Source organism: Trichosurus vulpecula, chromosome 2, assembly GCF_011100635.1.
Source record: "Trichosurus vulpecula isolate mTriVul1 chromosome 2, mTriVul1.pri, whole genome shotgun sequence".
Classification (NCBI taxonomy): Eukaryota; Metazoa; Chordata; class Mammalia; order Diprotodontia; family Phalangeridae; genus Trichosurus; species Trichosurus vulpecula.
The window spans coordinates 9255545-9377260 of NC_050574.1; the positions used below are offsets into that span (position 1 = coordinate 9255545).

General features: G+C 53.5%; 10 protein-coding genes and 1 pseudogene across 15 annotated transcripts in view; 5 read left to right on the forward strand and 6 right to left on the reverse strand.

The window, feature by feature from the left end:
• The window catches only part of ZNF579 (zinc finger protein 579), a 3647-nt gene extending 2599 nt beyond the window's left edge, over positions 1-1048 (forward strand). Inside the window, exon 2 of the mRNA XM_036747603.1 lies at positions 1-1048. This exon is cut by the window's left edge and continues 971 nt beyond it. Within this exon, the coding sequence (XP_036603498.1) occupies positions 1-540 (540 nt within the window). The 3' untranslated portion in view covers positions 541-1048.
• A 2413-nt stretch (positions 1049-3461) lies between these two features.
• On the forward strand, positions 3462-7230 carry SBK3 (SH3 domain binding kinase family member 3). Of its 2 annotated transcripts, none has more exons than XM_036747604.1 (4): positions 3462-3506; positions 4513-4663; positions 4993-5195; positions 6295-7230. In XM_036747604.1, the coding sequence occupies exons 1-4, from the start codon at positions 3462-3464 to the stop codon at positions 6961-6963; spliced, it is 1068 nt and encodes a 355-aa protein (XP_036603499.1). In that variant the 3' UTR covers positions 6964-7230. The 2 variants fall into 2 exon arrangements, with proteins under 2 accessions (XP_036603499.1, XP_036603500.1); XM_036747605.1 differs by having other exon boundaries at positions 4516-4663.
• A 1425-nt stretch (positions 7231-8655) lies between these two features.
• On the forward strand, positions 8656-12672 carry SBK2 (SH3 domain binding kinase family member 2). The gene is made up of 4 exons (XM_036747606.1): positions 8656-8714; positions 10102-10339; positions 11006-11208; positions 11777-12672. The coding sequence occupies exons 2-4, from the start codon at positions 10108-10110 to the stop codon at positions 12392-12394; spliced, it is 1053 nt and encodes a 350-aa protein (XP_036603501.1). The 5' UTR covers positions 8656-8714; positions 10102-10107; the 3' UTR covers positions 12395-12672.
• A 2648-nt stretch (positions 12673-15320) lies between these two features.
• Positions 15321-32266, reverse strand: SSC5D (scavenger receptor cysteine rich family member with 5 domains). Its single transcript, XM_036747607.1, has 12 exons — positions 32201-32266; positions 31127-31153; positions 30021-30329; positions 29683-29766; positions 28451-28759; positions 27384-27701; positions 24297-24416; positions 23240-23557; positions 22030-22821; positions 21612-21926; positions 20875-21012; positions 15321-17061 (listed from the first exon to the last, which is right to left on the reverse strand). Exons 1-12 carry the CDS (start codon positions 32223-32225, stop codon positions 15395-15397), a joined length of 4422 nt encoding a protein of 1473 aa, XP_036603502.1. The 5' UTR covers positions 32226-32266; the 3' UTR covers positions 15321-15394.
• A 1096-nt stretch (positions 32267-33362) lies between these two features.
• NAT14 (N-acetyltransferase 14 (putative)) lies at positions 33363-43500 on the reverse strand. Of its 4 annotated transcripts, none has more exons than XM_036742735.1 (3): positions 43175-43500; positions 42751-42872; positions 33363-34739 (listed from the first exon to the last, which is right to left on the reverse strand). In XM_036742735.1, the coding sequence occupies exons 2-3, from the start codon at positions 42820-42822 to the stop codon at positions 34194-34196; spliced, it is 618 nt and encodes a 205-aa protein (XP_036598630.1). In that variant the 5' UTR covers positions 42823-42872; positions 43175-43500; the 3' UTR covers positions 33363-34193. The 4 variants fall into 4 exon arrangements, with proteins under 4 accessions (XP_036598630.1, XP_036598631.1, XP_036598629.1 ...); XM_036742736.1 differs by lacking the exon at positions 43175-43500 and adding an exon at positions 42964-43049 and having other exon boundaries at positions 33380-34739; XM_036742734.1 differs by lacking the exon at positions 43175-43500 and having other exon boundaries at positions 33380-34739; positions 42751-42981.
• A 184-nt stretch (positions 43501-43684) lies between these two features.
• On the reverse strand, positions 43685-48015 carry ZNF628 (zinc finger protein 628). Its single transcript, XM_036742732.1, has 3 exons — positions 47961-48015; positions 44892-47332; positions 43685-44573 (listed from the first exon to the last, which is right to left on the reverse strand). The coding sequence occupies exons 2-3, from the start codon at positions 47325-47327 to the stop codon at positions 43986-43988; spliced, it is 3024 nt and encodes a 1007-aa protein (XP_036598627.1). The 5' UTR covers positions 47328-47332; positions 47961-48015; the 3' UTR covers positions 43685-43985.
• A 14543-nt stretch (positions 48016-62558) lies between these two features.
• BRSK1 (BR serine/threonine kinase 1) lies at positions 62559-78374 on the forward strand. 2 transcript variants are annotated; one of them, XM_036747572.1, is made up of 19 exons: positions 62559-62728; positions 65296-65390; positions 65477-65562; positions 66806-66946; positions 67131-67247; positions 67343-67376; positions 67474-67542; positions 69687-69833; positions 70189-70220; positions 70345-70515; positions 72218-72315; positions 72467-72632; positions 72828-72888; positions 73225-73600; positions 74231-74279; positions 74937-75060; positions 76221-76419; positions 76597-76686; positions 77777-78374. In XM_036747572.1, exons 1-19 carry the CDS (start codon positions 62599-62601, stop codon positions 77941-77943), a joined length of 2352 nt encoding a protein of 783 aa, XP_036603467.1. In that variant the 5' UTR covers positions 62559-62598; the 3' UTR covers positions 77944-78374. The 2 variants fall into 2 exon arrangements, with proteins under 2 accessions (XP_036603467.1, XP_036603468.1); XM_036747573.1 differs by having other exon boundaries at positions 62620-62728; positions 65477-65566.
• A 358-nt stretch (positions 78375-78732) lies between these two features.
• TMEM150B (transmembrane protein 150B) lies at positions 78733-82604 on the reverse strand. Its single transcript, XM_036742681.1, has 7 exons — positions 82560-82604; positions 81208-81289; positions 80901-80960; positions 80735-80802; positions 80290-80417; positions 79403-79586; positions 78733-78920 (listed from the first exon to the last, which is right to left on the reverse strand). The coding sequence occupies exons 2-7, from the start codon at positions 81273-81275 to the stop codon at positions 78733-78735; spliced, it is 696 nt and encodes a 231-aa protein (XP_036598576.1). The 5' UTR covers positions 81276-81289; positions 82560-82604.
• LOC118836194 lies at positions 82165-95023 on the reverse strand (annotated as a pseudogene).
• Positions 95024-96278: 1255 nt separating this feature from the next.
• Positions 96279-100677, forward strand: KMT5C (lysine methyltransferase 5C). Its single transcript, XM_036745679.1, has 8 exons — positions 96279-96411; positions 96955-97120; positions 97334-97443; positions 97609-97772; positions 97946-97965; positions 98198-98334; positions 98473-98675; positions 98872-100677. The coding sequence occupies exons 1-8, from the start codon at positions 96302-96304 to the stop codon at positions 99366-99368; spliced, it is 1407 nt and encodes a 468-aa protein (XP_036601574.1). The 5' UTR covers positions 96279-96301; the 3' UTR covers positions 99369-100677.
• Positions 100678-101030: 353 nt separating this feature from the next.
• LOC118839748 (cytochrome c oxidase subunit 6B2) lies at positions 101031-101653 on the reverse strand. The gene is made up of 3 exons (XM_036747270.1): positions 101521-101653; positions 101236-101336; positions 101031-101159 (listed from the first exon to the last, which is right to left on the reverse strand). The coding sequence occupies exons 1-3, from the start codon at positions 101600-101602 to the stop codon at positions 101106-101108; spliced, it is 237 nt and encodes a 78-aa protein (XP_036603165.1). The 5' UTR covers positions 101603-101653; the 3' UTR covers positions 101031-101105.
• Between the last annotated feature and the right edge of the window lie 20063 nt (positions 101654-121716).

The window sequence follows — 121716 nt, forward strand, 5'->3', positions numbered from 1 at the left end:
CGGGCCTCTGGCCCGGGTCCCGGGGAAGAGCCGCCTCCGCCCCCCCCACCTCCTGTGGAGCCCCGTTTCCGGTGCCCGGAGTGTGGCAAAGGCTTCCGTCGGCGGGCCCACCTCCGCCAGCATGGCGTCACCCACTCGGGAGCCCGGCCCTTCCAGTGCGTCCGCTGCCAGCGGGAGTTCAAGCGACTGGCGGACCTGGCCCGTCACGCCCAGGTGCACGCTGGGGGCCCCGCCCCGCACCCCTGCCCCCGGTGCCCCCGCCGCTTCTCCAGGGCCTACAGCCTCTTGCGGCACCAGCGGTGCCACAGGGCCGAGATGGAAGGGGCCATGAGCAGGACCGCGGCCGCCGCAGAGGAGGCGGCCCCAGCTCCGGCCGAGACAGTCGACGACCCCCCCTCTCCTCCCTCTCCCTCTCGGACCCCTCCTCCAGCTCCTGCATACCTCAGCGCCTCCTGCTTTGACAGTCAGGACCACTCAGCCTTTGACCTGGAGGAAGAGGAAGAGGGGGGCCTGGGGGGAACAGGGGGGGTGCCCTCCTGACACTCAGAACCCCCCAAACATTTTATGGCCACCTTGATCCCCTCTGCCCTCTCTCTGAAATGAAACCCACCCTTTAGGTTCCAACAGCGGAAGAAAGAACAAGATCGAGGTGGGGGGTGTCTCCCTGGGGAGATTGCAGAGCGTTCTGGACCCTAACACCCTCCCCGCCACCCCATTTCAGGATAGATCCCCTGCCCCACACTGACCTGGAGTCTCACCCTCTTACCACCGCCAGGATGACAGGTTGGATCCACATTCCAGCTGAGGCGAATTATGGGGAAATGTGGATTCTCTGGTTCCCAGGGGGCCTATCCCCCCACCCCTACCCCTTTGCTGGCCCCCTTGCCCCGCTGCCCATGCCCAATCCTTCCAGGTTTCTTGTGTACAGCAGCAACAGGTGTGGGGCAGGGTAGAGTGAGGGGGGTACCAGGGTGTGGGCTGGGGGTGGATGTGTCTGTTCCCTCTTCCCCATGTCTGTCTATGAATAAACGCGACTGTGGAGCCCTGAGGAGCCAGGCCATGGGGCTGTCTGTGGGGGGGGGGGGTCGGGGAGGGCCAGGGTGGGCAGGGGAGGACAAGGGGTGAGTCTCCCAAACCCCTGCTGTAGGCCAGACTGAGCCCCTCTTTCCTGATTTCCTGCCCTCTGATTCCGGAAGCATTTATTAAACATCTATCAGCTGGACATTGTTTCTTGCATTGAAGGTAAAAAGACAAAAGCATGGAATGATTTCTGCCCACAGGGAATTTACAGTGCACTTTTCTGAAAACTGGGCCTGAGCCTCCAGCCTCCCTGCAAATCCCTCTTCAGCTCTTCACTCAGGTCAGGCTGAAGGCCCAGCCTGAAAACACCACCAGACACAGGATTGAGTTCTTGGTATTCACGTTCCCCAGCTCCCCTCTAAAGATGGGCAAATGTGTCCTGAGGCCTTGATCGAGATCGCAATTAGATGGCCCGCCTGGGGTTTGAACCCAGGTGCCCCATGCTCCCTGCCACCTCAGTCTCTGGACAAGCCCTTGAGGAGCTCAGGCTCATGCCCTCTTGAGCACTTCGGCCTAGACTACTCTGAATGTGAGACTCAGGTGACCCCTTTGTACAGGGAAGGTGTGAGGGTACCATGCTTGGCCAAGGTCAGATGGAGGCTACTGTGGGAAATCAGGCCTTGGGAGCTCCTAGGAGAAAGCCTACTACTCTTGGGCCCCCAGAAGGCTCACCATCCAGGGCTAGAGGTCAAAGCCTCAGTGGGGTGACCCCAGGGAGCTTGTGTGGCTAAAAGGAGAGGTGCAAAGCCAGCTCTGGATCCCAGTGTCTTCCTGGCAGAGGGAAGGCAGAGGGCCAGGGCCTCCTGGGCTGACTCGACACGCCTGGGACCCAGGTGTTCAGCAGCCCTAGCTATGAGTTTTCAGCGCCTGCCAACAGCGTCCCACAGCTCAACGTCCCCCTGTCTGGGCTGGGGACCTGGGGGTCTAGGGGGCTGACTTCAGCACCAGGCTCTGTCCCTGAGGAGTTCTGCTCACTTCTAGTACCTTCTTACAGGAAGCCTTCCTAGCTTGCCTCCCCTAGGCCTCAGGGGAAGGGGTCTGGGTCTCTGTGGAAGCAGTGGCCAGAGCCCAGATAGCTAGGTTCGTTAGTGGGGATACCCAGGGTCTAAGGGGAGGCTGCTGCTCTTTCCTGTGTCCCGGCCCCCAGGGGTTCACAATACGTTTTGTCCTGTCTCAATCCTGTCCTGGGACGGGAGCCCGGGGCCGGGGCCAAGCTAAGTTTGGAAGGGGGAGGGGGGGCTGAGGGTCAGGGTGGGGTAAAGAAGGGGGCGGGGGCCACACGTCTCTGTCACCAACTTGGCCCCATACACACCCCCTGAACAGTCAGCGGGTGGAGAGACAAAGGAGAGACAAGACCCAAACCGATAAGAGAGTACTAGACAGAGAAACAACAGCTATAGGACGATAAAGGGGGAGCAGAGACTTCAGACACCCAAGTATACTGAGAAAGCCTGAGACACAGAGAAAGAGACAGAACAGAGGGGCAGAGAGAGATCAAGATTGGAAAGAAACGAGGGGGAAAATCCCCACAGGAACGCAAACCCACAGAGGCAGAGTAAGATACGGACACCCTTAGAAAAGAGATCCAGACAGACTGAAATGGACTGGTACAGGTAGATGTCCAGCCTCGGCTACAGGGGAGACACTGAGCAAGTGACCAGGAATCAGAGAACAGACGCACATAGAAACAGCCAGGAGAAGAGGCAGGTTTTCTCCTCTCTCTCTATCTCTCTGTCTGTCTCTCTGTCTCTGTCTCTGTCTCTCTCTCTCTCTCCCCACCTCGTTCCTTCTTCCTTTTTCCTTCCTCTCTTTCCCCCTCCCTTCTCCCTCTTTACTCTTTCTCCCCCTCCCTTCTCTCTCTTTCCTCTCTCTGTGTCTCTTTTCTTTCTCTGTCTCTTGTCTTTCTCTTGTCTCTCTTCCCTGTTTCCTCTTTCCCCACCCTTTTCTCTCTTTCCTTTCTCTCTCTCTCTCTCTCTCTCTCTCTCTCACACACACACACACACACACACACACACACACAGAGTGAGAACTGACAGACAAAGCGAGGGCAGAAACTAAAAAGAGGAGAGTCAGAGAGACATACAAAACAGAGAGAGACAAAGAAAAGAGACTGCAAGACAAGCCAAAGACCAAGAGAGATTCAACAAAGGAAAACAGAAAGAGAAGAGATACCTGTAAAGACACAGGGGCAGCAGAAACAGAGAAAAAGTTAGTCTGTGTCAGTGGCAAAGCCTGAAAAAGAGACCAGGGAGGAGGCGAGACAGAGAGAGGGTCAGAGACAGAGGCCAGGAACCAGGGCTGGTGGGAAGCGGGGCAGCTGGAGGGTGCAGGCACCCCAGAGGGAGGGTCTTTCAAGCGCCAGCACCCAAGGCGACCCTGACATGGAGAACGGGGAGCAAGATCTCCTTGAAGATGGGGACTTGGAGGTGAGCGATGTGGGTGTGTCAAGGAGAGGCAGAGAGAACAAATCAAAGAAAAGGAGAAGAGAAGGAAACAAGTGGAGAGGTTCAGAGAAGAAGACAGAGGTGTCTGCAGAAAGAAACACGGCAGACTCAAGAAACATGGAAACGAGGAGGGAGAAAAGGGAACAGAAGCAGTGATTTGGAGACACGGAAACAGACAGAGAACAAACTGGAGACATAAGAAGGGGAACAGAAAAAGAAACCTGGGAGAAAGGGTGGCGGAGGGCAGGATTTGGGGGGCTGGTGGCAGGCTGCCCCTGGAAGGGCCATTGGAGAGAGCCTTAGGGACTTGGGGGGGGGAGCGTGAAATGGTGCCCATTCTGCGAGGCTTGGGGACAGGTGGGTCAGTCCCACAGGATGACTCATCATGAGTCACCATCCCCACCCTATGACACTGACCCAATTGTTGACCCTTGGTCTCCCCTTTAGGACCCTCTGACCTCTCATCTCTCGATAGGGGGCTCTCACTTGATAGAAGAAAAAACTTCCCTAAAATTAGACCATCCCAAATTTCAGCAGGCTGCCCAGGAAGTAGTGAGTTCCCCCTAACTGGAAGTATTCAAGCAGAGGCTGGATGATTCCTGCTGTTCTGTAATGGGGACTGATTTAGAGGGATGTGAATTGAGCTTGATTTCTTTCCTCTGAAATCTGAAATTTTGTGACTGCCCCCCTCCCACATCCCTGAATTGGCTCTCTGGTTCAAGATCTCCTAGGATCCAGAGCTGTTGAGTTTGCAAGATAAATAGAAAGCTTAGAGATCATCCAATTTGCCCCTAATTTTACAGACTTGGAAACTGAGGCCCAGGGAATTTAAGTGAACTATCCAAAGTCACCTAACGAGTCACTAGCAGACCAGACACTCAGGCTTGCTTTCTCTCTCTCTCTCTCTCTCTACTTCCCTCCCTCTCTCTCTCTCCCCCACCCTTCTTTGACTCTGTCCCTGCTCTCTCTCTCCCCCCTCTCCCCTTAGGAGGATACAGCATTGGCCCTCCAGCGTCTTGTTGACCTCACAGCCAATATGGTGGCTCCTGTTCGGACCCTGAGATCCTGCTACCGACTGGTCCAGGAGTTGGGTGCTGGCACCTATGGCCGTGTCCTCCTGGCCAGGCCCCGTCGAGGGGGTGAGTTGGTGTTCTTGGTGTGGGGGAGGAAGCCTCCCCCAAACCACAATTACCCAAAGGCTGTGGTGCTCCCCATGGGTGTGGGAACATGGGAGATGAGGGGACCCATAATACCCAGCACAGAGACCAAGTTTCTGCCCCCTCCAAGTTTCTGGGGAGCTATAGACCCTCAGGATATCAGGGCCAAAAAGTCCCCAATCTTCTCATTTCACAGAAGAAGAAGCTAGGACTGAGCACATGGGCCAGAAGTTACTTGCCTGTTGTCCCACATCAAGTCAGGCCCAGGGTCCTTCATCCCCAACAACCCCTCCTGTCATCCTTTCCCCAAGGTCCCCCCGTTGCCCTGAAGCTGCTCCCACGGGCCTCTGCATCCTGGGCCACTTTCCTTCGAGAGTTCTGTGTGGGTCGCTGTGTCTCCTCGCACCCGGGCCTGCTTAGCACCCTGGCCCCACCACTGCAGAGCCCTCACTACTATGCCTTTGCCCAGGAATACGCACCCTGTGGAGACCTCAGTGGGATGTTGGAGGACAGGGTGAGACTTCAGGAAGGCAACCAAGGTGGAGGAGGAGTTGGGGGTCAGGGTGGGACACAAGCTTGGAGCTGGCATGGCTTACAGATAGATGAGTGCAGAATGGACACAGGCTTAGTTGGGTATGGGGAGAGAGATAGAGGGGATGAGATGGAGTAGCAGATTGGGACTGGGGTTAGAATTGGGGGTGGAAGCAGGCCTTGGTCACCACTGAGGACAGGCCTGGAGCCAGCAAAGCACTGGGGGAACATTTAGAAGATTGGTTGGGAGATGAAGTTTGGGAATTGGGGACCACATTTGGAGCCTGGATGAGGCGCTGTCTAGAGTTTGGACCACGGTTGGGTGGCAGGTTTGATGCAGAGGTGGGCTCTTCATGGAACACAGTTGGTCAGGGTTTGGGTTAGGATAGAGATGGTGGGCCTTGGGGCACTTGGCGAACTCTTGAAGGTTTGTGGAACTGGCTTCCCCTCTCAGCTCGTCCCCCTCAAGCCCTTTGAGCTGGGTGCTTTACACATAGGGAAGCTGAGTCTGCAAAGGTCAGATGGCTGGCTCAAAGTCACCTAGTTGGTGTCTAAATCAGGATTCAAACCCAGGTCTTCCTGGTGTCATCTCCATTATGGAATAGGGCTGGTCTAGGCTTAGGTCAGAGAGGGGATTGCAAACACAGAACTGCTTTTCTTACCCAGCTGCCAACCTCAACCTCAGCCCTCCCATGCCTTGTGGGCCTTACTGTTTGGGGGGCAAGACAGAGAGAGGGAAAAGAGAGGGGAGGGAAGGGAGGGTCAGATCTCCAGCTGGAAGCTGGGACAGGCTGAAGGAGGAATTCACCCCAGGCTCCCCATTCAGGCTAGAATAAGCTGGGTCAAGGCATTGGAGAAGGCCTGAAGGGGGAGGGGGGCTGGTGGAGGGGTTCTATACTTGTTTACCCTGAAGACTGGCCTTCCAACAAGGACCCCCAGAGCAGCCAGGCTGAGGCACCTCCACGCTCCAGTCATGAAAGGGGTGAGCATAGGAGGAGGCTAGTCTTGGGGAGGGGTTGAGTCAAGCTGGGGGCCCCTGCACGGGCCCCAGGGCCCTGAGCCCCAGCCTGTTCCCCCTGCAGGGCCTCCCGGAGCTCCAGCTGAAACGAGTTGGGGTCCAGCTGGCTGGAGCCCTGGACTTCCTGCATTCCCGGGGCCTTGTCCACGCAGATGTCAAGCCTGACAACGTCCTGGTCTTTGACAGAGCCTGCCGCCGAGTAGCCCTGGGGGACTTTGGGCTGACCCGGCCGGAGGGCTGCCCATCCCCTGCCCCACCAGGACCCCTGCCCTCAGCACCTCCTGAGCTCTGCCTCCTTCAGCCCCCTGATACCCTGGCCCTCCGGCCAGAGCTGGACTCCTGGGGGCTGGGAGTATTACTCTTCTGTGCTGCCACAGCCTGCTTTCCATGGTCTGTGGCCCTGGCTCCTGACCCTGGGTTCGAAACATTTGCTGGCTGGCTGACAGCCTCTCCCCAGCCAGCCCTGCCACCCCAGCCCTGGGCCCAGTTCTCCCTGGCTGCTCAGACCCTCCTCCGGGGGCTGCTCGCCCTAGAGCCAGAGAAGAGGAGCCTTCCAACAGCTGTGCTGGACTGGGCAGGGGAGGCCTGGATGGTGGAGGGGGCCAGGGCAGAGGAGGAAGAGGAAGGCCATGGGGGAGGAGGGGAGGAGGAAGGCACTGGTGGGGAAGAGGAGGCCAGCTTAGATGAGGGGTCAGAGGAAGAGGAAAGAGCTCGGCATGGGACAGGATCATAGAGCCAGCCCAGGGGACTCCCTGACCAGGTGGTGAGGCAGGTGGTCTGGGCCATAGCCAAGTTCCCCCCCTCACACCCCACCCACGGACAGGGGCCACCTGGACTGCAGAGACAGCTGGTGTGGGGAGTGAGGGGGGAGATGAAAGGTGACCTTTCTCACCTCCTCCTGAGGCCTGGCCCCAGGTGGTTGGCTCCCTCTCCCTGCCCCCTTCCAAGGACTCAGGTGGATGGTCCCCAGTGCCTGCCTTCCTGGGGCTCCAGTGACTCACTCAAGTCAGGGGCAGAAGTGGGACGGAGGCCCAGATACCCTGGCTCCCAGCCTGGGAGGGAGTGGGGGGGTGCTGCTAGGATTAGAGATCCCAGGAGGGTACCCTCCACCCCTCCTCTGTTCCCCTGTTTGCTTCTAGTGATTAGGTTATGGGGGGGGCAGGCCCCCTACACACCCTGACACTGGTCCACAGCCTCCTTCATCCACTTCATAATTTGATAGCAGGCCCACACAGTGGAAATAACTGCCTCAGGGTCATGCAGATCAGGAAGGAAAAGGTTGGAATGAATCTCAGGGCTCTTGACCAGGTTCAACAGTGTTTGTTGGAGATGGGATGCCTAAGCACATTTGTCAAATAAAGGTTCTCTGGCATGCCTGTGTCTCTCCTGGAGAAATGGAGGCTGGGGAGGGAGGGCAAGGTCTCTTGAGGCAGCAGCATGTCCAGTGACTCACAAGTCAGAGGACCTGGGTTCCAGTGCTGCCTGGGTCCCTCCTTGGGTCACTGCTGTGTGCCCTTCTCCACCCTCCCTCACCACCCAGCTGGATGGGGGCTTGGGCATGGCCTAGGGCCTGGTACAAAGGAGGGCAGCTGGAAGCTGATGAGGTCAGTTTACTGATGTTTCCTGGGAAATCTCCCCTTCCCCTCTGCCCACTGAGAGCCCCGGTGTCTGGGGTCACATGGACTACCCTTCTCTAGCCTCTAGGCATCCAGGCCCCCTTTCAGGAGCCCAAATATTGGGGTTCACCCTACCCCCTCAGGGCCACAGATCTCGATTTTCTATGGAATCACTGACCCCTCTGAGTCCCAGGCATGGTGAGATGACCATGCTGCTGCCCCTCCCCCACTCCCCCAATCAATGCCCCTTTGATGGGCCAGAGACAAGTGGGAGGAGGGAGGAGGAGACTGGGGGGGGGGGGTGCCTGAATCCTATTGTGGAGAGGGACAAATGAGGGGGGTGGCGGGCTAAGAGATGAGGCAACCAGATTCCAGACCGATGTGATGGGTCATGATCTCAGAGCACCGAGGCGGGTGCTGGAGCAAACTGGGGGGGAGGGGCCCAGACCCCTGGGACCTCAAGGGGACTGGGGTTGGGGCTGTAGGTCCACTGGCTCCCTGCAGCATCAGGGGGTGGGGAGCAGGATACCTAAGGGCCTGAGGGGAATGGGGAATCTGGACACCTGGGTCTCTCTCTGGTACTCTGGGGGCCCGGATGCCTGGGTCCCTGCCTACCACTTCTGTCTATTGCCCACCCATGGGCAGTTACTCAAGGGCCCACACGGTGTCGCTCTGGCCCTGGGGGGGGGAGGGGGATAGAAGGGGGAGGGGCCTGGGTTAGGGGGTGTGGCCTAGGCCCCCAACAGGGCAGGGGGGCAGGGGGGCGGGGTCTCTGGGCCTATGGCCCGACTTGGGGTTGGCAGCCACCTAAATCAGCCAGGGCAGTGACCAGAGGAGGTAGTGAGAGAGACCGGAGCCCTTGGGGGAGGTGAGACTCAAGAGGGCTGGGAGCTGGGGGGCTGGGGACAGGATGCCTGGCTCCCTGAATGGGGGGAACCTGGGTGATGTCACCAGGGCCAGTCATGGAATTGCTGGCAAGGGGTCTGAGCTTTGGTGTTCTTTGGGGGCCAAAGGGCTGTGGCCTTGGAAACTGGAATCCATAATGGGTTCTGGGATTGGGGAGCCCAAATAGATGTGGTGTCTGAGGTCCTAATGGAGGTGGTGGCTGGGGGCTCAGATTCCTGGGAACTGGAGAGCAGCTTGGGCTAGAAGCTTAGCCACCGAGGTCCCAAATGGAGGTAGGGGCTGGATTCCTTCCTAGGTTCCTGGCAGAGATTGGAGCTGGGGGCCTACCATCCAAATCCTCTAATAGAATTGGGGTTTGGGGCTCAGATGCTTGGATCTCTGTACTGGGGACCTGGACAATCGGGTCCCTGAAAGTCGTGATGGTCATGGGTCAGAATTTCTGGATCAATGGGAAGGATTGGGGGCCGAAGGCATGAACATGGTAGCCTGAAAGACGTTTAGGGGCTGGGAGCCTGGATGCCGGGGCTTCTGAGAAATGAGAACCAGAGGAAAAGGGGGTTGGTCTCTAGAAGAGAAAAGTGCTGGGGCCTAGTGTTATTCTAGGGAGCGAGCCTATGTCTCCCAGAGGAGGGAGATCTGGGGGCTAGGATGCTATGTTCCTAAGGGAATTGAGGGCCATATCCCTAAAGCTATTTCCAGTCGGAGCTCGGACCCCAGGGGCCTTCGTGGAGCTCCAGGCCATGGACTCCTGGGTTCCCGAGGTGCCTGGTGCCAAATTTCTGTCCCCATCTTGTCTGCCTCCACCCCCACCCTGTTTCAGCTTTCTTAACCCTGCCCCTGGGGGTGAGTAGCACCTGTCTTCTCTTGAAATGAGGAGTCTGATTCCGTCCCCCCCCCCAAGTCTGTTTGCTTTGGAAACAGTGGGGGCTGGCTTCTCCTGCCTGGTTCATCTTTCCTCCCACTGGAGGCCCAGTTTGAGAGGAGGGGGAAGGATTAGAGAAGGCAGGGTCTAAAGAAGAGGGGACCATCTATGATCACAAAGTCACTTACCCCCCAGCCCCATGCCTGAGGGGCCAGTTTTCTTAAGTTTTCTCTCTCTCAAAACTCACATAGCCCCATCCCTAGCCCACATTGACCGCACAGCTCCCACCCAGGATTCCTTTGGCATCCAAGGGAAGTGCCCCAGGATAACCCAGAGGTCTGGAATCACTTGGGGTTGGGGTAGGGGCTGAGAGCCTGGATGCTGGCATTCTCTGGGACCCTAATGCCGTCCTCTCACTATAACTCAAGACTACACCAGGGAGAGGACCCCCTCCTCAGGTCACTTGTCTGGGTTGGCTTTTCCACAGTTAGCCATGACAGGAGAGAAGGGTGAGGAAGACGGGGAGGCCCTGACCTGGGACCTGGAAGATCTCACGATGGAGGAGCTGAGTGAGGGGCAAGCAGCTGCCCGGGCCCTGGAGGACATGCTGACTCTGAGCTCCCAGACGCTGGTTCAGGCTGAGGTTGAGGACCTCTATGATGAGGTCCGCCAGCTGGGCCAGGGCCGCTTTGGCCGAGTCTTGCTGGTCACCCACCGACAAAGAGGTAGCTAGAAGGAACGGGGCAGGGGCATTTGAGGGGCTGGCAGAGTCTGAGGGTCCTGAGGGGAAGAGGAGAGGGCCTAATGAAAGGTGGCGGGCTACCCAGAGGAGGGGTAGATCCAACGCGTGTCCAAATATGGCCTTGCTTCTTGTCCTCGACATCACGTGGTAGGAAAGAGCCTGAGTTCATGCCCTAGATCAGAACTACACTGTGCAGGTCCCTGAGTGTGGGGCCCCAGGATTGGGTTGGCCACAGGGGTGATAGCCAGGGATCCAGGTGTCAGGGTGTCAAGATTCCAGCCCATCTGAGACTCAGGGATTCAGGCTCCCTTGATCCCCAGTGGACCCAAATGTCCTATTCCCAAGTTCATGTACCCAACATGGGGCCTTGGGCAAGTAGGTCCTTTCTTTTTTCTGGGCCTCAGTTTCTCAATGTGTAAAAAGGAGGTATTCAGCTGGTTGGCCAGCTGAATTTCAGCTCTTCTACTAGCTGGCTTGGTGACCTTGGGGGAGCTTCAAGGGTTAGTTTCCACTCTTTTGACACTGGAGAATCTCTCAGGGCCAGTCCAGTTCTGATGTTCTAGAGTTCTGTGTTGTCCTCCCACTTTTCCCATGGGTCCCATCCCCAACCCTTGCCCTTCCTTGCTTCCCTCCTGCGGGCATCACCTAGGGACTCCCATGGCCCTTAAGCTTCTCTCCAAGGCTTCTACAACTCGCAAAGGGTTTCTTTACGAGTTCTGTGTGGGACTGACCCTTGGCTCTCACCCTGGCATCGTGGCCACCTATGGCATTGGGCTGGAGACACAGGCCTGCTACGGCTTCCTCTCAGAGCCGGCCCTGCATGGGGACCTCATTGCCTTGATCCAGCCCCAGGTAGGTCAGCAGCCAGGAGACGTTGAAATTCAGGGAGGAGAGACCCCAGGGGAGGGTCCAGAGGTGGAAGGAGCCTCTGAAGCTGGGGGCCTCCTTCTTGGGCCCTGAGCTCTCTGGGGGAATCTGGGAAGAATAACTCTGGGGAATTAGGACAGTGAGTGCTCAGAGAGGGTGGGCATGGATAGCAGAGAAAGGAGAAAGGGGGCGCTGGGCCTGAGGTCAGCTCTGGGGGAGGGGATACAGTGGAGCAGGGTGGCTTCCAATCAGAGGGACATCCAGAGAAGGGTCTGGCCATAGGACCTGGCCAAAGGCTCACAGTGTTTTGGAGCTGGAAGGGACAGTAGGGCTCAGGTCACATCCTCTCCATTTGACATAGAGCATGTTTTCATGTGGGTGGGTGGGAGCTGATTGCTAAGAAGTGCCTGGGACACCCCTTGGTCCCCCGGGGTGGACCCCCAGGCCTAGGCCAGAGACACAGTGCCTGTTCATCTGCCAGGACTGCTGGTGGGTGCTGAACTCAGGGCTAGGGGCCTCTTGGCTCAGCTCAGAAACCCTTGCTTCCCTACAGAGGGGCCTTCCCGATTCCGCAGCTCAGCTGTGTGCACAGCAGCTCTCCCTGGCCCTGGAGCACATCCATTCCCATGGCCTCGTATACCGAGACCTGAAGCCAGAAAACGTGTTGGTCTTTGAGCCCGGCTGCCGGCTGGTGAAGCTGACCGACTTTGGGCATACTCGGCCCCGGGGGACCCTGCTGCGCCTGGCTGGGCCCCCCATCCCCTACACGGCCCCTGAGCTCTGCAGCCCAACCCGCTGGCCTGAGGGTCTTCCCATCCAGCCCTCCCTGGATGCCTGGGCCCTGGGTGTCCTCCTCTTCTGTCTCCTCACCGGCTACTTCCCCTGGGACCAGCCCGTGCCCAGTGAAGACCCCTTCTACCAGGATTTCCTGGACTGGAGAGATTCCGGGAAGACCTGTGACCGCCCTGCACCCTGGGTTGGTTTGACCCCTGTGGCCGATCGGCTGCTGGGGGTGCTGCTCGACCCTCAGCCCCGGCACAGGGGCCCTGTGGGCTCAGTCCGGGCCTTTCTGGGCCAGTCCTGGCAGAAGGCTAGGAGCCCAGAGGTAGCCAGGAAGAGGGGCGAGAGGGAGGAGGAAGAGGAGGAGGAAGAGGAGGAGGGTGCCGAGTGAGAGGGCCTGGGGCCGGGGGGAATCTCTAAGAAGGTGCTTTGTTCTGTGCATGCTGAGGATGGGCTGGGGGATGAGGCCAGGGAGGTGCCCACCCAGCACCATCTCTGAGTCTGGTCCTCATTTCTCTCCCTGCCCTGTCACCATTCCCTCTCAGCCTCTTTCTGCTCTCCTCCTTTTTGTCTCTCCTTCTGTTTTATGCCCCGGTTTGTCTCTCTCTGGGTCTCCCTCCCCACCAGGCTCACCCCATCTCCTCTCTCCAATAAAGCCTGAAGATACTTGTTTGCTGTCCTGTCTGAGGGGATGGTCATGGAGTCAGCGCGGGTTTCTATTTGTGTGCATTTCTGTGAATGTGTTAGAGTGTGTAGATGTTTGTGTGTGTGGATGTGTGTGTGTGCACACGCCAGCAAAGCGGGCCCCTGGGGGGGGCAGCCTGTCACCACCTGGGGCGCTGGCTCCCTCCCAGCTGCCCAGGGCCGCCAGCCTGCCTGCCTGCCCACAAACACTCCCTCTTCCTCTCCTGCCGCTCTGCTCGGCCCCGTGCCCAGCTGAGTCCAGCGGCTCTGACCTCGTGGGTGCTGGTTTCCTAGCCTGCTAGGGTGGGCTCCGCTGGATCCCTGGTTCCAGAGGCATGGACCCAGGCGGCCCGTCTCCCATGCCAGGGGGCTCAGGCTAGAGGGCGGCAGGCAGGCAGGCAGAGCGGGTGGGAGGAGGGGGGCTTTGTGCCACCTCCAGAGCCTGAAATAGCTGAGCGATTAGGCGGGGAATGCCCTCCAACTGCAGGGAAGAAATGGGGGTGGTGCTGGGCAGCAGGGTGAGAGGCTTGGGGGGGCCTGGGGCCCTCACAAGGCGTTAATTGCTGCCAGGTGCTGGAGATTAACAGGCAGTGATAATGAGCCCGAGATGAGGCAGCTGCTGGAGGGAGCCTGGAGCAGACCTCTCAGGGGTCTGTGGGAGAGCTGCCAAGGACTGGGCCAGCTTGGGGCCCAGGTACCCTGTGATGGTGCCAGCCTCACCTTCAGGGTGCTGGTGCTCAGGAGCTCCCCCCAATATTCTGGGAGCTGCCTGGCACCCCAGGAGATGGGCAGTGCCACCCCAAGCCGCAGGTGGTCTGGGAGAGCCCTCAGAACCTGGGGTGCCCCTGACAGAACTCTTGGAAATCCCAGGGGAACTTCTGGCCACCCATCTAAGAGGGCTGGGGGAAAGATTTCCAGCTGGAGGGGCCTCCCAGAGCCAGACCCTGTTTGACCAAAAGGAATAAACTTGCCCAAGGTCGTGCTGCGGCTGAGGTCAGCCTCAAACCAAGGTCCCAGCCGCAGCTAAACCCAGAGGCTAAGCAGTATGTGGCATGCTGCTGTGAGCAGGCCCAAGGTGTCTGCCATCCCAGTTGGGAGAGTGGGGGGCCATGCCAAGGGAATGAGGTTGGGCATAGAGGAAGAAGGCTGGGCCTGACCTTGGAGGAAGTGCCTCCCACATCTCTGGGTCTCAGTTTCCCCTGGGTGCTCTGATGGGGCCTTCAGAATTCCTGCTGGCTCAGACCCTTCTGGTACTCTAGTCAAGTACTCAGACACAGTTAGGATCCTTCTTCCCGCCCCTCCCCACTCCCCCCCTGCCCACTCCTCACACCTAGCAATGGGGTCCATGGAGGAAGTGGTCTCAGGGTGCTGCTCCATAGAGCTGCTGGGGGGCAGGGAAGCTATATCTGGGGTTGGAGGCCTGCCCTTGAACACTCCTTGGGGGGGTCCCTGAGCAAGGCCTGGCATGTGTCAGTAGGGGGCTGGCACTGGCCAGGCTGGCTCTGTTGCTGGCTTCAGGCCCCTGGGCCAGATGTTCCGGCTTAAAGGCCAGCTGGGATAGGATAACTGGGTAATTAAACACACACTTAGGGGCCAGGGAGTAGGCACAGTGCCCTGGGAGGCGTGGGTGTCCTTTGGCCCAGAGCTCAGGGAGGGGGGCCAGGGTCCCCAGCCTCCCAGTCCGGCCCTCTTGCTTATATCCAGTGGGCTCCTCCGTGGTTCATCTGATTTTGGGCTGTCTTCCCTGGAGATCATGGGGGGTGGGAGACAGGCTGACTCTCACTCTTGTGAGGGGCCCCCAGACCTTAGAAAGGGGCTGAGACCAGCCTGTTTGGCATGGGGGAGGCTGCCCAGATCCAGGGATCCTGTCCCCCAGCCTCCCCTGACCTGGTAGGGTGGGCATTTCGCCCCGGGTGGCCACTCCCAAGGGCCCAGTCAGAAGTTATTTACGTCGCCCGGCTTACCGGGCGAGGGGAAGCTGAGATTCTCAGCGTGCTCAGAGAGCTCTCAAGCAGTTGGCCTAAGCTGGTCAGCCCAACAGGACCCCCGGACCCTCCCATCTTGTCCGGCTGCCCCCCCCCACCCCCAGTAACTGGACCCTCCTGGCCTTTCCCTCCCCAGGCTTAGGGGTGGTGAGAAGGCCTGACCTTCCCCGGCCTCTGCTGCCTGACGCCAGGAACTTTTTGTCCCTTTCTCTGCCTGGAGGGAGGAAACTCAAGGCTGTCTGAAGAAGGGGACGCTTAGAGATCCTCAAGGCTGGCCCCACCTCCCCACCGGGTGGTGGCCCAGAGAGGGAAGTCATTTGACCAAGGTCACACAGCAAGAAGACACAGATGGAGGCGGGATTCATGACTGACTCAGAGAGCTAGGAACCCCGAAGATCTTGCAGCTCTGTAGAAAGGGAAGCTCCAGGTCCCAAAGCCTTGTGGGACCTTGTCCCCATTCTGGATAACTCCCTCAGCCACCTCCTTTCCCCTCCATGCAAGCCTGGGCGTTGTCTTTCTTTTTCTTCGTCTCTCTCTGTCCCCCCATGGTGCCCGGCACAGGGCCCTGGTCTCCTCCCTTCCTCTCTAATTGCTTGGCATGAGCCTGGGCGCACAGTAGGTACTCAGAAAATGGGTGCTCAATTAAAGCCCTGGGAATCGCGTGGTCTTTGTTCACTTAGGGGGAGGAGGGCATTTCTGTCCTTTGTCAGTCTTTGGGGAGCTCACACGTCTCCTCTCCGTGGTCTCTCCTCCTCCTCCTCTTGGAGCCCGGGGGCCATGGGGGGCCTTGATGCCTCCACTAGCCCTCTCAGGGCCTGACCCAGATCACCCAAGCCCCTGATGGCCTCCACCAGCTGCCCCAGCTCCAGCCCGGCTGCCCTTCTCTCATCTTGGTTCTGCTGGACTGCCTGGGTCAGGCTTCGCAGCTGTTTACTCACATCTTTCACTGCTCCAACCAACTCCCTCAGGGCCGGGGGCTCACAGGCCATGACTCGGAGGATGGTGGGGGAGGGGGGAGTGGCCAGCACGCACTGACCAGTCTCCATGTCACTGGGACCAGGGGACTGTGGGGGCACCGAAGGACCATCCAAGACCCTCCCAGAGCCAGCTGTTGGAGGATGCTTGGGGGTGGTGTGCTGCGGACCCTGGTCTGGAGTTGGGGCAGGGTTAATGGTGGACTCTGAGGCTACAGTGATGCTTGAATTTTGAGCAAACCTTTGCCTCGAGACAGAATCTGGGGTCCTGGTTGGTGTGGGACTCATGGATGGAGCCTCCGAAGGCTCAGGGCTGGGGCTGGGGGCAGTGCTAGGAGCTGCTGTGGAGGTCCCAGCTGGACTCACCCCGAGGGCTGTGGGGGTCTGTGAGCTGCTAGCAGGCTCAGGTGGCAGAGATGGTGTGTACTCTGAGGGCAGCCCTGGGCTGGCAGGAGGCACTCTGGCTTGCTGGGAGGTGGGACTGAGCTCTGGGACCAGAGGTATAGAAGAGGACAAGTCAGGGGTCAGCCCATGAACACTGGGGTAGGCAGTGGTCACCTTTGGGCTTGGAGAAGGGTCAGACATCAGCTGTTTTGTTTGGGTAGGACTAGAGGTGGAGGTCAGCTGTGAGTCTACAGAGGGCTCAGTGGTCAGTACTGGTGTGAAGGTGGGGTCAGAAGTCATCTGCAGGGACAGGTCAGAGGTCAGGTGGGAGATAGAATCAGGAGTGAATTGTGGTTCAGCAGAGTTGGGGGTCAGCTGTGGGCTAGGGTCAGAGGTCAACTGTGAGAAAGACTCAATGGTCAGTTGTTGGTTGGTATCAGATGTCAACTGCGGGGCAACATCAGGTATTGGCGGTGGAGTGGATGAAGGGGTGAGCTCTCCTTTAGGGGTAAAGTCAGAGGTGAGCTCTGGGGCAGAGTCAGGGCTCGGCTGTGGGCCAGGATCAACAAATTGTAGGTCAGTGTTGAAGGTTGCCACTGACATTGGGGAGAAGTCAGAGGTCAGCTGAGGTGTAGAATCTGGGGTCAGTTGTGGTCTGGGGTCCGAGGTCAGGTCTAGGACGACATCTGAAGTCAGTTTTTGGCTGATATCAGAGATCAGCAGGGGGTTGGGGTCAAGGGTCAGTAGTTGGCCAGGGTCAGTGGTTAGCTGTGGACTGGGGTCAGGAGTTAGCTGTTTGTCTGAGCTAGGGGTCAGCTGTGGACTGGGGTCAGTGGTCAGAGATAGTCTGAGATCAGAGGTCAACTGTGGGTTAGATTCAGTGGTCAGCTGTGGGCTGGGGTCAGAGGTCAGCTGTGGGCTGGGGTCAGAGGTCAGCTGTGGGCTGGTGTCAGCAGTCAGCTGGAGATCTGGATTGGGGGTCTCCTCGGGAGCCGCAGTATGCTGGAGGGGCCGAGACCAATCTTGAAAATCTAGGGAGAGAAGAAAGGGGAAGGGTGGGTCTGAGGGAGGCCAATTGGACGGTGTGGCACTGCTGATGTCATACGTTGTCAGGCAGACTTGACTCTTCCATTAGGGACAGTGGGAAGGCCCCAGGGCGCCCCCTGGTGCCCAACTATTCCCAGCGGTTCTCAGTGGTGTTCCCAGTGAGCGGGACCCAGTGAGCAGGACCCCGTGAGTGGTTCCTTCCTGGGAAGAGAGGGTGGGGACAAGCATGAAGGGGGACAAATGGAAGTAGGAGGAAAGACAGACAGATGGAGAGAGGAGGACCGGGAGACAGAGAGATGGAAACCCAGCAAACCTGCGGGCTGGGAATGAGGGAAGGAGAGAGCCCCATGATGGAGAGAAGCACAGAGACAGGGCTAAGCCTCCTTGCCTGACTCACAGTCCTCTGCCAAACTCCTGCTCCAGCCTCCCATGGTGCCTCCATTCCTCCTCTTGTGGGGGACCTTGCCTCCAATTTTGAGGCCATTCAGTGAGGGTTCCCCTTCCTCTCCCACCATCCAGGTGCCTTCTGCCTCCTCTCCTCTTCCCCGCCCCCCATCTGACATGACAATGCGGCTTCACTCCTTCCCAAAGTAACACCTCCTCCTGCTCGATGACCCCAGCCAATCCGTCTTCTCAAGAAGGGGCTGCCCCTTCTGCCATCCCCCTCTCCCTCACTGGCTGCTTCCCAGATGCCTGCCAACATGCTTCGGTCTCCCCCACCCTCAAGAACACCTTGCTTGAGTATGCCATCCCCACCAGCTCTTGTCCTAAATCTCTCCTCCCTTTGGTGGCAAAGCCCTTGAGAATCCTCTACAAGATGCCCTCCATTTCCTCTCCTAGGACTCTGTTCTTAATACACCTGGCTTCCACCCCCATAATTCCACCCAGATAGCTCTCGTCGTCAATGGTCTCTTAGATGGCAAACCCAATAGCCTTTTCTCCTTGGCCTCTCTGCAGCCTTGGATGCAGATGGTCATTCTCTCCTCTCTCTCTCTCCTGGTTCTTCTCCTCCTACCTGTCCCCTTTGAGCCAGGTCACACCTGCGCTAATGGCCTGCATCCCACAGAGCTCTGTCCTGGCCCCCCTTCTCTTCTCCCTCTAGAGGACTTTATCTGACAAGCTCATCAGCTCCCAGGGATTGAATTGTTATCTGTGCTGATGACTCTCAAATCTCCTTATTCTGCCCTAACCTCTCTGGTGATCTCCAGCTGCCTACCGGACATCTCAAATAGGACATCGCATACACGCATCTTCAACTCGACATGCCCCAAACGGCTCACTGTCTTTCCACTCAAACCCTCCTCTCTTCACTTCTTCCCTGTTCTTGTCAAGGGCACCACTGACCCCAGACCCCCAACCTCAGAGAATCTCTCTCATCTTCCATATCCAAGTTGGGGCCAAGGCCCATTGAGTTCACTGTGATACCACCTCTCCTCTGACCCTGCCCCAATGCGGTGCAGGCCCTCTTCACCTCATGCCTGGACTATGGCGAGAGCTGTGGGGAGATCTGCCTGCCTCCTTCACTTGCTATAGTGAGCCTCCTAAAAGTGCAGTTCTGACCATGTCCTCCCCTATTCAAGAAACTCTGGTGGCTCTCTATTACTCCCAGGATCAAATATAAAATCCTTTGGTGCTCAAAGCTCTTCATAACCTGGCGCCCTCCCCCTTCCCTTTCCAGTCTTCTCATACCCTACATCCCCTCCACCCCAACACACCACCTAATTTTCGCTCCAGTGACAGCAGCCTCCTGGCTGGTCTGCTAACAAGACCTCCACCTCTTGGCTCGGGGCATTCTCTCTGGTTGTCCCGAATGCTTGGATTGCTTTCCCTGCTCTGCTCTCACTACCGGCCTCCCTGGCATCCTTCCACAGGAAGCTTTCCCCAGCCTCTCTTCATCCCAGGCCTTGCTTCTCTTGCTTATTTCTCATTTATCTCGTATAGACCTCACTTTGGAGAAATGTGTTTGCTTGTTTTCTTCCCCCATAGACTGTAAGCTCCTTGAAGGCAGGGACTATCTTTTACCCTTTTTTGTATCCTCAGCACTGAAAAAAAGGTCAGAGTCTCCCAATGCATCCTGGGCCATCTCCAGTCATCCTGGTGAATATCTGGTCATTGGACCCACCGGAGGATAAAGTGAGGCTGGTGACCTTGCACAGCCCTCCCTCCCTCCAATCCAATTCACTCACATGTCATGGCATCACCTCCCTGATGTCATGGTCCGATCCAAGAACGAAGGACAAACCACAACCACAATCCCCGGTGCTTAGCACAGTGCCTGACACATAGTAGGTACCTTAAAAACGGTTGCTGATTGACAAAGAAAGACTGAGAAACAGAGACTGGCAGGCAAAAAACAGTTGAGAGACACAGAGAGACAAAGACACAGAGGCTGGTGAGAGGCAGGAAAAGATACAGAGACAGAGAGATTGGGAGAGAGACAGGGGAAAAGTGAGAGACAGTCACAAAGTCAAAGCTGAAGAGACTGGAAGAAAGGCGGCTCAGATGTCAGGAAGAGGGGTTTGATCTCAAACACCTCCCCCCAAGACAGATGATTCAAGGTCTGGACAGGGAAGCTTGTAAAGACTGAGACTGTGCAGCCAGGTTCACGGAAGGAGCCTCCCACAAGCAGAGGCCAGCTGCAGGGAGATGAGACCAAGACGCCAGGAACAGAGGGAGAGATGCTGGGACATAGAGGGAAGCTGGGGGAGAGGCCAAGGTTGGGCTGAGCAAGACAGATGAGGAAGGACATAGACATGAAGAAACAGAGTGAGAGACAGAAGGGACAGATGGCGGATAAGGGAGGACATGAGAGAGATGGGGAGGGGCCGGTAGAGAGGAAGAGATTGAGATAAGGGTGTGTGTGTGCACGTGCATGTGTGTCTAAGTGTGTGTAAGTGTGTATATGTGCACGAGTGTCTAAGTGTGTACAAGTGTGTGAGTGTATGTGTACATGTGCATCTGTGTGCAAGTGTGTGCGTGCATGTATGCACGTGTGCATGTGTGTCTGTGTAAGTGCATGTATGTGTGTGTGCCTGTGTGCCTGCATGTGTGGCACTGATACCAGGAGAGACAGAGAGATGGAAACAGAGAGGAGGTATGGAGAGAGGGACCCAGAGACAGGTGGAGTGGGAGAGATAACTAGAAAGACAGACAGCCATGAGATAACCAGAGAAGGGGGAGGGGGAGGTAGCAGGGAGAGGTGCTGGGTGGTGGTGGGGGGGCAGGGAGCAGTGGCGGGGGGAGGGAAACCTGAATCCTGGGTTAGGGAGAAAATGAATGTGCAGTGAGACAGATACACAGAGGGGCCACTCCCCGGGGAGCCAGGAAGTAGGTGGAACCTGGCAGGGGAGGGGGTTGGTTAAGGGCCTGTTAAGGGCCTGCTCTGCCTTTATTTTCTCTTGGGTATGCTGGGATAGGGGCCATGAGGAGACAGGGTGCTGTGTTATCGATGGGTCTCCCACCTCTTATGGTGGGCTCTCTAGGCTTCCCCAGGGCATGTTAATCCCCAGGCTTCCTCAGCTGATGCCTAGAAAGTCTGGTCTCAGTGTCCCTGAGGTTCCTCAGCTACATTATTATAGGTTCTCTGGGCTCCCTCCAGATGTGTCCCTGAGGGGTCTCTGAGGGCTCACTTTGGTCTGTTCTTGTAGACCCACTAGGATCCCAGCAGGGATGGGCTCAGACAGCACAGCATCTCTAGGGGGTGCCTGGGGGTAAGTTAAGCCAATGTGCCCTTCGGAGGTGGCTGGGGACCAGGCAGCACCCCCAGCACCATCTCTGGGATAGGCCCTGCTCCCTACCTGGATCTCTGTGGTCCCAGGGGGTCTGAAAGGCAAGGTCATGGCCAGGAGCAGCTGTCGTGAAGCTCCCCTGGGCCATGTCCCTTCGAGAACTGGTGTCCCAGGACCAGGGGAGATCACTGTCGTCCTCCATGTCTCCTGTGGGGAGAAATGGGGGGAGATTCTGAACCTCCAGGCTCCCTGCAGGCCAGAAGACCCACTGGCCAGGGACCCAGTGCCCCGTCTTTCACCCTACCCAGACCAACCTCAGGAGCCTTTCAGCTCCCCAGAGCCCCTGGGCCCTGGCTGCTGAAGAAGCCACAGTCTCCTGCTGGTCCCCACAATGGTCCATAGGCCCTACACTCACTAGCTTTCTCTCTCCAAGTCCTGGTTCCCCCAAGTCCTTTCATGCCCTGCCCCGCCACTGCTCCCTACACTAGGCCAGGGTGTCTGGGCTGCCTGCCCCCCCCCCACTGCTCCTTACACTAGCCTAGGGTATCTGGGCTGCCTGCCCCGCCACTGCTCCCTACATTAGCCTAGGCTGTCTGGGCTCCCTGCCCCCCCACTGCTCCCTACGTTAGCCTAGGGTGTCTGGGATCCCTGGCCCCCACTGCTCCCTACACTAGCCCAGGGTGTCTGGGCTCTCTGATACTCCTGCCCCCTTGGATCATGGAGTGGGAGGTTATGTGACCTGCCCAGGGTCACAGAACCCTATGCCCATTCTTTTCCAGCCCCATCCCAGGTTTCTTGCCTCATACCTGTACAGGTGAGCCCCACATCTTCCTGATGCTCACAGTTGTGGACCCCCCAGGGTGAGGCTGGACAGTCCCCTAGTGAGGCCTCAATGCCCACACAGCCCACGTCATCTAGCCAGATCGGGCCGGTCCCAGATCCGTAGTAGGTTTTGCCCACACGGGGCCGGATCCCACCACAGCCCAGCTCCCGGCAAGCGACAGCCGCATCTCGGGGATCCCAGCCATCATCACACACTGTTCCCCAGACGTCACCATGCCATACCTCCAACCGCCCAGCACACCGATCGGGTCCATCTGAGAGACGCAGCCTAAAGAGACCTGACCATGGCCATGGGAGCAGGGGCTCAGTTCCAGCCATGGGCCTCTATCCCCCACCCTCCTTCCTTCCCTCCACCAGCCCCTCGACCTGCTCTAGCCTTACCTGACTCTCCAGAGCCTGGCCAGGTCTGGGGAGAGGACAAGTTTTTGGGAGTGCTTGTGGGTAAAGTCTTGAAGGCCTCCCACCTGCTCTCAGTCCCAGGTGTGGAAGAGCCTGGGTCTAGGGAGGTTTCAGGGGAACCTTCATCTCGATCTCTTAGGGTTGTTTCCTTGGGGACTTGAGTGCTTAGCTGTGGTGTGACCTGAGAAGGTTGTCTTTGTGAGGGCTGAGTGGCCAGTGGGGGGCTGGCCGAAGATGTCACTGGCATGGTGGGTAGTGAGGTCGGATTGGGCAGCAGTAGTGAGTCCTGGAGGGTCTGCCCTCGGTGAGCCTGCGTGGTCAGTTTGGGGAAGGCCTGAGAGGTCTGGCCTCGGGTAGCCTGTGTGGTCAGCTTGGGGGAGGCCTGGGGGCTCTGGCCTCGGGGAGCCCGTGTGGTCAGTTTTGGGAAGACCTGGGGGCTCTGGCCTCGGGGAGCCTGTGTGGTCAGTTGAGGAGTGGCCTGGCCTGGTAGAACCCGAGTTGTCTGCCTCCTTGGGACCTTAGTGGTTGATTGTCCAGGGGGTCGCACAGTTGGTTTCCGTGGTTTCTTTGTAGCCCACTTTTTGGAGCTGTGTGGAGTCCTCCCTGGTGGCTTGGGCACTGTTGTTCCAGGGCTGCTAGTGGTCAGCTGAGTGGCCATGTCCCCCGGATTCTCAGTGGTCCACCTCCTGACGGGCCAGTTCTGTCCATCCCCACGTGGCTCTGGGGCCCAGCTCCAGCTGAAGGGGTCTGGGACTGAGTCAGGTCCAAGATTCCCTAGGGAGACAAGGTGGGGGCAAGGTCATAGTCCCAATTCTCCATAAAGTCCGCCCTCCAGGCAGGCCCCTTGGGTCTTGTTCCTCCCTCTCACACAGCCCCAACTCTTCCAAGGAGTCTTCTTCAATTTGAGAATGGAGACTTCTTTCATAAACCCTCCCAGATTTGGGAAAAGAGATCCCTCTTTCCTAGAAGCCCTCCACAAGTCAAGAAGGGAGGCCCCCCAGTCCAAAGAAGCCACCCCCCCCAAGAAGCCCTCCCAACCAAGGTAGGGGAAGCCCCCAAGGGTGTAGAGGAAGGGACTCTTCCCCTTCTCCTCCCCACACCCCACCCCAAGAAGCTCCCCCAGATGATGGTTAGGAGGGCTAGGTAGGACTGGCCCTGGGGGTAGGGCTGACAGCTGGTAGGGACGCCTTACCTGTGCAAGTGACCCCCACATCCTCATTATGGGCACAGTTGTGTTTCCCCCAGGGGGCCGCAGGGCAGTTGGCCAGCCGGACCTCAATCCCACTGCAGGCCACGTCATCCAGCCAGATGGGGCCTTCCCCCCAGCCAAAGCGGCCAGGGGCAGGGCCTGGCTCCCGGGGAACACCACAGCCCAGCTCTCGGCAGGCCACCATGGCATCTCGCACATCCCAGCCATCATCACACACAGTGCCCCAGCGACCACCATACCACACCTCTAGCCTCCCAGCACACTGGCCTGGCCCAGACACCAGGCGAAGGCGGGGGGTACCTATGGGGGAGAGCAGAGGTCATGAGCAGCCTGGGGGGGGCCAGTGATAGAGCCATCCCCCAACCCATTCCCTCCCACGATGATGAGATTAAGACTTATAATGGACCTTTGAAATCATCTAATCGAATCCCTCATTGTACAGATGGGGGAGAAGGCCCAGAGAGAAGACTGGCTTATTCCATGATTGAGTCTGTGGCCTTTGATTCACCATTGGCTGGATTAGAGAATTGCTTTTTCACTGTCCTGTCCTGGGCCAGAGTGGGAACATCATGACTCATACAGCCTGCCCAAGAGTGGCATACTATTACCTGGGCTGCCACTTGACCTGGAGGCCCAGGCCTGGGTTTGATTTCCACTTACTAGATGCATGGCCTTGAGTTAATGATGGTCTGTCTCTGAGCCTCAGTTCCCACCCTGCCTGCCCCAGACAAGGAGGAGGAGCTCTTGGATGGCTTGTGGGACCTCTCTGGGCCTTGATTTCCTCACACGCGAAATGAGGGGTTTGAAGGATTGCTTTCTGGGTGACCTAGGGCGAGTCCCTCACCCTTTCTGGGCAGTTTTGAGCCAGATGCAGCCCCAACACTCCAATCTGAGAGCAGGGCTCTGGGGCAGGAGGGCAAAAGACCCTCAATGGGCAAGGTCTTCAGTCCCATGGTGACCCCTCAGGAACACCCGGTGGCCAGATCCCTGCATTCTCCACCCCAGAAAAGCAGGGGCCCCAGACTGGCTTCTCACTCACCCTCCTCAGGGCCTCGTTCCGGCAGGGTGGTGGGAGAGGCAGGAGAGAGTCTGCTAGTGGGGGTCTGAGTCTCTGGGGCCCCATCGCTGCTGCCTGGGGTGGGCAAGCCCAGAGGCAGACCTGGATTGGGGGAAGGTGGCATGGTGGGGAGTCATTACTGAAACCACTTAGCCAGCTTTTCCTCTCCCCTACTCCCCCACACCCAAGGCTTGTGGAGTGAATGGGGGGAAGAGATTTGGGGAGTATCCTTTGGATTCAAAGAGGAGTCCATAGGGAGAGAGTTGGGGCAGGGAGGAGAGTGAGAGGAAAGAGGAGGAGAGAGAAGGGTCAGTGAGGGAAGAGATGGGTGGAGAGAAGGGGGGAAGAGATGGGCAGAGAGAAGGAGGGAAGAGATGGGCAGAGAGGGAGGAAGAGATGGGCAGAGAGAGGGAGGAAGAGATGGGTAGAGAGAAGGGTCAATGAGGGAAGAGATGGGCAGAGAGAAGGGTCAGTGAGGGAAGAGATGGGCGGAGAGAAGGGGGGAAGAGATGGGCAGAGAGAAGGGTCAGTGAGGGAAGAGATGGGCGGAGAGAAGGGGAGAAGAGATGGGCAGAGACAAGGGTCAGTGAGGGAAGAGATGGGTGGAGAGAAAGGGGGAAGAGATGGACAGAGAAGGGGGGAAGAGATGGGCAGAAAGAAGGGGGGAAGAGATGGGCAGAGAGAAAGGGGGAAGAGATGGGCAGAGAGAAGGGTCAGTGGGGGAAGAGATGGGTAGAGAAAAGGGGGGAAGAGATGGGCAGAGAGAAGGGGGGAAGAGATGGGCAGAGAGAAAGGGAGAAGAGATGGACAGAGAAGGGAGGAAGAGATGGGCAGAGAGAAGGGTCAGTGAGGGAAGAGATGGGCAGAGAGAAGGGTCAGTGGGGGAAGAGATGGGTGGAGAAAAGGGGGGAAGAGATGGGCAGAGAGAAAGGGGGAAGAGATGGACAGAGAAGGGTCAGTGGGGGAAGAGATGGGCGGAGATAAGGGGGGAAGAGATGGGTGGAGAAAAGGGGGGAAGAGATGGGCAGAGAGAAAGGGAGAAGAGATGGACAGAGAAGGGAGGAAGAGATGGGCAGAGAGAAGGGTCAGTGGGGGAAGAGATGGGTGGAGAAAAGGGGGGAAGAGATGGTGGAGAGAAGGGTCAGTGGGGGAAGAGATGGGCGGAGATAAGGGGGGAAGAGATGGGCAGAGAGAAAGGGGGAAGAGATGGACAGAGAAGGGTCAGTGGGGGAAGAGATGGGCAGAGAAAAGGGTCAGTGAGGGAAGAGATGGGCGGAGATAAGGGGGGAAGAGATGGTGGAGAGAAGGGTCAGTGGGGGAAGGGACCCATTTCATTTCTTTTATTGACCTAGGTACTAGCAGACCAGGAGAATAATGTGACTATAGTTTACCTACACTTCACTGAAGCACTCCATCAAATACCTCACACTGCTCTTGTAGGCTTGGTGCCTTAGACTGTCGGAGTCGCTTTGATTTCCTCACATTTTCCATGTATCCAGTAAAAAGCTCTCTTTTAAAGTCAACCCAATCTTATCATGAAATTGTACAATGAGATGACTTCAGAACTAGTTGAACGGCCCAACTCAGAGTAACCATTAATGTTTTGGATGTCAGCTTGGCAGGAGGTGTCTAGTGGAGTGCCCCAGGGATCTGTCCTGGCTGGATTCTGTTAAATATTTTTATTACCTACTGTGATAAGGGCAAAGATGCCAAATCATCTAACTTAGAGACGACAGTGACCTGGAGTGCTCTCTCTCTCTCTCTCTCTCTCTCTCTCTCTCCCAGAAGCTTGCTGACTGCTTCAAACACTGAGTCAAAATGTAGAAGGTGAAATTTAAGGGGAGTAATTGCAATTTTGCACTTGAGTTCAAAAGATCAGTTTCACAAGTAAAAAGTGGAAAGGTACAACCATACTACTGTTCATCTGGAAAAGATCTAGGGGCCATAGAGGACCACAATTTCATAGCAGGAACCGCATACTTCTCCGTTTAACTTTAATTTAATGAGTCAGTATGATGTGAATGGAAAAGAAAGCTGTGTGGGAGGTGACATAAAGGAGGACCGTTTTGGTGCAGCCCTCCTCACTTCCCGCCTGCACTAGGGCAATGACCTTCCGGGGGGCTGCCTGCCTCCAGTCTCTCGCCCTAAATCTATCCTCCATTCAGCCACTATGGCGAGCTTCCTAAAAGTACAGGTCTGACCCCGTCACTCTCCTGCTCAATAAACTCCAGTGGCTTCCTCTTGCATCCAGGATCAATTACAAAATCTTTTTGCTTGGCATTCAAAGCCCATCATGGTGCAAACCTTCTCCTCACCCTTCCAGTCTCCCTACACTTACCCCAGCAACATACTCTTCCCAGGGACCCGGCCTCCTGATTGTCCCTCTCCCGGCTCTGGTCACCTCTCTGGCCGTTCCCCATGCCTGCTCATCTCCGCCCCCTGCTTTCCCTTTGAAAATTCCAATTTCTCCTGGATGAACTTCCCCCTCACTCTGAATTCTTTGGTTAATTGTTCCCTACTTATCTTTTCTCTAACTTGCACGTGCACAGTTATGGGCACCTTGTAGACTGGAAGCTCCCTGCAGGCAGGGACTGTCTGCCTGGTTTTCTATCCCCAGTGCTCAGCACCGTGGCTGGCACATAGCAGCCACTCAATAAAGGCTGACCCTCTGACTGACTTAATATTGGAAGTGCTGTCAGGCACATGGTAGGCTAGCCCTGTGCTGCTTGGGCGCCGTTGCCGAGGCAGATTAGGCACAAGGTCGGAAGTGGCCCAGCCTTGGGAGCTGTCCAGCAGTGGAGGGTGCTTGCTGCCTGGGGAGGTGAGGAGCTCCCCCAACAGGCGGGAGGACGCCTTGTCAGCTGTGGTGGAGGGGGCGCTCTGCTCAGGATGGGCTTGGAGTCGCTGCACTCCGAAGCGCCTCCCATCTCTGGAGGCCCTTCCCAGGATGACGCTCTGAGGGGGAGCTGGGCGCCACAGAGACAGGTCAGTGGGCACCAAGAGTTGGGTGCATGGGGTGCCCAGGGAGATGACCTTGGTGATGGGGGTGGGGTAGGGGGGGGGTCTCACCATCACACACAGCCCCTGCGTCCTCTCGGTGGTGACAATCATGCTGGCCCCAGGGGCGGGCTGGGCAAAACCCCAGGGATGTCTCATTCCCCTTGCACCGAAGGTCATCCAGCAGGATGGGCCCAGCCCCCTCCCCAAAGAAGGCCCCTCCAGGGGCAGCAAGGGCACCACCACAGCCCAGTTCTCTACAGGCCACAGCAGCATCCCGCAGGTCCCAGCCATCATCACACACTGTCCCCCAGCGGCCTCCATGCCACACCTCCAGCCGCCCAGCACAGCCATTGGGACCCCCAGCCAGGCGCAAGTGGGGAGCTGGGCCTGGGGTAGGGGGAGAAGGAAGAGCAAGGGTCAGTCTGCACTGCTCCCCTCTATCTCCCCAATGCTGGGGCTGCCAGCTAAGCTGCACCCTATGCCCCCAGCCCACCACTCCTGTTCCTTCTCTGTGCCCCCAGGTGTCCCTGTGTGGCCCTAGCTGCCTACTCTACCTGTGCCCATCCTAGTCAGTTGATGTGGATGGAGGGAGAGACCATGAGGAGATTGAAGAGAGGTCCTTGGGGCTTTGAAGGTCAAGAACTGGAGATCCCCTGATATCCTTGCTCCCACCCCATCAGTCTGTTTCCCAATTTCTCCCTCATCTCCCCACTCATTAGGAAGAATGAGGATGATGTGTGGGATTAGAGGGAAAACAGGGGTGGGCAGCACCCAGGCCAGGGGCTAAGGCTGTGCTGGGGTGAGGGGTCTGATGGGTCCTCTGAGGATATTCTAGAAATGGCAGGGGGAGGTGTCATCCATGAACCCCTTGCCTTAGAGACTGAAATATCAGAGCTTAGAAAAAGACCTTATTCCCGTTATATGATATGCTAAAACATAGAAGCGGCACTAAAAAACAGAGCCCCTCAACATGGTCTGGTCCAGCCAGTTCATTTTACAGATAGGGAAAGTGAGGCCCAGATCAGGGAAGGGCCTCACCTAAGGACCCACCCACCCCAAGCCAGGCAGGGCTAAGGAGCAAGCAGCCGAGCAAACACACAGGCTAGGAGGGTTGATCTGGGAGCCCTAGGACTCACCTTCACAGACTAGTCCAGCATCCTCTGTGTGGTCACAGTTGCTTCGTCCCCAGGGGCTCCGAGGACAGTCCTGGAGGGCCTGCTCCCCACCTCCGCAGCCCACATCGTCCATCCAAACGGGGCCCGACCCCTCCCCAAAGCGGGCCCCCCCAGGGGCGGCCAGGGCTCCCCCACAGCCCAGCTCCCTGCAAGCCACCGCAGCATCCCGCAGGTCCCAGCCGTCATCACACACCGTCCCCCAGCGGCCCCCATGCCACACCTCCAGCCGCCCAGCACAGCCGTGGGGCCCCCCTGCCAGGCGCAGACGCTCTGCCAAGAGGAGGGACACAGTGAGCCAGGCCTTCATCTAAGCCCTACTGATGCCTGGGCCCTGAGGGATTGGGGGCCAAGAGGCAGAGGCTCGGATCCCTGAGGAGAGTGGAAACTGGGGGCTGGTGGGGATGGGCTTGAATGCCTGGGTCTCACTGGGCCACGTGTTCTGGGGTGCTCTACTCCCAGGTGCTGAGGGCCTGAGGGCTTCACCTGACTCTGCAGGAGACACCTGGGTGCCTGAGGACAGCAGGGATTGAGGAGGCAGATCTCCAGATCCCTAAGACAGGCAGGGGGCAAGGAGCAGGTGCCTAGATACCTGAGTCCCTGACTGGGGTGGGGGTGACAGTGAATATGATAACAGGTCATGTCTGTAGCCTTTCGAGGGGTGCACAGCGGTTGCAGAACCAGCTGACATCATATGCCTGGGTCTTTGCAGGAGGCAGAAGCCAGAGAGATGGACATTGGGGTCTTGGGGGTGGGGCAGGGGCTGGGGAGTTGGACATGTGGGTCCCTGAGGGGGAGGGGCAAGGGGGAGTTGGACATGTAGGCCCCAGGGAGTTGGGGCAGGCAGAATGGAGGGAGGTAAGAAGCAAAGGTGTGCACCACTGACCCCATGAACATTCCTAATGGTACCCAGATCTAGTCTTGGCTGTGGACTGGGACTGGAATTGGAGAGATAGAGGGGGATGAGGGGAATCTCTGTCTTAGAGGGACATGTTGGGGTAGTCACTCACCCTGTCGGAAAGCACTGGAAGTCAGCAGAGGGGCCCGGGTGGCCTTTGGCAGCTTGGGAGGCCGAGAGGCCTTCTGGGGGCTACTTGTCGGGGTCCCAGCTAGTGGAGGGGTGAATGAGGGGAGGGGAGGGGAGATATAAGTGTCAGGTTCTGCAGATTCTGCAGGGGGAGATCTTGGGGTCTCACCTGGGGATGTTGGGGAGCCCTCAGACCACAGCTCCCGGTCCAGGGGCTCTGTTGAATCTGGTCTCGAGTTGGTTGCCCGCTGACCTGTAGGCAGTGGGCAGATTCAGAAGAGCTGGAGGAGGCTTGGGGCTCTTGAGGAAGAAGGGGCGCTTAGTGGGAAGGGGCCTAGGAGTTCCAATGCCTGGCTTTCTGAAGGAGGTGGGAATTTAGACCCACACACAGCATTAGGTACTGTGGGGTCCATGCCTGAGTTCCTGGATACCTCCATCTCAGAGAGGGTGAGGACTGGGAGAGGAAAGAGCAGGGGCCCTGAGGAGCTGGGGGCTGGGGTCTCTCACCTACACAGACGAGGCCAGCATCCTCCTCATGGGAGCAGATGTGGGCCTTCCAGCCCCGGTGGCGACAGAGGCCCAGCCGACTCTCAGACCCACGACAAGCCAGCTCACTCAGCCAGACTGGCCCAATCCCCTCTCCAAAGAAAGCCCCTGCAGGGGCGGCCAGGGCTCCTCCACAGCCCAGCTCCCTGCAGGCCACCGCAGCATCCCGCAGGTCCCAGCCGTCGTCACACACCGTTCCCCAGCGCCCCCCGTGCCGCACCTCCAGCCGCCCAGCACAGCCGTGGGGGCCCCCAGCCAGACGAAGTCGCTCTGCCGAGGGGGGCCCAATGAGGAGGGACCCTCATCTAGCCTAGCAGTATCCCTAGGCTTTTGAGGGGGCCCGGGGGCACTAAATACTCGGGCTGCTGAAGAGGCAGGTGGGAGTCCTGGAAACCTTTATCCCTAAGGAACTGGGACTGGGATGCCAGTCCCCCCAGATGCCTGAAAAGAGTTGCGGCTTAGAGATCAGACACCTGAGTCCTTGAGAAAAACTAGGTCGCTGAGGGGAGCAAGGCCTGGGAAATTCAAAGGCTGAGTTACTGAGGACTTGGAGTTGGAGAACTGAGAGGGGCTAAGAAGCTGGATGCCTGGGTCCCTGTCCAAAGAATGGGTTGGAGATCCTGGCTGCTGAGAGTGTCTGAGTCCCTGGGAAAAGCAGGGTCTGGGGAAGTACACGTTCGCTGAGGAGGGAGGGACTGGGTGGCTGGACATTTGGGTCCCTGTTGGGAAGGGGGGCCCTGAGATCCCACACTTTTAGGTTTATGATGGGCAGGGTAGTGACTTCGAGAGACTCCTGGGCTTCTGAGGGGGTGGCTGAGGACTGGGGAGGGGGAATTCTGGGTTCCCATGAACAAAGAATGAAAAGCCTAATGTATAGATCCCTGGGGTCTAGCCCACGGTAGCCAGGATGCCTGTATCCCCAAGGCAACATGGGGAAGCCAGTGAGGGGAGGGGAGAATCCAGAGAGCTCCAAAGCCAAAGCCAGGGGCTCAGGTGGGGTCGGGTGGTGACAGAGATACAGAGAGCGTGATGATGGGGAAGGAGAAGGGGACCCAGGGAAGACTCACCCACAGCCTGAATCCCCATCAGAACAGCTGGAAGAGAAATTAGGGAGACAAGGTGAAGGAGGGGAGTCCTTGCCGGTGTCACCACCTCAGAGGAGATACCGAGGGATCTGGGGCAGGCGTTAAGACCAGGCAGTTGTCTAGAGCCTTGATAGGGACGAGGATTCACAAAGCACTGGGGGAGGGTCTGGATTCTAGGCTTCTGAATGGGGTGGGGTGGGGGACTGGATGCCTGGATCTCTAAACTCATCGAGAAGAACATGACTTCGGGATTTCTGACCAGAGGAAATGGAGACTCAATCCCTATGAAGACAGTTCAGAAAGAGGTAGGAACCTGCAACTGGCTTCCAGGAGAGCCTAGACTTTTGGACCGCTGAAGGGGATAGCACCTGGGCATTGCAGGGGAACAAGGGTCAGTGAGTGCTGAGGCTGCAGCTGACTGGGCTCCAGAGCAGGGAGGAGGGAGCAGGGAACCCTAGTTCTGGATCTCTGAAGACAGTGGGGGACCAGATGCCTGGACCTCTCTTGGTGGAGGGTGGCAAGCTGCCGAATCCCTGAGTCTCTGAAACTAATGGAAACTAAATGTCTAGGGCTGTGGGGAGTAGCCAGAAGGGCAATGTATATGTTGAAGGCCAGGACTCCTGGGTCCCTGAAGGGGAGAAGAGAGGAATCCCAGATGCCCAGAAGTAGCTGGGGTCAACAGAGGTAAGGGCTGGGGGCACGGACCTCTGGGTCCCTGAAGGGAAGAAGAGAGGACTCCCAGAAGGAGCTGGGGTCAGCAGGAGGCAAGGGCTGGGGGCCAGGACTCCTGGGTCCCTGAAGGGGAGAAGAGAGGACTCCCAGAAGGAGCTGGGGTCAGCAGGAGGCAAGGGCTGGGGGCCAGGACTCCTGGGTCCCTGAAGGAGAGAAGAGAGGACTCCCAGAAGGAGCTGGGGTCAGCAGGAGGCAAGGGCTGGGGGCAAGGACTCCTGGATCCCTGAAGGGGAGAAGCAAGGACTCCCAGATGCCCAGAAGGAGCTGGGGTCAGCAGAGGCAAGGGCTGGGGGCAGGGACCTCTGGGTCTCTGCGGTCACTCACCAAGGAGGCAGGCCAGGACCCTCATCTCTGCAGAGCGAGCCCCTAGGACCCAGGCTGGGGGGGCTGGGGGTGGGGCAGGGGGGGAAGAGCAGACGAGGTCGATGAGGAGAAGGAGGAGGAGGAGGAGGAGGAGGAGGCAGAAGCTGAGGGGAAGTGCCGGCAGCGCCCTGGACTGAGGAGGGGCAGGCAGGCGGGCGGGGGCTGGGGACACGCCGGCACCAGGAAGAGAAGAAAACAGTGGAGGAGGCAGCGGGGGACCAGGAGGGGGCTGAGGAGGAGGCGTGGGGGAATGGGGGGATCGGATCAGTAAACACCCACTGGAGGCCAGCCCCAGACACTTCGGGTGCTGAGCTGGGAGACCTGCCAAAGGGGTCTGACGGCTGAGGAGTGGCCTCCAGCCCTGGGGCTCTGCCTCAGTGTACCTCCCTCTCCCCTCGGCTCCCCTCCCCGCCACAGTTTGTGTGTGTCCTTTGCTCTGAGCGTCTCTGCTTCTGCCTGTCTCTCGAGGTCTCTGCTGGTGCACCCAGCCTCTCTGGGGCTTTATCACCGTCTCCCACAGCAGACTAGCTGCCCTGCCCTAATCCACCATCTACTGTCCCTAGGGGAGAGGGGCCTGTCTGGATGTCTGGATAACGGTCCAAACCACGGGGCTCAGCATCCAGCCAAGAGTCATTTGTTGGGCATGAGAAAGAACCACTGAACTGGAGGGTGGGCAGCAAAGCACAAGCTGCAGGTCCCTCTCTATTGTCGACCTGTCCGGAGGCAGGGGGAAGGCCAGGCTGCCCTCGGATAGCCCCAGGAGCAAAGGAGTGGGTGAGAGAGAGTGGCTTGGCCAGGGCTGGAGGGGGAGGAAGAGGAGTGGGGCGGGGGCAGACACTTGGCCCCCAAGCTCAGCAGGCAGATGTGGGGCGGAAAAAATGTGCTAATGGGGAGCGTGAGTCATCAAGGTTGGCAGGGGATGGGCCCTGCAGCCTGAGCTCATCCCGGCCTGCCTGGGGCCTGGGGGGAGCCAGGGGTAGCAGTGGCTCAGACCTCCCTTCCTCTCTCCAGCCTCCACCTCCCCCAATGTTAATGCAGCTCTGGGGCCAGACAGGCCTTGGAAAGGGGGCTGGTGGGCCTGGAAAAGGCATCAAGGCAGAGGGAGGCAGGAAGGCGGGCGGGTGGGAGTTTCAGAGTTTATTAACAATGGGTATAAAAACAGATGTGAGTGGAAAGGAGGAATGGGAGGGAAGAGAAAGACCCAAGGCAGAGAAGGAGGGTCATCTCAAGGTGTGGGAGAGCCCCAGGGGCAGCAGGAGATGGGGAAATCACTCTGTGGATCCTCAAAGCAGAGGGAAGGCATCCAGGCATCCAAGGAGAAGGGAGTCCAACCCCAATGGAGGGTCCCCAGAAAAGGGGAAGGTCACTAAGGGCGCTTGATAAAGGACCCTGGGTAGGGAGCTCTGAGGAGAGGGGTCCAGTGGGGCTGAAGGTCAGCTGAGGGGGACAGGGCAAGAGATCCAGGTCTGCAGGGACCTTCAGGGAATCTGGGGGAGGGATGTCTGAGAAGGGACTTCTGAGAGGAAAGGGAACCTTGGGAGATCCTGGCAGGGAACAGAACCATCTGAGGGTGCGCAGTCAGGGGTGGGAGAGCAGAGCCATCCAAAGGTGGCTGGAGATGCAGGGAAAAAGGGGAGGGGGCCGACTGCCTGAGGACCTCCATAGCAGGCAGGGGAGATATGGGGGGGGTCATCCAAGAGTCACTGGTATAAAAAAGGAGCAGCTTGAGGATGGGCCAAGGGTGATCCCCCACATTTAATCCTGTGAAGTGGGCAGTGCAAGTATCCTTTCCCCCCTTCCCTAGGGGGTGATGGAGACCCAGAAGAAGAAGGGCCAGGCCCAGGGTCATGGACTGGGCCAGAGCCAGAGCTGAGACTTGAAAGCAGGCAGGTGTCCTGAATGGCCCCCATTCTCCCTGCACCAAGGCCAGGTTGTGGAGGGGCTGCAGTGGGCATTAGAATTCTTTTGTGAACTCCCTCACAAATGTGTGCCCCATCCAGCCCCAGCCCCCCTCAGGATGGTAGCCTCTTCCCTCCAGGAGGGCAGTAGCCCCTCGGGCTCCCACTGGAGCAGGGACTATGAGCTTGGCTCGAGGGCCCCCCGCCTGGCGGGCCCACGCCCGGGCTCGGGCCTCAGCGAAGGCCAGCAGCTTCGTGCCCACGCCACGTCGACGGTGCCAGCGGGCCACGGCCAGGCGAGCTACAGACAGGCTGCCTCCGCTGGAGCCAGGCCTCAGAGCCAGGACCCCGCACACATCATCAGGTCCCCACACAGCCACCCAAGGGCCTCCTAGGCCAGAGTCTGAGGGGAGTGAACCCCACTGCATCCGCACCATCAGCTTGAGGGCAGCCACAGCCAGGGCAACGGGCAAGAGCAGGGCCAGGGCGAAGGAAGCCAGGACAAAGCGGAGACCGCTGCTGGCAGCAGCCAGGAGCAGGAGGGCGGGAGGCCGAGTCAGGGCGTGGAGGGCCACGCGGTTCTCTGTGTCCTTCACCCCATCCTGAGGATAAAGGGGCAGAAGTCAGAGGCACAAAGAAAGAGAGATGGGCACTCACTGGTGGGGACCCTGGCAGGGAGGGGCTGCTGGGAGGATAGTGAGGACCTGAAAGGGGCAAGGGCTGGTGAGGACACCCCCTGAGGGAGCCTCTGGTGACAGGACTGGTGCAACACTGGAGAATAGGGTCTAGCAGGGCCATTGAGGCAAACAGGCTGGTGGGAATACTCAGGGGCCAGATCAGCCAGTCATTGGGCTTTAATGATGCACCTACTATGTGCCAGGCACTGTGCTAAACCCTGGAGAGGTTTCTGGAAGGGAGCTAGGAACAGTGTGGGAGAGCTTTGGAAGGGATCAGTAGTAGGAGGGCAAGGTGGGAGGGAGGGGCAAGGGTCCCGGGAGAGAAAATATGTTTTTTGTTCATTGAAAATAAATTAAATGTAAAAATACTGAAGAGGAGCAGCTGCTGAACTTGGGGGGAGGGGTTGGGCAAGAGCTATTGAAGACACTGAGTCAAAGTCTGGGGGGGCGGCGTGGGGGGAGATCATGGAGGGAATCTCAAAAGAGGGAGGATGGTGGGGAAGAGCTAATGGGAAGCCAGAGGTGGATAAGGTTTGGGAGGAATCCTGAGCAGAATGTGGGGTGGCCACAAGGTGGTGTGAACACTGAGAGACGAAGGGAGGGGATTGAGGAGAGATCTGAGGAAGAAGGAGTGAGCCCATGAGGAAGGGGAGGGAACACTGGGGAGGGAAGGGGCTTCTGGGAGTCCTGGGGGGAGGGGATAGGCTGGAATGCTGTGGAGGGGGGGGGGGTTGGCTAGAGGAGGAGAGCTTTGTTGGTGAAAAGAGGCCAGTAGGAGTCTGGAGGGAGAGGTTCTTCTTTCCTCCCTAGGTACACAGCTCTCCTGATTCTCCTCCTGCCTCAGTCTCCCCCTGATGCATTGTTGTCCTCATCCCAGGCCCTACCTGTGGCCCTACATGCCTCCAGATGCTATCCAGGACCCCCCTTCCCTAGTTCTTTTGGCCTCCTCATCAGCTCCCAAGGGTTCAGCAATCACCCCCAGGCTAGTGACCCCAAGACCTCGGGCCACCTCAGTCTCTTTCCTGACAGTCAGGCCTGGATGGCCAACTCTGACTGTCCATCCTGTGGGCATCAAATTCGACACATTCAAAGCAGAACTCATCTTCCCTGCTCTATGATTTCCCTCGGTGATCTCATCTGCTCCCATAGATCCAATCACCAGCTAGAAATGCCCAGGATTCCCAGATCTATGCATCCAGCCCAAACCTCCCATCTCCAACCCCCTAGCAGTCACCTTGACTGTAAGGAAGTGTCAGACATCCTAACTCAACATGCCTCGATAGAACTCATTATCTCCCCCCTCCACCTTCCCTATTAATGTAGAGAATATCACCATCCTCTTGGACCCTCAGGCTTGAAAATGAGGCGACTTCCAGCATTACCCACTACTTATCACCCCCATACCCAAGTCCTGGCCACGGTCTGTTTTACCTCTTCGAATCTCCCCAACCTGCTCCCTTCTCTCCTCTGACCCTGCTCCCACCCTGCTGCAGGCCCTTGCCCCCTCATGCCTGGACTACGGCATAGCTGCCGGGAGGTCTGCCTGCCTCAGTGTCTCCCTAAACTCCCCAGTCCATTCCCTTTTGCCACCGAAGGGATTTTCCTAAAGTGCAGGTCCTATCATGTTACTGCTCTTCCTCAATAAACTCCAGTAGCTCCCTATCGCTTCCAGGATCAACTGGAAAATGCTGCTTGGTTTTTAGAGTCCCACCCTCACCTTTCTAGGCTTCTTACACCTTGCTCTTCTTTATGTAGAGGTAGCAAGGTGGCTCAGTGGATGAGGCGCTGGGCCTGGAGTCAGAAAGACCTGAGTTCAAATCTGGCCTCACATACTTGTTAGCCAGGAGACCCTAGGCAAGTCACTTAGCCCTGTTTGCCTCAGTTTCCTCAACTGCCAAACAGGACTAATATTACTGATTCTAACAAGGATCAAATGAGATAATATTTGTAAAGTGCTTAACCCCACACCATACAGATGCCCATCCCTGTGGCTTCTGTATAGTCTGCTGTGTCTCAAATGGGCCATCTCCCCCCTCTGGGCATTTTCACCGGCTGTCTCCCTCCTGTCTCCCTCCTCACCGCTGCTTCCCGGCTCCCTTCACATCTCAGCTGAAGCAAGGAGCCCTTCCTGGTCACCCTCCACTTTCTGTCTACCCTCTAGAATTGTCTCGTCTCCTGTTTGTACCTCCTTGTTTGCACATTGTGTCCTCCATCAGACTGTGACAGGGAATGGGCTTTTTCTTTCCTTGTATACCAAGAGCTCAGCACAGTGCCTGGCAACTTGTAGGAGCTTAATAAATGCACATTTACTAGGGGACTTTCCCACAAATTAATCCCTCTTCCAAACTGGGACCGCCATCCTCCTGGTCACCCTAGTTCCCAAATCTAGGTTGGCACTCCTCACTCTCATTCACCCCTCAGAGTCAATCAGTCACGTTATCTTACTTGTTCTTCTGGATATTGCTCAGATCCTAAGCTCTAAAAAGCTGACAGAAGTGAGAGTAATTAGAAGTACCACTGAAGGAAATAAATGTGTCTTCCTATCTCTCACTGTGACGCTGAGGAACAGGAGAAAGCCATGCCTCAGATATGACTGGATGAATGTGACTCCTCTGATGGAAACAGGAGGTGGCGAAGGGGTGACACTGGGCAGGCATTTTGACTAATTTCTTGCGAACCAACTTAATGGTCATTAAATAGAAACACTTCAACATATGAAGAATGAGAAAGGAATAAAAAACAGCTTCTGTTAGGCAATTTCCTTGCTAAGAAGATAGAGATGGCCCTGGAGGTTAAGAAGCTATCCTCATGCAGCGCAGAGCGGGAAAGGATGTCAGAGTTTGGTTGAAGGTCACTGGAGGGAAAAACAGGAGATGTTGTCATTGGAGTACGGTACTACAGGAGAACTTAGATGAATGGCTTGGGAAACTGGTCATATGCCTGGCACCAGTGCAAGGTACAGTAGTAATGGGGGACTTCCAAGATTCAGACATCTCCTAAAGCACTCTCTCTCTCTCTATCCCCCCTCTCTCTCTCCCCCTCTTTGGCTCTGTCTCTTCTCCTTCTCTGTCTCTTCTCTCTCCCTCTCTGTTTCTTCTCTCTCTCTCTCTCTCTCTCTCTCTCTCTCTCTCTCTATCTCTATCTCTCTGTCTCTCTCTCTCTCTTTCCCTCTTCTCTCCCCACCCCCCGACTTTCCTCCTCTCTCCCACTCTCTCTCTTTGCCAAAAGGAGATCAGCTACTGATAAGTTCTTGTCTTGCCTTAGTGATAATTTCATCCTCTTTAAAGGTGGAAGAATGAGCAGGGTGGAAAATACTATTCAGAATATGATTCTCATTAATAGGGGGAACTAGTAGCTGGGAAGGAAATGATGGAAGCCCAGGGCAAAGCCACCATTCTATCTTAAAGCCTGTGAATGAGGAGAGGAAAGTCAGGTATAAACTGGAATGAATGCCTAGATTTCAGGAAAGTACATTCAAAATGCTTCAAAAGAAGGCTAGTAAGGATCCCAGGGTCTAAAATACTCCAGGGCAAATCAACTCAGGAGGGATGGGAGATACTCAAGAATGAAATTCCAAAGACATAAGTGGGACATTCCAATGAGGAAAAAAATAATATTTGTTTGAGGGGAACTATGTGGATGCACAGGGAGCTCAACACCCAAATTAGATTCTTAGAACAAATGTACGAGAACAAGGCCAGATGACAAAATGACTGTAAGGATGTAGCAAAGTCCTGCAACAAGTACCAAAAATGCTAAAGCTCAGGGGCAGCTAGGTAGCACAGTGGATAGAGTACTGGGCCTGGAGTCAGGAGGACCTGAATTCAAATCCGACCTCAGACCAGACTCTCTTTGCACTTACTAGCTGTGTGAGCCTGGGCAAGTCACTTAACCCCAATTGCCTCAAAAAATAAAAAAAAAAGGCTTCCTTTTGGGGCAGCTAGGTGGCACAGCCGATAGAGCACCAGTCCTGGAGTCAGGAGGACTTGAGCTCAAATTTGGCCTCAGGCACTTGACACTTACTAGCTGTGTGACTCTGGGCAAGTCACTTAATCCTGATTGCCTCAGAAAAAAATACAAATAAAAATAATTTTAAAAAAGAATGCTAAAGCTCAGAACAGCCTGAGGCTGGGCAGGGGGTGCTAAAGACACCAAAAAAGGGCTCCTTTAGTTATACTGGGAGGAGGATCAAAGAAGAGATGGGAAAGGGTGCTTTGCTTGGGGCAGCTAGGAGAGAAGAGCTGCCCCTTTCTAAGCATTCATTTTATCTGCCAAGAGAATGACCTTGGCTCTGGGAATGAAAGGCGGCAAATGGCTCACAGGGAGTTAAGACTCAAGATCAATAAGGAAAAAGCTGTCCTTGACGAACTCAAGTCATGTGGGCCAGAGGAACTCCATCCTTAAGTCCTGAGAGATTTGGCAGCTGTGACTGCCAAGCCTCTCCCACTGACATCTGAAAGCTGGCGGAAATGGGAGGCACTGCAAGACCAGAGAGGGTGAATGTTGTCATGATTTTCAAAAAAGGAAAGAGAACTGAATCCGAGAACGATAAGCCAGAAGATTGACTTTGATTCCTAAACACTTTCTAGAATAGCTCACTAAAGGGAGAGCTATCTCAAAAGGGGAATAATGGGGGTTACAAAGAGTCACCACAGCTCCATCAAGAACATGTCATAGCCTGGTATCCATGATACACGGGAAATGGATTCCAATTTCTAAGAAAAAACCGATAAAGGGAGCAAGCAGAATCATATTTGTAAATGCTTTGCGAATATGTGTAAAGCACATAGCGCAGTGCCTGGAATATGGTAGGTGCTATACAAAAGCTGATTCCCTTCTTTTTTCCCTCCCTTTCAAAGGATCCGAAGAGGCCGTTTGTAAAGGGGGAAATCCAAGCTATCAACAGAAATGCAAAGCTCCAGATCACTCTTAATCAGAGAAATGCCAATTTAGAAAACTGGTGAGGTTCTACTTCACACCCATCAGATTGGCACAGATGACCAAAAAGGGAAATGATAGATGCTGGAGGGGTTAGGGAACAAATGGCGCTTGGCATGGTCTTGTTGGAGCTGGAAATGGGTCTGACCATTCTGGAAAGCAATTCGAAAAATGGCCCCCAAAGACATTCAGCCATGCCCGCCCTTGGACCCACACATACCACCACTAGACCCCAAAGACACCCAAAAGAGAGGGAAAGTTTCCATAGGTACAAAAACATTGTGAAACTCTTTTTGTTACAGTCATGAACTGCAAATGAAAGGGATGCCCATCGACCAAGGAATGGCTGAGCAGCTTATGATCCATGAATGTAATGGAATACTGATGTCGCACTGGAAATGTCTAAAGGAAGAGTTTCAGAGACACTGGGAAGACTTGTACCAACAATGGAACAGAGTGAGCAGAACTAAGAGAGCAACAATGGGAATAGACTCGGAAAGACTTAAGAATTCTGATCGATGCAATGACCAACCATGAGTCCAGAAACTCAAGGAGGAAGTGTGAGAATGACCTTCAGCCAGGGGGATGGACATTTGCAGACACAGCCAGCTGCGGATGGATTTTGCTTGACTCTGCACATCTGACACAAAGATCTCCCTCCCTCCCTTCCTTCCTTCCTTCCTTCCTCCCTCCCTCCCTTCCTCCCTTCCTTCCTCCCTTCCTTCCTTCCTCCCTCCCTTCCTTCCTTCCTCCCTTCCTTCCTCCCTCCCTTCCTTCCTTCCTTCCCCTTCCCTTCCTCCCTCCCTTCCTTCCTTCCTCCCTTCCTTCCTTCCTCCCTTCCTTCCTCCCTTCCTTCCTCCCTTCCTTCCTTCCTTCCTCCCTACCATCCGTCCATCCTCCCTCCCTTCCTTCCTTCCTTCTTCCTTCCTTCCTTCCTTCCTTCCTTCCTTCCTTCCTTCCTTCCTTTTTAAAGTGGGGCAGAAGGAGTCTGGGGGATTATGTGCATTTAAAAATGAAAAGAAAATGGTCATTCCAGAACAACCTCATTTCCTTTTTGGGCAAAATTGCTACAATGATAGCCAGAGAGAATGCTGCGACTCTAGCTTATGAAGCACCAGGTGAAATTGCCCACACTATTTTGGCAGCACAGATGGAGTGGATACTACAGTCAGAGCACTTCAGAGACTCAAGAAGTGGTGGTTTATAGTTCAACAAAAACAGTCTCCAGTGGAGTGCTACAGGGATCTGTGTGGGGCTCCAGGCTATTTCATCTATGACTGGGATAAAGTAGATGCCATGCTCCTCAAACTTGGAGACTCCATGGAGCAAGGAGGGAGGGGTGGCCCACTGGGTGATGGTCAGGATCCAAAAGACTCTGATGGGCTCAAAACTCGGGCTTAAGCTAAGAGATGAAACTCAATAAGGATCAATATAAAATCATCACCTTAGGTACAATCCAGGTGACCAGGACAAGATGGGAGCAGCCATCTTTAGGTGGCAGTTTGTCAGAAAATGATCCAGGGGGCTTAGTGAACCGTAAGCCCAATGGGAGTCAACAGAAGGAGGGGGAAGCCAGAACACACCTGGGCTTTGTGGGGAGAGCCAGGGACCAGGAAGGTGATAATCCCATGTGCTCTGCTCATCTGGACAAAGCTTGATCTGGAGTACTCTGCTCCCTTCCAGATGGTCCCAGTTAAGAAAACAATAACAAACTGGAGGAGATCCCAATTTGGGGCAACCAGGATGATGGAGGCCCTCCAGGTCATGCTGCAGGAAGACTAGCTATAGGACTGGAGACATTTAGCCTGGAAAAAGGAAGAGTGAGGAGGGATGATAGTGCTTCAGGACAGGCAGGAGGAGGGAGCCCCAGAGGGAAAACTCAGAAAGGCTGATTCAGGCTCCAGGAAAAGCTCCCTGCTTGGCAGACTCCCCAAGGAGAATGCAGGGCTGCGTCCAGGCAAGGGCTCCCCTCCTTGGAGGGCTTCAAACAGGGGCTGGAGGATTCCCATGGGCCAGGGCAGGAGCTAGGAGGCTGTGGCCCAGGGCCCTGGAATCCTCAGATCCTGTCCCACCTTTCTCCCCTCCCCTCAGCCAGGCACAACTTCCTTAAGGGCCTCCTGGCTCCAGCCTGGATGAAAGCTGTCCTCCCTTCTTTCCTTCTTCTCTTCCTCTCTCCAATCCATCTGTTGCCCTGCTGCTGACACTGGGATTTTCCTAAAGTACAGCTCGGACCAGTCACCCCCTGCTCCAATCTTGGGAATAAAATCTAGACTTTTCTACCTACTGCACTCCAGTCAAACTGGATAACTTGCTGCTCCCAGAGCACCAGATGCCAGTTCCTGCCTCCTTACCTTTGCCCAGGCTGCTCCTCTTGCCTGGGATGCCCTCCTTCCTCCCCTCCGACTCAGCTTTAGCATCACTCCCTACAAAAAGCCTTTTTCTACTCCCATTGATGCTACTTTGTAACATCTTTGTAACATACTTCAGCTACTTTGTAGGTTTCCTGTACGGTGCCCAGAATGTAAAGCAGCTTGGGGTGTGTGTGTATGGGGAGAGACTGCTTGGATCTAGGCCTTGTACCCCTGAGACCTAGCGCAGCACCTGGCTCGTAGTGGGCTCTTAGGAATCTCTTGCAGAATGAATGCCATGAAGGAATGGTCCCGTGCGGTCCTGCTAAGTGGCTGGGGAGACACTGCCGATAAGGGGCTGGCTGGGCCTGGGAAGGGGGGGCAGTATATGGCAGGGACCTGCGGGCCTACTGGGCGGATGGGCTGCTGGGAATTTGGGGGAGGGGTGACCCTGGTTCAGCCACACGAGGGGAAGGGCTGCAGCTGACACGGGCTGGTGAGAATTGTGGTGCGGCCCCGCTGGGGGCACATGGAAGGGAGGAGGCTGTCTGGCTTGGGGCGGAACGAGGACTCGGGCAGGGGTGGGGGGGCTACCTGGCCCGTTCCCCTCCCCCTCCCTTCATTTCCCCACCTCCCCCCATGCCTTAGACCTTCAGCAGCTCCACGACGAGGGCTTTCTCCTCCTCCCGCATTTGCCTCACGGACAGGTGGTCGGGGGCCATGTCACCCCTGTGGGCGCCCCCCTAACCCGGGTAGCTGAAGGTCCGTCTACCTGCGGGAGAACGGGAGGGAAAGCCCCCCGCCAGACTCGGTAATGGTTCCTTCCCCAGCTGTCCTCCCCCTTCCTTTGGAGATAATAGTACCTCCCCCAGCGATCTCTGCCTAGGCAGCACACAGCACCCCCTCCAACAATGGGACCGCCCGGGTACCCACGTCCCCTCTACTCCAGTCAGCCATGGTCCCACCCGCCACGCCCCTCTCCCACCTGACTGTGGCCCCACGCCTCCAGTCTTGGGGAGGGCAGTCTTAGGAGCGGACGGAACATTCCATTCTGGACAGGGTCGGGGGAGGTACCTGTCAGGCAGATGGTGAGGGGGTTGGGTGGGAAGTTAGCTGGAGAAGCTGCAGGGTAGGTGGGTGGGGCATCTGTCGGCCACAATCCCCACTGCTGAAGCTCAAGGGATGCTTTGAGATGACCTTAGCCAACCGATGCCCCACCCCCCATTTCAGAGAGGAGGGCAGCTGACAGCGCCGGGTCTCCTGATGGGAATCCTCCGCTGCACCTCGAGAAGTGCCCTGGCCAAGATCTCAGGCTGGGAAAGCGGGCGGGACGCAGCACTCGCCAGACTCAGGAGCCTCGGAGGACGCATCCTCTCCATCCGGCGGCGCCCCGGGGGATTGCGGTTGCTAGGCAACTCCCCAAGGGAGCTCATTGGCTCTGGCCTCAAGAGCAGGAGGGATGGGAGGGTGAGAGTGCCCCAAGTCATCTGTCACCCCCTTCTCGGCCGGATGATGGTGGGGCCCCTCAAGTCCTGGCCACGAACCACCCCAAGCCCCCTTGGAATGACTGAATCGCAGGCCGTAGACATTTAGCTCTTTATTTTACAGAGTGGGAAACGGAGGCCCCCGAATCCCCTGGAAGGGAAGAGCTTGGCCAGGGTGGGCCCCAGGCAAGGGAAAGGCTGGCAGGGGCCACGTAATGGGCATTAATAAACGCTGCTAAGACTGGACTGGCGTGTGAGGCTGCTTCTGCGGGATCTCCCGTTCACCACAAGCCCTCTGCCCCTTCCCAATGAAGAAGAGGAGGGAGAGGAGATGAGTTTCATTATTGGTACACTGGCCCCAGCTGAGGCTGAGGAGGAGAGGCCAGTCCCTCAGGCCTCCCTCAGAAGGTGTGCACCAGCTGCACTGCAGGCAGGGCTTGTACTATGTGAATAGAAGGCAGCCCTGGCTGGGCAGCCCCACTAGTGGGCCCCGCTGCTGCCCCAGGGACAACCTGGACCACCTGTGGGTTAGTCCCAGTGGGAGCCCCGGTAGGCATGGGGGCTGGGCTGGGAGGGGCAGCCAGCAGCTGGAGGGCAGCCCCTGGCACATTCTCTGCCAGGTCCGAAGGGGCTGCTGGGGCACTTCGGATAATGAGAAGTTTCTGAGCCTGTGGGCCTGGGGCAGTTGACTCAGCCAGGCCTGGAGGGAGGGTCTCCACTCCCTGCACACAAAGCCTGGTCTGCTCACCATCAGCCCCACTCAGTACCAGGACACTCTGCAGGCCCTCTGCGGTCTGTAATGTCTCAAAATGCACATCCTGAACCACAGTTCCACTGCTGCCCCCACCCCCATCACCTGAGCTGGCTTCTCCTCCTGGCCCAGGGGCTGTTAGCAGCTCCTCACCAGCCCCACCCTGCACCACAAGCAGATTTTGAGCCTCTGCTGGCCCACCAGACCCCCCAGGGCTGGCCAGTGGGCTGGCCACTGGCTGGAGCTGCAGGGAAACATCTGGGGTGGGGGGCAGAGGCTGGAGTTGGACCGTGGTCACTTCCTGTGATGTTTGTAGGGGCTGCAGTTGGACCGTGGTCACTTCCTGTGTGGGCTGGAGCTGGACAGTGGTCACTTCCTGTGCAGACTGGAGGGGCTGTAGTTGGACCGTGGTCACTTCCTGTGTGGGCTGGAGCTGGACAGTGGTCACTTCCTGTGCAGACTGGAGGGGCTGTAGTTGGACCGTGGTCACTTCCTGTGTGGGCTGGAGCTGGACCGTGGTCACTTCCTGTGTGGGCTGCAGCTGGACAGTGGTCACTTCCTGTGCAGGCTGGAGGGGCTGTAGTTGGACCGTGGTCACTTCCTGTGTGGGCTGCAGTTGGACCGTGGTCACTTCCTGTGTGGGCTGTAGTTGGACTGTGGCTACTTCCTGCGCAGGCTGTAGCTGGACCGTGGTCACTTCCTGTGCAGGCCGGAGAGACTGTAGTCGAACTCCACTTGTTTCCTGTTGCCCCATCTCTCCACTGGCCACACTCTGTAAGACAATGAGGCTTTGCCCCCCACCTCCAGCAATGCTGCCCCCACCTCCCTGTCCCCCAACGGCCCCAGGCCCTGGGAGCCAGACCATCCCAGGCCCTTGGCCCTCCCTCCCACCATTCCTTGGGCCCTTTCGGGCCCTAGCCCCAGAGGCTGGCAGCAGGATGACCTTGGGCGTGGCTGGGGGTGGAGGAGGTGTGGGTCTGGGGGGCTGGACACTGCTGGGGATGAGTTGGAGGCCCTGGGCTGTCTGAACAAGGAGGAAAGTCTGTGAGTTGGCCGGGCTGGGTCCTGCTTCTAGCGACAGCGTAGCCTGAAGGTGGGGTACCACGTGCACGTCCTGGGTGGCAGCAGGGGCCGTGGCCGTGGGGGCTGTGGCCGTGGTCGTGACTGGGGCCGGGGCATGCGTCCGGAGGTGGCGCTGGAGGTAAGCAGCCATCACAAAACCACGGCCACAGATGGTGCAGGTGAAGGGCCGCTCAGCTGAGTGGGTGCGCTGGTGGAGGAGCAGGTTGGAGGAATGAGTGAAGGTCTTGGGGCATAGCGGACAGCGAAAGGGCCGCTCCCCGGTGTGCACTCGCTGGTGCTGCCGCAAGTTGGAGGTCTGCGCAAAGCTCTTGCCACAGACGCTGCAGGAGTGAGGCCGCTCCCCCGTGTGCACGTGGCGGTGGCGGCGCAAGCACGATGTGTTGCGGAAGGCCTTGCCACACTCCCCGCAGGGGTAGGGCCGCTCCCCAGAGTGCAGGCGCAGGTGGTACTGGTAGTGGGAGGACCACTTGAACGTTAGGCCGCACTGGGCGCAGGTGAAGGCGCGCAGGCCCGTGTGCACACGCTGATGGATGGCCAGCAGTGAAGAGCGCTTGAAGGCCTTGCCACACTCCCCGCAAGGGTAGGGCCGCTCCCCGGTGTGGTCACGCATGTGATAGCGCAGGCCGGAGGATCCCTTGAAGGCCTTGCCACACTCAGCACATTTGTAGGGCCGGTCGCCTGCTGGTGCCGGGGCTGGACCTGGGGCTGGAGCCTCCTGGGGACAGGTGACCTCAGCAGCCTCGGCCTGCGGCAGCGGGCGCCCTGCCGCTGCCTCTTCAGCGTGGGACCGCTGGTGGGCCAGGAGGCTGGCCAGCTGGGGGAAGGCTCGGTCACAGCCGCCACAGCGGTAGGCCGGCGGCCCGGCCGTGCCATGGCTCTGCTGGTGACGAGACAGGCCGGCTGCCGTCTTAAAGGCTTTGCCGCAGGGAGAGCAGGTAAAGGTTGCAGGCTGGGCAGCAGCAGCCTCCACCCCAGGCCCGGGGCAGGGCTGGTGCTCCAGGAGCAGGGTCTCACTGGCGAAGGCCAGCTCGCAGCCCCCACAGCGATAGACCAGCTCCACCGTGGTCTCTGCCGCAGCCAGGAAGAGCTCAGGGACCACAGGGGGAGGGGGCGGCGGAGGGAGAGGTGGAGCCTCCGCAGCGTGTGTCTCCAGGTGGCGCTGCAGGTAGGCATCAGAGGCAAAGACCTTGCCGCAGGGCTCACAGCGGTGCGTGGAGGCCGAGGCCGGGGCTGGCCCGTGGGTGCGCTGGTGGAGGAGCAGGTTGGAGGAGTGGGTGAAGGTCTTGGGGCAGGCAGGGCAGCGGAAGGGCCGCTCACCCGTGTGCACCCGCTGGTGCTGCCGCAGGTTGGTGCTCTGGGTGAAGCTTTTGCCGCACACCCCGCAGGGGTACGGCCGCTCACCCGTGTGCACATGGCGGTGTCTGCGGAGGCTGGACGAGTTCTTGAAGGCCTTGGGGCAGTCCGGGCACGGGTAAGGCCGTTCTCCCGTGTGCTGGCGCAGGTGGTACTGGTAGTGGGAGGACCACTTGAAAGCCAGGCCGCACTGGGCGCAGGTGAAGGCGCGCAGGCCCGTGTGCACGCTGCGGTGAATCTGCAGCAGGGACGAGCGCTTGAAGGCCTTGCCGCAGTCTGGGCAGGGGTACGGCCGCTCACCCGTGTGGCCTCGCTGATGGTAGAGTAGGGCCGAGGAGCCCTTGAAGGCCTTGGGGCAGTCCGGGCACTTGTAGGGCCGCTCTCCTGTGTGTGTCCGCTGATGGTGGAGCAGGCGGGATGACCATTTGAAGGACTTGCCGCATTCCCCACACTCATACTGCGCCGGCGCCTGCGGCGGGCCGGGAGGGGGGGGCGCCTGCTCTCCGGGCCCCTCGGTGGGTGGAGCTGGAGCCACGTCCAGGTGGGAGCCCACCATGGCACCTGCGAGGATCAGAGCGTCAAGAAGCAGGTATTAGGAGCCTCCTGTGTGCCAGGAAGGATATGCATAAATCAATATGGTAAAGGAGGGAGGGGGCAATCAGAAAAGCCCCAGGGGGCGGTGGAGCATAAACCAGGTGGGGAAAGAGGGAGAGCTTTCCAGGTAGGGAGCCCGGGCAAAGGCGCAGAGGTGGGAGATGAGCTGTCGCATAGGGGGAACAAGAAGGAGGCCAGATAAGGGAGCTTGGAGAGGTCAATCCCTTTTTCCAGAAGAAGAAGCTGAGGCACTCGGAGGGCAGTATACAGCCTCCTGATGGATCCTGGGACCAGGAACTTCTGCTCCCCTCGCTGGGCCTCAGTTTCCCCTTCCGCAAATGCGGGTATTGGCCGCTGTCTCTTCCCCATCCCCCATGAACTCTCTGGCCCCTTTAAGAATCTGACAGGCGCCTTTAAGAGGCCAAATTATTTTCCTGCCGACCTGAGAAAGAAGACTCCCCCTTAAGAACAGACGTCGGGAAGCTAGCTTGGTCCCGCCCCTTCCGGTCACGCTGGCCACGCCCTTCCAGGTCCCCTTCCTCTCTCCCCAATAACTCCCCCCACCATCGGTTTTCTCCCTTCCTTGGTTTCTTACCTGCGGCTTCGGGGGGAGGGGAAACGGGGGGCCCTGAAGCAGGGGATGCCGGGAAGGTGGGAGTTCCGGGAGGGCCGGGGAGGGAGAACAGCCTCCCAAAGGCCCCCCGGCGCGAGGCAGCCAAGCTTGATCGGCAGCGGCCGCGCACACAAACTGTCTCCCTCGTGCGTCACTGCGCATGCGCGAAGTTGATTGACCGTCCCGAGCGCTTCTGGGAACAGTAGTCTCGGTTCTTCTGGGGGGGGGGGGGGCTACAGTGCGCATGCGTAACCCTAGATTTTGCGTGGCGACCTCCTAAATTAGGCTCCACCCCGCTGCGGGTCGAATCACAGCGCACGCGCAATCTTCCATGGCCGCCTCCGCGGCTCCTTGAGAGACTTGTGGATCTTCATCACTCTGTCTCTTGCGTCAGCGCGCGTGCTCACTTGCTAGATATTGTCTCTTGCTTTGGTCTCAAACCTTGCGTACTGCGGACGCATGCTCGCCTCGTTATGCGAACTAAGCCCAGAGCTACTGCGCACGCGTCCTTCTCACTTTCCACGATTGGGCGCCGCAGCACCCCTGCATTCTGGGAGTTGTAGTTCTTTTGGAGGACCGTTTGATCGCTGGCTTACCAGACTATCTGCTGGGGATGCGGGCGGACAGGCTCCTGGAGCCCCTTAGGATGGACGAAGTTGCTGGCTCAAGAGGAGGCCGCTTTGGACCTGATGCCTATGAGCTGGTCCCAGGTGCCTGGAGAAACCATCTGGGGGGCCAGATGGTCCCACTCCCTGGATAATTCACAGTGGTCAAAGTGAAAGGGCCTGGCCCTCAGTGGGCCAAGGATGGGAGTCTGGAAACACCCCCTCCCACACACACCACCCCAGTTACCTACAGATCCCCCACCATCAGAATCCCCCACCCACCCAGTCAGGCTGTGCGTCAGGGACTGCAGAGTGGGCCATCTCCCACACCAAGGAGCAGTTCCATGTTCTTGCCTCTGGTGAAATTAACAAATCTGGAGGAAAAGTCCCCGGAAATGGTCCTCACTTTGTTCAGAGGATCTGGGCTCTGCCCAGTCAAGCTCCAGGACCAAAAGGAAGCCAAGCTAACTACCCCCACCCCAGCAGGCCTGTTACATTTCCAGGATGGGGGCCAAAATGGACCTCCTGCTCTTCCCCACCCCCCAAACAAAATATGCTCCTACTTTAAATGGCCCTGTTCGTTTAAGGGCACTGACCGATCCAACCTTGGTCTCAAACCTTGTGACCGTGGATGCATGCTCCCCTCGTTATGCGAACTAAGCCCAGGGCTACTGGGCATGCGCCCTTCTCCTTTTCCACGATTGGGTTTGAGAACCTTGGATGGACTTGAGCCTGCTTGTAGAAAGGGCCCAGCCTGCCTCCTAAGCCTTCCCTGGGCCTCAGTATCTCTATCTGTAAAGGGCAGAGTTTGTGTGAAGCTTCAAGTTCATCTATTTCCATAAAGGCAGAGGGTCCCCTGTGTCACTTAAACCACTGGGGGGAATCTGGCTGTTCTCCCCAGCCCCTCAGTCCTCTCCATTTCCAAACCCAGTTCCACAACCACCCCCACCTCCCCATAGCACATGGAACCCAGTGAGATCTGCAGACCCAGCTGAGCTGCTGAACTCAGAAAGAGCCAGGCTGTCCTGAGATTGCCACAGACCAGCTGGATGCAACCCTCCCAATAATACACTGGGAGAGGAATCTGGATTGCTGCTCTCCACCTTCAGGAAAACTCGGGGAGCTTTGGTTTTAGGGGTGGTCACTCTAAGCTTTCAGGTATTCTCATTTTCCCACCCCCACCCTCCATTACTCACAGAATGTAAATTAGAAGCAGAGAAAAAGTCTGTGGGTAATGGATATAATCCGCTGGGCCTGGAGTCAGGAAGACCTGAGTTCAAATGTGACCTCAGACACTTAACTAGCTGGGTGACCCTGAGCAAGTCACTTAACCCTATTTGCCTCAGTTTCCTCATCTGTAAAGTGAGCTGGAGAAGGAAATGACAAACCATCTGTCCCAAATGGGGTCACAAAGAGTTGCCATGATTGAACAACAACAAACAGATATAATTGGGGAGTTCTCCCCCAACCCCCCTCCATCAAGCCCTGGCTAGAGCACACCCTTGGCGCAGACTTAGAGCTGGCCCCTTCCAGTGCCACATCTGTACTGGCCTTTTCCAGGGGCCCCTTGACAAAGGACATGAGTACCCTAAGGTTTTGGCTTGGGTTCCACTTGCCACTTTTCTACTATACCCACACCCCTGGTGGGGATGAGGGTGGGGTACGTTGTTTCAAAGCTTCATCAGAAGTTAGACCTAGTGAGCCAAGCAGAGTTGGCAACTCAGTAGACCTTAGAAGGAAGGACTTGGCTCTCTGGTGTTCTCTTCTCTCCTGAAAATCTAGCCTGCTTGGGACTTCCAGTGGGGGAGAACGAGGGACTTCTCCCTCACAGGCAGGAGTTGTAGTGGTCCCAAGTGCTTGCCCAGGTTGCATAAATGTGTCTGTGCTTCAGGCATCAGGCATTAGGCTTCAGGCTCCAGGCTCCAGGCTCCAGATTCTGGGCTCCTGGCTTCTGGCTTCTGGCTCCAGGCTCCTGGCTTCTGGCTTCTGGCTCCAGGCTCCAGGCTCCAGGCTTCTGACTTCTGGCTCCAGGCTCCAGGCTCTAGGCTCCTGGCTTCTGGCTTTAGGCTTCTAGCTTCCAGCTTCTGGCTTCAGGCTACAGGCTTCTGACTTCTGGCTCCAGGCTCCAGGCTCCTGGCTTCTGGCTTTAGGCTTCTGGCTTCTGGCTCCAGGCTCCAGGTTCTGGGCTCCTGGCTTCTAGCTTTTGGCTTCAGGCTCCTGGCTTCTGGCTTCAGGCTCCAAGGTCCAGGTTCCTGGTTTCTGTCTCCAGGCTCCAGGCTCCTGGCTTCTGGCTTCGGGCTGCCTCTCCTGCTCCTGGTTGCTCAGACAGTGAGACTGACATCAAAGGTGCTCCTAGGTCCCTCCAGAAGTGGCCCTGAAGCCACTAGAGTGTCCTGGCCTGGCTGGCTAGGAGCCAGGGAGCTGGAGGGATGGCATGAGGGAAAGGGAAACCAGTTCCATCAGCAGGCTGCCACCTGGCTTGGCTTTGGATGTTTTAGGCCTTGCCGTCTCCGTCTCTGAGATGATGAGTTGTAAGTTACTGTCTCATGGTGAAGTCTTGGCGCGCTCATCAGTCTCCATCTGAAACTTTTCACTTTGCGTGGAGGAAACAGAGCTGTCCTATACCTGGTCTGCACTGCACATCTCTACTCTATTTTTTGGGGACATCTAGGGCAGGAGCTAAACTTTTAAGTGACTTCCCTGGGGGCACTGGGATGGGCAAGAAGGGCCAGAGAGTAGGAGGAAAGTAGCCTGTACCCGCTGGTCAGAGTCCAGCCTCCCTGAGGCCTGAATCTGATCTGAGCATGTCCGTGCAGAGAGAAGGGGAGCAGGGGGTCCAAGGGGGTTGTCTATGCATGTGCCACTTTCCCCAGAAGGAAGTAAATGCCTTGAGGGCAGGGACCATGTCATCACCTTACACAGTGCCCTGGCATAGTGAGTGCCCATAAATCCTTGTTAATTAACTGGTGCCACCCAGAGGTGTGGTGAGGAACACTGCAAGCTGTGAAGCACCATATAAATGGGTGCTGTTATTATGGGCCTCATCATCCGTACCCCAAAGAGGTGGCTTCAGGAGGAGCAAGGGAACAAGTATTTATTAAGTACCTACTATGTGCCAGGCACTGTGCTAAGTGCTTTGCAAATATCCTTTAATGCTCACCACCACCCTGGGAAGTAAGTGCTCTTATTATCCCCTTTTTACAGTTGTGGAAACTGAGGTAGACAGAGGCTAAGTGACTTGCCTAGGGTCACACAGCCAGAAAGTGTCTGAGGCTGGATCTGAACAGAGGTCTTCTTGATTCCAGGTCCAGCACTCTTATTTCTCAACACGGCTGCCTTGAGAGTGTGGGGACAGAGCTTAAAAATCATCCTACTTTGTGACCGGAAAGACCGAATCCCTGGTGGACTTTCCACTATGATTCTCAGTTGATAGGGGTGTATGGGGTGTTCAGGGAGGACTAGCACCTCTGTCAGAGGGCTGCCGAGCCCTTTTCAGGGCTGCTTGGGATCACCCAACTCTTACCCGGGCCTCCAAGAAGCTGTGACATATCCAGTGGCCACACCCTGATAAAACCATCCTGGCAGAAGGGCTCAACCAGGCTGATGGTTAGCAGCGGGCCCTCGGTCATTTAGAAGAGTGTCTACCCTGAGTGTGTGAAGATGTCCCCGTTCAAAAGGCCAGATGTTTCCATGGCCATGAAAGTGGCGCTTAGAGGTTAGTCAGACACCAAAGATGCCAAAGTCATCCACTGAGTCATCGACAGTCATCTTGACTTCTATCTTGCAGCTGGACTTCAAAAACGGTAAGAGAGAGGCCGACGACTTTGTGCAGCTCTGCCTCGCTGAAATACAATTCACTGGGAGGCGAGACATCACCGTGGTGTCATTGGGCCTTTTTGAAAAATGAGGATAAACAACAAAAATCAGGTGATATAAATTAGTCAGCCCAACTTCATTAGCTTTCAAAAAGTGGTAGTCCAAAGTTAAGTCAAGTCAGCAAGAATTTATTACACACTAACTTTGTGCCAGGCACTGTGCCGGGAATACAAATGGACGGGAAAGAGACACTTCTTGTCCTCAAGCGGTTTGTATTCCAATGGTAAAAGGCAACACATGAAGGGAAACTGAAGAGGAGTGAGGAGGGGCGTGATGGAGAAGGAATTTCAAAGAATCAGGAGTGAAGCCTAGAGAGGTAGGAAGGGCCCCCTGCCGTCCCCCGCCTCCCAAGAAAAAATTATGCACATTCTCACCCAAGAGTGTACAGAGTCTAGGGGAAAGTGAGCTCAACCTTAGACCCCATGCAGCAGGCGCAGTAACTTGTAGCTCGAAGAAGTCCTTTTTCTGGAGTCTTCAAGGTGTTCCCGTTATGGGCTCCTTGGAGAGCCTTGAATCTGCTTTCCTAATTTCATCCAGACCATCCTTGGCTTCCCACGCAGATACTGCTGCCCACCATGCTGGGGATGCTTCTTGGACATCAATGGGCAAAGAGCAAGTCCAAAACCTTCCAGTCCTCCAGTGTTCTTGAGGTCTACCCCCTGGCCAAGGGGATGGGAGAGGGGGCCAATCGTATGGGGCTGTCCTGGACAAGAGGATGGGGAGAGGGGGCCAATCCCACGGGGCTGTCCTGGACAAGGGGATGGGGAGAGGGGGCCAATCCCATGGGGCTGTCCTGGACAAGAGGATGGGGAGAGGGGGCCAATCCCACGGGGCTGTCCTGGACAAGGGGATGGGGAGAGGGGGCCAATCCCATGGGGCTGTCCTGGACAAGGGGATGGGGAGAGGGGGCCAATCCCACGGGGCTGTCCTGGACAAGGGGATGGGGAGAGGGGGCCAATCGTATGGGGCTGTCCTGGACAGAGGAGGGGAGAGGGGACCAATCCCACGGGGCTGTCCTGGACAAGAGGATGGGAGAGGGGCCAATCCCATGGGGTTCTCCTGGCCAAGGGATGAGGAGGAGGGGGGACCAATCCATGGGCTGTCCTGGACAAGAGGATGGGGAGAGGGGGCACAATCCCATGGGGTTCTCCTGGCCAAGGGGATGAGAGAGGGGACCAATCCCATGGGCTGGTCCTGGACAAGAGGAGGGGAGAGGGGGCAATCCCACGGGCTGTCCTGGACAAGAGGATGGGAAGAGGGGGCCAATCCCACGGGGCTGTCCTGGACAGAGGATGGGAGAAGGGGGGCCAATCCCAATGGGGTTCTCCTGGCCAAGGGAGGAGGAGAGGGACCCATCCCACGGGGCTGTCCTGGACAAGAGGATGGGGAGAGGGGGCCAATCCCACGGGGCTGTCCTGGACAAGAGGATGGGGAGAGGGGGCCAATCCCACGGGGCTGTCCTGGACAAGAGGATGGGGAGAGGGGGCCAATCCCATGGGGCTCTCCTGGACAAGGGGATGGGGAGAGGGGGCCAATCGTATGGGGCTGTCCTGGCCAAGGGGATGGAAGAGGGGACCAATCCCATGGGGTTCTCCTGGCCAAGGGGATGAGGAGAGGGGGCCAATCGTATGGGGCTGTCCTGGACAAGGGGATGGGGAGAGGGGGCCAATCCCACGGGGCTGTCCTGGCCAAGGGGATGGAAGAGGGACCAATCCCATGGGGCTCTCCTTTCCCCAAGCATTGGCTGGAATGCTCTCTCCTGGCTTGCCGCTTGCTTGTCTCTCATCCGGTTCCCAAGGCTAAGTGGAATGGGGTGCTTCCAACCCCACCTTTAAACTTGGCATGCTCTCTGTCCTCATCTCTACCCCCCATCAAGGAACCCATTGCCCCTTCAAAGCCTTGTTCAAGTACCACTGCCTTCCAGATGCCTCTCGCGATGCCCCCCGCCTGTCCATTCTTCTCCTCTCCCTGTAACCTGTAGTGATTTGGTACCTATCTTGTGTCAGTTTCAGCATATGTTCACTCTTCTGAGTATGAGACAGCTTCCTTGAGGACAGATACTGGTTTTGTCTTTTCCTGACACATAAGGAGGACAGAGTCAGTGCTAATTGAACTGAGACTTGAATTGAATAAAGATTCTCCCCATGCATGCAGGGGCTTTGCGTGCTCACCCCCAGAAGTTCCCTCAGCAGCTTTAGGAGTGGGGATATATGCACTGAGCGTTCAGATCCATGGAACACGGCCGTGGCAGCTCGTGCTCCAGCCTTCAACCTTTGACGCTGCTGATCCACAAACAGAACCCTCAGGGCTCCCGGGACACCCGGCATCGGGCTTTGAGCGGCTTTCTCCACAGAACGAGACAGCTAGACTTTTTTGTATTTAAATATTTAGGTACTTTATTATGCTTTTTATTTTAAAAAATATTAAAAACTGGTAGTTTCGTGTCATTTTTATTTCCAGATATTTTTCTCCCTTTGTTGTATTCCTTGTTTTTTATGGTACACTACTATCCTATTACACTTCTCTATCTCATCCTGTTTAGCCGTTCCCCACCGGGTTGGGGGTAGGGTGGGGTGTATCTGTTTTGTGGCCAGTCCTTTGCAGCTACAGAAAGGCTAAGTGTTTTGGTGACTGTGGGATCTTTTTTTCTGACACTGACTTCCTTGGGGTATGCTCCTTGCCGTGGAATCCATGGGTTAGAGGGCATGGAGATTTTAGCCACTTTTTTTAAAAGCAGATTTTCAAATTTATTTCCAAGATGATTCAACCCATCCATAGCTCCACCAACAGGATACGAATGTGACTGTTGTTCCACAAACCCTCCAGCATTGACTCAAGGTCTTTCATCAGCCTTGATGATTTGCTGAATGTGAGGCCAGTCCTCGAAGCTATTTTGATTTGTATTTCTCTCTTTATGAGTGATTTAGAGCAGTCTTTCATGTGGTTGTGAGTAGTTTCACAGAATCACAGAAGTGGAGACTTGGAAGGGACCCCAGTAGGCATCTGGTCTAACCCATACATGAACAGAATCGCAGCATTAACGCGTCTGACAAGTGGCCTGTTCAGTCTCGGCTTGAAGTCAGTCAAGGAAGAGAAGCCCTCCCCCTCTCCAGGCAGGCCTTCTAATTTGGGACGGCTCCAACTCTTAGAAAGTTTTTCCCTAAATCAAACTCTAATCTGCCTTTTGTGATTTCCACCCATTTCTGCTTCTGGGGCCAAGGACAAGCCTGATCCTTCTTCCATGTGACAGCTTTTCCTATCATGTCTCCCTGGGCTCTTCTCTTCTCCACATTAAATGTCCTCAGTCTTTTCAACCAGTCTCCATGGGATGTGGACTCGGGGCCCTTCACCATGCTGGTCACCCTTTTCTGGACACTTTCCAGCTTATCAATATCCTCCTTAATCTGTGGTGTCCAGAACTGAACACAGTCCTGCATCCTGCAGATGTGGTCTGCCAGTGACAGAGGACAGTGGGACAATCACCTTCCTGGTCCTAGGAGCAGTGCCTCTCTGATTGCCGGCCAAGTTGGTTCTTTTCCTTCTACATCTCACTGCTGAAGGAATTGAGCTTGTGGTCCACTAAAACCCCCAGATCTTTCTTTTTTTAAAGAGCAATTACTATCCAATCTGGAAGGTGATTTTTTTTTCTACTCAAGTATAAGACTTTACATTGATTCCTATTGAATTTCACCTGATTTGATTCAGCTCTGTGCTCTAGCCAAAATCTTTTTAAAATCCTGACTCTGTCATCTAGTATGTTAGCTTTCCTCATCAACTTTGTGTTGTGTGCAAATGTGATGACCATGCCATCTATGCCATTATTCAAATCATTGACTAAAATATTCAGCCACAGAGGGCCAAGCAAAGATCCCTGGGGCCCTCCACTAGAGACCTTCCTGCCGCAGTAACACTGAACCACTAATAGCTGCTCTTTGTGTCTGGCTGGCTGAGTCAATCTAATTATATTATCTATCTGCTAGTCTAAATTGTTCCATCTTCTCTCCAAGAGGAATATGGGGTACATGATCAAAAGCTTTACAAAAGCCAGGGGAACTCTATCCACAGCATTCTCCTATCTACTAGCTTAGGGCAGGTAGGTGGCGTGATGCATAGAGCACCCGGCCTGGAGTCAGGAAGCCTTCTCTTCCTGAGTTCAAATCCTGCCTCAGACACTTACTAGCTGTGTGACCCTGGGCAAGTCACTTAATCCTGTTTGGTTCAGTTTCCTCGTCTGTCAAATGAGCCGGAGAAGGAGATGGCGAACCGCTCCAGTATCTCTGCCAAGAAAACCCCAAAAGGGCCCACAAAGAGTCCAACAGGACCAAAAAATGACTCAACGACAGCCACAACTACCTTAAAAAAGGAAATGAGGCTGCTCCGGCATAGCCTGTGCTGGCTGAAGCCGGGTCGGCTCTCTCCCATCACTGCTTCCCTTTCTAGATCATCACCAACCTTCATCGATCTGTTCGAGAAATGTCTCCGGAATGGAAGCAAAGCTTTCTGACTTACAGTTGCCAAACTGTTCTCTTCTCTTTTTTTGACAATCTGGACAATGTTTGCTCTTCCCCAGTACTTCTTTCCATTGTCTTTTAAACATCCCCGACGTTAGTTCAGCAGGCGCACAAGCCAGTTCTTTGAGGACCCAGGGAGGTGGTAATCTGGGCAAGATGAGTAGGACCCATCAAGGGTTCAGCTCAAGGTCAGTCAGGTGGTAGAGCACTAGGCCCAGGGTCAAAAAGCCCTGAATTCAAATCCAGCAATTCACTTAACTGCCACCTGCCTCAGTTTCCTTATCTGCAAAACAGGGATAATAATAGCACCTACCCTGCAGGCTTGAGAAGATCAAATAAGGCAATTCTTGTAAAATGTTTTGCAAACCTTAAAAAGTGCTGGCTGTTATATTATCATCTTGGGCAGTAAATCTCTGTTAGTCATTTCCGTTCTCCCATCTCCAGTGTAGACAAAACAGAAACAGACTGAAAACTGAGCAGCTCTGCCTTCTCTCTGGGCTTGTCATCCAGCAGCCCAAACAAAGGGCGTTTCCCTCCTTTCACTATCTTTTGTTTCCTCCCCAAATAGCTGCTTTTTGTCGCCATTGCTTTCAGAATTACTCATCCCTACCCTCTGACCCCTTTCCTGTTTGGGAATGGCATATCTGTTAGCTCCCTGTGGATACCAAGATTTTTTCCCCCGGATTTTCCTTTCTTATCCAACCTGAATTGATTTCATTTATGCGAGAGTTTTTAAAGTTCATGAAATCAAAATTAGGCCACGTAGGCTGTGCAGTGGATAGAGAGCCAAGCCCTAGAGTTAGGAGGATCTGAGTTCAAATGTGGCCTCAAACGCTTACTAGCTCTGTGACCCTAGGCAAGTCACTTACCTGTGTTCATACCGTTAAAAATTAGAACTCTCTGTCCTTGTCCCCATCCTGCATGTGGAATTTCCCCTCTCTATCAAACAACCCTTTTTTAGTTACTAGACATTAGCAATTAATTTAGTGTAGCCAAATAGTGGGAAAAAAAAAAGGAAAATTGTTAAGCTCAGCCCATTTGGAGCATTCTGCCTCTGGCCATCCCAAAATCTTTCCACTTACCTGTCTGGAGATCAGAGGTCAGGGTATTTAGGGAAAGGCCTGCAGGTCCTCTCACCAGCAGATAGTGAAGAGAGAATAAGAGTCAGATATGTTTGAGACCCCACCTATGGTCCACAGAGGACAAGCCAGAAACACAGAGGATATGTAGGGAGAGAAATTTGTTGTCCCCCCCCCCACCCAACATCTCCGGCTCCCTATTTCACTGGACTCTGTGATAGTTGACATTCTCCAGCGCTCAGGATCTCTTCTCATCCTTGTCCCTACTTTTGCTCCTGACCTGGTTATTTTGGCAACACGTATGCCAAGAAGCTGTAGCACTGCAGTGCCCACACCTGGGTAAACTGTCTGAGCAGATGGGCTAAACCAGGCTGTGGGTAACCAACAGGCCTCAAACCTGTCAGTGAGTTAGGAGATGTCTACCCCAAGCTTGTGAAGACTTTCCCTGATGGAATGGGCAGATAAGAACAGTTTCTTCCAGCTACAATGAGGGTGACTGAAGCAGGCACTGTGGAATGCTTAGAACTTAGTCTGGCATCGAGGATGCCAAGGTCATCCACCGCATCCAGGGCCACTGCCAGTTGTATTGACTTTTGTCCTGCCACTAGACTTCAGTGACTCAGAAATAGAGTGAGGCTGATGGCTTTGTGCTGTTCTGCCTCCCTTCAATCTAATTCATGCACCTGTGGTGCCATTGGTCCTCTTTGAAAATGAAGAACAAACAACAAGCTTGGCACTGGCTGCTTTCTTGCCTCTAGTCCTGGTCACTACAGGTAGAGTGAAGTTGGAGAAATTTCAGAAGCTAACATAGTCTCTTCTCTTGAACATTTCTAGTCCTTCCCAGTTGAGTCTTAACTCACCTTCTTCACCTTGGTTTCCATCGCTCCTCTCTATGCACTGACCTACTTGTCCTTCTCTAAACACAACATTCTATCTCTACACCTTTACGTGCATTGTCGTTTGTCCATGACTTGCTCATGAGTTGGATTTAAGTGAGGCAGAGCTGCGCAAAGTTGTCAGCCTCATTCTCTCTTTCGGAGTCATCAAAGTTCAATGGCAGGACAAAAGTTGGGATGCAGTGTCTGACCTTGGTGTCTTCCATGCCTGGCTAATCCCTAAGTGCTTCATAAGCTCCTCCTTCATGGCCATTAGAACAAATTGTTCTCAACTGCCAGGAAAGTCTTCACAGGCTTGGGGTAGATACCCCACTAACTCACCGTTGGGTTTGAGGCTCATTGGTTACCTTCAACCTGGTTTAGCATGTCTGCCAAAACAGTTTACTAGGGTGTGCCCACTGCACGTGCTTCTTGGAGCCACAGGTGAGAGTTGAGTGAAGGTGCATCCCAAAGGTGGAGGAGCAGCCCTGAGAAGGTCTCAGCAAGTCCTCACCTCAGAGGTGCTAGTCCTCTCTGAATACTCCATACATCCCAGGTTTCAGCACATGATGTAACTCATGCTTCAAATGCTCTTTCTTCTTACCAACAGCTCTTAGAATTCCAAGTTTCTCTTAAGTCTCTCAACTCATAAACTACATGTTGCCTTTCCTAATCCCACCCTCAAATTACTTTCTATTTATTTTGCATCTATAGATATTTACATATTGGTGTTTTGATGTTTTCCTACCCAGGAAAAATTCAGTTGTTCCCCCCTACCCCACCCTCTGTGGTCCATGAGGGCAGCATGTTTCCATATTTTGTCTCTTTCCCCAGTGCCTGGCATGTAGTCAGCACTTAATAAAGGCCTATTGATTGATGGATGGAGCTGAAACCTTTAAAGAATAAAGGGAGTTCAGCAGATTGAGATGGGGTAAACCAAGATCATTCGAGGGCTGGGGAACGACATAAGAAAAACATGAGAAAAACCAAAGTGGGAACAGTGGATGAAAGTGTGGCTAAAACGCAGTGTCTGAAGAAGAGCAGTGTGAGATATCAGAAGGCAGATCTCGGAGGGCCTTCAATATCAGCAATCCTAGCATTTCTCCCTTTACCTTGTAAGTGATGGGGACCAATGAGCGCCTCTTGTCTTTGACTAGAGAAATGATGTGATCAGAGGAGTGTTGAGGAAGACTAGCCCAGAATCACTGAGGAGGAGTGATGGGGAGACTGGAGGCAGGGAGATCAGTTAGGAGGCTCCAGAGCATATTCAGGAAAAGCTGAGGGCCTGAGTATAAGGAGGGGCTGGGGGAGTGGATAGTGTGGGCCCCCAGATGTATCCTGGAAATGGAAACCACAAGCCTTGGCAAAGAACTGCATGTGCAGGATGAAGGTCAGAGAAATGTCGATAAAAACTCAAGGTTATTGGGAAAGAAGATCAGCAGAGACCTTCTGTCCCATCCCTCCTGCTCCTCCTCTCCCTCCCCCACTGTCACTGTATCCATCTGTCTCTGTCCCTCTTTCCCTCAATCTCTTCTGCCTTTACTTCTTCATCCCCTTCTCTCTCACTCTCCCTGTCCCTATCTTTCTGTCTCCACCCTTTCTGTCTCTCCAGCTTCCTAGCTTTGTCTGTACACTTCTCTCTCTCTCTCTCTCTCCATCTCTCTCTCCCCCTTCTCCCCTCTCTCTCTCCCCATCTCTCCTCTCTCTCTCTCTCTCTCTTTCTCTCTCTCTCTCCCTCTTGCTCCCTCTCCCTCTCTCTCCCTTCTTTCATCTGTCTCCATCTCTTCACACCACACCTTGGGCTGCCATCCCATCTTCTCAAATACTTCTCTGTCTTATCATCTCTCCATTTATTGTTATGTCTCACTTTACTTCTCTACTTCTTTGTGTCTCCATCTCTCTCTTTCTCCATCTCTTTCCATGCCTTTCTCCATTTCTTTCTTTATCTCTACATCTTTCATATCTTTAGTTTTCTCTTTAGTTCTGTCTCTGACTTTCTGTCTCCACTCCCCCATCTCTCTCCATTTCTCTTTCTCCATTCTCATTTCTCTTCATCTCTCTCTCTCCATTGCTTTGTTCCTGTATCTGTTTCTCTCAGTATCTCTCCATCCATCTCTCCATGTCTCCATGTCTATCTTCATCCCTCTGGAGTCTTTGAATCTCCATGTCCCTCACTCTGACTCTCTCCAACCTGCTGCCTCTTTATCTCTGTCTTTTTACCTCTCTGTGTGTTCCTCTCCCACATTTAGCCTGGAGAAGAGAGAACTTGGGGAGACATGATAATTACCTTCCAGTATTTGAAGAAATAACCTGTGGCGGTGGGGATTAGACCTGGAGGAATAGGAGACAGTTAGAGAGAAGTAAATTGGGGGCGGGGGTGCATTGGGGCAGGGTGTGAGGAAATGAGAGCTGAGAACCCTTTCACTCAGTGAGAACTGTCCCAAAATGAGATGGTTCGCCTTGGGAGATGGTAGGTTTTTTGAGCAAGGGTGGGCTGAGTGGCCATTTCCTGCATATGTTGCAGGTGGGGAGTTTATTTAGGTCGGAGTTGGAGCAGATGCCTTTCCAGGTCCCTTCCAGCTCTGAGTTTCTATCATCTCTGCTTCTCCAACCCTCTGTCACTCATCTTACTGGGTTTTTTTTCCCACCACTCTCTCCATCTTTTCCTTTCTTTTGCTGTCTTTCTTCATCTCTCCCCCCCCCATTTCTATCTCTCCATCCTTCTCTCTTCATTCCTCTTACCCCATTTTCTCTTCATCCTGCTATCTCTCCATCTCACTTTGTAGCTGTTCCATGCCTGTTCTCTCTCCATTCCTGTCTCCAATCTTCTCTTTCATCTCTCCTTTCCCATCTTTCTTAATCCCTGTCTCTTTATTCCCGTCCATCTCACGACATTCCTTTCTCTCCATCACCCTCTCCCTCTACCTCCTCCTCTATCTCTTCATCCCTTCATCTCTCTATCCATATTTCTTTTTCTCTGCCCATCCCTCTCTCTTTCCAACCTCCATCTCTTTACATTCTTTTCACTGTACCACTCCATTCATCCTTCTCTCTTCTCCATCCTTCACTGTCTCTCTCTCCATCCGTCCTTCCTTGTCTTTCTCTATCCCTGTCTCTCTCCACCTCTCTCCCCTCCATACTTCTGCCTATCCCCACTCCAAGGTGGTCTCCCTCGGCTCCCCCCATCCCCCGCCCCCCCGAAAGGGTTAACTTTGGGGAAGGGCCCGGGAGTCCCCGGATGGTGATGTCAGCGGGCGAGAGAGAAAGGACGCGGTGGTGGCGGGGGGAGGCGGAGAGGAGGAGGAGGAGGAGGAGGAGGAGGAGGAGAGAGGGCGCCGGGGGGGGAGGGGGGGGCCGTCGCCTGCAGTATCAGCCGCCCGGCACCTCAGACCCCCCCAGGCGGGGGAGGCCCAAGGGGGGGGGCGGGCGGGGACGGGCTGGGGAGGGGGGGGCCCCATGGCCCCTCCTGGGGCCTAATCCCCCCGGGACAGCCCCCCCTCCCCCGGCTCCGCGGGCCCGGCCCCCTGGGGAGCCCCGGGGCGCAGGCGGGGGGTCGGGGGGCCCCGCCCGCCGCCGCCACCGGACCCCGCCGCAGGGACAGGGACGGGGCGTCAGGCCGGTCCCGAGGGGGAGGCGGCGGCGGGCGGGGGGCCGGGACCAAGGCCGCTGCAGGGATGTCGGGGCCCAAGGAGACTGGCGGAGGCGGGGGGACAGCCTACCATCTACCGCACCCTCACCCCCCGCAGCACGCCCAGTATGTGGGGCCCTACCGGCTCGAGAAGACGCTGGGCAAGGGACAGACAGGTGAGCGGATCAGATGCTGGGATCCCTTGGGGGTGGACAGGGGTGGGGTGCTGACCGCCCAAGCCGAAGGTCCCTAGACGAGCCGGGGCTGGGGCCCGACTCCGCTGCCCGCTGCTGCTGAGGATCACAGGCTAGGCACCCAGGGCCCAGGGCGGGGCAGGGGGCTGGCTGCATCCCCAGGCTGGGTGGGGACTTGGGTACCAAACGCCTGGTCTCCCGGAAGGTCACTGCCGCAGGGCCGGAGAGGAGGCAGCTGTTTGCAGCTCGCCACTGCCTGCCTTGGGGCCAAACTTGGAGCTGGGAAAATTCTCTAACCTGAAGCTCGGGACTCACCCAGACCATCTGTATGCCCTTTTCCCCTCCCCATGGACTCTGACAGCCTTGCCCCTCACTTCTGCTCTGGTACCCCTCCCCCCCAATACATGCGGCTCATTTCTGCACCTGCTATGACCTAAGGGTGGAGGTTGGAGGAAAAGATGAGAGAGCAGGTGATTGATTGGCCTGGGGAAGAGGGGAGCTTCCAACACAGGGAGACTTCAGAAAGATGGGTCAGGGAGAGATGGGGCAGAAAGAGAGACAGAGAGACAGGGAAGGATGGGGCAGAGAGTCAGAGAGACAGGGAGGGATGGGGCAGAGAGACAGAGGGTCAGGGAGACAAGGAGGGATGGGGCAGAGAGACAGGGGCAGGGAGACAAGGAGGGATGGGGCAGAGAGACAGAGGGGCAGGGAGGGATGAGTCAGAGAGACAGAGGGGCAGGGAGGGATGGGGCAGGAAGACAGAGGGTCAGGGAGGGATGGGGCAGGAAAGAGACAGGCCAGGGCAGAGGAAAGCAGTCCAAGGGAGTGTTGGGACAGGATTGAGCCCATCAGGGCAAAGCTAGCTGAGGAAAGAAATTAGTCAGCAAGGAGGCAGGGCAGAGGTGGTTCTGAAAAAAAGGGAGTGTTCGAGAGACGTGGGTCTGGTAGATACGTGCTAAGGGATAGATGGATCAGGTTAGAGGCAGTGGGGCCATCGGTGCATCAAGGAGACACAGGTTAGGGAAAGAGTCAGAGATAGGACAAAACGGGCCAGGTCAGAGAGGCCAAGAGGCAGATAGCCAACGGAGAGAATTTGTCAAGGTGGTTCCTGTTTCTCCAGTATGGGCTGGGCAGCAGACACTTGGAGATCCCCTTCAGCTCTGAGTCTGTGGTGCTGTGGGTCAGAGAGAGGGGTCACAGAGTCTTTGATGGGCCTTCTAACTTATACTTTCCAAAGGAGCCCGTCCATGACATCCCTGATAATTTATTATCCAATCTTTCTTTGAGTGTGTGTGTGTGTGTGTGTGTGAGATGACCCACTGCCATGTATGCCCCATCCCCCCGGTGAGATGGGTCAAAGGGGCCAGTGCAGCCTTGAGTCACATAAAAAAGGCAGAGTGCCCAGAATGGGGGGTGACGGTCCCTCCATCCCCTCCCTGGGACAGACTGCACTATGAGCATTGTGTTCAGCTCTGGGAGACACATATTAGGAAGGACAGAGATAAGCTGGAGGCCATTGGGACAAGGGCAAGCAGCAGGCTAAAGTGCCTGGAATCTATCAGATGGAGGAGCTGAGGGTGTTCAGCCTGGACAAGAGGAGATAAGGGGGGAGCCTTCCATTAGGCTTGCCAGATCATAGAATCCTACATTCAGAGCCAGAAGGGATTGTAGATACCAAGAACAGTCTTCGAGCCTCTGCACAAGGCAGGCAGGCAATAAACATTTATCAAGTACCTACTATGTGCTAGACATAGGGAGAGATTACCCCTTCTCTGCCCAGCCTCCACTAGAATAACCAGACCAAAGTTAGGCCAGAAGCAAATTTAGCCGTGATGCTGCTGGTGGTGCCTCGAGTCAGGAAGCCCTCAGTTCAAATCTAGTCTCTGACATTTACTAGTTGTGTGGCCTTGGAGAAGTCATTTAACATTTGTCTGCCTCAGTTTCCCCAACTGTAAGAAGGGGATAATAGTAGCACCTACCTCCCAGGTTTGTTGTAAGGATCAAAGAATAATATTTGTAAAATGCTTTGTAAACCTTGAAGTTGTATAGAAATGAGCGTTCTATTGACGATAATTATTGAGGTCAGTGGAAAAAAAAGTCTAACAATTGGGCGTACCAAAAAGGAGCGCTATGCTTTGGGAGACTGTGGAGTCCCTGACCCCTCTCCTGAACATCTTCAGCTGCTTGGCATGGATTTTGAGAAAACAAAACCGTGTCACACTTTGTTTCCTCCTCGTCTTCATTTCCCCGACATATCTCTCTTCCCCTTACCTCCCTCCGGGGCCATCCCTTGTAACAAAGAATACAAAAGAAAGTTTGGCAAAGTGAACCAACACAGAGGAGATCCATATTGGGTGGGAGCTGCTCCACATGGCCTCTGAGATGCCTTTTGGTTCTGGAATTCTTTTGGCTCAGGGATAAATACATCAAGGGAGTGATGGGCTGGGGAAGAGGAGGTGTAGGAGGCAGGAGCCGGCAAGGGTGAGAAGGCTTGGCTGGATGAAGCTCCTGCTCTTCACTCCCCTCGCTGGGCTTCCTCCTCCCCACAGGCCTGGTCAAACTGGGTGTCCATTGCATCACTGGCCAGAAAGTGGCCATCAAGATTGTGAACCGGGAGAAACTGTCCGAATCGGTGCTGATGAAGGTGAGGGGGCCAGGGGCTGGGGTGGGGTGAACTCTGGGGCTGGGGAGCCCGGGGTGACCTCCAAACCCCCACCTGTGCCCCCAAAGGTGGAACGGGAGATCGCCATCCTCAAGCTCATCGAGCATCCTCACGTCCTCAAACTCCACGATGTCTACGAGAACAAGAAATATTTGTAGGTATTTATAGACAGCCCCTGATCCTCCTCTCCCCTCCCCTCCTAGCCCCTGCTCGGTCCCATCTCAGCTGAAGAAGGCAGAATGTTCTCCCACAAAGGGGAGCAGAACCTTCTGGAGACTGGGTGTCCTATCCCACAACCCCTCCCCAAACAGAGCCCCGAGGCTGCTCCTGGATGACCAAGTCCAGGTGATCTCCAGGATGGGGCCCACAGAGGCTGGGACTAACCCCTGAAGGTCTGCACTCTCTTCCTAGCTGTGGGAGGAGGGCCCAGATGTTCAGGCCCCAGAGAATGAGCCTTTGTCCTGGGCCCTGAGGGTGACCCAGGGAGCAGCTGGACAGAAGGGGGAGGGGAACCTGACCCCCAAGATAAAGCCTAGAGTCACAGGATGCCAGAGTTGGAAAGCGCCTTAGCGATCATGGAGTCCACTCCCCTTTCCGCTTTGACAGACAACTGAGGAAACTCAGTTCCCCAGAAGGAAAAGGTCTTGCCTAAAGACTGCCTTTCAGTTTATCTCTTCCCATGGGCGGGGCTGCTTCCAACTCCCAGAAGCCCCTAGGGTGGGTTTCCTCAGTCTATGAAGCTACCATGACCCAGAGGATGATGAAAATTGTAATTCTTAATCCAGGCTTAACCTTCCCCCAACACAGACACACACACAGACACACACAGACACACAGACACACAGACACACACACACACACAGAGACACAGACACACAGACATAGCTACACACACACACACACACACACACACACCCCAACCCCTCTATTTCTTGCTCTAAGGAGTGGAAACAGATGTAGACAGAGAGTAGTTATACCTGGGATTAGGGGTACCAGAGTTCCACCCCACTAAGGGTTAAATAGAACCTTTATATCCCAGAAAAGTAGAATATTTATGCCCCAGGGGCTGATGGGAGATTGGAAATTTATACTCTAAGGATTGATGGGAATTAGAATGTTTATGCTCTAGAGGCTAATGGGAATTAGAACCTTTGTACCCCAGAGCCTCATAAGAATTTGAATCTTAATTGCAAAAGGGCTGATAGGAGATTGGCACATCTATACAGGAACTTTTGTGCCTCAGAATCTAGGGAATTCAGTGGGTAAGGGAGAAGGCAGATGAGGAATGGGTGCAATGCAGGAGGTGAGGCCACCATCCTATCCTCCCCTTCACGCTAACAGTGGTAGCACCCTCTCCCCTCCCTCCTTCCATCCCTCCCTCCCCCTGCTCTCCCCAGGTACTTGGTTCTGGAACACGTGTCAGGGGGTGAGCTCTTTGACTATCTGGTGAAGAAGGGGCGGCTCACCCCCAAAGAAGCCCGGAAGTTCTTCCGCCAAATAGTGTCTGCCCTGGACTTCTGCCACAGCTACTCCATCTGGTGAGGGGGCTGGGGGCCCAGGTGCCTTTGTCTCTGGGGGGTAGAGAGGGGCTGGGGACCCATGTGCCTTCGTCCCTGGGGGGTAAAGAGGGGCTAAGGGTTCAGACGCCTGAGTCCCCAAGAAGCTGGAGAGGAGACGCTGCTCAGGAGTGAAGTCCTGGCAGCTCCCCTTTGCTGGCCTCAGCCACAGGGACCTGAAGCCGGAGAACCTGCTTCTGGACGAAGAGAACAACATTCGGATCGCAGACTTTGGCATGGCCTCCTTGCAGGTGGGAGACAGCCTCTTGGAGACAAGTTGTGGGTGAGTGTGGGCCAGGGGGCACCTGCCTCAGCCCCAAGGGTGGGAGGAAGGGGAGGCCTAGGGCTGGTCAGAGCCTCTTGCTCTCCTCCCCTCAGGTCTCCCCACTACGCATGCCCAGAAGTGATCAAGGTGAGTGTTGGGGAAGCGTTGGGGTACAGGGAGGGAAGAGGGCTGGGGAGGAGGGGGAGAGGCTCGGGAATGAGGGATACACCTCTCTCCCTCCCAGGGGGAGAAATATGATGGGCGGCGCGCCGACATGTGGAGCTGCGGTGTTATTCTCTTCGCACTCCTGGTGGTAAGGATTGACTGAGAAAGAAGCGGGAGGGAGACATAAAGGTAGAGGGGTCCGGGCGCTGGGTTGGAATCCTGGAAAAGTCTGGCTGCCCCAGACCTGTTTCCTCCTCCTCACTTGGTCTGTGGATAGGTTTCTGCAAGTCCGGACACTCGTTCTTAAAAACAGACATTTTGATAACTGCATATCGATGTAATTGGTCTCCTTTGCAATCTGATGTACGTTTTATTTTGTACCTATAAAAACATTATTCCGAGAGGGTCCACAGGCTTCACCAAATTGCCAAAGGGAGGGGAGGAAGAGAACAGGTATAAGGCCTTCCTATGTGCCAGTTGCTTGGTAAGCATTTTACAAAAATTATGTCATTATGTCCATGACACAAAAAAAGGCCATGAGTGGGATAGTGGAGAGGATGCTGGGCCTGGATTCAGGAAGACCTACATTCAAATCCTACCTCAGACCTTTCCCAGCTGTGTGGCCCTGGGCAAGTCACTTAAGCACCACCAGCCTCAGTTTCCTCATCTGTGGGGTGAAGATAATGATAGCACCCCGCTCCCAGGGATGTTGTGGGGATCAAATGAGGTCATTTCTGTAAAACACTCTGTGAGCCTGAAAGTGCTCTGTCCATGCCAGCTAGCTGTTATCATTAAGGCTGGTCTAGGTGATCTCCAAAGTCTGCCTCTTCCACCCTGAAATTCTAAGGTCTGACGGTCACTCCTCTGCTATGTAACCTTGGTCAAGTCCCTTTGCATTGCTGGATCTCGATTCAGCAAAGCGTTGTTCGGTCCTTGCCAGGGTTCTAGGTCCTGAGAACATGAGACAAAAATCAGAGGGTCCTTGTCCTAGGAGAATGTGTGTGTGTATAATATGTATGAAATGTACACATATTATATGTAATTTCCTACTAGAGAGCGGGAGCTGTCTGAGGGTAAGGATCCTTTCGTTTTTGTCCAAACACAACGGGCTGCCCACGGTGGATGCTTGATTAGCGTTTAGTGGGTTACATGGAGGTGAAACCAGAGTCAGCAGGCAGCCAGTGTGGAGTTCTCAGCTAATTCGAGGCGGGAGCAAGTGCTGATGACTGGGAATAACTGATAGGAAGACTTCAAGGAAGAGGTAGCCTCTTAGGAGAATGTTGATAAAAGAGCAGAGATTTGGGGTTGGAAGGGCCTTTACAGGCCACTATGTCCACACCCACCTCCATTTTAAAGATGAGGACCCTGAGACCTATAGAAGTGAAGTGAGCTCGTGCTCACAGAGGCTGTAAGTGGCAGAGAAAGGGCTGAAACCTGGGTCCAGTCAACTTAAGGTTTCTTAAAGGTGGAGATGAGGACAGGGTACATTTCTGGCATGGGGTTGGCTTGTTCAAATGCTTGGAGGCAGGAGATGGCATATCAGATTAAGGACTGACTTAGTCCTGTTTGGTTGGACGTGATAGTGTTAAAGAAGGCTCCAAATGGCATTTGGTGATAGATGATAGGAGGCCTTGAAGGTTGGGGTGAGGAGCTGGAATGTGATCTCGGGAGAATAAGGGGTCACGTTTGGGTTTGGAGCAGGGGAATGTGTGCCTTGGGGAGCTTATTTTGTCAGCTGCTTGGTGGCTGGTTCAATGGGCAGAGGCCCCAGGAGCAGGGGGTAGCTCAGGGGCAAGACGATGGGAGCTTCAAGTATGAAGATGTGGCCGAGACTGGGCATCTGGTAGGACATGGAGGGTGGTGTGGGATGTGAAGCTGAGGCCGGTGGTGCTCCGGCAGAGACAGGGAGGTCCCAGGGGGCAGGGTCAAGGCTGTCCATTCTGGGGACGCTGAGGTCGAGATGCCTCGGCAACATCCCACGGAAATGTCCAGCAGGCTGGTGGAGAGCCGCGCTCGAGGGCCTAGACGTGGGGGTCATCTGCATAGACTACAGTCCAAGCCGCGGGGGCTGCTGAGGGTGCCGGGGAGGGACAGCGCCTTCTGTGCACGTCCACCCCAGCGCTGACTCATCGGTGACTGGCTCCTCGCTGGGCCCCGGGCCCCCAGGGAGGCCTTGGGGCCCCGCTCCCTCCTGCACAGAGCGGCCTGCTCCCGCAGTCGGGCCCCGGGGGAGGGAGGGCTGGAGCTCGGATCGCGGCCCCACCCCCACGCAGTGACTCCGCCATCCTCCAGGGGGCGCTGCCCTTCGACGATGACAACCTGCGGCAGCTGCTGGAGAAGGTGAAAAGGGGCGTGTTTCACATGCCGCACTTCATCCCCCCCGACTGTCAGAGCCTGCTGAGGGGCATGATCGAGGTGGAGCCGGAGAAGAGGCTCAGCGTGAGTGAGCTCCAGGCTCCCATAGGGCCGCCGGCACGGCGCCCTCCCCGGCACGGCCATGAGAGGGCGCCCGCGAGGGGGCGGGGCGGGCTGGAACTGGCCAGGCTGCGGGCCGCGGCCGCCAGGGGGCGCGGAGAGAACAGGGCGTGCTTCCCTGGAGGCTGGCTGGGAACGGGGCTGTCGCCGGCAGCTCAGGAGATGAACGCTAGGGGGCGACAAAGGGCACCACGCTTGCACTCCCCGGGAACCGGGCAAGGGGAGGAAGGCGGGGAAGGGCGCTAACGGGGATGAGACCCTCTCCCGTGTCACGCACTCATCAGCCTCTCTCATTCCCTTCCCCTCCTCCACTCTGCAGCTGGAGCAGATTCAGAAACATCCCTGGTACCTGTGAGTATGGGGCGGGGGAGGGAGACCACGGAGGGCAGGGGAGAGGATGCCTGGGTGTCCCGGGGTGGCGGGAGAGGGCTGGAGGGAGAGCACTCCTGGAGTTCCGCCCAATGCACCGTTGCAGCGGAGGGAAGCCGGAGCCCGAGCCCAGACTGGAGCCGGCTCCCGGGCGTCGAGTGGCCATGCGGAGCCTGCCGTCGGGCGGAGAGCTGGACCCCGATGTTCTGGAGAGCATGGCATCCCTGGGCTGCTTCCGGGACCTGGAACGTCTACACCGGGAGCTGCGCAGCGAGGAGTGAGCCCCATTCCCCCTTCCCATGCACGTCGGGGGCTGGGTCACAGCGTCAGGAGGGAAGGGGAGGCGAGGTTGGATCTTTGGCCACCTGAGGCTCTGGGCCCCTGCCACGTGCGGGGAGACAAAGGGCAAGCGGAGAGGCGCGAGCTCCCGGGAACGAGAATTCTTCCGAGTTCCCGTTAGGATGTTGCTGCAGAGCCGTGCAAGGGCTGGAGGGGGCAGCAGAGAGCACAGTCAGAGACCACAGACCAAAGGGCCAGGAGGAGGCAGCAGAGAGCAGAGTCACAGCCCAGAGCCCAAGAGCCAGGAAGAGGCAGCAGAGAGCAGAGTGAGAGGACAGAGCATAACAGCAGGGCCAAGAGGAGGCAGCAGAGAGCAGAGTTAGGGGACAGACCCCAAGAGCCAGGAGGAGGCAGCAGAGAGCAGAGTCACAGCCCAGAGCCCAAGAGCCAGGAAGAGGCAGCAGAGAGCAGAGTGAGAGGACAGAGCATAACAGCAGGGCCAGGAGGAGGCAGCAGAGAGCAGAGTTAGGGGATAGACCCCAAGAGCCAGGAGGAGGCAGCAGAGAGCACAGTCAGAGACCAGAGACCAAAGAGCCAGGAGGAGGCAGCAGAGAGCAGAGACCAGAGATGGACAGGGCTAGGAGGAGGCAGCAGAGAGCAGAGTCAGAGGACAGAGCATAACAGCAGGGCCAGGAAGAGGCAGCAGAGAGCAGAGTCAGAGACCAGGGCCCAAGAGCCAGGAGGAGGCAGCAGAGAGCAGAGTCAGAGGACAGAGCCCAAAGGGCCAAGAGGAGGCAGCAGAGAGCAGAGTTAGGGGACAGACCCCAAGAGCCAGGAGGAGGCAGCAGAGAGCAGAGTCACAGCCCAGAGCCCAAGAGCCAGGAAGAGGCAGCAGAGAGCAGAGTGAGAGGACAGAGCATAACAGCAGGGCCAGGAGGAGGCAGCAGAGAGCAGAGTTAGGGGACAGACCCCAAGAGCCAGGAGGAGGCAGCAGAGAGCAGAGTCAGAGACCAGGGCCCAAGAGCCAGGAGGAGGCAGCAGAGAGCAGAGTCAGAGGACAGAGCCCAAAGGGCCAAGAGGAGGCAGCAGAGAGCAGAGTCAGAGGACAGAGCATAACAGCAGAGAGCAGAGTCAGAGCCCAAGAGCCAGGAGGAGGCAGCAGAGAGCAGAGACCAGAGATGGACAGGGCTAGGAGGAGGCAGCAGAGAGCAGATTCAGGGGACAGAGCATAACAGCAGAGAGCAGAGTCAGAGGACAGAGCATAACAGCAGAGAGCAGAGTCAGAGCCCAAGAGCCAGGAGGAGGCAGCAGAGAGCACAGTCAGAGACCAGAGACCAAAGGGCCAGGAGAAGGCAGCAGACAGCAGTCAGGGGACAGAGCCCAAAGGGCCAGGAGGAGGCCACAGAGAGCAGAGTCAGAGGACAGAGCTACAGTTGAGAGACTGAGAAAGACACAGAGAGCTCTAGGAAAAAAGGGAATTCAGACCTGGAGCGGGGCATAGGCACAGGGCACAGGGAACATGGTGGGTCAGACACTAAGATAGTGTCAAGATAAAGGACTAAAGAGCTGAGACTCAGCGAGACACTGAGAGGTACGGAGGCCTGGAGGAGGCCCTGACGGCCTGCCAGGGGATGGTGCAGGGGGAAGAAAGATTGGCTTCCCAGGCCTGACCTCTGTTCTCTGCCCCTCCCTGGCCTCAGGGAGAACCAGGAAAAGATGATCTACTACCTGCTTTTGGACCGCAAGGAGAGATACCCGAGCTGTGAGGACGAGGACCTGCCACCGAGGAATGATGCTGGTGAGGGGCAGGCCAGAAAGGCCCAAAGCAGGCCTCAGTTTCCCCGATCCTTAGTGGGCTATGCTCCACTAGTATCTCCAAACATCCCCGGATGGCAGAGAGAAGCAAGAGCCCGTCAGGAACTCGGCCGCTCTCCCTGCTTCCCCTGCAGACCCTCCAAGAAAGCGGGTGGATTCACCCATGCTGAGCCGTCATGGCAAGAGGAGGCCTGAGCGCAAGTCCATGGAGGTCCTGAGCATCACTGACGCAGGCGGTGGGGGCGGAGGCTCCCCCGTGCCCACCCGGAGAGCCCTGGAGATGGCCCAGCACAGCCAGAGGTGGGGCCCACCCCCAGCCCCTTCCCTGGCCCCACAGCTTGGCCTTAGCTCTGCTCCCTTCTGGCAGCCTGGGCTAGGAATGGGAACACTGGCTTGAATGCTCTCTCATCACCCTCGCTCTCGAAGCACCCTTCCCCAGTTCCCGTCCCTGACCCCCTTGCTCCTGCTCTTTCCCCGTTCCTCCCTGAAATACAGATCAAGAAGTGTCAGCGGCGCCTCCACTGGACTCTCCTCCAGCCCGCTGAGCAGCCCCAGGGTGAGGCTGGGAGACCCCTTGCTGGGGCAGGAATGGGTCCCTCTGGACAGGGCCCTTCTTGTTTTTGCTGGGCCTCATGGGATCTGGGTCCCACATGGGAGTAAGGGAGGGGGTAGGGGTGGGGTGGGAGGGAAGGTATTTTCCAGGCTCCCCTAGAGAAAGTGCAACCATGTAAACTACAAGTCCCCCAATCTTTCTGGGCTTAGGGGCCCATAATTCCTGCTGTGTTGTGATTGCCATCCCCAGCACTCCGACCAGGCCCTGGCCCAGAATAAGTGTGTAATAAATGCCCAGTGCCTATCTAACTACCCAACCTTTTCTCTCCCTTCCTGGCAGAGCCCAGTCTTCTCCTTCTCTCCAGAGCCTGGGGCCAGTCCTGGGGAGGAGGCCCGGGCCGGAACCTGCCCATCTCCAACGCCCAAGACTCAGACGCTGCCATCTCGGGGTCCCCGGGGAGGGGGTACAGGGGAGCAGCCGCCACCCCCCAGTGCTCGCTCCACACCCCTGCCTGGATCCCCCCGCACATCTCCAGGGGCCGCGACACCCCCGCCCTGCTCCCCGCGGGCCAGCCCCACTGGCACACCGGGTGCCACCCCACCTCCTAGTCCTGGGGCTGGTGGGGGTGTGGGTGGTGCTGCTTGGAGGAGTCGCCTCAACTCCATCCGTAACAGCTTCCTTGGATCCCCCCGATTCCACCGGCGCAAGATGCAGGGTATGCAGCCTGGGGGCCTCTAAGGTGGAGCTAGCTGGGAGCCAGGAGACCATGGTCCTTAGGGCACAGGGCCCTGGACTGAGATGTACCTCTCTCCCTCTCTCTCCCCGCCCCCCATCCCTCCCTCCTTCCACCCCTCCTTCCCTCCTTCTCTCTCTCTCTTTCCCCTTCCCTCTCTCCCCCTCTCCTCCCCCCTCCCCCCTCTCTCCCTGTCTTTCTCTCTCTGTCCCTCCTTCCCTCCCTCCTTCTCTCTCTCTTCCCCCTCCCCCTCTCCTCCCCCCTGCCTTTCTCTCTCTGTCTCTCTCTCCATCCCTGTCTCCCTGCTTCTCTCTCTCTCTCTCTCCCCTTCCCTCTCTCTGTCCCTCCCTCCACACCTCCTTCTCTCTCTCTCTTTCCCCTTCCCTCCCTCCCCCTTTCCTCCCCGCCTCTCTCCCTCCCTCTCTCCCTGTCTTTCTCTCTCCGTCTCTCCTCCCCTCCCTCCTTCTCTCTCTCTTCCCCTCCTTTCCCCCTCTCTTCCCCCTCCCTCCTTGCTCTCTCTTTCCCCCTCCCTCTCTCCTCCTCTCCCTGCCTTTCTCTCTCTGTCTCTCCATCTATCTGTCCATCCCTTCCTCCCTCTCTCTCTCCCTCCAGTCCCCACAGCAGAGGAAATGTCCAGCTTGACACCAGAGTCATCCCCAGAGTGAGTCATGTTCTGATGTTAGCAGGGATGTGGGGCAGTCGCACTCTGGGACCCAAGACTTTGGCTTGAACTTGTCCTTGGAAGAGCCACTGCCCTCTTCGGGGGAGGGGTGTGTCTCAGTTTATCCCTCTGTAAGATAAGGGGGTTGGTTGGTCTAGAAGATCCCAAGCTTACTGGGTGACTTGGAGCAAGTCTCCTTCCACCTCTAGGCCTCAGTTTCCCCTCTGTAAATGATAGGGTTGGACTCAGTAATCTCTGCAGCTCGAATTTCTGACTCTGACCCTGTAGAGCGAGCTAAGACTTCTCCCCTCTGGCCCACAATACCAAATCAGTGATTACTTAATCTATTAGCCAGTCAGATATGGCAGGCTCCATCCCAGGATGGCCTCTCTTCCTCTGTACAGGGAAGGGTTGGGCTCCATGCCCTTAAAGGCCCAGGAACCTACAAATCCCTGCCTCTCTCTGGATCCTGCTTTCCCTCTTGGACTTCTGAGCTCTCCCTGTAGCTCTAAATCCTATGATCCTCTGTGTGGGGTCGCCCTAATCAGGGCCCTGCTCCTCTCTAGTCCCCACTGTTTCCCATCTGCAGAATGGGCTGGCTGAATTCAAGGATCCCTAAGCCTTCTCCTCTTCTTCCCACTTCCCCCCACCCACCAGGCTGGCAAAGCGTTCCTGGTTTGGAAACTTCATCTCCCTGGACAAGGATGAGCAGATATTCCTGGTGCTGAAGAACAAGGCACTGAGCAGCGTCAAGGCCGACATCGTGCACGCCTTCTTGTCGGTGCGTGGTCCCAGGCACGGCTGGCGGGCAGCTCCTCCCTCCATCCGTATCTCACTGCAGTGGGAGGCATGCAATCCCAGGCTCCGAGGTTGAGGGCTGGAAGCCGCCGCAGAGGCCCCATTTCGTAGATCAGGGAACTGAGGAAAGTTCAGTGAGAGGATAAGTGGCAGAGATGGGGTTTGAACCCTGGGCCTCAGACTGGAGGAGATGGTCCTCTGGTTAAACTGAGCGATCTGAGGCTGATGAATATGGTCTCCCTTCTCCCCCCACCCCAGCATGCCCTAGGACCATAAATTGGGTTCAGAGCTTCTTCCCCGCCTCCCACACACCTAAGGAAATTTGTTAGGGAGACCCCAGACCCCCTTGCAAATCTCCCTCATCCCATACTCCAGGCTAGGGGGGTGGGTCGGCAGTGGGAACTACAACTCCCAGGCTGCCCTAGGGCCACTTGCCTTCTCAACTATTTGAGTGTCCGGCCTATAGCCTGATAGTTGTAGGGTTCAAGTAGGAAATTACCCTGCTTCAAAAAAACAAAAATGATGGGGGAGGGCTGTGGAATGGAAGCTAGCTGGACTGTAAGGCCCTTGAGCGGCCACTAGGTGGCGCCACAGTGCAGTGTCCATCCTAGAGTCAGGAGGCCGCATGAGCCTGAGTTCAAAGCCAGCCTCAGACACTTATTAGCTGGGCGACGCTGGCCAAGTCACCTCTCCAGTTGGCCTCACTTTCCTCGTCTGTCAAATGAACTGGAAAAGGACATGGCAAACCCCTCCATCCCGGGCAGCCCCTGTTAGAACTCACAGCTGGGTGATGGAGCGGGGCCGCCTCTCCGCTCAAATTCCCAGGATGCTCCAGGCTCATCAGCCAGCCCTGCGGCTCCATCTCTGCTTCGGGACCGAGGCTAAGAGGGAGGCAGGGAGCGGGCCCTCCCTGGGGGCCTCGAAGCACCCAGTTCTTGCAGCACACAGCGGGGTGCCTGGGGCCCCGGGGCTGGGAAGCACCCCAACCTCTAGTGTGTGTTCCCGGCTGGCCTCGGCCATGGCTGCACAGTCTGCAGGCCACTAGGCGGGAGAGCCTGGTGGGCTGTAGACACTGGTGCCACAGGGCCATCCTCCCCAGTGGTGGGTCCTTAACCAATGCTTCCCCCCTCCTTCCCAACGTAGATCCCTAGCCTGAGCCACAGCGTGCTGTCCCAGACCAGCTTCCGGGCCGAATATAAGACCAGCGGGGGCCCCTCCGTCTTCCAGAAACCTGTCCGCTTCCAGGTTGACATCAGCTCATCCGAGGGCCCTGACCCCCCTCCCAGGCGGCGGGAGCGGGACAGCGGTGCAATCTACTCGGTCACCTTCACTCTCATCGCTGGTGGGCACCTTCCCGGCTCTTCCTTGCGCAGTCCTCTGGGGTTGTGGCAGACCCAAGGGTGATGGAGATGTTCCCCGGCCCGGGCTGCCAGGCAGCCCAACCTGGGCAGAGAAGAGGCCATACCTCACTCTGTGCTCTTGCCCAGCTCACACTCATGGCCTCCGCCTTCCCTCATAGGTCCCAGCCGTCGGTTCAAACGTGTGGTGGAGACGATCCAGGCCCAGCTCCTGAGTACCCATGATCAGCCATCGGTGCAAGCTCTGGCAGGTGAGGGGGCCCCAGGCTGAGGCTCCGGGGGGGAGGGGGCGGAGAACATGGCGGCAGCATGGCATTGGGCTTGGCCCTTGGTGTTGAGGGGTTTGAGGGCATACCCAGGCTCTGGCAGCCTTACTGTATTGAGGCAGGGCAGAGGAAATGGGCCAGTGCCTCCCTACCTCCACCATGTTCTGGGCCTGGCAGGCAGCCTGACCCCGAAGGCCTGGGATGTGGTGGAGCAGGGGCAGGGGGTGTAGCCAACCTTCCCAGATACATTAGGACCTGTTGCCTCCAAGGGGCTAGGCTTCAAGTGGGCTAGGGTCTGGGGAAGTCTCCCTAGAGATGGTTGCTAGGCAATAGAACCTCCTTAGCAACCCAGGTCCAATCAGGTGTCCCCAGAGACTTGCTAAGCAGTTTTAACAACCCTGCTTTACCAGGATTTACCACCTCTTGGGAGGACCAGAACTCCCTAGAAACTGTTGCTAGGCAATGAAAGTACCTTAGCAACCAGAATGCTAGGTGGGTAATGCCTCTGTCTATGTGTGTGAGGGGGAGGAGCTAGGCCTCCCTAGAGACTGTCGCTAGGCAATGACAGCACCTTACCCCCCATATCCTAAGTGTGGGGCAGCCCCTTTAGGGAGGACCCGCCCCTTGGTGGATCTGGCCTTGCCATCCCTGCTGAGGAGTCAGACTTCGAGGATGCTGAGGCCTCACTTGGCCTTGTGAGGTCTCAATGCTGGGGAGCAGCGTTCTGATTCAAAGTTTATTAAGTCTCCACACCGCTGGGCTCTGGTGACACAAAGACAGAACAAAGACTGGTCCCTGCCCTCAGGGAGTTTATATTCCAGGGGAATATCCCACTGTTCAGCCTCCTCAGCCCCCTGGGGCCACAGGGAGCATCCCAGCAAGCCTGGTGCTGAGAAGAGGTCCATGGGGGCCACCCGAGCCTACCCTGTCACACCCTATAACTCTTCTTAGCAGCTCCCTGCCCCCATCTCCAAGCAGGGCTAGGCTTTGTAGCAAATGTCCTAGAGGGGATCCCCTTTACTGCTGGAGGCCCACCTTACAGTCATCTTCTCTCTTCCCATCAATGTGACGGCAGATGAAAAGAATGGGACCCAGCCAAGGTCTCCTGCCAGCACCCCTCCCCGAGGGCTGCAGCCCCCACCGGGCCGGTCTGAGCCCCCTGAACTGGGCGCTTCCCCTCGGCGTGGGCCACCCCCCAAGGACAGGAAGCTGCTGGCGGCCAGTGGGAGTCCCCAGCCCTGATCTCCATCCCCCTTTCCCTCCTACATCCTGATCCCCAGCCCACATTCCCTTGCCCTCGGGGGTCACTCTGGCCACAGATCCCCCATCCTCACCACCTCCCCATCAACCCCCACAACTGTGAAGCTGTAAATACGGCCAGGGCATGGGGTGGGGACCCAGGGGTTCAGCGACCCTCAAAGGGAAGGGGTGACTGGGCTGGGTGGGGGGTGGGTAGGGGTGGGGAGCCATTTCTATTTTATTTATGATTAATTTATTTATTTATCTATGGGGAGGGGAAGGGGAGGGGTTGTGGGTGGATTAGCCAATGGGGCGGGGGCTGGGGGGCCCGCGTCTCTGTTTTCCCAGCCCCCTCCTCGTCTCTCCTCCTCTGTCTCCCCCCTGCGCTCTGTACGGATTTGCTCTTGCGAAATGAAAAATTCAATTTTCGCGGCTTCTGTCTCCTGTCTCTGGATGCTTTTCCTCAGACTCCAAGCACTGTTGTCTCCCAGGGCCTGAAGCGTGGATGGAAAGGCCCCTGAGGAGGCCAGGGCTCCTTCCCCTGGGCCAGGGGAGCATGACTTTGGGGGAAGGGATTGAGCCTCTGGTGCCAAGCTCCCTCCAGAGGTGGTCAGGGTCAGAGGTTACAAGCCCCTGCCCAGGAGAGGACAAAGAGCCAATGTTTTGCTGCTACTGGTTGTCTCTGGCCCTGGCTTGGGTCAGAGGTCAGTGATATGAGGGCCCAGACCACGGCAGGCTTGGAGTCAAAGGAGGAGCTGGGGTCAAATGAGGGACCATGGTAGAGAAGGAGGCCTAAAGAGAGGTCAGGTGGGTGGCACTCTGTGGGCAGGAGTCTGGCCTGCTCCGCAGGCTTACAACAAAGCCACTCAGCTGGGAAAAGTCCACGGCCAGGAGGCCAAAGAGGGCAAAGAGAATCATGGCGATGGACCACTCGCACACGGCCGCTGCGGACCGCAGGGGCCACAGGTACAGCACCGCCACTGGGTTCCTAGGTCAAGGATCATGGGTAGATGTGGGGCTGCCCCCCCACTGCCTGGGCCAGGGTCTCCAGCTGCCGCCCCCTCCCCCAGATTCACCATGTAATCCCTGGATCTGTAAAGACTGATGAGATGGAGTCTGTGTCTGCGCGTGGGATGGTAGGAAGAGGAGAGATCTGTCCTCCGAGGCCTCAGGCTCACATTCAGGCAGCTCTGGCCTAAGCCTGACCTGGTTTCCCTGTCCTGGGATCTCAGGTTTTCCCTGAACCAGAAGGCACCAGGACTCACTCTGTAAGGGAGCCATGCGCCAGTGGCCTCCCTCTCATCATCTCTCAAGTGCCCAGTTCAGGCCCAGTGATCGCTCCTTAAGTCTGTGGCATAGCGGTGGGCCCTGAGCCTTAGTCATTCTGTCTGTGCAATGGGCAGGCTAGGGCTGCCAGGGTCTGGCTTCAGGCACCCCCTTCCCTACCCTCAGCCAAGGATACTGGTTACCATGAGGACAGTGCAGGCCCCGCAGAGCAGCAGACGAAGGGCCTCGATCCAGGGGGCCCCTGGCTGGGTCTGAGGTTTGGTCAGATACAGCAGGACCAGCTGGGTCCAGAAGTAGGCTACCCCCGCCACAAAGGCCAGGAAGGATCCAAGCCTATGTGTGAGGGGCTCATTTGTTTGCTGAGGGGAAGAGGAAGAGAGCTGGTAGGTCAGAGGCCTGGCTCCTGGGTGGCCGTGGAAGAGGGAGGGATGGGCTAGCCGGAGAGAAGCCGCATTGCCAGGCATACTGAGGGAAAAACTCCAAAGCAGACTTGGCTTTGAAGTTGGCTCTGGCCCTTCCTGTGGGAGTGACCTGGGGACTCCCTTCTTGCCTTCTCTGGGCCTCTTGGAAAGTGAGGAGAGGGGGACCAGAAGATGACCAAGGGCTCAGAAGGCTTTGACATTCCATGATCTATTATGTCATTGAATCAGTGACTAAGGAATTGACTATCCCGTCCAAGGTTCAGTCCTGGGGTGATCTCAATGCCTTCTGGGAAATGAGAGCCTTAGACTATCACTTCCTGTGCGGCTCTATAGAGAGAGGACAAACCCAGGTGGCTGGGGGCCAGAGACTTCAAGGTCTTCAAGCACCCCCACTTGTACTGGATCTGAGACCGTAAACGTGTCCCTTGCCTTCTCTGGGGCCTCAGTTTCCCCTTCTGGTGAAAAGCCTTGCAAGTTTCTTTTAACTTCCCTCCCAGCTCAGAAAGGAGCCCCTGTCTCCCCTTTGGCCACTTGGGACTCTGTATTGAAGGACGTTGGGCCTAGGACCCCATCCCAGAAATTTGTGCCCCCAGGGACTGTTCCAATGGATGGATTAAGGGCCCTAGCTCTGGTGTCTCACCTGGAAGTTGCCCACGATGGAGACCCCCAAGGCACAGAGGAGCCCTATCCCCAGACACAGCTGATTGGGAAACTTAGGGACCCCCCATTCCCGGAACTGGACGTATCGGAGGATGCAGATCCAGATAACTTAGGTGGGGAAAGAAGGGGAATGTGTGAGTCCGGGGGCCCAGGGCCTCAGGAACACAACACCCATGGACCCCAGAGGGATACAGCCCAGGTGCCAGGACCCCTGGGTCACCGAGGAGGTCAGGGACTGGCCCGCAAAGAGCCAGGATCCCTGGGTCACCGAGGAGGTCAGGGACTGGCCCGCAAAGACCTGCAGCCAGGATCCCTGGGTCACCGAGGAGGTCAGGGACTGGCCCGCAAAGACCCCAGGGCGAGGAACAGATCAAATTCTTGGGGGAGAGGAGGAGCTGGGGAGGGTGGCAGGACAGGCTACTTACCCATGGCAGCCCCAACATTCAGAAGCTGACCGAATATACAGCTCTGAGGAGGGAAAGACCCACAGTAACTAGAGGTGGGAAAACAGAGAAGGGTCACAAGGACTGTCCCGCAACGACACCCCTCCATCCCCCTCGGCAGACTCATTGTCTTTCTGCTCCCCCATACCTGATGTAGGGAAAGCCATCTGTGAGATTCACAGACTTGTTGGATACCGCCAAAGCAAAGCTGGAGGGGGGAGAGAGGAGGGCCTAGTCCTCCGGGGCCAGGCCCTCTCTCCCCTAGGAGTTCCCACCTTGCCCCGCTCCATCCCTGCTTCTAAGGATTGTGACCTATTGGGCATCTCAGGCCCCACTGCCACTTCAGGACCTAGGATTTAGGGCTCCAACCTCTATCCATTCAGAGGCTCGAGGATCTGGGTCTCCATTGTCTCCCTCCTCCCCAAGGACCCAGCCATCCCCTCACAATGACTCACACTGTCCAGACTCCAGCCATAGACCACACTGCCAGGAAGATTGGGAGCAGGGCCAGGTAGCCCCACATCACCAGGGAACAGCCTGTGGGGAAGGAGAAAAGAAAGAGGCACTGATCAGGGGTGACCACCAGCAGAGAACAGCCTGGGAGCGGCCCAGGGGAGCCCAGGTGCAGGGGATTGGGGAAGGGGGAGGGAAACAGGGAGGAGCAGGCTTGGCTCTCCTGGAGGGGAGGGGCAGGGAGGAGAGTAAGGCAGATCCCCACTGCCTCCTTCCTTGGGAGAGGGAGGGGGAAGGGTGGGGGGTCCTACTTAGTTCTAGCCCAGATGTGACCCCCTCTTTTGTGGAGAGTGCCTCCCACAGAGAAAGGGAACCCTCGCTAGGGCAGGCTCTTCCCAGAGACACTGGTGGCTAGGCCAGGCCAGAGCAGACTGACACTGCGGAGTCACTGCCTCCCATGTTGCCTCCACTTCAGGATCCAGAGTCACAGCCCCCTCAATGCCACCCCCAGACTATGCCCATTCAGCACCCCTCAGCCGTCTTCGCTCCTTTCCTCTCAGGATCTCTGGGCCCTTTCCCCCCTACTGCCCTTCCTCAATCTTGAGTGTTCCAAGTCGTCCCAGGCACCCAAGCCTGCTCCTTCCCCAAGGGGCTGCTAATTGTCTTCCGGTGTCTAAGTGTGAATATCCAAGGACCAATCCCCACCTCCCAGTAAGGTTGGGGCAACTGGGTGGGGCGAAGGAAGAGGGGGACAAAGTCCAGAAATGCCTTTAGGAAGGCAGAGAAATCTAAAGGACTGAGGCCTTCAGCCTCCTTCAGGATCCAGCCTCCCCCACCCTCTCTTGGGGCCCATAGCTATGGCCGTAGAAGTTAGAGTTGGCAAATGCCTGGAGATCATCCTAATCCCCCACTCTCCTTTCTAGAAAAGGGAAATATGACCCGAACAGGAAAATAAATGCTCAAGGCCACACAGAGCTGGGCAGTGAACCCAGCTCTCCATCTATGGCAGCCCCCTTCTCTGCAGGACTGGGGGGTCCTGGCACCCCAAATCTTGAAACTGGTAGAATCAAGGCATGATCAAAGGGACATGCGCTTCAAGCAAAGGCAGAGGCCCTCTGGGAAGGCAGGTCTTGCTCAATTTTACCAGGCTGCCTCTGAAGCCCTCCCAGCTCTGTTTCTTTTAGGGGCCCAGGTATCTGGCTTTCAGGGCACCTTAGGGACGCCCACAGTATGTTCACCTACCAGCTGCTGCCCCTCAGGGACCGACTCTAATGTCCCATTCCCCAAGCCTCACCAGGGTCCAGTTTCCCAATATTCCTCGGGGATACCAGAGCCAGGGGGCCCTCCAGCTCACCTCCTCTCCCTGGCGGTGACTCCTGGGCTCTGGTGAAAGAAGGGGAGCCCCAGGCCGTCAGGCCCTCTCTGGTCCTCCCTCCTTCCCCCAGCTGGAGTTCCCCTCTAAGGGTGTGGTTGGGAGAGGGACCTTGGGGCTGACATCTCCATCCTTAAATCCTTCCCAGCTGGCTGAGAGACTTCCTTCTTTCTCAACAACTTCCTCCCTTCAAATCCTCTTTGCCCAGCACTTTCTCACTCCTATTTCTGCAGCCAGCCTCAACTTACCCCAAGCTTCAGTCTCTTGGGGGCAGGCTTAGCGGGATGGGAGTGGCAAGGATTGAACAGAGCTGGAGACAGGAGCACTCCCTTTTCTACAACCTTGCTGGGCGGTGGGCAATCTGTCATTTTACAGATGGTGCAGCTCTGAGTGCTGAAGCCTTCTACTCCATGCTGAGAGGGCTGGGGGAGAAGACATATAAAAGGGGTTCAGGCCCTGGGGGCAGTGATGGAGACAGGGACAAAGGAAAAGGGATGGGATTGGGGGAGGAGAGAGGAGAGGGGAGAGGAGGAGGAGAGGGGGGAGAAAAGAAGGGGAGAGGAGAGGAGAGGAAAGGGGAGGGGGAGAAGAGAGGAGAGGGGGGAAAAAGTGGGGGAGGAGAGAGGAGAGGGGAGGGGAGAGGAAGGGGGAGAGGAGGGGGGAGGAAGAGAGGGGAGGGGAGGAGGAGAGTGGGGAGAAAAGAAGGAGAGAGGAGAGGGAGAAGGATAGAGAGGGAGGGGACAAGGAAAGGAGAATGAGGCCATGGGCAGAGAGAGGATTGAGGGCAGAGAAGCATCCAGATGGCCTAGTGAAGGCTCTGCATGGGACTGGATGGCGTGGGTCATGAGGAATAGGTCGGAGCAGGCTGGGGACAAGGACAGAGGGATGGTCGCAGAGCCCTGGGCCCAAGGACACGGACGTGAAGAACAGTAGAAGGGCTGGCGATGATGGGATAGGGACAAAGCCTGAGCTGAGGGGGGTGGCCTCCGCCAGATTCAGAGTCGGGCCTGGGACTGGGCCCCCTTCCTGCCCCGGTCCTAGGTGAAGTGGCTTCTGGGCTCAGGGCCTCAGTTCCTCCGGACATTGGATCCCTCATGGCTCCCGGCAGTTTGCTGGGGACTGGTCCTGTGATGTGGACAGTGGGGGCTGAGGCAGCTTTGCTGTCAGCCTGTCGTCCCTCCCTGGGGGCCCTGGCCTCAGAGAAGCAGCCATCCCACCCCAGTATTTGCTACTATACTTACTGTTTGGCCTCAGGGAAGCCCCTTTACCTCCCTGGACCTGTTTCCCCATCTGTGAAGTGAGGGGAGTGGACCAGGGAGTCCCTGAGATCTCCTCTTACTCAAGATCTATGAGCCTAGAACTGCGTTCATCAGTTGCAGGCACCAGACCTAGGAGCTCTGTGTCCTGAGAGCCCAAAGGATGAGTCACGTTGGGGTCTTCTGAGTGTAAGGGGCAGTTAATGGTCTGGCCCTCAGGAAAGAGGCCTCTGGGCAGGTGGGGAGGCTGGGCCCGAGCCAGGGAGCCTGAGAGGATAGGCATGAAGAAGACAGGTGGGGAGGGAAACAGATACTGAGCCTGAGGTGGAGGTGGGGCTTCTGGCAGGGAGGTGGGAAGGAGACTGAGGGAGAGGGGATAAGGCCTGGTCAGACAGGGAGAGAGGCATGAACACACCATACACACACACCCCAGACACTCACATACACCTATACATACACACACACACACACACACACACACACACACACACACACAGCAGGGAGGTGGGATAGAGAGTGTAGGGAGAGGTGATGAGGCGACACTCACATACACCAGACACTCACATACACCTATACATACACACACACACACACCAGACATGTAGACATACACACGCGCACACGCACACACACACACACACACACATGGGATAGAGACTGTAAGGAGAAGGGAAGAGGCCTGGTCAGACAGGGAGGGACATGAACACTCACACACACACACACACACACACACACACACACACACACAGCAGGAAGGTGGGAGGGAGAGATGGGATAAAGCCTGGTCAGACAGGGAGAGAGACAGGAACACACACAGACGCATACTCAAATACAGATGCACACTTATACACACAGACACATATACACACAGATACCATACACACAGAGACACACAGATATACACACATACACATATAGACACAGACACCACACATATAGACACAGACACCACACACACATTCACAAACACACATACACTTACACAGACACTCAGATACACACAGACACACACACAGACATGCACAGACATGCACATACACACACAGACACATACACACAGACACCACACACATTCACACATACACATACACACATATACATGCACAGACACGCACAGACACACATGGACACATACACACACAAACACACTCACATACAGACATGCACAGACACACACACACACAAACACACTCACATACAGACATGCACAGACACACACACACACACACACACAGACACACTGAAGTCAGATAGATGACTTTTTTCTGCAGGAGGCCTCCGCTTGGCCCCAGCTGCGTCTCCTAGGGCCTTTTCCTTCTAAGATTACCTTGTATCTCCTCCATATGTGTCGCGTATCTATGACCATTTATTTGCACAGTTTCCCCAGTTAGGATGTATGTCAAATCAAATGAACAAACAGTTAAGTCCCTACAGTGTGCCAGGCAGTTTGCTGAGTGCTGAGGACAGATACGAAGAACGGCAAAAACAAAAAACTGCCCCAACTCCCAGGGAACTCTTTGGCTGACGGGGGAGAGGACCGGCAAACTACCAGGTACAAACAAGACCAGGTAACACGGGAGTGATCTCCGAGTGAAAGCACTAGAATAAAGAACCGGGAAAGAAGGCTTTTAGTAAAAGATGAGGCCTGAAGACAGCTGGGCACCCAGAGAGTGTGTGTCTGTGTGTCTGTGTGTCTGTGTGTGTCTCTGTTCGTGTTTCTGAGTGTCTGTATGTGTCTGTGTCTGTGTGTCTCTGTATGTATGTGTCTGTGTGTGTGTCTCTCCATGTTTCTGTGTGTCTGTATGTGTCTGTGTGTCTCTGTATGTATGTGTTTCTGTGTGTCTCTATGTGTCTGTGTCTGTGTGTCTCTGTGTGTATGTGTCTGTGTGTGTGTGTCTCTCCATGTTTCTGTGTGTCTGTATGTGTCTGTGTGTGTGTCTGTGTGTCTCTCTGTGTGTATGTGTGTGTCTGTGTCTGTGTGTGTCTCTGTGCATGTTTCTGTGTGTGTGTGTGTGTGTTTATGTGTGTGTCTAATAACCTAGATGAAGAGCGAGCAAAGGCATCAGACAAAGAGCAGAGGTCAACAGGAGGATCAGAAGAGGGCTGGGTCATGGACACTTAGAGAGAAGGGGACATCCAGGAGAAGAGAGTAATCTAGTGATCCAGTGACAGACAGTCAAAGGCTGCAGAGCCAGGAGAACGAGGATTGAGAAAAGACCAGTGGCCTTGCCAATCTGCTTTGGACACAAGGGTAAGCCCGGCAAGACTGAGGGGTGTAGGGGAGGAGAGAAAGGCGGCCCATGCTGGAAAGGGTAGCCAGAGAGGCTGGGTCAGCAGAAGGGAGTCAGGGCTCAGAGAGTCCCTGAAGATGGAAGGAAGGAGGAGAAAAGAAAGTCTGTAGTGGAACAGGAACAAAAGTGAAGGAAATGGATTGAGGGTGATAACCAGACTTCTAATTTTGCCTTTCTCATCCTGGGAGACTTTGGCCTTGAACACCCTTGGGGAAGTGCCTTCTGCAATAGAAAGCGGCCTTTCTGACTCCTGTGCAGTTTGGATTGATACAAATCTCTGGGAGGAGCCCCATGGATTCCTCCTGGGGAGTGGTCCAAGGGAATAGGACAGAATGTTACCTCCAACCATGTTTTAACAGATCTTTTTCTTGTTCAAGATGACTAAAAATTTACCAGAATGTATCTGAGAGCAGAAGGTCTTGACAGAGAGCATGAGAGACTCTGTCAGTCTGGACAGCTCTCTCTCTCTCTCCCTCTCTGTCTCTCAGCTCCATATGACTGGGATATAGATAAATAATAAAATAAACTTTCTGGCAGAACTGGCCCTGAGCACAAGGTACAGTATTAGCATTAACATTTTTGTTCTACTCAATGAATTTTTAACGATCTTTTATTTCCCCCCAATTACATGTAAAGACAATTCTTAATATTCTTTTTAAAAAAATTTTGAGTTCCAAATTTTCTCCCTCCCTCCCTGCATAGAAGTGGCTGCAGCTAGAGCTGTTGGAAGTCTGGTTTGTAAATCTGCTCCAGCTCCAAATGCTACGAGCCTGTTGTCCTGCTGGAGGAATATTCTGTAGACCTGTCCCTTCTTTGAACATTGCCATTGCTCAGAAATGACCAGTCATTCCCAAGTCAATTCCAGTGTCTTCCAGCTCGTCATTATCCAAAACTAAACTGACCCTGGAAGCATGAATACATTCAGTGACATGCCCAACGTTCATAGGCCTGCCTGCTCATTCAAATTCATTCAGTTCTTCCACTGCCTCTTTGGCTCATGCTGGATCTGAAAATGTAATCCATCCATATCTGTTAGATTGACCAGTGTCGCTATCCCATCATGCTTCAGTCCTGCCAAAGTCTCAGATTCCACCAAGCATATCTTCAGTTACATTGAAGTGGAATGATCCTACGTAAAGCTTCATGGGCCCAGCAATTCCTTTTTGGAGATTCTTTGCAATTGCTGCTTCTCTAGTCTTTTCTGCCTGTGGGGCCTGTACAATGATAGGCACTCCTAAGACATGCTGGCCAGTTAATCCTATTGCTAGAAGCACTGAGCTAACATCAGCAAACTACATAAGTAATTCCTTTGGACCTTCTGGAATTATCAGAAATCACTCTTACCTCACAGACCTTTTCCTACAGTAGGATAAAACTCCAATTTCCCAGTCTAATTCTTGCTGCCAATTGTATGCAGAATACAGTCTTAGTATCTGTCTCCTCTGGGGTAAGGTGGTCAATAGGTTCACTCTTGTCTTTTCTGAATGTATTTTACTTCTTGAGTGGCATCTTAATTTTTTTTTATAAATTTCTTTATTTATTTTTAGTTTACCACGCACGGTTCTACATAGTTTTGAGTTCCAGATTTTCTCCCCTCCCTCCCCCCTCCCTCCCCAAGACGGCATGAAGTCTCATATAACTGTCATGTATAACGTCGCATTGAATTAATTTATGCACTAGTCAAGTCGTGGAGAAGAATTTTGACCAGTGGAATGAATCATGAGAAAGAAGAAACAGAACCAAAAAAAAAAAACCCCAAAAACAAAAACAAAAGAGAAGCAGAAAAGGCGAGCATGTAGTGTGCCTCAGTCTGTATTCAAACTTCGCAGTTCTTTGTCTCGATGAAGATAGCATTCTCCATCGTGAGTCCCCTGGAGTTGTCCTTGCCCCTTAGGTTGCTGAGAAAAGCGCAGTATGTCAGGGTTGGTCCTCACGGAATCCATATGTCTGTGGCTGTGCACAGCGTTCTCCTGGCTCTGCTCCGCTCACTCAGCATTATGTCGTGTAGGTTTTTCCAGGTTGTTACGAAGTCTGCATCATCCCCATTTCTTATGGCACAATAGTATTCCATTACCTTCATGTACCACAGTTTGTTCAGCCATTCCCCAATTGATGGGCATCCCTTTGATTTCCAATTCTTGGCTACCACAAAGAGAGCCGCTATAAATATTCTTGGACATATGGGTCCTTTTCCCGCTTGCGTGATTTCTTTGGGATACAACCCTAGAAGTGGTATTGCTGGGTAGTGGCATCTTAATTTGATGCTATGAGGCAAGCCAATCTTTCCACACATGGCACTGTTCAATTTTGGTCCGGAGTAGGGACTTCAATAGCTGTTTCTGAATGGGCATTCTCTGCTCCTAGAACAACCTTGTCTACGTTCTTTGTTTTGGCTATGTTTCCACTCTCGGCTTCTACTCTTGCTCCCTCCCCTCCCTGAAACGGTAAACTGTTAGGGTCTTGACCAGCAAGTTGCCCTATCTCAGTACGCAATGATGAGGCAGGAGCAAAGGTGGATATAACTCCAATTTATTGGAAATCATTATCCATATTTATATATTTTTGCACTACATGAGCAGGAGCAGGTGTTCAAGGGGATGAAGGCATGGGAAAAAAGGGATACACTTCAGTAATGTATTGTTGCACTTAGATTAGATGTAAGTAGCGATATCTGGTGGGAAGAATCTGGATTATTGTAAACTATGTTGCCTACAAGCATATGGGAAAAACTAGGGCTGCGGTAAGGTAGTTTCCATAGGATTATGGGAACAGAAGGGGAGTGCTGTTCTATAGTAACAGGGAAGACTGGGAACAGGAGGGGAGTGCTGTTTCTACAGTATCTAAAGAGGCATGGGAAGGCTCGGGCAGGATACAAACTGGTATCAATACTGTATGAGCTATGTGAGGCACAGGGCAGGATGCCCTTGTAAAGTATCCAAGAAGTTCCCATTAATTAAAGCATGTTTGTGTTAGGCACTGGTTCAAGAGCATTAGGCAGTGGCCAGCTGTGTTCCTCCTACAGGGCTTGTGAGTCCTTGGTGAATGGACTCTGCCTGCATGAGAAAGGATGGCTATCAGAGCAGGAGGGGGGCTGTTAGGGGGGTTGCTAGGGACGGAAGTCTTTCCTCCGGGCGCCTACCGTTCCAACTCCTACTAAGCCTGTCTGGTATTACCCAGGAAACAGGCCAAGCGCTAGGGTCCGAGCAGCCCCGGGGTCGGCACTAACTCCCTACAGTAAACAATTTGACATAGGTTATGATGTTCAATCATGCAAAACATATTACCGTATCAGTCATGTTGTGAAAGAAGATGAAGACCCAAAGGGGAAAAACACCCACAAAAAAAATAAAGTGAAAAGCAGCATGCTTCGATCTGCGCTCAGATGACATCAGTCCTTTTTCTGGAGGCGGGCAGCATTTTTCATCGTGAGTCCTTTGGAATTGTTTGGGATCGTTGTGCTGCTGAGAATAGCGAAGTCATTCAGAGTTGATCATTGTTACAATGTTGCCATTACTGTATACAGTGTCCTCCTGGTTCTGTTCACCTCACTTTGCATCACTGTGATGTCAATTAAGTTGGGGCTTTCTTACTGTTTTAAAATGATTAATTAAGTGTCTTTGAGTCTTACTAGGTGCTAAGCCTATGTGGCTGTGAAGCTTCCAGGGTCCTAAGGGGAGGTGCTAACTCCAGAGCCAATCATAGGAGCCTAAGTTCTGGTCATTCAGATGACGTTTGATGACGTCTGAAACGGTATAAAAAGAGAAGACAGAGCTATTTGCTCAGGGCTCTCACTCTTGGCGGCTCGATGATGCGGAGACTCCAGGCAGCTGTAGTTAAGAGCCCTCCAGCTTGCCTGGATGTCCGGACTTGGTTTTCTTGGTAACTATGAATTGTATTTGATCTGTCTGTAATTTGTTTGTATTTTGCTCTGAAGTTCAGGGTTCTGGCTTTTTCCCCTGAACTAAGTAAATGATATTTATATGCTGGATTAAAGTAAGCTTGTTAACCCCTTAACGTTGCTTTCCTTAGTAAAGCAGATCAAAAGAACCTGGGCTTTTGCAGAGTGCTGGTAGCATTCTTGTTGGGCTTGTGTTAGACTTTCACCCCCACAACAGCTGCTAGCTGGATTGTTGCAATAATCAGTTGATGTAAATCCTCCCCGGTTTTTCTGAAATCAGCTTGCTCATCTTATAGCACAGTCTACTCAATAAATATTAAGGGCCTTCTGTGAGTCAGGCACTGTGCTAAGTGCTACGGATAAAAAAGAGGCAAAAAGAGTTCCTGCCCTCAAGAAACTTACAATCAAAAGGAAAGAGCAATCAATGAGCATATAATGAAGTGCTCACTAGGTGCCATGCACTAGGCAAAACAAAAAGCCAATCAGGTTCCTGTCCCTAAGGAACTTAAAATTCATATTCTAACCCCTCATATCCTGGGCCCTCTTTTCTTCCCTCTCCTATGATTTCCCTTGGTGATCACATCAGCTCCCTGATCCAGACTCCATGCATTTTCTTTTTTTTTTTTAAATATATTTCCCCTCAGTTACATGTTAAAATGATTTTTGAACTTTTAAAAAAAGTTTTGAGTTCTAAAGTCTAGTCTTCCTTCCCTCCCCACTCCATATTAGTCATTTTGTACAAGAAGACTCAAATAAAAAAAGAAAATGAAAAATCACATAGTTCCTCTATCAGTTCTTTCTCTGGAGTCAGGTAACATGTTTCATCACGAGTATTTTGGGATTGTCTTGTATCATTGTATTGCTGAGAATAGCTAAGTCATTCCCAGTTCTTCATCTTACAGGATTGCTGTTACTGTGTCTAATGTTCTCCTGGTTCCGCTTACTTCATTTTGCATCAGTTCATGTAAGTCTTCCCAGGTTTTTCTGAGATCAGCCTGTTCATCATTTCTTAGAGCACAGTGATACTGCACCACAATCATGTACCACAGTTTGTTCAGCCATTTGGTGATCGATGGGCATCCGCTTGGTTTCCAATTCTTAGCTACCACCAAAAGAACTGCTACAAAAAATTTTGCAAGAATACATCCACCCCGCCCCCACTTTTTTTTAATAAGACTCCATTCATTTCCACTGGCTGCCTGCCATGCCAAGAATGCTCTCCCTCCTAATCTCTGCCTCTTAGCTTCCTTGTCTTCTTTCAAGGCCCAACTTAAAACCCACCTTTTATAAGAAGCCTGTCTCCATTCTCCTGACTCTTAGTGCCTTCCTTCTGTGATTAATCTCCGTTTTGTCCTGGATATATTTTGTTAGTATTCAGAATATTTGCTCCTTGAGGACAGGGTTTGTTTCTGCCTTTCTTTGCATCCTCAGCACTTAACAAAGTGCCTGGCACGTGGCAGGATTTTAATAAATGCTTGTTAACCTGATTTTCCTAAATGGAAAAGTCTGGAAAGGTTTTTTCCTCTTGAAATGGGGTTGTTTGAGTATTTTATTTCCTCTTCTGTTAATCTGGGCAATTTATATTTTTGTAAATATTCATCCATTTCCCTTATCTTTATTACAGCATCTAGAAGGGGTATACATAGAGAGTGTGGGTATAAGTGAACTTTGATGCGATGATTAAAATAATTAAGGGGTAAAAAAGGATTGTACTTGGAGAAGAGGAAAGGTGGAGGCAGAATAAGGTAAGTTACATCACACGAAGAGGTACGAAGACCTATTGCAGTAGAGGGGAAGAAGGGAAAGGGGTGAACGTCGTTTGAATCTTGCACTCATAGGATTTGGCTCAAAGAGGGAATAACACACATTCAGTTGATTTATAGAAATCTTTCTTACTCTATAGGAAGGAAGGAGAGGAAAGGGGAAAGAAAAGGGAGGAGATGGAAAGAAGGGAGGGCAGTGGTCTGAAGCAAAACGCTGGTGGGGAGGGAAAGTTTTCAGGCTGGAAAAATGTTATTTTTTGATATTTTCAGTTTTAAGAGAAAGGAGGTTTTTAATATGTTTCCTTAATTGATGACACAGAGAAGTGGGTCTCATAGGAAAATAACAGAAACATGAAGGCGGAGGAATTGTAGACAAGGTATATAGAAGTAGGCCCAGAGACAGGGAGAGGTTGAGATAGGAGTAAGAAAGATACAAACACTGACCCTGACACTGAGTGTGGGGGCTAATGGGAAATCCAGGACCACCCACATGGGAGCCAAGTGGAAATGATCTCAGGGCTGTTATGGAGAGTGAGGTAGAGAAAGAGTAAAAGGAATGATGGAAGGAGACACAAAGGAAAAGTGGGGAGTGATGGGGAGAAGCAGAAAACACTCTGTCCTAGCATTTCCAGCCTGGAAGGCTCTTCTCCCAGCCTCCATTTCCACCTGTCCCAATCCTTCAAGGCTCCATTCAAATAGCCCCTTCCCCCAAGGAGTCTTCCTGGGCCTCACATCCCTCCTCACTTTAGGGTCCTTCGCTCTTTTAAATACCCAGTGCGTAGCAATCCTTTCTTAGAGCTGGCCACGGACCTTAGAGACAGGATTTCTGGCCTTTTTTTTTTTTTTTTTTTACAAGAGGAGGCCTGTTTAACCCTGTCTTCTACTCAGCTCTGATCATTCAATGTTTAATGAGAAGGAAGGAAAGGAGGGAAGGGTGGAGGAAAGGAAATGAAGAAGGAAGGAAGGAAGGAAAGGAGGAAAGGAGTGAAGGGAGGAGGAAAGGAAAGGAAGAAGAAAGGAAAGGAAAGAAAGGAGAGGAAGTAAGAAAGGCAGGAAGAGTGGAGGTAAACAAGGAAGGAAGGATGGGAGGGAGGGAGACTAAGAAGGTACAGAAGGAAGAGAGAGGAAGGAAGGAGATTTGGGAAGATCTGTCCTATTGCCCTCCTGACATGGCACTTGAAGGCACTGGGCACAATCAACTATTGCCCTCAGTACCCTGTTCAGGGTGTCAAACACTGTAGGTGCTAGGTTAATAGGTACTGAAAACCTAGCCCTACTCTTGATGTCTGGGAGAGCCCTGAGGGCCAGCTGGTTCTTCCTTCTCCTTGTCCCCCTTCCCTTTTGCTAAATTACACAACAGACTTTTATTTTTATTTATTAAATAAATGTGTGCTGAATGAAGGACTGTGTCCATGTTCAGTCTCACCTTCCTTCACCTATCACCAGCAGGGCTGAAGTCTTATTCCCCATCTCCTTGCTCACACCTCAAAGTCCATAAGTCAATGCTTTAGAACCTCTAGAGAGGGAGACTGGACCTCCCTGTAGTTTTTGGGCCCAGCTCCCCCAGACCCACTGAACCATCTAACTCACTTATTCCCTGAGAATTGCGGTCTCTCCACTTTGTCTCTAAGAGCAAGGATAACCACTTCACTGCAGGCTCCCCACAGTCACACATCCTTACTGGACCTTTGCTGGAGCTGCATGGGATGACCTCTGGAAGACCTAGTGGGATGGAATGTTTGGGGGGTTCCTGGGTTCCAGCTGACATGACTGGGCCCCAGTACCAGTCTGGAAACCTCAGGTTCCTCTCAATCTCTGACCCCCTAAGAAAACCACCCTTCCTCTTGGTGCTCATCCAGCATCTAGGACTCCCCTAGCTGCCTCTGCCATGATCACCCCTGAGGCTCATCAGGACCCCACCCTTGTGACTTTCATTTCCTCCTCTTTGTTCTCAATTTCTTCTACCTTTTCTTTATTTTTAGGGTCCAATTTCCCAACACTCCCAGGAGCTCATTTATCCTCAGGCTCATTTCTGGTTCTCTTCCTTTAGTCACAGTTTCTTCTTTATTAGTCCCATTTCCTTTATTTGTGATATCATAGAAACTGCCACCCTCAAATTTCAAAAAGGTCCTGATGGGAGCAGCCTCAAGATGCCAAGTGCTGGTCTCGTGGTTACCCCTGGAGTTCTCAATAACCCTCAAATGCATGCTATATGAATGCTAGTTGAAGGAATGAGAGATATTTAGGTTGAAGAAGGGAAGGCTCAGGGTCATAGGACAGCTCTCTTCAAAGGCTGTCACGTGGAAGAGGGATGTTTGGGCCCAGAAGTTAGAACGTGAAACAAATGGACAGGACAATTTAGGCTTGAGATCACAAAGCCTTCCTAAAGATGAGCTCTGTCTACAAGGGGAACCGCTTGTATTGAGATGTTGACCATTTCTCCCTCCCTGAAAATCTTTAAGCCCTGGCTAGATAATAACCACTTGTCAAGCACATTCTAGTGGAGATTCTGATGAAGCTAGGGGTTGTACTAGCTAGCCACCCCAAGTCCCTTGCAGTTCTGGAATCCTTTGTGGTGATCCTGCTCTGAACCATGAGCCTCCAATGGTCAGTCTTCTGCTCCTCACCCTCCAGTTATCAGCATCTGAGCTCCCTCTGACCACCTGGAAATCCTCCAGGCCAAACCTACTGGGACCATCCTAAGTCCTTCATGGTTACTTTTGCTGTGACCCCTCAAATCCCTCAGTAGCTGGTCTCCACTATGATCACCGTGGACTCCTCGCGGGTCAGCTTCACTGGGATCTACTTAGAGCCCTCAGTGGTCAGTCCTGCCGGGACCGTCCCTGGAGCCCTCGGTGGTCAGTTCTGTCAGGCGCGCGGGAAAAAAGGAAGCTTATGGTCTTGCTTCTCAGTATGCCTGGAGCCTTGTTATGGGAGGCCTCCCTCTCCCAGTCCCACTACATGAGCGAGGTGCGGCTATCAATAAAATTTGGTTGCCATGGCGATCTCCAAGCCCAGGGACTGGCGAGGGAGAGTAGTCTGGAGGGCTGGGAAGCTCAGATGGGCGGCCGCGCTGGCCAATGGTGGAATGCACCGCCCACAGCCCCGGGAGGGCCAGTCTTCCATTCCCAAGACGCCCTTTGCTCGTGAGTGAATGACAGATGCCGACGTCCAATGGCAGGAGACGCAGAGGTTCTGGGAGTGGGCGCGCTGGCCCCTCATGCACAACGCTCTCCATTCTCCCCCGAGCTAAAGGACAAGGCCCATGGACCAATGGCGTGAGGCTACGTCTATCGACAAGCCAATCGCTTTGGGGCTCTGAGGCCCGGAGGTCCCACCTCCCCTCACCCAATCCTCTGGTATCCCGGGGGATGCGGTGACGGACGGGGATAGAGACCAATAGGATCAAGGTCCTTTAGCAGCGAGCCAATCGATTGCGAGCCTAGAAGGACCCGTCTCCCAACCCTCGGGCCTCCACGACATAGACCTGAAGAACAGGAACTTAGGCCAATAGAAGCATTCGGACCCTGGTAGGCGGGGCCTAGTCTCCCTGGCAAAGTAGGCGGCCGTTGAGGGAATTGGAGGGCGGGCGTATGACGGCGGCTCACGGGCACCATGGCGACGGTGGAGTGACAGCCACACGAACCAATGGGAGGCGGCGCTGAGGCGGTGAAGCAGGGCGGAGAGGGCCGGCGCGGGGCGGGCCGGGGCGGGAGTCGCGGGGCCGGGGCGGCGGGAGAAGGAGCTGGAGGCGGCGGCGGAGGCGACGGCGGCGGGAGCCGGAAGAGGAGGAGAGGGAGGGGGAGGTGAGAGACCGAGGAAGGCGGGACCTGACCTCCGACCCTCGTCCCCCAGTCGACTGGGGCCCCTCCCCCATCCCCTCCTGCCTTCCATTTCTTCCCCTCCCGCTGCAGGAGCCCCCGCCCGCCCGCGTTCTGTCTCCCTCCGCCTGCCTTCTGTGCACACCCCTCCCCGGTGTTCTGCCCCGTCCCGTGTTCCATTCTCCCTCCGCCTGCGTTCTGTCCCCCTCCCCGGTCTCCTCCCCCCGTTCTATCCCCCTCCACCAGCGTTCGGTCGGTCGCGTGTACACACGCGCACACACGTGTTCTGTCCCCTCTGCCCAAGGTCTGCGCGCCCGCCCCCGCCTGCTTTCGGCTCCCCTCCCGTCCCCTCTCCGCCTGGGTTCTGCAGCCCCCGCCCCGTCCCCTCGTGCTCCCAAGGCCAGCCCTCCACCCCGCCCCCGGCCCGCACTTCGCCGGCCCCGGGACCTGGGCTTTGTTCCTCTTTTCAGCCCTTCTTCCCTTCCTTCCTCCCCAGGTGGGGGGGGGGTCTCTCCCTCTGCGCCCCCCCTTCTCTTCCCACCCCTCCCCTTTGTCCTCTCTGAAGCCCCGCCCCCGGAGGCTCGCCTGGGGGTGGGGGGCAGCAGCAGGTGCCCTCCCCCGGCCTCAGCTGGGTCCTGGGCGGGGCTCTGTCCTCCCGCAGGGCCGGGGAGCAGCAGCATGGTCCAGGCTGCACCATGGGGCCGGAGAGGGTGACCGCCCGGGAGCTGTGTGAGAACGATGACCTGGCCACCAGCCTGGTCCTCGACCCCTACCTGGGCTTCCGCACGCACAAGATGAACGTCAGGTGAGGGGGTGAGGGAGGCCCCCCCGGGGCCGGGCCCCCAGCCTGCCAAAGGCACCTCCTTGGCGTCTTTTCAGTCTGAGTCCCTTGGAGCTGCCCCTTCCACATAGGTGCCCTGCTGCATAGATGAGGACCCTGAGGCTGAGTGGCATCTCTGAGGTTCCCCTGTGGGTGGTTAGGTGGCAGGCCCCACGTCCCACTGGGAAGGCCAGGGAAGATCCCCTGCCCCAGGAGGTAGTGAGTTCCCTGTACCTGGAGGGCTTCCATTTTCAGTTCTGTAGCAAGGTGGGCCAGCGGATAGAGTGCTGGGCCTGGAGCCAGAAAGACCTGAGTTCAGATCCTGCCCAAGACACTTCTTAGCTATATGACCGGGGGCCAGGGTGCACTAAGAGCTCTCAGCCTCTGTTTCCTCCTGCCAGGGGGGTTGGGCTAAGGCACCATAGAAATGCCAGCCCTTATGATTACCAATAGTAATGTGTCAGAAGCACCGTCCCAGGGACACCACTCCATGGCCTCTGAGGTCCCTTTCTGTCCTGTGCCTCCCAGCCCAGTGCCCCCTCTGCGTCGGCAGCACCACCTGCGCTCGGCGCTGGAGACCTTCCGGAGACAGCGGGACTTGGAGGCGGCCTATCGGGCCCTGACCCTGGGCGGCTGGATGGCCCACTACTTCCAGAGCCGTGGCCCGCAGCAGGAAGCTGCCCTCAAGACTCATGTGAGGGGAAGACCTTCCCCAGCTCCCCAGAGAAGTGTGGTCTAGTGGGAAAAGGCCATGTGCCCTTGGCAGGTGCCCCCCCACCATGGGCTCATCTGTATCTGTCCTTCCTCCCCCTCCCCCCACCTAGGGATTTCCAGGAGCACTCCAGCCCCTCGCCTTACCCTGGGCCCCTGGTGGCCCCCACTCACTCTCTAACTCCCGTGTCCCCAGATCTACCGATACCTTCGAGCCTTCCTGCCTGAGAGTGGATTTGCCATCCTTCCGTGTACTCGATACTCCCTGGAGACCAATGGGGCCAAGGTCGTGTCTACACGTTCCTGGTAAGAAAGAATCAGGCCTGAGGGAGCCTGAGCTGCCAGGGGAGCCCCACCCCATGGGCAGGCCAGCTGTGGCTGGGGGGAGGGGAGGAGGAGGGACACACCTGTCCCCAGTCCCCCCCTTCCCCAGGTGGACTAGCTGCAGGCTGCCCATGCCCTTGGGCCCAGGAAGAAGAATGAGAAGCTGGAGTTGCTGGTGGGATGCATCGCAGAACTTCGGGAGGCAGATGAGGGCTTGCTCCGGGCTGGTGAGAATGACTTCAGCATCATGTACTCCACTCGGAAACGCAGCGCCCAGCTGTGGCTGGGCCCAGCAGCCTTCATCAACCATGGTGAGGGCCAGTGGCAGGCTTCATGAGAGGGGCTGGGGCAGAGGGCTGGCTGGGGAGGGGGGCTGGCATGGGAGGGAATGGGGAGGGGGCCTCCCTGGAGGGGCTGGGGAGGCAGGCCCAGGGGGCACAGCCTCACTGAGCCACCTCTTTTTTCATTTCCTCATTGGCCCCAGACTGCAGACCCAATTGCAAGGTAGGCTGGAGGAGAGATGTGGGGGGCATGAGAAGGGTGGTTCGTGGCTCTCCCCTTCCCAGGGAGCAGGATGGATCTCCCGATTCTGCAGCTTCTGAACCAGCAGGACTAAGGCCCAGCGGGGGGACAGGGCCTTTGCCATGCGGGAGGGCCGCCTCTGGATCTGTCCCCTCCGTCCCCCCTGCCTGGGGTGCTCCCCAGGGTATGAGAGCTGAGGAGGAGGGGCCCCCAGTTTGTGCCCGCAGACGGGAACGCAGCCTGCGTGAAGGTGCTCCGAGACATCGAGCCTGGGGACGAAGTGACCTGCTTCTATGGGGATGGCTTCTTTGGGGATCGAAATGAGCTGTGTGAATGCTGTACCTGTGAGAGGTGAGTCCGGCCTGGACTGCCCTGAGCCTTGAGGGGCCCCTTCCTGGGGTGGGGGGAAGAGTTTGGCCACCCTGAGCTGCAAGGAGCTTCCTTCCACCCGGCCCCCCCAGCATCCCAGCTTCTTTCCCTTGCCCTCAGAAAGGGAGAAGGTGCCTTTCGCTTGCGGCCCCGGGATGCAGCTGCCACCACTCCCAAGACTTGTGAAAAGTATGACCTCCGGGAGACAGAGAGGCGTCTGCAGCGTTACTGGGAGGCGAGAGGGGCCCGGCCGGGCCTTGGGCCTCTGGGGGCACAACGCTGTTCCCATCTGCACACCTTGCACCGCCTGGACCTCTTGTGTGGTGAGCCTCCACCTCCCTCCGGTGCCCTTTGAGCCAGCCGGCCCTCCCTGCCCTCCTCCAGCCCTCTGGCTTCTAGGCCACATTCTCCCAGGCCCCTTTCACCCCAGGCTCCCTCATCGCCAGCTGGGCCATCTCATTTCCTTCCCTTGAACACCCCCAGCCACCCCTACCAATCATCTTTGTTTTTTTCCCACAGCACTCTGCCAGCCCCTGCACCTGCAGCCTTTCAGTACCCATTCGGACCCCTCTGCTTTGTGGGTGCAATGGCTGCCACAGCCGCAGCCTCCCCGCCGCCGCCGCCGTCGTCGCCGTCCCCCCCGCCGTCGGCCAGCCCACCTGGCCCTGCACCCTCGGGTCCCTCGAGTTTCCCTGCACCGGTGGGGGGGCTGTAGTCCACAGTGCCGCCTTCGGGGGGAGGTCACTGTGGCCTTGAACCCAGCCCCTGCCTCAGCCCCAGCTCGGTCTGCCCCACTGCAAGACTGGCATTGGGCCCGGCAATATGGGCTGCCCTGTGTGGTTCGAGTGGACCTGAGTGGTGCCACCCCAGTCCCTACCGCCCCTGCCAGCCTTAGGCCTGCAGGCCCCGAGCCCCCCAAGCGGACCCTGGCCTTTGGCCCCTTCTCTCCACCTAAGCGTCTGCGCCTTGTGGTCAGCCATGGCTCCATTGCCCTAGATATTAACGGGGGCCACTGAGGATGAGTTGGGGGCACCTCCTCTGCCCCCATCGCCCCATCTCCAACAGGCTTGAATTCCTGGGAAGCAGGGGTTGGGGGTATCAGGGCTCCTTCCTATTGCCCCTTCAGCCGCTACGTAGCAGGGAGCTACCTCCTCTGACCTCCAGAGGTCAGCCTGCCTCAGCAGGGAGGCTTGGTTTTTGCCTCAGGAGGCCGTCTTCTTTCTTCAGCCCTTGAGAGTTGGCGAGGCTGAAGAGGGCGCATGGATTTGTCTTTTCAGGACCCTCCTCTCCTGGGTTTGAGGGTCCCTGTGGGGAGGTGTCCTGTGATCCTGCCAGGGCCAAACTCAGCAGGGAGCCAGACCCTCTCTATTTCTCCCTCAGGCTTCCAGGGCTTCCTTTTCCTTTCTCTCCCAGCTAGTTCCCTGAGGCCTTGAGCAGCTGCTTGGGATCCCAGGGAGCTTGAGCCAGGCCCCCCAGGGAATTGGGGGGGCATAGATTTCAAGGTGCTGCCTCTCCCTGGCCGGGAATGGCCCCTTAGACCCTGCTGGGGCCACTCTTCAGGGGCTTGGGGCGCCTTTCTGATCCCCATACCTTTCACTAGGAGCCAGCTCCTTCAATTGAACAGGACTAACCCTAGCAAGAAGGCCCTTCTCCAGGGGCAAGGGTCTGGCTGTCTGGGGGCCACCTCTCTTCTCCTTACATACCAAGGACTCTGACCTCAGCAGGCCCCAGGCCCAGCCTTGGAGGCTCTGAGGTGGGTGGAGGGAAGGGTGTAGATGGCCAGGCCCCCTCTTTTGACCCAGCAGGGATAACCTTAGTTAGGGGCCAACCCCCTGACCCTAGTAGCCCCCACCATGGGCCAGGGGACAGAGGGGAGCTATCTGCCTCAGTGGCAGGAAGATAGAGCCTAGGATATGTGTGGGGGGGTGCCCACACTCCCAAACCCAGCAGGGAGGGATAGGCAAGGATCCCCTCCCCCCAGCCTCAGGATGGTTCTTGACTTTACCTCCCGCCTCAGTGGCACACCGCCCCCCCCTTCTCCAGGGAGGAAAGCCATAAAGAAAGGGGGGGATGGAGGGGGGAGGGGGGTCTTTTGCAGATGGCACTGTCTTTTTCCCCCCTCCACATACATACCCCTCTGGCTCTCAGGGAGGCCACCCCACCTCATCTTTCTCATGGTGCTATAACTCTGGTGCCTCCTGGGGAGTGAGGGGAAGAGGGGGCCAGCACAGCCTGGGGCCCTGGGCCTCACCACCCCCACCCCAGGGATTGGGGACACTGGGTGATGGGCAGTTTGCAACTTTTTTTTTTGATAAAAGTCCTTGTTGTTAAGTCTTGTCTCCAAAGATTTCTTCGGGTTTTGGGGGGTTATGTGGCTTTCTCTCCTAGTTTCCACATTGAATGGACAAGTCAGGCCCTTCTAGGCCCTGGTCCTCTATCTGGTGGGCACCAGGCCAGGACACGATGAGCTCTCGCTTATGGATGTGGCTTCCAACCTTCCGTGACTGGGGGAGCCTGGGCATGGCGCTGCAGCCCCGCTGCCCTCCCTGGGGTGAGAGGTGGCCTAATCTCTGGGCAGTACCTGAGCCAAGTTCTGCCCCGCGGTTTCAGGGGAGAAACGCCCCCTCTGTCTTCTCCCCTGCCGGGCCTGGAAAAGAAGACCGCCGCTTCTGGGGTTCTACAACATCGCTTTATTCCAGAGGTCCTGAATCGGGGCGGGGGCCAGGGTGGGGCCAGAGCGGGGACAGGGTCCTTCAGATCTTCCCAGGGAACGTCCCCTCCTGGATCTGCTCATTCCAGCGCTGCACCTGCGGGAAGAAGGCAGCCATACAGACCCCGCCGCCCCCCACTCCCAGTCCCCGCCGCCCCCGCCCTAAAGCTCACCCAGCTGAGAGGGCACAGGGAGTGATACACCTTGCGGTAGTAGTCGCAGGGGGACGGGTCCTTCCCCCTTCTCTTCATGGTCTTGGTGCAGCGGTGAAAATCTGGGAGGAGGGGGGCCAGGAGGTCAAGCCGGCACTCCCCTGCAGCGGACCGCAGGTCGGGGGGCTAGGCCGTATTTCCCTGCCCCCCTCCTCCACCCCACCCGCCAGGTGGGGGCCCCAGGCACCCCCATTCCCCCCAGCTGGAGGGTAAACCGGCCCTCGTCTGCCTCCACCCCTCACGAACCCAGGAAGTTCTGGTAACAGTTGCGGGTCTGGTTCTGGTTGGGAAAGCGGGGATCGAAGGGCGGGGTTGATGGCCAGTCCATTATCTTGGTCCTTAGGCGGGGGTGGGGCTGGGGGCCTGGGGAAGAGGCCGCAGAGAGCCACCAGTGTGCTGGAAGCCCCGCCCCCAACCGACGGCCCCGCCCCAACCGATAGCTAGCCCCGCCCTCATCTGGCAGCCCTGCCCCAACTGATAGCCCCGCCCCCTCCTGGCTGTCCTGCCGTTCCCTGGCAGCCCTGCCCCAACTGATAGCCCCGCCCTCGCCTGGCAGCCCTGCCCCTACTGGGCAGCCACACCCCCCATTCGGCAGCCCCGCTCTCACCTGGTAGCCTTGCACCTGCACTGTCCCACCAACCGCCTTCGTGCCCAACGAGGAATGAGGTCCTTTGGTCGCCGCTGCCTCGGGGACCTGTAGCGTGCCCTGATTGGCTCTGCCGGCGGCATCCCGGCCAATGGGCTCCCAGCTCGCGCGGAAGGTTCCTTTCTCCCACTCCAGTCTCCCCCACCCTTCTTTTGACCCTACTTCACGGCCGCAGAAGCTGAGGCAGCTGCTGGTGGGAAAAGGGAAGCCCTGGGAAGTCGCACCACCTGGAGGGGCTAATCTGGCCAACCTCTCGACCCGACAAGGGGTCCTCCAGCCCGTGCTTGGAGATGTCCTCCACCCCAAGCAGCCCATTGTACTTGGGGACATCGTGAGGAAGAGAAGCAAACCTAAATTACCCCCCATCCCCACTCCCATTTACTGCCGGTCCTGGTCCTTCCCTCCGGAATGGAACACACGAGGCTGATCGTCCCAGAAGAGGTCAGAGACTGAGAGTCAGCTCTCCGATGAGTCCTGGTGCCCAGAGGGCAACGCCTTCCCTCTACTGGCCTTCTTCCGATCCCCTTGGTCCCCATCTCCTCCCGCATGCTGCCCCCTAAGCCAGTCTCATTCTCTTATTTTTAATCCTCAAAAGACAAACAAACAAAAACCCTCGCTTGATCCATGTGCCAGGTTCAGTGCCGGGATGGAAATAAAAAGGAAAAGTACTTACTGTCTTCAAGTAGCTAACATCCCAATGGGGGTGAGGAAGAGGTGATCGGGTGGGGTTTTTTTGATGACTGGGAGACCTGGCATATATCTACGCCGTGCTTTAGAGAAGGAGCCAGTCGGGGAGATCGAAGATGAGGGAGTGAGAATGAGGGAGGGGGCAACCTGCTGGAGGAGAGGGGAAGGAAGTGGATGGGATCAACTGTGTATGTAGAAGGAGGGGGTTGCCCTCTGGGTACCATGAGCAAGAAAGGACACTAAGAAGCTGTCGCTGCAAAGTTGATCATTGAAACCCAAAGGTATGACTTGATATGGATCCTATTCAGTTTCATCTGATTAGATTCAGCCCCATGAGCTCAAGCTCTTTCTGGATGCCGACCATCGCTCAGTCTGTTAGCTATCCCTCTCCTTTGTGTTACCCGCAGACTTGATGCGCTGGCCATTTTTACTTTTATCCAAGCTTTTGATTAAAAAAAAAACAAAAAAATGAAGCAGCCCAGAGCTAAGTATGGTGATCAGGGACACTTCTGCTGGAGACCGACCCCTCATAAAAGTAAAATGGAACCATTAATAATGAATCTTTGATTCCTGCCATCCAATCTCATGATCCATATCCCTCCAACATCTCAACAAGAATAACATGATATCTTATCAGAAACCTTGGTAGAATCCAGGTAAGGTTTATCCACATTGTTTCCTTCATCTGTCAGCTTGCTAACCCTGTCCAAAAAGGAAATCGGGTTAGTCTGGCATGACCTGTGCTTTCTAAAGCCAGCCTGGTTCTCTGAAATCACGTTTCCCTTTCTAGATATTCACCAACCATCCCTTTAATGTTCTGTTCTAGAATGTTCCCAGGATTCAAACTAAGGCTCTCTGGCCTAGAGTTTGCATGCTCTGTTCTCCTCCCCGCCCCCTTTTTTTTTGAAAATTGAGACAGCTTCCCTTCTCCAATGTTGGGGTCCCCCTCCCTCCTGTTTTCCATAGCCTTTCATATATTACTGATTGTGGTTGTTTATCCTTCGTTCTCAAAGAAGATGATCAGGGAAGTGATGCCATGACATGCAAGTGAATTGGATTTAAGTGAGCAAGGGCTGTGCAAAGTCACCAGCCTCACTTTCTCCTCCAGAGCCATCTGGGTCCAGTGGCCACATCTAGATCAGGATGACTGGGGATGGCTCAGGATACAGTTGGAGACCTTGGTTTTTTTTTTTTTTTAAGCTAAGGTCTTTAACAGGTTTCAGTTTGACTAAGGCAATACCCATTTAGTGATTAAGGCTAAGTAAGAAAGGAGGCAAAGAATGGTCTCTTTTACCTAATTAAAAAAAAAAAAAGATCTGGGAGGAGAAGATCCTTGAGGGTTTCTGGCCAAAACAGAAACAATTGCTATTTACATTCACCCTGAGCCAATCAGGACCCAAACAATGACCAAGTGGGGCTTGGCCTGGGATCTATTGTTGGCCAGTGAAAGCCAGAGTGATTCTATTATGGATAGTGACTTGGCCAACACATCTGCCAGAATGTCCTTCATGTGGGCCAGAGACTTCAGTTCCTCAAAGGCAAGTAGGTACTCCCTCACTTATTATCCTGGGCATCAGTTCTCTGTCAGCTGGTTTTTGTTCTGCTATTTCCAGTGCAAAGGTCCTTCTCCTCAGCAGCAAAAACAGAAGCAAGGAAAGAAGTGGGCATCTCTGCCTTCCGTCCTTGTGTCTTCCTCTGGTCACCTGTCATTCTCTCATCCATCCCAAGCTGAGGTCCTTTCTCTGAGCCTCCCCTTTTTGTCGCATTAGAGCCAAACTTCAAAAACAAAACCAAAACCCTCAGTGTCTCAGTGTTGGCCTACTGTTGTCCTTAGCTCTTGAGTTTTAGTGCTCTGGGGCCATTTTGAGAAGACTTCACCATGCTCTTCAGTTAGCAATGAGTGGGTTTTGTTGCTAAGCCCTTGCTTTTGCTAAATAGTAATCCCATAAATCAGGGTGTGGCTGTGCCATTCGACCATTTGGTGAGACCAAAGCTTCTTGAGCGCTCTCTGGGACAAACATGCCAAACCGCCACCCTTCAGCCTGAGAGTGGACTGGTTACCCTATTAATTCAATCACTAGGTTCAAAGGTAATTAAATGCTAGATCCTAAGCTAGTGTTCTACTTCTCTCCCTCACCCTCTGTATCCCAAATGTTGCCGTTTCTTCTTGTTTCTACCTTTGCAAGGACTCTTATCTACATGTGTTCCCTTCACTCATCCAGCCATGATTTAGTTCAAGGCCCTCATTGCCTCTGTTAAACCTGAAAATTTGGTTGAAGGAAACAACAGAGCTAGGTGATAGAAAAATCCATGTTGTTTATTATTTTCCCTTAAAGCATAGCTAAGCTAGCTTAATTGTACGTACAAGGAGTCAGAGTATAAACTCTGGCTGCCTGAACAAAGCAATGAGAAAACTTATATACATTATTTTAGCAGAGCTAGCAAGCCTGTATTACCTCATTTTTATGACCCCCATGTATGTTTAACCATGATACAAGAAGAGGATTTTCCTTAATGGAATAGAGTTGTAAAGGATGTTGACAAAAGTCAGTTGAAACTACAGCCCAGCGTCTCTGTGTCTCATTACATTCCATAACATAGTATATACCTGAAGAATATTAAGCAAGGTAATCTCTCTTGGGGTTAGGGTAATGTCCTTAGGTCAGTCTAATCTGGCCTTGTTGACAGAGGTAAGGGTATTGCCTGAGCAGACTTTTAGAGAGAACAAAGAAGTCCAGGTCCTGGATCTTCATCCAGTTACTCATCAAATCAGGCTCTGGGTCTACTTGAAATTAAAAATGATATAAAATAGTATAATATTTTTCACATTTCCTCCTTTTGGTCAAAGGTAAGCTGAAAGCTTCACCTGAAGACCAATTAAGGTATGGAAAAACCTCCATCTTCCTCAGGGGTGAAGGTTCTTAAAATCCTTATCTAGGTGGATTCAGGTTTTTTTTTCTTTCTGTGTTTGGACATCCCCAGAGAGGCACAGTAATTATAAACTACTTGTAAACAAGCAGGGGGAGCAAGTTGCAAGGGGGATCAGTAGGGAGCATGATGGGGAAACTGGAACACCTAAGTAAAATAAGCTAAAGACACCAAAGGTACAAGTAAACAGTCTTGGGAACACAATGGACTCAGAAAGGGAAAGAGCAGTTCTTTGTTCAGGTTCTGGTCCAGGCTCTTGGGAAGGTTGCCTGCGTCTGATGCTGTCCCCTTCAGGCTCTTTGAAACCGGAGGGCAAGGTGTCCTATGGGCTCAGATGTCCACTCAGGATCACGGGCAATCATCAGATGTGATAGAAGGATCAAGGAGTCCATATCCACAAGTTGGCCGCTGTAGAAGTAGTCAGATCTGACAGGAGCTCCCAGAACACATTAGATAACCAAGAAAACTTAAACATGAACCATACAAAGTAAGGCAATCATTATTAACAATGTTGAACATCATAAACTTCCTTGTATCCCAGTAACACAGTACATATAGCATCATAAACTTTTAGTCATGCCATGTCTCTTTGATGGCATTTACAAAATAATCCACAAACCATTCTTAACAAAGCTAAAAATGTTTCTGATTTAATTCTAGCAATTAATTGCACAATTTGTATACAAAGTAACTTTAAATCCAAGTTACGTATTTCCAATGTCCATTTAAAGCAACAATTTTTTTTTTCAGATGCCTGATTGTAGTTATCTGGTTCCTAGATAGTAAAAGAGAGTTCTGCTTCTCTGGTTCAGATCTAGAAATCCTCAGACAATTCTAACTTAATATAACTTAATCACTTAAATTTGGCTCCCCTTCTTTTAACTTCAGAGTATTTCAGTTCATATATCATCTACTGTTTCTAACCTTACCTAACTTTTGTACCTGGTATAAGAGTCCTTTAAAATATAAAGGTCCAACCATAAATTGAACTCATCTTCCTTTTAAAATCATCAAACAGATACCTTAATCAAGGAGATACAATTTCACTTGTAACAATATCTTATACAATTTCTTGTGCAAAAATCCAAATTTAAGATCTTATTACCAAAACACACTTATTAGCTTGAATTTCCATGACTGATAAATTTTGGAGCGAGTCATACACATCTGTATATAATGCTTAGAGGAATCAATCTGATCCTATTGCCTTTTCCTCAAAATTTGCTATCTTATTTAATTAGACATTTATCACATTACATCTTTGCCTTATTACTTTGTCTAATCATTTCCTCCTTTTGGAGGATGTTATCTCTATATCCTTCTGATCTTTATTTGGTCATGAACATAGGTTAAAATTGTAAGCTATTCATTCCTGTATCCTATTATAATAACTCAGAGATATTCCAATATCCATCTATTACCTAATAGATTTAGCATTGTGCTTACAAAACTTCCTGATAATATAAATTTGCTATGAAAGGAAAGAGGGACGATTTCATATATCTTAACAGAAGGAAAGAACTTCCTTAGCTCTGTTTGATTCCAGGCATGAGTCATATCTGATAGCCAATCTTATACTCACCAGGTGCTGAAAGCAGGGCTTAGGAGTAACCAGGTGGGGATTTTCCTTTACAGAAAGGAAATAGCAGAATTGGGAAATAGAGTCACGAAGATCCTACCTAGGTTGTGTCCAAGGTCGTCTTCAAGACTTTCTCCCAGGCATAGACATCCACCTTTAAGAATTCTCAGTCTGTAAGGCCTGCCATTCCACTACTGGCTTCATGTGACCTATACCTGTAATCAGAGCTTAAAACAATATTAAATTGTAGTGCCATGAAATCTTAAATAGCAAATAAATATCCTTCAGATAGGACTGTCCCAAATTTCATTGAGCTAATAATTATCAAATCAAGCTACATAACTTTTCTGTCTTCTAAAATACTTTCTCACACTCTCAACCTAACTTAAACCATTTGAAACTAGTATTCCTTTGGGACAGGAGAGACTTAGCTAAGTTCTATTTGTCCCTAAACTTCTTATCTGCCTTTTGTATTTCCAATCAAACCTTTCCAAATCTTTCAAACCCATTACTCAGCTTCATTTCAGCCATAAGACAAAACAACTCATAAGTTAGTACTTTCATTGTCATAACTGTGTATACTGAAATCCCATTTCCAGCTTCTTAAACACACAAAGACACACACACACACACACACAAAAAGAGGGATTTATTTTTCGTGATAACTCATTCTAAAAGAAAGGAACACTTATTAAAGAGATCTGCCATCTCATCTCCCCCTGAGGGTGGGTTCTTTTTTCATCAGAAGGCAAGCTTCACTAATAAGAACTGTATCCTTAAGACCCACATCCTCCTCGAAACCCAATCTTATCCTAAAAACGCATCACTTTTGCTGACTTTAAAAGGCCAGGTTTTTTTAGGCTTCTGACCCGTACTGTTCTTTCTTTCAGTAAAAACTCAAATCCCAGTAATTGTTGCCCCTCCCCTTTCCTTCCCTTCTGACAGGTGGGCTAAGGAGAATCTTCTTATCTAAACTAAGGTCGGGGAGGTGTAAGGAATTCAGACTGTCGTTTCAAGCCTCCTTACTCAAAAAAAAACCAAAAAGCCTCGAATAAGACATTGAATGGCCTTCAATCTCCCTCCCAAGGCTTCTATAGATTTTAATAATTCTAATAAGGTTCTCACCCAGAAACTCCAGGAACTCACAATAGGTTTGAACTGCAACCAATTGGCTTACAGGTGGAAATTCAGCGAGCCTTCTAAAATTATACAAAAAGATTTTACAGAACATTTTCCAAAAGTACTTTCCTTAAAGCAAATTAATCCTTAAATGCTGGAATTCATTAACTAAGTTGGTACCAAATGTCCTCATTCTCAAATATTGCCCAGAATTCCTAGATATTACAAGTTCCTTAGTCAAAAAGTGTTATAATGTGGAGGACATTTAGTTTCTATAATTACATATCCAATTAATTAGCCTTATCACAATAATAAGGTTTACCAGGACTTTAAAAACTTTTTCCATAAGAATTCCTCTACGCAGAAAACCACACAAGATTGATAAGAATTCATGACTAGATGGTTTCAAAAGTTCTTGTTTCAGTTAAAACCCTCAATTTCTTAATTAACTACAATTCCTAATCTAATAACATCCAGATTATAAGAGGAGTTATTTTAATCACTAGTGGTAACTTTTTAATTTCTAAGGCCCAATACTCTTAGCATTGTAAAAGATTACCACATTTTTCAATATTGCTGATACATCTGTTTGTCAAATTACACAATTTAGAAATGTAACAGTGCCCTAAACATAATTATGCATTTTAAAACTTGAAACAACCCATTTATCAGTTAGGTGAACACATTTCTAAATCTCCATGCACAGAGAATCTTTCATCTCATCATTTGAAACTATAACTTTAAATCGCCAGATATATTCTCATAATAGAAAACTTTTTCACACAGAAAGTCTGTTCTCATGGTTAAATATCAGTATTATTAATTATTTACTTGTTATAACTACATATCACAGTTCCAAATTTTATCACATCCCTTTGCAAACCCAACTCACATATATCAAAATCAGCTTAAAATTGCTATAATATCATTTCTTACCACACAATGGTCTTCTCATATTCCACAATCTAAGAGAATTTTGGGAACACAATGCAAGTTTAGAAATACAGAAACAATAATTTTCAGATGACATCTATTGCATTTCCAGATTACCACATATAGAAATTATTCAGCTTATTACTTTTGGTATTTAAAAACCACTTCAAAAGTTAACAATTACATTAAATCAAAGAGAGATAATAATAATGTTGTATCTAACATATACCAGACTTTATGCTAAGCATTTTACAATCATTATCATTTTGATCCCATAACAACCATCATTATTATTTTCCCTTTACAAATCAGGAAACAGGTCAAACAGATTAAAATACAGTTTTGCGATTGGAACAAAAAGTGTGAAGTTACCTAGAGCAGAAGCTAGTATCCCAGTGGTGACAATTGTGGGAGGCAGAAAGTCCAAATCCATCTACCTCACCCTTCCCCCACAACTGTAGAAGTTACTGAGCCTAGGGCGGTTTGCATCTTCTGGGGACAGAGTGGGCAGAATGCATAGGATCTGGGTGACATTTCCAAGCTTTGCCAAAAAGGATGGGCTACAAAGGTACCCATGGGCACAGGACTGTCAGAATACTGTCAGTCTGTGAATTTCTGTCCTTCTCCTCCTTTTGCCAGGTGGGGAAAGGTGATTTAAGTTTTCCCTACAGTTCTCCTGCGTTCTCTTCTCCTAATCTGATCTGGGAGGAAAGGAGTTTGTTTTAGCTGCTCAAACTTTTACTGCAGCTCTGGCTTGGTCAGAGACAAGACAATGGTGAAAGATCTCAATGATTGTAACTCAAGTAACTTCACCTAAGTGATCAGCATTGGGAGGGTGTTTTAGCACCAGTGAGCGTCCCTGGAGTGATCTATAGTCTCAGGAGTTCTCTCTCCTAAAATCCAACTAACCAATTTCCAAACTTTTAATGAATAATCAATCCCAGAATATGCTAAAATGTTTCAGCTCTATTTTTTTCTTCAAGTTCGGCTGGCCAGGCCAAACATTGAAAAAGGAAATAGAGTCTCAGTTTCCCTAACTGCAGCCTTAGAATTCTCTGGCTACCCGCATTTCAGATTTTGCCCGGTATAGACATTTCACAGCACACGCTCTCACACAGACAGTTAACAGACAATTAACAAAACAAATACAGACTGAGCTCAGAGTTCAAACAACAGAGAATTAGAAGCTTTCATGAGTTGGCTATTAGCACCCCTATGGTCTTTGGGGAAGCCTTGGTGTTCCTGATTTTTCTGACTCTCCATATCCTATCCCTCAGGAAGGGGGAAAGGGAGATGGAGGAAGCAGAACAGAGTTACCTCCCTCTGGATCAGAGCCTTTCCTGGGAGGCAGAGGGGGAGGGAAAAACCACAGCAAAGTGCAGTTTTTCTCCCCTGAATCAGGGCCTCCAAGGGAAGGAAGGAAGGGAGTGGAGGAATGGTTGGACTTCTAATTCTAGTTTTTGACTGATCCATAGTTAATTTTCTAGATCAATCAGTGTTTCCAGGGGATCTATGTGCGTTTGACCGCAGATCTGCGTTTTACCACAGATTTGATCCCTGCCCCCAGAGCTAGCTTAAAGGGAATTTTCAGACTTCAACCAATTTTGTGGGAGTTCTTTTTGGAAGCTGGGAAGAGAGACAACTTACCCCCACCTTGTCAAGGCCAAAATTCCAGGAAAAATTAATCCTATGGCGCCCAAAAGCATTGGCAAGGTTGGGCTGCATTGTCCCATTTCCATCATTTCCATCCGAGTCACGGCACCATAACTGTTAAACCTGAAAATTTGGTTGAAGGAAACAACAGAGCTAGGTGATAGAAAAATCCATGTTGTTTATTATTTTCCCTTAAAGCATAGCGGAGCTAGCTTAATTGTACGTACAAGGAGTCAGAATATAAACTCTGGCTGCCTGAACAAAGCAATGAGAAAACTTATATACATTATTTTAGCAGAGCTAGCAAGCCTGTATGACCCCATTTTTATGACCCCCATGTATGTTTAACCATGATGCAAGAAGAGGATTTTCCTTAATGGAATAGAGTTGTAAAGGATGTTGACAAAAGTCAGTTGAAACTACAGCCCAGCGTCTCTGTGTCTCATTACATTCCATAACATGGTATATACCTGTAGAATATTAAGCAAGGTAATCTCTCTTGGGGTTAGGGTAATGTCCTTAATGATCTGGCCTTGTTGACAGAGGTAAGGGCATTGCCTGAGCAAACTTTTAGAGAGAACAAAGAAGCCCAGGTCCTGGATCTTCATCCAGTTACTCATTAAATCAGGCTCTGGGTCTACTTGAAATTAAAAATGATATAAAATAGTATAATATTTTTCACACCTCTCTCCTTGAGCACTGAAGAACTGGTTTCTCTATCTTAAGTCTTTCTCCACTCCAATCTGTTTTCCACCCAACTTCCAAAGTGAGTTTTCTAAAGCATACACTTGACATGTCCCACACCCATCCACCTTCCCCCCTTCCCCTGTGAGTTCCATTGTCTACTGAGAGAAACTAACATTATGCAATTATATGCATAACTTCCTATTATAATTTTATATAATATTTATAATATAACATAATTTATTATAATAATCATTATTAATTCATGATTCACCCTTTTTTCCCCTCTTATTTTTGTTAAGGCCCAACTCCTGAAAAGGTCAGTCAGTCTCTGAAGAGTATGACTGACTGATGACATTGTTCCCATCCCTTAAAGCTTGTTAACTTTGGTCAGGACCCCACCCAACTGTGAGAGACCTAATTTCTATTTAGAGTATAATCAGAATCCAATCTGGGTAAGCCTTTGCTTAGAAGAGGAACCCCCTGTCCTTGATCCCCTCCATTAGAGTTTAGGGCAACTCAGTTCATGAAGGAGAAAAATAGCCAGACATGTCCAGATGGGAGATGGCTTCCTATGGCCCAGATACTTTGAGGCTGCTGAGTCTCGTGATCAAGCCAAGTTCTCAGCAGGAGGAGTTGAAGACTTTTAGCCCACCTCCTTACTAAATGTCCACCAATCAGGGTTGAGTTTCGTTTGTCAGGGAGTTCCCTTTCAGAAGGGATTTATAGCATTCCAGGGTCTCTGCTGATATCTTTGGTCACCTAGAGGAACCAATGACCATTGATTTATTGGTTGCAGGCTTGCCTAATTAATAAATTGATTATCAATTACTCAGAAACTCTGTCTCTCACAGTTTTTATTCATTTCCTTACTAATTACCTTCAGGATAAAAAATAAAATCCTTCCTATTTGTAAAAAAATATTTATAGCAGCTTTTTGAATTGGAAATTGAGGGGATTCCCATCAAGCGGGGATGGGCTGAACAAGTCATGGTATATGATGGTGATGGAATACTACTGTGCGATAAAAAAAAAATGACCAGCAGGATGGTTTCAGAAAAACCTGGGAAGACTTATATGAACTGATGCGAAGAACCAGGAGAACCAGGAGAACCAGGAGAAGGTTGTACACAGTAACAACAGTATGATAACGGTGATCAACTGTGAAAGAATGGAGATTCTGACCATGACAATAATCCAAGAACAATTGCAAAGGACTCATGATGAAAAATATCTAGAGAGAGAACTGGTAAACTGGATGCAGAGTGAAGCATATTTTTTTCCTTTTGTTTTTCCGTGTGTGTGTGTGTGTGTGTGTGTGTGTGTGTGTAGGTTTTCTTTTGCAATATGGCTAATATGGAAATGTTTTCCATGACTTCACATGTACGATCAGTATCAAATTGTTTGCCTTCTTAAGGGGTGGGAGGAGAGAAAAAATTTGGATATATATTAAAAATTAAGTCATTTATTTGGCATTTAAAGCTGTGCATATTTTGGCTTCTTTTGTCACTTTTGTCACATCTTCTCTTCTATCTCATGCTCCCTGGGATCCACCTGCACTGGCCTGCTTACATACAGTTCTTAGACCATCTCACTCCTCTGAGCGTTCGCAGCACCCAGGCTGTTCCTTATCCTAGAATGCTCCTTCCCCACATATCCACCTCATTGTTCACCTGGCTTCCTTCAAGCCTCAGCTTAAATCCTACTTTCTGCAGGAAGCCTTTCCTGGTCCCCCTCAACTGCTAATGCTTCCCCCTTTCAAATTTCCTCCATCTCCTCTGTGTATAGCTTATAGATACCTACTTATTTGCATGTTGTTTTTCCCATTAAAATGTAAGCTCTTTGGGGCCAGGGACAAAATGTTTTTTGGGATTTTTTTTGCCTCTCTTTGTATCTCTGTTCCTTAGCTCAGTGCCAGGCATATAGTAAGTGCTTAATAAATGCTTGTTAACTGACTGATACTACCTCACAAATCAAAATGGAAGATATCTCTCAGGGGCAGCTGGGTGACGCAGTGAGTAGAGCACCGGCCCTGGAGTCAGGAGTACCTGAGTTCAAATCTGGCCTCAGACACTTGACACATGTACAAGTCACTTAACCTCAATTGCCCTGCCAAAAAAGAAAGAAAGAAAGAAAGATATCTCTCATTAATTGAATAAATAAGCTCTGAACCCCTGCTCCCAGGTCAGAAAAACTGGAAAAACCTATTTTCTCATAAACGTTCTTTTTTTTTAGTAGCAACCCCTGGCATCTCAGGCTTAAGGAACATCAGCACATTGGCTAGATGACTTGTTCTTTTTTTAAAGATTAATTTATTTATTTTTAGTTTTCAATGTTCATTTCCACAAGATTTTGAGTTACAAATTTTTTCCCCATCTCTCTCCTCCCTCCCACCCCAAGATGGCATGCATTCTGATTGCCCCTTCCCCCAGTCTGCCCTCCCTTCTATTACCCCCCTCCCTCTCCCTTTTCCCCTTCCCCCTCACTTTAATGTAGGGCAAGATAGACTTTTTTACCCTATTGCTTGTATATCTTATTTACCAGCTGCAATGTAAAAAACAATTTTTAACAATTTTTAGGACTTTGTGTTCCAAATTCTCCCCCTTCTTCCCTCCCCACCCACCCATTGAAAAGGCAAGCAATTTAATATAGGTTATACATGTGTCGTTATGCAAAACAATTCCATAACAGTCATGTGAAAGAATAACTATATTTCCCTCCATCCTATCCTGTCCCTCTTCATTCAATTTTCTCCTTTGACTCTATACCTTTTCAAAAGTGTCTGCTTCTGACTACCTGTTCCTCCAATCTACCCTCCCTTATGTCATTCCCCCCTGTAATCCCCACTCCCCCCTACTTTCCTGTAGGGTAAGATACCCAATTGGGTGTTTATGTTATTCCATCCTTAAGCCAAATCCAATGAGAGTAAGGTTCACTCATTCCCTTTCACATCCCCCCTCTTCCCTTCCATTATAATAGCTTTTTCTTGCCTCTTTTATAAGAGATAATTTACCTCATTCTATTTCTCCCTTTCTCCTTCTTGCAATGTATTCCTCTCTCACCCCTTAATTTTATTTTTTCAGATATCATCCCTTCATATTCAACTTGCCCTGTCCCATATATATATATATTCCCTTCAACTACCCTAATATTGAGAAAGGTCTCATGAATTACAAATATCATCTTTCCACGTGGGAATGTAAACAGTTTAACTTTAACAAGTCCCTTATGATTTCTCTTTCCTGTTTACCTTTTCATGCTTCTCTTGATTCTTGTATTTGAAAGTCAAATTTTCTATTCAGCTCTGGTCTTTTCATTGAGGTTGCTTGAAAGTCCTCTATTTTATTGCAAGTTCGTATTTTGCCCTGAAGTATTATACTCAGTTTTGCTGGGCAGGTGATTCTTGGTTTAAATCCTAGCTCCTTTGACCTCCAGAATATCATATTCCAGGCCCTCCGATCCATTAATGTAGAAGCTGCTAGATCTTATGTTATCCTGATTGTGTTTCCACAATTCTTGAATTATTTCTTTCTGGCTGCTTGCAATATTTTCTCTTGACCTGAGAACTCTGGAATTTGGCTACAATATTCCTAGGAGTTTTCCTTTTGGGATCTCTTTCAGGAGGTGATTGGTGGGTTCTTTCAATTTTTATTTTACCCTCTGGTTCTAGAATATCAGGGTAGTTTTCCTTGATAATTTCTTGAAAGATGATGTCAAGACTCTTTTTTTGATCAGTGCTTTCAGGTAGTCCAATAATTTTAAAATTATCTCTCCTGGATCTATTTTCCAGGCCAGTGGTTTTTCCAATGAGATATTTCACATTGTCTTCTATTTTTTCATTCTTTTGCTTCTGTTTTATAATTTCTTGATTTCTCATAAAGTCGTTAGCTTCCATTTGCTCCATTCTAATTTTTAAGGAATTATTTTCTTCAGTGAGCTTTTGGATCTCCTTTTCCATTTGGTCAATTCTTTTTTTTAAGGCATTCTTCTCCTCATTGGCTTTTTGGAGCTCTTTTGTCATTTGGGTTAGTCTATTTTTTAAGGTGTTATTTTTCTTCTGTATTTTTTGGGTCTCCTTTAGCAAACTGTTGACGCATTTTTCATGATTTTCTTGCATCACTCTCATTTCTTTTCCCAATTTTTCCTCTACTTCTCTGGATTTTCAAAATCCCTTTTCAGCTCTTCCATGGCCTGTGACCAAGTCACATTTTTCTTGGAGGCTTTTGACGTAGGCTCTTTGACTTTGTTGTCTTCTTCTGGCTGTATGTTTTGAGCTTTTTTGTCAACAAAGTAAGATTCTATAGTCTTAGTTTTTCACACCGTCTCCTCATTTTCCCAGCCAATTACTTGACTTTTGAGCTCTTTGTCAAGGTATGACTGCTTCCAGAGTGGAGAGTGCTCAGTCCCAAGCTTCAGGGGGTTTTGAGTGGCTGTTTTCTGAGTTACTTCTAGGCACCCATAAATTTTCGGTTCTTCTGAGGTGCTATGATCTAAGAGAAGGTGTTTACTCCCCTCCTGGCCTGTGCTCTGGTCTGTGAGTGATCTCAAGCCCTCTTTTCTGCCTTGGAACTGCCAGGGGGACTCCCTCTCCACAGCCACCACAAGCTCTACCACACCAGCACTCCTCCTCACTCCAGGACTGCCACCCAGAACTGCAACCCAGGTCCAAGCAGGGCAAAGCAAGAGAATCTGAAAAGAAATCCCTTCACTCCCACTCTGATCAGCCACTTGATTCCCCCTGCCATCTGTGGGCCAGGAGCTCTGGAAGTAGCCACTGCCACTGCTGCTGCTGCAGCCATCTCTGCCATTCTGGGGCTGAGGCCAGACCGCACCCTTCTCTCACACAGGTCCAGCAGAGTTTTCCCACTGACCTGCTAAGTTGTCTTTGGCATTTGTGGGTTGAGCAGTCTGGAAACTGCCACAGCTGCCAGTGATTCAGTGACCTGAGGCCTGCTCTGCCAGCTCTTCTCTGGCCTGGTCTGTGCCAGTGCAGCCCATGCTGGGCTGTGTTCTGCTTCCACCATGGTGCAGTAAACCCTTCCCATCGACCTTCCAGATTGTCTTGGGCTGGAGACTTGTTTTACTCCATCATTTTGTGGATCCTATAGGTCTACAATTTGTTTAGAGTCTTTTTTTTACAGGTGTTTGGTGGGATTTGGGGGAGAGCTCAAGCAAGTCTCTGCTTTTACTCTGCCATCTTGGCTCTGCCCCCAGATGACTTGTTAATAGCAACAGTTAATGCCAATATATACATGTAAGGATATAAATACATTTGTGAATATTTGACCAATGCATCAGCTGTGAGAAAGGCTACAACCAGAATCAACTCCAACCATTGGTGCCCATTGCTACCTTCTCCAAAACACCAGAACCACAGTCCAGTGAAACTCAATTAACTCAGGAGGGTGCCTGAAGTCTATTCTCAGAATGTTCTCTTCAAAAGAATAGGAATAAAAATAAGCTGGCAGTCTTCTTCTCTTCCTCTTCTCACCCTTCCTGAAGGATGTCTCACTGGGCCGCAGAACCTGGGGCTGTCTGCCACCATTCTTGGGAAGACAAGCCCTTGCCACTGCCTCTGCAGAGCACTCTGGGAAGAGCCTCAACTCCCTTTGTTGAGTTCTGGCTGCACAGTTGTCGCTGTCCTTCCCTCTCTCCTCCTCGGAGCACTCCTGCTGTTCAACCTCCTGATATGAGCCACTTCTCACTTCCTCCTCCTCCTCCTCCTCAGATACCTTTTTTTTCCCCCATCTAAGCCTCATTTCTCTCTCCTTTAGGAATCTTCCATCTCCTCCAGTGACCTGGAGTGTGGACAGGCATTCCTTTCCATTCTCTTCCAGGAAGGAGAGCATTAGCCTAGACTCAGATCTTAGTCACTCATACTTAGATCATTCTTCAGTCATTGAGCTGTGGCAGAAAATGAAGAATCTCATACAGAGTGGTGGTGACTACACAGTTTCCTTATTCTCCAAACTGGTGGAGATTTTGTAGCCTTGTTTTAACAGGTAAGTCTTTTTTTTTCTTTTCTTAAAGTTGTATAGATACCTTTTATTTTTTTTCTGCCCTGTTTTATTTTTTCTCAATTATGTGTCATTATTTTTCGACATTAATTATTAAAAAATGTGAGTTTCAAATTCTCTCCCTCCCTCACTTCCCTGTCCCCTTCTTTAGAAGGCAAGCAGTTTGATATAGACTACATACATGAGCAGTCATGCAAAACATTTCTATATTAACCATGTTGCAAAAGAAAACAGACAAGAAAAAAAAACAGGAAAAATATAGAAATTTTTTTTAAAGTATGGTTCAATCTGCATTCATGCTCCACCAGCTTTCTCTGGAGGTGAAGAGCATTTTTCATCATAAGTCCTTCAAAATTGTCTTGGATAATTGTATTCCTGAGAATAGCTAAGTCATTCACGGTGGATCGTCATACAATATTGCTGTTACTGTGGACAGTGTTCTCTGGTTCTGCTCATTTCACTTTGCAACAGTTCATATAAGTCTTCCCAGGTTTTTTTTAAGCATCCTTTCTTATAGCACAATAGTATTCCATCACAATCATTCATCACAACTTGTGGGGTGTGTGGGTGTCTAGAGAAGACGAGTACCTCTGGTGTGAGTGCTGTTGAGGCCTTTCAGGGCCATTTCTCACCTTTGGCATTCACCTGATTCACCTAACTCTCACCTGTGGCTACAAGAAGCTGTAGCATGGCCAGTGGTCACATCCTGTAAAGCATTTTGGCAGACGGGCTAAACCAGGTTGAGGGACCTCAAACCTGTTGGTGAGTTATGGGGGTGTCTACCCCAAGCACGTGAAGACTTCCCCCAGTGGAGTGAGTGGATGAGGACAATTTGTTCCAATGGCCTCAAAGGCAGCTGAAGCAGGTGCTGTAGAGGCTTAGAGCCTGGTTAGACATTGAAGATGCCAAAGTCATCCATTGCATTCCCAACCATTGCCAATGATCTTAACTTTTGTCTTGCCAACGGACTGTGATGACTCTGGAAGAAAGACTGAGGCTGATGATGTCGCACAACTCTGCTTTACTTAAATCCAATTTATGTTCTAGTTAAAAGACATCACCCTTACTACCACTTTGCCATTTTTACCTATCTCAAAGTCCTTTGGCAATAGGCAAGTGACAAAGCAGCAGGTTTGGATACACTGAGAGCTACAGTCACAACCCTGCACATACGAGGCCCAGGCCATAGCGTCATTTCTTATTGGAAGCAGCAGTAGGATTTGGCAGCCCCCGAGTGTCTGAGTGGCCTTTCAAAGGTCACACTGCTCACCTCCTGGTGTGAGGAAAGAGCTAGAAAAGGTGCCCTAAAATTGTCTGCTTACTCAACCCTGGCCTGTTTACTGTGGCAAGTGGAGATCCTACCCTGGGGTTAAAACACAAAAAAATGTACAAAAACTTTTGCAAAGATGATTCCACTCACCATTGATACATGGAATGTGTGCACACTTATGGACAACATAAAATCCAGCAGTCCTGAAAGACAAATAGCTCCTGTCACAAAAAATCTCAGCAGGTATTTCATCCAAATAGCAGCCCTGAGTGAAACAAGGCTGGCAAATGAAGGTCAGCTTACCAAAGTTGGAGCTGGATACACATTTTTCTGGAGCGGCCACAATGTTGGGGAGCACTGTGAAGCTGGCATAGCTTTTGCTATCAAAACGAATCTAGTCAACAACCTTGTATGCCTCCCAAAAGAAGTGAACCACAGGCTCAAAACATCGCGATTGCCACTTCCAGGAAAACATCACACCACTATCATCAGTGTGTATGCTCCCACCATGATGAACCCTGATGAGATCAAAGAAAAATCTCATCACCAATGTGCTGAAAGAGAACTAGCTTATAATTCTGGGTGAATTTAATGCAAAGAGTAGGCTCAGACTACCAGACATGGTAGGGAGTCCTTCAGAGGGATGGAGTCAGAAACAGAAACAGTCATTTACTTCTAAAGACTTGTGCATCTCATGACCTTCTCCTCACCAACACTATCCTCCATTTACCTAAATGCAATAAAACTTCATGGATGCACCCTTGCAGCAAACACTGCATTTAGTAGACTGTTATTGTAAGGAGAAGAGACAGACAGGATATGAGAGTAACGTGTGGTACAGAATGCCGGACTGACCATAGACTTATCCTCTCCCAGCTAAATATTCAAATTAAACAAAAGTCATGGCCCCAGGGCAAGATGACTACCAGAAGACTTAAAGTCAGCAGATTAAAGCACTTCTTTGAGCTGGAACAGTTTGTTGCTAACTTGAAGGGAAAGTTGAATCGACACAGAGTTGGCAACAGTAGAACAGAAAAGGAGTGGGCAGCTTTCAGAGATTGGTGTATAGCACTTCATTTGCTCATCTGGGTCAGAACACTCACAACCATCAAGACTGGTTTGATGAAAATGATGGGGAAATTCAGAAGTTGCTAAATGAAAAATGAGAACTCCACGGGGTTTACCAGCAGGATAGTTGATCCATCTCTCAGAAGGCAGCATTTAATTCCGTCAAAAGGAAAGTACAAGGAAAGCTTGGAGAGATGCAGGATTCTTGGATCAGTAAGAAGGCAGATGAAATTCAGTTTTATGCTGATAGTAACAATCCAAAGCACTCTTATGATGCCCTGAAGGCTATTTATGGGCCAAAGCAGTGAGTACTACTCACTGCTGATGGAGCCATGTTGATTAGGGATAAAGACATGATCCTGGAGAGATGGGCTGAGCACTTCCATAGTGCTCTCAACAAACCATTATCAATCAATGCTGAGGTCATTGACCTTTTACCTCAGGTTGAAGTCGATCCCTCCCTAGCTGAAGCTCCAATTGAAGAAGAGGTTTTGAATGCCATTAGGCTCCATTTGTGTGGCAAGGCACCTGGTGCTGATTCTATTCTAGCTGAGATTTACAAGTTAGGGTGCCCATTGCTCATACAAAAGCTGAATGAAATTTTCCAGGTTATATGGCAAGAAGAGGTTATTCCCTCAGAGTTCAAGGATGCCTCCATTGTCCATCTCTATAAAGGCAAAGGAAATAGATTGTTCCATGACAATCACAAGAGGGGTCTCTCTCTTGGTCATTGCTGGCATGATTCTTGCCTGAGTCCTCCTCAATAGGCCTGATGCTTCACCTGGAAGATGGTCATCTACTTGAGAGCCAGTGTGGCTTCAGAAAGGGCTGAGGAACAGTTGATATGGTGTTTGCTGCCCAACAACTCTAGGAAAAATGCCAAGAGCAGAACAGAGGTCTGCACACAATGTTTGTTGATCTGACCAAGGCCTTTGATACTGTCAGTCATGAAAGCTTGTGGAAAATCATAGCAAAATGTGGTTGCCCAGAGAAGGTCATCAATATTGTACATCAGTTTCATGACAGTGTGCTTGGTGGGGTTCTAGATAACAGACAATGCTCTCGCGTTTTCCCAGTCACCAATGGAGTAAAGCAAGACTGTGTGCTCACTTCCATGCATTTTAGCATGATTTTTTAGCAATGTTTTAGACACCTTCAGTGAGCATGAACACAGCATCAAGGTCAGCTACCACACTGATGGTAAATTCTTCAGCTTGAAAGGGCTATGAGCCAAGATTAAAGTAGGAGTGTTGGTGCATGATTTTTTTTTTTGTTTACAGATGATTGTGCACTCAGTGCAGCCTCTGAGGCTGAGATGCAACAGAATATAAATCAGTTTTCTACTGCTTGTGCTAATTTGACCTCATAATTAACACCAAGAAAACAGAAATTCTCCACCAGCCAGCACTGTACCATCCCTACATAGAACTGTCAATTATAGCAAATGGAGAAATTTTGAATACTATGGATAAGTTCACTAACCTTGCCAGTATGCTTTCCAGGGATGTATATATAGATGATGAGGTTGATGCACACATTGCCAGAGCTAGCTCAGTGTTTGGGAGGCTCCAAAGAAAAGTGTGGGAGAGAAGAGGTATTAGGGTGCCTACAAAACTAAAGCTCTCCAGAGCTGCTGTGCTGATCTCACTGTTTGTTGTATGCCTGGGAAACCTGGGCAGTCAACCAGCCATGCCAGGAAACTGAATCGCGTTTGCTTGAATAGTCTAAGAAGATTCTACCTGGCAGGATAAGGTACTGGACACTGAAGTTCTCAAGCTGAACTGCCTAGTATTCAAACTTTATTGCAGAGAGCCTAGCTCTGATGGGCTAGCTACATTGGTTGAATGCCAAACATACT

Excerpts from the sequence above, each read along its gene's own strand:
- SBK3 (XM_036747604.1), top strand. The coding sequence starts at position 3,462 with ATGGAGAACGGGGAGCAAGATCTCCTTGAAGATGGGGACTTGGAG. Across the intron at positions 3,507-4,512 it reads TTGAAGATGGGGACTTGGAG|GAGGATACAGCATTGGCCCT; the intron begins GTGAGCGATGTG and ends CTCTCCCCTTAG. Across the intron at positions 5,196-6,294 it reads GTGGGATGTTGGAGGACAGG|GGCCTCCCGGAGCTCCAGCT; the intron begins GTGAGACTTCAG and ends TTCCCCCTGCAG.
- SBK2 (XM_036747606.1), top strand. The coding sequence starts at position 10,108 with ATGACAGGAGAGAAGGGTGAGGAAGACGGGGAGGCCCTGACCTGGGAC. Across the intron at positions 10,340-11,005 it reads GGTCACCCACCGACAAAGAG|GGACTCCCATGGCCCTTAAG; the intron begins GTAGCTAGAAGG and ends GGCATCACCTAG. Across the intron at positions 11,209-11,776 it reads TTGCCTTGATCCAGCCCCAG|AGGGGCCTTCCCGATTCCGC; the intron begins GTAGGTCAGCAG and ends GCTTCCCTACAG.
- SSC5D (XM_036747607.1), bottom strand. The coding sequence starts at position 32,225 with ATGAGGGTCCTGGCCTGCCTCCTTG. Across the intron at positions 28,760-29,682 it reads GGGCTCCCCAACATCCCCAG|AGCGTCTGCGCCTGGCAGGG; the intron begins GTGAGACCCCAA and ends TCCTCTTGGCAG. Across the intron at positions 22,822-23,239 it reads TGTGGGGGTCACTTGCACAG|GGAATCTTGGACCTGACTCA; the intron begins GTAAGGCGTCCC and ends TTGTCTCCCTAG.
- NAT14 (XM_036742733.1), bottom strand. The coding sequence starts at position 41,518 with ATGACCTGGAGGGCCTCCATCATCCTGGTTGCCCCAAATTGGGATCTC. Across the intron at positions 34,740-41,335 it reads GCTCTCCCCACAAAGCCCAG|GATGGGGTGAAGGACACAGA; the intron begins GTGTGTTCTGGC and ends CTTTATCCTCAG.
- ZNF628 (XM_036742732.1), bottom strand. The coding sequence starts at position 47,327 with ATGGTGGGCTCCCACCTGGACGTGGCTCCAGCTCCACCCACCGAGGGG. Across the intron at positions 44,574-44,891 it reads CCCTCCAGCCTGCACAGGAA|CCAGTGGCCAGCCCACTGGC; the intron begins GTGACCACTGTC and ends CTGCAGCTCCAG.
- BRSK1 (XM_036747572.1), top strand. The coding sequence starts at position 62,599 with ATGTCGGGGCCCAAGGAGACTGGCGGAGGCGGGGGGACAGCCTACCAT. Across the intron at positions 66,947-67,130 it reads TGCCACAGCTACTCCATCTG|CCACAGGGACCTGAAGCCGG; the intron begins GTGAGGGGGCTG and ends TGCTGGCCTCAG. Across the intron at positions 69,834-70,188 it reads AGCCGGAGAAGAGGCTCAGC|CTGGAGCAGATTCAGAAACA; the intron begins GTGAGTGAGCTC and ends TCCACTCTGCAG.
- TMEM150B (XM_036742681.1), bottom strand. The coding sequence starts at position 81,275 with ATGTGGGGCTACCTGGCCCTGCTCCCAATCTTCCTGGCAGTGTGGTCT. Across the intron at positions 80,961-81,207 it reads ATGGCTGGAGTCTGGACAGT|CTTTGCTTTGGCGGTATCCA; the intron begins GTGAGTCATTGT and ends TCCCCCCTCCAG. Across the intron at positions 78,921-79,402 it reads CACTGTCCTCATGGTAACCA|TGGCGGTGCTGTACCTGTGG; the intron begins GTATCCTTGGCT and ends CTAGGAACCCAG.
- KMT5C (XM_036745679.1), top strand. The coding sequence starts at position 96,302 with ATGGGGCCGGAGAGGGTGACCGCCCGGGAGCTGTGTGAGAACGATGAC. Across the intron at positions 97,121-97,333 it reads AAGCTGCCCTCAAGACTCAT|ATCTACCGATACCTTCGAGC; the intron begins GTGAGGGGAAGA and ends CCGTGTCCCCAG. Across the intron at positions 97,773-97,945 it reads AGCAGCCTTCATCAACCATG|ACTGCAGACCCAATTGCAAG; the intron begins GTGAGGGCCAGT and ends CATTGGCCCCAG.
- LOC118839748 (XM_036747270.1), bottom strand. The coding sequence starts at position 101,602 with ATGGACTGGCCATCAACCCCGCCCTTCGATCCCCGCTTTCCCAACCAG. Across the intron at positions 101,337-101,520 it reads CTGTTACCAGAACTTCCTGG|ATTTTCACCGCTGCACCAAG; the intron begins GTTCGTGAGGGG and ends CCCTCCTCCCAG. Across the intron at positions 101,160-101,235 it reads CCCTGTGCCCTCTCAGCTGG|GTGCAGCGCTGGAATGAGCA; the intron begins GTGAGCTTTAGG and ends TTCTTCCCGCAG.